Source organism: Bidens hawaiensis, unplaced genomic scaffold (genome assembly GCF_021521415.1).
Source record: "Bidens hawaiensis isolate Kalapana, Puna unplaced genomic scaffold, B.hawaiensis_p1.1 tig00013988_1, whole genome shotgun sequence".
NCBI lineage: Eukaryota > Viridiplantae > Streptophyta > Magnoliopsida > Asterales > Asteraceae > Bidens > Bidens hawaiensis.
This window is the reverse complement of record NW_027492200.1, coordinates 381,131-525,309: the sequence shown is the minus strand read 5'-3', so window position 1 is coordinate 525,309 and position 144,179 is coordinate 381,131. Positions and strand designations below refer to the sequence as shown.

The 144,179-nt window shown below is 35.2% G+C and overlaps 10 protein-coding genes, 1 non-coding gene and 2 pseudogenes across 14 annotated transcripts; 8 read left to right on the top strand and 5 right to left on the bottom strand.

Annotated features, from left to right (window-relative positions):
- The first annotated feature begins 7,518 nt into the window (after positions 1-7,518).
- On the top strand, positions 7,519-14,346 carry LOC143545674 (V-type proton ATPase subunit C-like). The gene is made up of 11 exons (XM_077037519.1): positions 7,519-7,701; positions 7,799-7,867; positions 7,957-8,084; positions 8,639-8,738; positions 10,533-10,600; positions 11,155-11,296; positions 11,402-11,518; positions 11,635-11,760; positions 13,197-13,280; positions 13,379-13,458; positions 13,968-14,346. The coding sequence occupies exons 1-11, from the start codon at positions 7,588-7,590 to the stop codon at positions 14,062-14,064; spliced, it is 1,125 nt and encodes a 374-aa protein (XP_076893634.1). The 5' UTR covers positions 7,519-7,587; the 3' UTR covers positions 14,065-14,346.
- Positions 14,347-22,318: 7,972 nt separating this feature from the next.
- On the bottom strand, positions 22,319-24,715 carry LOC143545657 (transcription factor BC1-like). Its single transcript, XM_077037502.1, has 8 exons — positions 24,270-24,715; positions 23,736-23,906; positions 23,575-23,640; positions 23,366-23,434; positions 23,166-23,252; positions 22,809-22,991; positions 22,620-22,717; positions 22,319-22,520 (listed from the first exon to the last, which is right to left on the bottom strand). The coding sequence occupies exons 1-7, from the start codon at positions 24,504-24,506 to the stop codon at positions 22,625-22,627; spliced, it is 906 nt and encodes a 301-aa protein (XP_076893617.1). The 5' UTR covers positions 24,507-24,715; the 3' UTR covers positions 22,319-22,520; positions 22,620-22,624.
- Positions 24,716-52,883: 28,168 nt separating this feature from the next.
- Positions 52,884-58,146, top strand: LOC143545638 (uncharacterized; annotated as a pseudogene). Its single transcript, XR_013137468.1, has 14 exons — positions 52,884-52,967; positions 54,107-54,188; positions 54,262-54,381; positions 54,525-54,622; positions 54,809-54,892; positions 54,981-55,114; positions 55,265-55,337; positions 55,935-55,980; positions 56,071-56,180; positions 56,287-56,394; positions 56,458-56,517; positions 57,155-57,216; positions 57,294-57,607; positions 57,904-58,146. The product of XR_013137468.1 is annotated as an uncharacterized LOC143545638 (transcript).
- Positions 58,147-59,122: 976 nt separating this feature from the next.
- LOC143545656 (mitochondrial phosphate carrier protein 3, mitochondrial-like) lies at positions 59,123-63,012 on the bottom strand. Its single transcript, XM_077037501.1, has 6 exons — positions 62,627-63,012; positions 60,260-60,621; positions 60,128-60,171; positions 59,808-60,022; positions 59,602-59,726; positions 59,123-59,503 (listed from the first exon to the last, which is right to left on the bottom strand). Exons 1-6 carry the CDS (start codon positions 62,870-62,872, stop codon positions 59,413-59,415), a joined length of 1,083 nt encoding a protein of 360 aa, XP_076893616.1. The 5' UTR covers positions 62,873-63,012; the 3' UTR covers positions 59,123-59,412.
- A 5,253-nt stretch (positions 63,013-68,265) lies between these two features.
- On the top strand, positions 68,266-68,339 carry TRNAV-AAC (transfer RNA valine (anticodon AAC)). The gene has a single exon. It is a non-coding gene; the product is annotated as a tRNA-Val (tRNA).
- Positions 68,340-68,370: 31 nt separating this feature from the next.
- On the top strand, positions 68,371-82,737 carry LOC143545655 (acyl carrier protein 4, chloroplastic-like). The gene is made up of 4 exons (XM_077037500.1): positions 68,371-68,677; positions 82,060-82,158; positions 82,242-82,364; positions 82,492-82,737. The coding sequence occupies exons 1-4, from the start codon at positions 68,615-68,617 to the stop codon at positions 82,624-82,626; spliced, it is 420 nt and encodes a 139-aa protein (XP_076893615.1). The 5' UTR covers positions 68,371-68,614; the 3' UTR covers positions 82,627-82,737.
- Positions 82,738-85,010: 2,273 nt separating this feature from the next.
- LOC143545672 (dual specificity protein phosphatase PHS1-like) lies at positions 85,011-92,963 on the top strand. The gene is made up of 10 exons (XM_077037518.1): positions 85,011-85,208; positions 86,423-86,562; positions 86,884-87,088; positions 87,173-87,349; positions 87,441-87,601; positions 88,108-89,164; positions 89,281-89,427; positions 89,499-89,726; positions 89,819-89,976; positions 92,438-92,963. The coding sequence occupies exons 1-10, from the start codon at positions 85,098-85,100 to the stop codon at positions 92,766-92,768; spliced, it is 2,715 nt and encodes a 904-aa protein (XP_076893633.1). The 5' UTR covers positions 85,011-85,097; the 3' UTR covers positions 92,769-92,963.
- A 767-nt stretch (positions 92,964-93,730) lies between these two features.
- Positions 93,731-98,038, bottom strand: LOC143545671 (ATP-dependent Clp protease ATP-binding subunit ClpA homolog CD4B, chloroplastic-like). Its single transcript, XM_077037517.1, has 7 exons — positions 97,364-98,038; positions 96,533-96,655; positions 96,056-96,457; positions 95,755-95,972; positions 95,586-95,661; positions 95,163-95,252; positions 93,731-95,095 (listed from the first exon to the last, which is right to left on the bottom strand). The coding sequence occupies exons 1-7, from the start codon at positions 98,036-98,038 to the stop codon at positions 93,914-93,916; spliced, it is 2,766 nt and encodes a 921-aa protein (XP_076893632.1). The 3' UTR covers positions 93,731-93,913.
- Positions 98,039-101,123: 3,085 nt separating this feature from the next.
- Positions 101,124-104,520, top strand: LOC143545654 (uncharacterized). Its single transcript, XM_077037499.1, has 5 exons — positions 101,124-101,500; positions 102,510-102,755; positions 103,879-103,960; positions 104,059-104,273; positions 104,338-104,520. The coding sequence occupies exons 1-5, from the start codon at positions 101,265-101,267 to the stop codon at positions 104,456-104,458; spliced, it is 900 nt and encodes a 299-aa protein (XP_076893614.1). The 5' UTR covers positions 101,124-101,264; the 3' UTR covers positions 104,459-104,520.
- A 3,521-nt stretch (positions 104,521-108,041) lies between these two features.
- On the top strand, positions 108,042-108,578 carry LOC143545637 (heavy metal-associated isoprenylated plant protein 41-like). The gene is made up of 2 exons (XM_077037485.1): positions 108,042-108,292; positions 108,377-108,578. Exons 1-2 carry the CDS (start codon positions 108,042-108,044, stop codon positions 108,576-108,578), a joined length of 453 nt encoding a protein of 150 aa, XP_076893600.1.
- A 4,511-nt stretch (positions 108,579-113,089) lies between these two features.
- LOC143545670 (uncharacterized) lies at positions 113,090-115,848 on the top strand. Its single transcript, XM_077037516.1, has one exon. The coding sequence runs from the start codon at positions 113,140-113,142 to the stop codon at positions 115,846-115,848; it is 2,709 nt and encodes a 902-aa protein (XP_076893631.1). The 5' UTR covers positions 113,090-113,139.
- An 899-nt stretch (positions 115,849-116,747) lies between these two features.
- On the bottom strand, positions 116,748-124,114 carry LOC143545636 (ADP-ribosylation factor GTPase-activating protein AGD1-like; annotated as a pseudogene). Its single transcript, XR_013137467.1, has 17 exons — positions 124,059-124,114; positions 123,845-123,981; positions 123,134-123,204; positions 122,971-123,033; positions 122,815-122,859; positions 122,673-122,738; positions 122,532-122,579; positions 122,297-122,434; positions 122,008-122,217; positions 121,099-121,245; positions 120,767-121,021; positions 119,623-119,709; positions 119,224-119,541; positions 118,992-119,137; positions 117,616-117,706; positions 117,047-117,530; positions 116,748-116,943 (listed from the first exon to the last, which is right to left on the bottom strand). The product of XR_013137467.1 is annotated as an ADP-ribosylation factor GTPase-activating protein AGD1-like (transcript).
- Positions 124,115-127,674: 3,560 nt separating this feature from the next.
- On the bottom strand, positions 127,675-133,700 carry LOC143545669 (uncharacterized). 2 transcript variants are annotated; one of them, XM_077037514.1, is made up of 13 exons: positions 133,595-133,700; positions 133,417-133,483; positions 133,206-133,316; positions 131,824-132,019; positions 131,628-131,713; positions 131,349-131,544; positions 131,099-131,210; positions 130,753-130,880; positions 130,393-130,599; positions 129,892-130,001; positions 129,260-129,389; positions 129,028-129,177; positions 127,675-128,132 (listed from the first exon to the last, which is right to left on the bottom strand). In XM_077037514.1, exons 1-13 carry the CDS (start codon positions 133,671-133,673, stop codon positions 127,911-127,913), a joined length of 1,794 nt encoding a protein of 597 aa, XP_076893629.1. In that variant the 5' UTR covers positions 133,674-133,700; the 3' UTR covers positions 127,675-127,910. The 2 variants fall into 2 exon arrangements, with proteins under 2 accessions (XP_076893629.1, XP_076893630.1); XM_077037515.1 differs by lacking the exons at positions 133,206-133,316; positions 133,417-133,483; positions 133,595-133,700 and adding an exon at positions 132,795-132,841.
- Positions 133,701-144,179: the final 10,479 nt, after the last annotated feature.

Below are 144,179 nucleotides of genomic sequence, written 5' to 3'. Positions count from 1 at the left end.
AAATTCTCCACATTCTTATGGTGCACACTCAATCACACACATCACATTATTTTTATAGTAGAGAAAAAAAACCCTCTAAAAATATTTAAAAAAATTATAAAACAAAAAAAAAACAAAAACTTTTTAATAGTAAAAAAACCAAATTTTTATATTTCATTCCGGTTTCATAAGAAAAAACTTTATATTATACACAAATGTATAATTTCATTTAATATTTAGTTCTGTAATGTACACTATCGTTTACCTTGCATTGTACACATGTGTATAAAAAAACATGTACTGTATGTACATATATGTACATATTATATATATGAATCAGGATCATGAGAGAAACTTTTTAAACTTGAGAACTATGAAAACCATTTTGGACCACAAAAAAACCCAAAAATAAAAAAATCATAAAATAAAAAAAACACAAAAATGAAAAAAAGTTAAAAAACCAAAAGTCTTATTTTAACATCCCGATTTCATAAAAATAAAAAAAAAAAACCTCGGTTTAGCTAAATTATATACACATATGTATAATATATACATATGTGTACATTGACATGTTTTTTATATACATATGTGTATAATTTAAGATAAATGATACTGTACATATGTGTATATTACGTAACTAAAGATTAAATAAAATTATACATATGTGTATAATACAACGTTTTTTTTTTGTTTTTTTTATATTTTTTTTAATGAAACCGGAATGAAATATAAGAATTTTGGTTTTTTTACTTTTTAAAATTTTTGTTATTTTTTGTTTTATGATTTTTTTAAATATTTTTTTAAAAGTGTTTTTAGTTGTCCAAAATGGTTCTCAGAGTTCTTAATTTGCAAAGGGTTCTCTTAGGATCCTTACCCTTATATATATATATATGTATATATATAACTATCTATATAATTGTCTACCATAAAATCTTATGTGTCGCTCTCATGTTATCCCCCCCCCCCCATTTTCTAGAGCCACCAGATTGTTTGATTTATAAATGGAGGCTTCTCATGCAATTGACCCAAATTCGTGGGTATGAGTCTCACCAAACCCCGATAGTCTTTAAATGGGTTATAACATCTCATTTATTTGTAAAACTATTTCAAAAGCAAACAATAATTTTTACGGGTCATGGGTCTCACCAAACCCGGATAACCCTTAAACGGGTTATAACATCTTATTTATTTGTGAAATAACCCCTTAATTATCAAACAATAATTTTCACGGGTTATGTGTCTTAACAAACTCTATAGCCCTCAAATGGTTATAAGATCTTATTTATTGATAAACACTTTCATTATCAAACCCTAATTTAATTTATTTGCTTTACATGTTATTCGTTGCTGGTCTGTCATCTCCATCGTCGGTTAACTTCCGATACTACCCACCATCGTCAACTACATCAACGCCTCTTTTTTCATTAGACAAATATTTGTGTTCATGTTTGTACATTTAAAAAAATCAACAGGCGCGTGTTCGTTTATGTTTGTTCGTTAAAAATCTAAAAAACCTAAATATCTCAACTGATAAAACCCAAACGTTAAAAAAATATAATAACAAACTAATATATATCATAAAATAGCAAAACGATTTCAAACTAATATATATCATAAAATAGCCAAACGTTAAATTAAAACAAAACTATGTTAAAAAAAATAAAATAAATTATCATAAAATAGCAAAACGATTAAAAACAAAACTTTAAATAAACTCCCGTAACACATAAGGATCAAACTGGTGTGTGTGTGTGTGTCTATATATATATATAGGGGTGAGTTATTGTATAATAATGACTTATCATACATTACGTACGCGACACTGCTGGTCAACGATTTCAATTTCACGCGGTGGCAGTTTGGTAAATAACCCAAACAGTAGTTCGCGAACAAATTTATTGATTTAAAATCGATTCAGATCCAAATTCAGAACTCCTTAATCTATCTCATCCAATTTCTAAACTCTAATCACAACTTACAGTTTGAAATCTCAAAAGTCAAAATCCAAAATTGAAAAGAATGTCACTGAACATTAAAAATCTTCAAATTGATCAAAAATTGATGATTTAATCAATCGAATTGATGTGTAAGAGGCTTTAGAATCATCAATCGATTATGAAAATACAGATTAACACACTTAATTGAGCTCTGATTAGGGTTCATGTTTAAACGTTCTGCTCAAAGTTTAAACGCTCTGACCAAAATAAACACCAAAATGATGATTTAAACAATCGAATTGATGTGTAGAAGCATTTAGATTCATCAATAAATTATGGAATTGCAGAAATAACGCACTCAATCGAGCTCTGATTAGGGTTCAAAATATTATGTTTAAACGTTCCGAAACAAAACTGAAGACCTTTAAACGTTCTGACCAAAAAAGAACATCTTTAAACATTTTAATACATTCAAAGAAGTTTTGGGTGTTAAAAAAATGAACATCTTTAAACATTCTAATACGTTTTAAGAAGTTCAGGGTGTTCAAAAAAGTATTGTAGTTCTGATAAAGTTTAGAAGTTTAAGAAGTTCTGGGTGTAATACTCAGACATTCATAGGATATATACTTAATAATTCAGTATTATTCTCACGACTAGGTATCCTTCTCTAGCCATTAGTTATTCAATTTTATTTGTTACGTTGTCAGTTATTTGTCTCAAATAAGCCATCGCTTCCCAATACCTCTAAATCCCAGTTTCATCTATTATACCAAAACTCTTGTGGTTTGGTATGTTTAAATTTTTCGATGTCCGAAACAGTGAAAAATTAAAATCTGTTATGTATTTGTTACATCTAAAATTTATTTTCATTATTTATATATATCAAATTTCGAGGACGAAATTTATTTTAAGGAAGGAAGAATTGTAATATCCGAATTTTTCAGATAATAATTATAATAGCTAAATTTTATGATAATAAAATAAGATGATTATTTAAATGATTATGGTTTAATGGAAATTGTATTGAATTTAGAATTTCGTTGGGAACTCAAATTTGATATGTAATCAAATGGTATTAGAGATAAGATAATATATATACGTGGGTTAACTTGTTAACGATATATATATATATACATATATATATATACATACATATATATTATCACTTATAATTTGAGTAAAGATACCATTAAGTAGAATTTGAATATTATTATTGTAGTATATCGTTGCAAACTCATATAAATAAACAATTTAAATAAATAGATAGATAATAAGCACACCTAATCCAATAATTTCAAGATATGATTCTTTAAAATTTGAACTTACCTTATCACCACCTTCAAGTACATCTACAAACCGTATTCGTAGGTTGTCAATCACGATTTCCTTTCGTCCATATATACTCTATAAACCTCAGATTATTCTTGAAAAATCTGCAACCAATTCAGCTTCATCAATAGCTTTTCTTCTTCGGTTCCGTTTTGCCAAATCATCCACCTACGCTGCTCTCGACCCTTCACCGGATCTGTTGCGCCTTGTCGGGAGACCACCATCGTTCTGCAAACTTCCGGGAATACACCGCCGCCGCTATCGCTTGTTTTCGGAGCTAGCCTTCACCGTCACATAAGTTACCGGCACCGCCATCGACCTTTCTGTCCTAGTGGAGACGCCTATCGACACGCGCGGCGCCCACCCTCACTCCTCGATACATTCGGTGTTGTTCGGTTACGAAGGTAATGGTCGTCTTTGTTAATCGTTTGTCGTTTACCCGGTATGGTTTAATATGGTGCTTGGGTTCTGATTCGTTTCCGGCAATTAGAAAGTCCGTAATCTTTGATGAAAATATAAAAATAAATGGCCAGACTCTTGAGTTGTGTTTCCGTTTGATCAACATCAGTTCGTAAGTGTTGTACATGCAAATATAAATTTTTAACAAATAGTTAATGACTATTATAAAAATACTATACTTATAATTCTTTTTGCAACAAGACAAATATGAGTTTGTTGTTTTACCAAATTTGAACCCTTTTATTGATTTAACAAATCCATATGTGTCTATATATATATATATATAAAAAGAGGTTGGGAAAGAACGAAGAGTTATATTATAAAAGTTGGTTTTTCAAACTAGATGCCGGAATTCTCATAACCCAACGAATGAACAACCTAAGAACTAAATTAGAATACGTATAAATTGTAATCTTGTGTTTAGTTGTGAACCTCTGGTACTTAGTTGCTTGCTTTCAACTTTTAATGTAGGTGTTAACACGACTTGAAAACTATTCTAGTTGATTACTTTTACTTTGTTAAATTAAGGTACGGAATCTGTTATCGTTTACTCTTAGTATTATATATACATTCCGTTACTTCGTAGTACGGATTCTGTTTCTTGTTACTTCATAGTACGGTTTATGTTTTTGTTACTCTTAGTATTAATTATAGTCTGTTACTTTGTTGTACGGTTTCTAGTTTCCTTCACTCATAGTATTAATTATATTCCGTTACTTCGTAGTACGGATTCTGGTTTCTGTCACTCATAGTACGAATTATATTCCGTTACTTCGTTACGGTTTTCTGTTTTCGTTTACTTATAGTATTGACTCTATTCCGTTACTTTGTAGTACAGATTTTCGTTACGCGTCGGTTATATTTTGAGTTCAGTCATATTATATAATATATTTTTGTAGCATGCAATAGATTATTTACTTTGTACTCCTTATTGCAAGTTCCGGTTTGAATATGTTTAGTTATATGATTATAGTTTTTGTACTCTGTTACCCGAGCAATTTCTGACTTGTCGTTGGGGCGTCAACGACATGGCACTTATCGTAACAGTGCGTAATCAAAGTTCACGGCATCTCTGAAAGTACTCATATAGTACCTTGGCCACTTAGAGGCGTATAGATCGATCTTAGCTCCGACTCCTGACTCCTGACTCCTGACTTCTGTTTGAGATGGAACAATGTGTGCACGCCACCCACACCGTCTCCTTGGTGAATGGACTAGCTAGCTGTGTACCAGTATGTTCTGTTAGGCTCGTGGGTGCTTCCGTTTCGCGTGACTTTGAATTATTGATTTGTGTAGTCACGTGGTTTGATGTGTGTATGTGTTATGATATGTTTCCGCATGTGTTTGATTATGTTCTGGCAAGTGTCGGATCATACCTCTGAATTTTATTAAGTATTTGTTTCGGTGAAAAGGTTGGTTTCGAGTTTGAATTGAAGTCTGTATATTTATTTTCTTACATTTGTCCTTACCTATACTATTGTTCTTTCCGTTACTGGGCAATTTTTGGCTCAACCGTATTTTCTTGTTTTGTTTTTCTTATTTTGTTTTCAGGTAATACGGGACTCGGGGAAATTAGTGATGAGATATAATAATGAAGTTCAAGCTGTTTAGAGGCTATTCATTTTCGGTTATTTGAGTAAATATAATTTGACTTAGGCTTTTTCGAATTTTGTTATGATATCTGTAATAGTGACACTTCGACCTGTTCCGGGTTGGGGTGTTACACTGGGTGTTCAAACTTGTAAAGTTTAGAAGCTCTAAGAAGTTCTGGGTATTCAAACTGGTAAAGTTTAGAAGTTTTACGAAGTTCTGGGTATTCAACTGGTAAAGTTTAGAAGTTTTACGAAGTTCTGGGTATTCAAAACTGATAAGTTTAGAAGTTCTGGGTGTTCAGAACTTCTAAAACTAACAAAAAAAAAATAAAAAATTAAACACCTGTAAACATGAAATTGAACATTGAAATCATTTCATATGATTTCATAATCATCAAACAATCATCAATCGACCGTTAATTTGATCATTGATTCGATCATATGAACAAAATATGGAACGTTTGCAACTGGGTTTACTCAAAACTCAAAATTGATTAATTGAAACTTCAAATTGATGATTAATTGGACCAATTTCAAAGTTTAATTGATCAATTAGTTCAACAATTTCAATTTCAATTGGTCAATTTTATCAACTGACCTGTGAAAAAGGCGTGACGAGGAAGATGGTGTTCACGACGGTATCGTCGACGGCAGATACAATCATTAGACGGTGACGATGAAGGCGTACGGAATCGATGGAGCAGTGGAGGAGAGGATCAGAACGGTCGCGTGTTTTTTGAAAATCGATGGTGAAGAAACTCGCGTACCTATTGTATGATAAGGGATTATTGTGTATATATGTATATATATATATACAGGGGATGGTTCAAGAGATAAATGATATTATTGCAAGAAATGTAAGAAATAAATATGAACCACTAGTTTTGTTTTAAGTTTTAAATGCTTAAAGCTACATAAAGAAACTATTAATTATTCTCTTTCTTCAATTAATATAACTAATAAACCATAATACTTATTTATTTAATTAAATAACTAATTAAATTATTATAATTAGAAAATATTAAAAACTCATTTATTTTTATAACTTATATTTTGTTTCTTGAATTTTTATCCTACACAAGTATAATTTATTCATACACTAAAATTTCTTTCTATCCAAAACTAATTTCTTCCAACTCAATATACTAATATCCATCAACACATACATATCTTATGATGAATAATACCAAAAAACAATTTTACATGTGTTTGCATTATATATCAACAAAAAACATACAACCTACACAAAAACGTATAATTTACACTTGTTTTAAGAATAAGACAGCATATAACCTACACACGAAAAACATTTAACCTACACACAAAATTCATCATCAATAAAATATACACGCACACGAAAACATATAACCTACACACAAAAAACATATAACCTACACACGAAAATTTTATCTTACACAAATACAATTTATTCATACATTAATTTCTTTTCAAAACCAATTTCTTCAAACTCAACATATCAATATCCATCAACACGTAGTTACATTGTGATGAATAATACAAAAAACTATCTTACACATTGTTGCATTAAATGCCAATAAAAATATACAACCTACACAAAAACATATAACCTACACTTGTTCTAAGAATAAGAAAACATATAGCTTACATACGAAAAACATATGACCTACGCATGTGTAGGGTATTTGTATCTTTGTGTAGTTTATATAATTGTTGATGTCAAATTACATATGTAAGTTATATGCTTTTTGTATGTTGTACGTTTTTATTGCTCAAAACAAGTGTAGATTATATAACTTTGTATAGGTTGTATATTTATTGAACTTAAATATGTTGATATATGCTAATATATTGAGTGGAAACTATTTTTTTAATATAAGGAAATAGTATTATATGAATAAATTGTATTTATATTGAATAAAATGAAAAATGTGTAAATAAAAAATAAAACTAAAGTAGTGTTTTAATCTTTTTAATTATTATAGTTAAATTAGTTAGATATATTAATTAAAGATATTTATTATAGTTATATTAGTTGTATTAATTGGAGAGAGAGAGAGTGCATTTATTGTTGCATTTACATTTTTTTATTTATTTTTAAATATTTAAAACTTAAAATAAAACTAATGACTCATATTTATTTCTCTCCTTTTTCTTGGAATAATTTGATTTCTTTCTGGAACTTAAACATATATATATATATATAATATAGGGTAGGTCTAAAAGTGTAATAATAATAATAATAATAATATCATCTCATCTCCATCATTTAGCTGATTTGATCTGTAAAACTCAAACCAACAACACCAGCAATGGCGACACGTTACTGGATCGTATCTCTACCGGTTCAAACCTCACCTACTTCTCTCTGGAGCCGATTACAAGAATCAATCTCCAAAAACTCATTCGACACGCCTCTCTACAGAGTAATAATCACATTCCTCACAATCAATCTCTATATCTATATATTATTATAATAATCAATCTAATCCTAATTCAATCATATTATAATCATATTCGCAGTTCAATATCCCGAATCTTCGTGTCGGTACGCTCGATTCGCTTCTCGCCTTAAGCGATGACCTGCTTAAGGTACTCAATAGTTGTAATTACAATTTTGCCCTAATTTGATGAAATTTGTTTGAAGTTAGGGGTTGGTTGATATGATTTGAATTGTGTAGTCGAATACGTTTATCGAAGGATGTTCGCATAAGATACGGAGACAGATCGAGGATTTGGAGAAGGCGTCGGGGATCGTGGCGAGTTCGTTGACGGTGGATGGAGTTCCGGTGGACTCGTATCTCACGAAGTAAGTAGGTGTGATTGTTGTGTGTTTTGAGCATAGTTATCAAATGCGATAAGCGCTCGAAAGCGTTGGGCCTGGGTCTAGCGCCCAGGCGATAAGCGCAAAAAAGCGCACATTAAGAAAACAAAAATTTTAACTTAAATAGAACATCTTATGAAGAACACATACATTCATTCTTCAAATAGTTTATAAAACAACCAGAAACCAAAATCCAAAACATGAAGTAGTACCGAGTACATCATAATAATTAGAAAAACCAAAAACCAAAACATAGAAAAACCAAAAACTAAAACAACTTATTTATTAAAGGTAGAGAATAAGTTATTTATTAGGAGTTTTAGGGACTCCTAGAGAATAGGAACAGGATTTTAAATGGTATTTAATACGCATGGGGAGGTTTGGGAAAAGATTAATGCGCTTTAATTATCTGTGGCATGCAAATCGCAATTAATGCGCCCGACGCTTTAAATGCGCTTAAGCGCAAAAAGCGCTCGATATTATTAACTATGGTTTTGAGTTAGGTGAACGAGTGTTTGTTGATGTGGTTGTGGTTTTAGGTTTGTGTGGGATGAGGCGAAGTATCCGACTATGTCTCCGTTGAAGGAGATTGTGGATGGGATTCATGTGCAGGTGGCGAAGATAGATGATGATCTTAAGGTATGCGGTTGTTTTGTGTCTTGTATAAGCTTTTGTTTTTCGTGTAGGCAATGTGGTTGTAATATTTAGAATATGATGTGATATATATATGTAGCAAGGGTAGTGTGTGATTAACATTATTAGATAGATGCTAGTTAAGTTAGTTTATATGATCAACCTGATCGATAATTTGGGGGCACGCTAGATCTTGAAATTTCTATTAGCATAGCGATACTTCTGTCCTAAGAATATTGCAACATTTGGCACACACTTATATTTAATGAAATGATTATTAATTAATTGACTTGATATCCTCCAATAAAGACAACCTAAGGTAATCACCATAAGTTGTAATGGTGATGAATGATGATCTTAAGGTATTCAGTTGTTCTGTGTTTTGTAAAGCTTTTGTTTTTTTTAGGCGATGTTGTTATAATATTTAGAAATTGGTGTGTTATACTGTATGATCAAGACGCATATAGTAAGTGCAGTGTGTGATTAACTTATTAAATAGGTTCTGGTTGAGTTAGGTTATGTGATTAACCTGATTGATATTTTGGGCACAATAGATGTTGAAATCTCTTTTTGGATATTGCTATTTCTTATGTCCCAGGAACACTACAACATTTGCAGCCACTTATATTCATGAAATTACTTGACTATTAGTGGAATGCCTTAATATCCTCTAGTTAATACAAAGTAAGGTTTAACCATACTGGACTAAATCATCATAAGTTGTAATGATAAAGACAGACAAGATAGATGATGATCTTAAGGTATTCGTTTTGTTTCGTGTCTTATAATCTTACTTTTTTCGTGTAGGCAATGCGATTATAAACCCTTGATTTAACGAAAACTTGTATGATATAATATTTAGATATTGATGTACTGTACTGTATGATTAAGACACATATAGTAAGTGCACAGTGTGATTGACTTTAATCATTAAATAGATTCCCGTTAAGTTAGTTTATATGATTAGCTTAATTCATAGTTTGGGTGCATTTGATTTTGAAATCTCTGTTAGGATAGTAATACTTTTTCTGTCACAGGAATATTAGTCAAATGCCTTAATGTAACAATTTTCATTGGACATACAAATTGAAAGTTACGTGTTTAGTTACCCTGTATCTTTTTGGCCTTTTGTTTTTCGTGTAGGCAATGTGACGTAAACTCTTGATTTAAACAATTGATTAGGACATTAGGTTATTAATGAAAGCTTGGATGATATAATATTTTGAAATTGATGTGCTATACTATGTGATCAATAACACATGTAGCAACTAGCGAGTTCAATGTTTGATAACTAATCATTAAATGGATTATTATTAAGTTAGTTTGTATGATTAAGCTGATCGTTATTTTGAGCACATTAAGATCTTTAAATCTCTATTGGAATAGCAATACTTCTGTCCTAGGAATATTACAGCATTTGACAAGCACTTATATTTAATAAAATGACTATTAGTTAAATGCCTTACTATCGTCCAATAACGACCAAACAAGGTAAATCACCATAAGTTGTAATGATGAAGAGTTGAAGACACACAAAATGATAAATCTGTATTTGAAAATTTTCATAAGGGAAATATATAACAGTTATCATTGGAGATAATGGGATAGAGGGTGGACAGTTTAACTTTTATGGCCTAATCTGTTTATCTGCTTGCCAATTTGTTAATGTTATGTGCTTGCAAAGCCTTGATTTAGTAGAATAATCAGTTATCAGATGCTTGCTACATTGATATATATTTGTTTACATATTGAAAACTCTAATATGCTTTATAATGGTTTTCCTGTGTTGCACTATGGTAGGTTCGTATTGCTGAATATAACAATGTTCGCAGTCAACTCAATGCAATTAACAGGAAGCAGACCGGAAGGTAATCTATGTACATACTAATTATTCTGAGATGACAACTTTGACCAATGAACTTATGAACAGGTCGATTTGGGTTATGTTATACTTCTAACGAGCCTGATAGGTAGAACCGTAGAACAAAAAAGTTAAAGAATATAAACACAAGACAATGGAGAACACACTTTTAGATAGAAGATTGATAGTCTATTATAGAATGCCTTCAACTTACAAGAATAGCCCATTACAAAGAATGCCTTTAAGTGTGTAGAAAAAATTGGGCTCAAAGTTTTGGTCCATTGCTAGCATATGGCCATAACTTCTTACGATTTTAGAATCATGCCCGTTTGAAGTTGGGCTTCTTTCAAGGCTTCCAGCCTGTTTCTATTCACCATTACTTAATGAAAGGGCCCATTAACTCTTGGGTCTGTTCCACATTAAAATGGGCCTTAAGTGGTTGAAAGTCAACCAAAGTGTATTTTTTATGCATACAGCATACAGCCAATTAATTTACTTTATTAAAAATAATTTAGTTTATTATGCAATAATATGTATTTTGTAAACGAATCCTTGTTCCAGCTTAGCTGTTCGTGATCTGTCCAATTTAGTAAAGCCAGAGGACATTGTCAGTTCAGAACACTTGGTTACACTCATTGCAGTTGTTCCCAAGTATTCCCAGAAGGATTGGCTGTCATGTTATGAGACATTGACAACTTATGTGGTAAGACCACCTTGTTATGATTATAATTATGAAATCCAAAATATTGCATACAAAAAACTTTCTTGATTCATTTGTTACAGTTATTAATTGAGCTAAATGATTTAGGTCCCCAGATCATCCAAGAATCTACATGAGGACAATGAGTATGCTCTCTATACTGTTACATTATTTAATCGTGATGCTGATAATTTTCGAATTAAGGCACGCGAAAGAGGATTCCAAGTGAGTTTAATAGTTGTATTTTTGCATACTTCTTGTAGTCATACATAATAACATCTTTAATAATGATCCAAGGATGTGCTAAGTTTTTTAATTATAACTTTATGATTGTGATTCAGATTCGTGATTTTGAATATAATTCGGAAACTCAAGAGAGTAGAAAACAAGAGCTTGAGAAACTGATGCAAGACCAGGAATCTCTCAAAAGCTCTCTTTTGCAATGGTGTTATACCAGTTACGGAGAGGTATTATTATCTCTCTTAATATATCTTTTAGTTTTCTTATGCTTAATGTATGTTGTGAATATATCATGTTGCAACAGTCCATACATATATTTTTGATTAAGAGTCTCTGAAACAATAGGAATTAATCCAATGAATAGGGAGAATTTGCAAATTTTAAGTAGATTTAAAAAAGTTATATTTTACATTTATACTTTATTATCTTTAACAATCGGAATTATTTGGGTTTTTTTTTGTTACTTGTGCTAATCATTAAGCTTTTATTCTATTGAGCCTCATTAGCAAGAGCGTCCTATTACATTCCTGATTATAATGGCAGTTGTCAAATACTTATTTTATCAGATGTTCACTTTCAAAAGTAATATTATTCTAATATTCCGTATCATATGTACTGAAAAATGTGACAGTAATTCCAATCTGCATGATATCAAACCTGGAAGAGTGGTTCAAATTTTCTCGTTACATGAAACTTTCCGTGTGAATGAAACCAAGAAAATTACGCACCGTACACATTTATAGCCTGAATAACCTGTCACAAAATTTTCATGTTATTATTATTACTATTAGTTGGATACCCATGACCTACCTACCCACATACACTTGTCCTTGAAACCACACCCCTATATGCATCGTATTATCACGTCACCTACAACTCGCTTTTATTTTTCCTGAGAAAAGAATAACAAAGCTATTTGCTACACTAATTGCAATTAAACTTATGTTATGGGAACATTCGTATGCTCACTGAAAGTTGAATTGAGAGTAGGTAATGGAGAATATTCGATCGTTACAGGCTATAAGCTGAATCTAGGTGGTAATTTTAGATTCTGTTATGGGTAAATGGGTCAAAAGTAGCCCAGCTAATTAAATGCATAAACCTCCTAGATTGATTTATTTTAAGTATAGTTGTAAGACATTTAGGCCCTGTGCAATGAAGCAGGAAGTTAACACGTGCTTTATTTCAATTGAAAACCATAAGATAAGAAATACTGATGCATGTTCCGATAACGTCGACACCGGTACCGATGTTCGGTCTGTATCGGTTCGCCACGGTACCGCCATCTAGTTTACGACACTAAAAAATACTTTTTCTCGAATACAACCCCGTTTTAATAAAAAAAATTTGGGAACTTTGGGAAAATAAATAATCAGAACCATGCATTTAATTTTTTTTAAATGTTAACGAATGCTAGAGAAAAATAAAATTAATTAATAAATAAATGTGTTATAGGCATAGGCGTATATTGTTTAGAGTATAAGGAATGAGATTAAAAAAATATATATATATATTAAAAATCAAAGTACATGTGGTTGGCAGCATAAGAAGAGCCAAATTACTATCTATAACCTACCTTTTGTAGTATATATAGATATATAATGACATTGTTTATGTAGTTTTAAGTTAACACAATAATAACTGTACCACATTTATCTTGCAGGTTTTTACTTCATGGATGCACTTTTGTGCTGTTCGCTTATTTGCTGAGAGTATCTTGAGATATGGATTGCCTCCTTCCTTTTTGGTATTTTAATTCCGCCCTTACAGTTTACAATTTTTATATATTAAATGGTGCCTCAAAGTCAAATATATGTGTAATTATCTCCTTTGATTTGATATCAGTCGGTTGTGTTATCACCATCTGTGAAAAGTGAAAAGAAGGTGCGTACAATCCTCGAAGGCTTATGTGGCAATTCTAACAGGTAAAATCTTACACTTCTGTCATCCGAATTTATTTATTTTCAGTTAATAAATTCAGAAAAACGAGTGGTTGATTTATTTAAAACTCCTTTGATTGTTTGTTGAAGTACCCTTTGTTACCGAGTACCGACAAATAATGCCTACGGTTTTGGGCCCAACCATCACTGCTAATGGGTAAATTGGTAATTTTATGTATGCAACCTCTGAAATGAAAATGGTGTTACATATTAATTCTCTTAGCATCATAAATTCGTTAACTGCAGAAAAAGAACAAATAGTTGATCCTGCATGTGATACATGCTCCATTGGACATGTATGACATAATGGTCCAAAATTTTGTAGGTTTATAGATGCAGGGTACGCCTCGGACCATTTATTCATTTCTGAACAAAATAATAATGGAGGTTCATCATGGCTTCATTTCTAGGACCATTTAGTCTTATGTTGGAAATTAATGTTTTGTCTAGGACCACAGTATCGGTTAATGTCGTTTTGTTAATTATTAATGCAGCACGTTCTGGAAAACCGAGGATGACGGAAGCATGGGTGGTTTGGCTGGTGAAGCTGATGCTCACCCGTACGTCTCCTTCACCATTAATCTCATATGAGCTTTATTGGTGGTTGGTGGACGGTGGTGGCTGTGTTGATTCTTGTCTTTATTAGAGTTGAATAAGGTTATGCTTATATTCTGTGTATTATATTATAAGGTAATATTTATACCAATTTTAGCCGCGGGAGTCTTGGTGTATTATGTGTTTGATTTTCGAAGACTTGTTATGTTGTTTGATTTATTGTACCACATACCATATGGAGATGTATTAATATATTTGGAAGAATATAATTATGTAACACTCTTGTTTATTTTTAGTATAATTTGCTCATGTATTTGACTTTGGTTGTAAGTGAACTCATAAATTGTTTTTAATAAAATGCTAGAAAATCCATAGAAGTTGATTCTATGTACAATTTCATAAATCATAAAAGTTGTACCAACAAAAATGAAATTAAAATACTATTTGGTACGATTTCAATCATCACACTCTACATCTGTCAATTATTTATAATCTCTATATTTTTTTTCAAAGCAAATATATATAACCTGTATATGATGCAAAACTATAAATATGAGAAAAATAATGGTAAGATAGCGATATTATAATTTGTATCTATTGGAAAAATGTTAAAAGTTTTAAAATTTCAAGTATTTTGAATTGAAATACTTAATTTTTTATGAAGTAAATATGATATTATACAAGTTTGTAAACTATATATGAAATTCCTATTGAAATGAATTAAAGGGTAAGAAAGATTATAGGACTCTGAATCATAGAGACAAAAACATGAAAGATTTGAATATGAACTCCTCACTAATTAGACTATGATGTATGGAAACCGCGTTACTGCAAGTGGGTGATGAGGTGGCTGCCACGGTGAAGGTGAGATAGCCACGCTCTAGCTGTGGTAAGCAGTGAGTGGTGCCCATACCCCGCAGTCTTACTGTTTTCTCGTCTTTCTACATTCTATTCGTAACCTTCAATATGCTAACCAACATGGCGTCATATCCTGAAACACATGTTATTATGTTACCATCCTCTAAGCTGCGGTCTTTGCCTCCGTGTGCAACGACCGAATTATGAGGCAGAGAAGGATCAAAAGTGAAAAAATTGTAAAATATTTTATTTGTTTCTTGATCAACAATAAAGTTAAAACTCTTAACTTTCCTCATATTTTCTTGAAAGCTTCATCTCAAAACTTCAAACAAAACCATGTGTTTATAAGAACAAAGAGAAGGTGTTTGATGGGATGTCTGGATTAATTTTGTGAATATATTATGATACATCATATTCTTGTCATTTATCTTCTTTTATATCATTTTCTTTCATATAATCTTTTGAGTGCATGATCTCTCTTATCGATATCATTTTCTATTGAATTATTTTTTGTAAGTATGATATCTTGTTGCACCATATTTCTGTATGGTGTGATGCATCATCTCATATTTATAACTTATAAGTCATTTATAATTATAAGTATGATGTATCGAATTTTGATTGCTACCGGTGTTTATTAGATAGCTAGAAATTTGTGTATCATAGTAACAAAATTAGTGTATCATAATTAAAAAGTTGATGTGTTATAGTTACTAAGTTGATGCAATCAAGTTTCACTAATGTTCTAAATTCTAATTACGTCACTCATTTTTATTTCTCTCGATTTAGATCACTCAGGTTTCAACTTATGTTCTAATCCTAGGTTTTTTACATGTTAAATAAATGAGTTTGGATCAAATACAAATGAGATTAACGTGCTAATTGTGAGAATTAAGTAGAGTAATTATATATACAAGTTACATAATTACTCGTATATATAATTACTCTACTTGATTATCACAATTAGCACGTAAATTTCATTTGTACGTTAACTTTCCCCTAAATAGATTACAATGCCTACGTGGTATTTTTGTTTTCTTTTTCTAAATATTTTGATGTGTAATTGGTATCTTTTTAACGTTTAGTTATTCTATTAGATATAACTAGAGACTTTACTACTTTACCTATAATGCTTTAACAATAAGACTATTTACATAAATGATAAACCAAGGAACTTATTTTTATATTTGGAATGTTATGTATGTATGATGACATGCTAAACTGGTAATAAACATATGATTAAACCATTAGGTGAAACCTGCCTGGGAATAATAAAAAAAAATGAGTGATATAATTAGAACATTAGTGAAACTTGATTAGTATCTATAAAGTTTTCGATATATGTTATATTAAAACATATGTTTTGCACATCACTATTTCAAAAAGTAGGTAAACAATTCTAAAAGATGATGTGACTATAAACAAACTTACACATGTATAAAAACATACACATCTAACTTTTTAGAACACAACTTTTGCTCCATAATGTGTTGCATTTCATTTATAAGCACTTTCTCAAACACTTGCCCATTCCTTGTCATGGGCTTAAACCGGTTTGTACCTTACGCGTTAAAAAAAGTACCCATAACATATGTCGACAATTCACCATTTGGTTTCGGATGGGGTTAGCCGGTCCCTACCCGCAACTAGTCACTTCTGAACATCGTTATTGTGTGGTTTTGGTCATGCCTGGATTTTGACATTTTATAACATTGATAACCAAAGTCAAGTCAATAGATGATAAACATCAAGTTGAGTGTGGGGAAAACCCAAACAAGTAAATTCCAAATAGAATGAGACAAGTGAAACAAACGACGACCCCATACATGTCGTGGGATCGCTCTACACGTTGATTTGTTGCGAATGAAGTATAATTTTCAAGTTTAGGTAACAAAGACATAAATCATTGTCTTCTTTTTTCCATGTTGCATAAATATCTTTAATGTTCAATATGAATAGTTTTAGTTATAATTGTTTGTATTTATTTGATAAAAACATGATTTGATTATCAAAAAAGTTTGATTGTTATGTTGTTTGTCGATTTGTATGTAATTAATGTAAATTTTGGTGGGGGTATAGGTCCCTTGGAACATGAAGTCGGCAAGTTCAAACTACAATTCAAATGTTCAAATTGTGTCATATATATTTAAATCTATATGGAGTTGTCTTTTCTACTAGCTATGCGTGTGAAGTCTGTATAAAATTACGCATCTAACATATGTACATAACGTATCATCGTGTCTATAATTATGTAATGTACATACATTCTTTTCACGGTCAGTTTTATGTTGATAACTATGTAAGCCTATAAAACAATTATACCTAATGTGTTAACGATTTAATAGATAGTGGGTAGGTGGTTATGTAACAACGTTCTGCATAAAGTACAAGGTACAATGCACAAACACATTATTCGCTCTCAACAAATTTGTGATTTTATTCTTTTAAATGAACGTCTTACTGTATTTATATATAACCATAACGATTCGATGATCAACCACTTAATTTTGTTGCATGCATATAATGTGATAAACAACTTTCTTATAAATGTTATTACTTTAAAATATACGAATATAGTTTTTAAAAGACTTAGTTTTGCTTTCGAAAAATAGCTAGCGACATTGCTTGTTGCTCGTTTCGATGTAAACAGTACCACGTTAAGCAAGAATATGCAAAAGATATCAAAATTTTAGTTATAAAAAAGTAAAAAAAAACCATGTTTGATGGCAAAGAATGATGTTTCAATTCAAGCACATTAATTTATTTCTTTGTAAAGAGAAAGGGTTGTATGGCATATGAAACTGTTTTCTTCTTGGTGACATTTTGAATGAGTCAAATATAGAGCGTTAAAATTAGTATGGATCGTTGACATCATATCTCAAGAAAATTCTGATAATGAGGGTATAGTTCCAAAATGTTGTTCAAAACAAAAAAAAGGGTGGTTGTATGGCATATGAAAGTGTTTCTTTTTTTAATATATTCATCATATCCATGTGTTTCTTGAATAGCAACGGATTTGGGACACAATGACATGGTTATGGCCTTAATTTATTCATATCAAATAAAAAAACCTAAAACTAATTGAAAAGTGTATAATGTAACCAAAACCGAGCATAGAAAAGAGATTGTGAAACCCCACTAGTCACGTTCAAAAAATATGTTATGGTTTTGTAACATATATACGATATACGTGTAACAATATTTACATGATGCCTTAAGTGTAACGCGCGCAAGAGTTGGCGTCTATAACTAAGCGTAGAATTAGAATATTTATCGGAAATTTATCGCAGTAACAAATTGTTGCTATTTAGTTATGTTATTAGTTTAGTGCTACTCTTAGTTACCACTACTGAGTGTGGTTACAACTAAGCGTAGTTACTACTAAACTATGTTAGTACTGCTTAGTACGTAGTACATCTTATCGCAATTAATTAATTTGTCACTGATAATTAGTAGTAACTTACTATTGTATAGTTGTCATTGTGAGACCAAGTTTCCATTGATCCCAATTACCATTGAACATCAGTAGCAACTTACTATCAATAACTCCATGAGCCTAGGGCTGACATATCGTGTATACCCATACACGATAAGACACGAACACGAAATGTGTAAGCATATACACGACACGAAAAGTTATCGTGTACCTGCATCTCAAACATGAACATGCTACTACCTGGTATGCATGATAAAAAACGATAAAAGCAGAGGCGGATCCAGAAATATTTTTTACAGTGGGCACAAAATGAATCAGGGAAAAAACGGATTGGGTCAACATGGCCGCCCAACCATTCCGATGACCCAAAGCGGAATGAAATATCAAATAAAGTTGTATTTTGGTAAAAGTTAAATCCTAAATCATGTTTTTTTAAACAACTAATATTTCCTACATGTCTATAAGACTAAAATCCCTACAATTTGATTAAAGACCATGCAATAAATTTTATAACTTATTAAATAGAAACACAATATTAAATATATGAACCATCAAAGCCCACATACAATTTGATTAAAGACCATGCAATAGAACCATCAAATAAAAGAAACACAAAATTAAATATATGAACTTTTAATCATATAAGTTGTTAAAGTAAAAAAAACAACTTAATACCTTATAGGAATTCAGTAAAGTTTATTTACTATGGATATTATTTCTTGTCTAACAAATTTACAAAAGGTTATTAAAAAATATAAAGTTAATAAACAATCAAGGAGTCCCCAACAATCAAAAACACAAAACGACAAGTTAATAAAATAAGATTTTCACATAACCCAATGCATCATCTTCACTTCCATCCTAACGCATCATGCAACACCCATTTCCTAACTCCAGTGGCTGGAAAAAGTATGAACAACATTTTTTGAACTTGTTTTCTCTTCACTTTAAGTATATAACCTATTTGTGAGGGTCAAAACGTGTAACCAACGGTGGGCACTAAAGGATTGTTGACTCATTTTAGACTAACGTGTACTTCCAAAATCGACACTCTGGTAGACGGACGGTGGGCACCAGCCCACCCTACTAAAACCCTGTATCCGCCCCTGGATAAGAGTTGTTTAGAAACATATATTTGACAACCTGTTTAGTGAAACAAAAGCCGGAGAGGGAATGTTCGTAAGCGGTGAGTGGTGACGGCTGAGAAACAAAGAGTGAGAATGTTTTAGGAATTTAGGGTTTAGGGTAACTTATATATATATGTGTGTGTGTGTAATAATATAATTATAAAAATTTAACCAAGTACTTTACACGTAAACAGGTATTTTACATGTTTAGACATGAAAATTAACGGGTAAATTTGTGTCTACCTGTTTAATACACGAAACTTGTTAAGAGTTAAGACCTGACCTATTAACTGCTAAAGTCGTGTAGGCACGTGTCGTGAATCCGTGTCTCGTGTATAAATTGCCAACCCTACATGAGCCCCTAGCGAAGGTTGTGTTGTTTGATCTGGCGTCAAAATTTTATTTTGCTTAACGGAGGATGATATATATTAGAAACTGATTATTAATAGTAACATGCTACTAATTACTAGTGGTAACTGTGGTCAGCTCAACTATACCTATCATTGACAAATACTTTCATGGTAAATGCTTATCAACTGGGCCTATCTAATGGTAACTTATATGTCAATAGACAATAGGTAACGTACTTATCAATGATGGAATTTTTGGTCGAGGGTTTTTCATTTACGTCATTTTTAATTATCTACAATTATAATTGTCGTCAACTAAAACATTGTGAGTTTGTGAAAGACCTACTTCTAGTACGATGTTTTCATATATTCTTTCTTACCATTCTCTGTGAATTATCTAGTTGAACTTTCGATGGAACCGAAAACAAGGTTCACAACATAATTTCATAACGAGAATGGGCATGAATGGATCATGAAATTTAAAGCCAGATAAGATAAAATTCTTTTCCAGTTTGCAATAGCAACGTTCTCTTCCTTTTCCAGTTATCTATGTATGCAAGTATGAAAATAAGAGATTCTGTTTGTAAAATTAAATTTGTGAAAAATTTCGACTAGTCCGTCGTCGGGGACAAGTTATAAATATAAAAGATGATAACTTCCATTTGTTAATGATAAATATAACATATGTTATTATTTAATATACCAAAACATTATAGTAAAAGAGAGATGTGGGGAAGACTATGCATATAATTGGACAAGCCACATATTAGTTGTCACCCTTAAATCAACATCCATAGACAAAGTGGACAAGTAAATTCAACGGCCAAGTAGCACACCCATATGGGGTGGACCACCCAACATATATATTAATCGTTCATTCTTCACAATTTTTTTAATTAATCATTTTTTTACTCATGCATATAATCTATAATGCTAAACATATATAGCCTTAGCATTCATTTAGTACACCAATGTGACATATATGCAATTTATGCAATGTTTTAAAAGTCGGATTTCGCTTTACAGGTTCAAGTTTCAAGTCGTGCACAATGTGATAAATAGTGTAATAATTGAAAAATAAAAAATAAAATGTATAGCTTAAAAAATGATATATAGTAAATATAAAGTTTAAAAGTATATAGTCTTCACCTTGGATAAACACATCTTATATACTCCCACATTGTAGCTTAATTAACCATGTTGGTAACAGAAATGTTACATCAACAATTAATATATAAGCACAACGAATATCAATATAATATTATAAGTAGTATAAGTAGTAGTAGTAATAGTAGTAGTATTTAGTAACAAAATTTCCAAAAACAACCTAATAACAATATATTCAACAAGTGTTACATATCATAACAACAAAGAGATTTAAAATCTCTTTATATTTAATAAGAGTTTGTGTTCAATTCTTCAACAAAAACTATGAACTTATATATAAAGAAAATAATAATAGCATTCAAATGTTTAATTACGAAATAATTAAAAAACAATTATAACATTCGCTTTTTCATAGACGGTATATATACATTATTTATATATTAGAGCATGTACAAAGGGCACTAGTGTTCGAGGTCTGAATTTACATGACGGACGACGGATCCAAGGCACGCAAACTCCACCGTTGTGGAGTGAAGTTTGTAGATGGCATGTTTGTGATACAAACCTTGGAACGGAGGTGCAAGGTGGCCCCCACTGAAGTTCATCTCACATACATTTTTTATATATGTAATTTATATACATATATTAAGTATCATTTTAATAGGGTGTATAGAGGTTTATTGTTATGAAAAAAAAAGAAGAGTTTTTAAAAAAAATTTAAAATCTATAGAAGTTTGTTGTTATAGATGCTCTTCATTTCAATTTCATATGAATCTATTATTATAGTATCATCCAAGAAAGTTTTTTATGATAGGCTAGAAAAATCAAAGTGAAAAGACATGCAATAATACAAAACTAAATCCAATACATATCCTAACCCATCCCATCTAAGCCATCTGGGGCCGGCCCACAAGGCCCACTCAGTAATTAGCCTTCAAAACCTTTTTATGGCACATTAAAATCGTCACAAAAGAAACTATATAGAAACTAATGCTTTTCTGTGTGTACCTAATCACTATTTATAAAAATAAATGACTGATTTTGACCATCTACCCTTGTATATAGTTGGTGTTATTATTTTATTTCATGTACAAGGCAAAATGCTTTGATTTTGTTAGTAACAAGTAGGTCACTATATTAGGTGGCCAGAATTGATATATATGTATATATAAGTAATTAATGAAGTAAAGGAACCAAATAATATTCATAAGATAGCTATATCCAGACATCTAAGACCCACAAAATTAGAAAGTGAAATAAGACATCCAAATACAATGAACAAACACAAAAGGGTGATGCCAATAGTAAACAATTGTAGCCCTAATTAATTCATTAAATGTAACAATACCAAATACAAATGATAAATAAATATGGACTCATACTTAAAATTGAAAATAAATACTAAATTTAAACCGTACATATGTGCTAATAAATCATCATGTTATTCGTGTTCTTCGATTCTTGATCAACCTGATCGATCCACAACCCTCGATTCTCGATAATGATCACTCGAGACGTAACATAATTTGCATTATTCACATGATGTTTAAGTAATTATTCGCTTTGCCGATGATGTTGAGATAAATCTCCATGCATGCATTAGAACTTCATACACTATATATTACAAGTTAAAGATTACATATGTTAGCATCTTATCTTACATTTATATAGATTAAAATCGATATTATCGATAATAAATATGTATATATATACCATGATTAATGAAAAGAATTCAAGTTATTGCTGAGAGCAAAACCATTGTCAAGTTTTAATCTTTGCTCATTCACATCCCACAATTGATGTCCATTTCCCTGAAAAAAATAATATATTATTTATATAAAACAAAAAATAATAATAATAAAAATAATTCTATTTGTGACATATCATGAGTTGGAAAGATACCTGGGATAGCATATTTGACATCTGTGATTGTTGAAACAACAGTGAACTAGTTGATGCTGAACCCTCAATCATTTGTGGCAGGTGGCTGTAGTTATCGTTCGTCGGAGCAAAGGTGGCGGCTCCACCGTTGGAACTACACCTTTGTACACTTGGCATGATCGGTAGAACCATGCTACTCATATTCTGTACACATATGTAACATTTCAATAAAACATGCAGTGTCAATATTTTTTTAAAATAAAACTTGAAATTTGTTTTCAAAAACCATTAAATAGAAAATAAAAGAATCTAATTACAATAAAGAGACAGGTAAACAGAAAACAACTTTAATTTATGTATTAATTAATTAATAATTACCTCATCAGGTTTAAGCATGAATGTATCCATATCCACTCCAAAGTCATATAACATAGGATTTACAGTAGCAAGCTTCATTGAAAGAAACTGAAATTTTGCATGGTAATTTATCAGCAAACCAAGTTTATTTTATTTTATTTAACCTAAAATAGCTAAATTTATGTGTACTATAAATTTGGAATATATATATTTATATATACCTCAACTTGATTTTGTAGGGACTGGACATAATTAATAATTTCATCCAACATAAGGGCCTTTCCAGTTACCTGCATTTCAATCAACCCACATGAAACTGTCAGATTATATATTATTGTGATTCTAGTTTATTAATATAAGTCAATCTTTTATAACTAAATATATAAATAATATATAAATAAATGACAAAGACAGAAAGAAGACCAATTACCTTGTCACAACCTGGAACTATGGCTTGCAACAGCTTCATCCTTTCACTTATCTTCTCTCTCCTCACCTGAAAATATATATATTTGTTTCATGTTAATATTATTAAAAAAAATAGGAGGGTATAAATGGAAATTGAAGTATGGGAATGTAGACAATGTATACCCTTTCAGCAAGGCTATGGCTATCAGTAGCTTGGCCTCTTCTTGCTCTAACATGAATGTACTCAACTGCCCCTTCTTCTTTGGAAGAACCACTTTTTTTTGTATTTTTTTTCTTTTTTTCCTTTTGATAATCATTGGTTTTCTTTGGCTTCTTCAGTTTGTTGCTTGTATCCTTTCATAAAAATATTATATCAACATTTACTTTTTAAACAGTTTAGTTAGAATATTTAGCAAATTAAGGGTAATGCTACAGCTACACCATCCCCGTCTGATTTCACACTATAAAACAACCATCCATACTTAGATAGTCGTTTTGAGTAAAAACGTCAAACTTTAAGAATTATTAGTTATATCTGAACGGCCGTTCTGACCATAGGGAGTCAAACGTTGAAAAATATTTGGCCAAAGTGACCGTTTGACCTTTATCTAAACAGTTGTTTAAAACAATGTGAGATATTAGATGTTAGACAGTGTGTGTATAGCTGACCCCTTACACAAAACTTAAAAAGTAATTAGTTAAGTGAAGTATATATACTTTAGATTGAGCTTGATTCAAAGAAGACATTTGGATGTTGTCCTTCCTCTTTTTGGCCAACAACTCATTACCACTCTCAACTTTGTGATGATCAGCAAGAACCATTGACATTGAAGACTCAGGGCTTTGTAACTGGTGGAACTGAGGGAACCATGTGGTGGTATTGGTAGGATTTGGAATGAAAGCAGTTGGATCAAGAAAGTAAGGTTGGTGTTGTTGGTATGAAAAGGCAGACATTTTTTTTAACTTGAAATGGGGTGTTTGGATTTTGGAACAAAAAGATTGAAACTTGATGATTACAAGAATGGAAAAGAAAATGTGGGACTATGATGATCCAGGAGTCCAGGTATATATACAAAATGAGGAGAGAGAAAATAGAAACAACTAGATTGAGGGCCAAAGGTTCCCCATAATGTCTTTAATGTTTATAAACTATGTCAACTATAATATTATTTTGAGTGAAATTATAAATAAGGAAATAAACTGATGATCATAGAGAAGTAGTGGAGGTCAATAGCTGAAAATAAGAAATCATTACTTAGAGCATCTATATCAATATAACGTCAACCCTACATCAAAATATAAACTTTCTTGTTAAACACTAGAAATCATTACTTAGAGCATCTATATCAATATAACGTCAACCCTACATCAAAATATAAACTTTCTTGTTAAACACTAGAAATCATTACTTAGAGCATCTATATCAATATAACGTCAACCCTACATCAAAATATAAACTTTCTTGTTAAACACTAGAAATCATTACTTAGAGCATCTATATCAATATAACGTCAACCCTACATCAAAATATAAACTTTCTTGTTAAACACTTATTATTACTGTATATATAAAGAACTTTGGTGCCGTAAGTGGCCTATCGGGTCACTTGACGGCACCGTATTAGTTGACGAATTTTGTTTTATTAGTTCAGTTATAAACATAATGAAAACCGACTAAACGTTAATTTTTTTGTTTTAGTTCCTATATCATAGCGCCACCCCTACATCAAAATATAAAATCACTTCTCGCCTTGACCATCCCCATAATATGTGTAGGATATATATGTGGATGGTTAAGGCGAGAGGTGATTTTATTGCGAGAAATGCAAGAAGTAAATTATAACCCTTGATTATTTTTGACCTATGGTCTATAATCAACATGACAATATTGTAATATTGAGCTTTTCATTTTAATGGCATTTAAGACAAACGGGTATATATGTATTTTTCTTTATAGGAACCATTTATTCTAATCCGACTATGAAATCCCAAATTTTTAACCAAAATCATATATTAATGTCAAACATTTCAAACATTATTTAATTAGCAATGAATCATCACATGCCCACAAATTATTCATAAAACTTCAATTACTTGTTATATTGTAAAATATATAGGCTTTGTTCTTTGTTTTATTTGTTTTTTTTATTGATAGAATAATTGATTTCATAAACAATTTCAAAGTTTTATACCTACATTAAAATATCCATTTGGTAATCTATTGATTTGGGTTTAAAATTATGTTAAAAGTGTACTATATTAAGAATAGAGGTATATTTAAATTATAATATTTTGTATTTTGTAATTAAAATTAGTTCTTTCTTATTAGTTATTACAAATACAATTAATGTAACAATAACAATGTGATATTTCAGAATAGTTGTTGTGTTGGAGAACCTAAAACATTAGATTTGGAATTGTTTGTTATTGCTTATTATTAGGCATTTGTTTATAGTGTAGGACAATAGGACTAATTTTGTTATTAGTAAGAGTAGCTTTTATAGTTTTATAAACGTGTATAGGTTGTTAGTTGTATGTGTAGGTGTAGCCGTGTAGGTAGTTATGTAAATGTAAAGATATTGATTAGGTGATATATATTTGCATGTGTAGGTGATGCATATTCCCTGTAATGTTTATGATATGCATGTGTAGGTTTTTATTTATAAGTGTAGATTTTTGTATGTGTAGGTTGTTATTTATATATGTTGCTTCTTGTAACTATGTTTATGAAGGTTGCAACTGTTATATGTAGGATAATATGTGCAGTATGTTAATATGTGTATTCCGTAATTTGTTAGTTGTAACTATTATTTGTATGTGTAGGTTGTTATTTGTATGTGTTGGTTGTTGGTTCTTATTAATATGTACATTATAGTAGTGTGTAGGATTATATATTTAATTTGTGTAGGTAGATTATCCTTTGTTTCATCTTTGCTCGTGTAATATATACAAATTATAAATAAATACCCTACACATATACGTAGTAATATTTACTATGTTTGTTAAAAAAATTATACACATATCAATGTCGGTAGCATAACGGAGTTTTGTCCATAATAACCCAAGATTTGATTCTTTCATATACAGTTGTATTACATACACAACTTATCTATAAACCTACACATACCATATCTTAGTTACAAGAAACAACATTACCCAATTACAAAGATATATGAAGGAATATGTTTGGTGTAGTATATTTTCAAATTTTATGTTTTTTTTGTTATGTTACGTTATTTTTTTAGTTGTTAATGGACTGATATTTTTGCAGTTTCTAATTAATTAAACAAGAGTCAACAATGTCACACACTCACATTGTGATATTATTCTATTTTCAAAAGGATTGTTTTTTTGATTTGCAATAATTGTTGAATAACTTATTTTAATGTAGTAGTAAGAAAAAGTGAAAGAAGTAAAATGAAGATGTAATTAACTAAAAGTTTCAATGATGCTTTAAAACATATTGACGTTGATGTATTTAGTGGATAATTAATCGGACAACTATTTTTCTTTTTAGTGATTCACAAAAATATGAAATTGATCCAAAAGGGATAAAAAGATGCAATTGAAATTAATATGAAACGAAAAACAGGTGTATATAATATTTATGCATACATTAAATATACTAATTGAAAATCATATTTGTAACTTTCTCAAATATTAAGACTTACCAAATAAAAAAACACATACATCTTGCTATTATACCCTTTCAATTAAATAAATTAAAAACTTACAACATAAATTGTGATTGATTAGATTGATTTCTTGCAATAAGATCATTTCTTGCATGAACTTAAGCATATAATTTAATTTTTATGAGATTTGTGGATTTTTGTTGTTGTGAAGAAAAATGAACGCTTTTTTAAGAAAATTTGAAATAACGTGAAGCTAATATGATAGTATGTAAGTTTTTTATGTTTAAAAGAAAAAACCTCTTGTAACTGTTTTTATTTTTTCATATCCATATAAGGCCATGAGTGTGGGCTAGGAAAGGGGACGTGGCAAATTCTCTAATCAATAGGACCATCACTCCATCTAAATGGGAAGGAAATGGTTGAGCTATGGATATTTTCGTCGAAGATGCCGATATGATGAAGAGGATGGGAAATGTACAATTTTTTCAGCCTAGTGAATAACCACATTATTTAAAAAATATTATATTTTGTATTTATTATTTTTATTTATTTAAAACAAACTTTAATAAAGTATAATGTGTAAATAAAGATATAAACAATATTTATTTTTATTTGATATAAACTTTTTGTAATTTATTAATATACTTATATTTCTTTCTTAAAGAAATGTATTTTCTTATTAATTTACATTTTATTGTATTTATTAATATTATCATTTTTTTAATTTAAGGAAGTTTATCTAAGTTTATAACTTATGTCAATAAATTTAGCATTTAAAACTTGTCATCCACATAGTAAATGGTTATTTGCTTAAAAGAACATTTAAAAAGAACATTAAGACGCCTCATATTTGTAACACACACGACCTCTCTCCTAGCTTCGTTCAAAAACGACCCCCACCCATGACACCTTCCTCCTACGCCCTTTTTCACCGTCACTTGCATAGTTGCATGTATGTTTTCACGTGTAGATTTCCAACTTTTCTCTTTTCTATCTTCTACGAACGTCACAATTTATGCATTAGATATGGTTTGTGAAGTCGGAAAAGGGGTTGATGTATTAACCTTAACATTGGATTAGAGTCTATTCTTGTGTCAACTTTGGGGTTGATTTGTCTTAGACTTTTGGATTGATTGTCTGTATGAACACTTATGATTTAGGTCTTAATTTTATCTTAACAATGGATTTGAAATTGCATACGTATTTTTTGCAGTTATAACTATACGCCTTGAATATATCTTATGAATTGTGTTAAGACACTTTCAAAGTTTTAAATTGAAATATTTTAACGGTACTTGTTGAAAATTCTTTCATACACATAGAAGCATTAAAACCAATATGGTACAAGAATTAGATCAAATATATTTCTTAAAAAAGATGATCACAACATTTTAGTTGGTGGCTATTATTATAAATAGTTATAGAGTGGAACTAATACAATCCAATCAATGTTGTAAAAGTAGGTCTACAAGGCCATGAGTTTGGGCTAGGAAAGGGGGCATGGCAAATTCTCTAATCAATAGGACCATCACTCCATCTAAATGGGAAGGAAATGGTTGAGCTATGGATATTTTCGTAGAAGATGCCGATATGATGAAGAGGATGGGAAATGTACAATTTTTTCAGCCTAGTAAATAACCACATTATTTAAAAAATATTATATTTTGTATTTATTATTTTTATTTATTTAAAACAAACTTTAATAAAGTATAATGTGTAAATAAAGATATAAACAATATTTATTTTTATTTGATATAAAGTTTTTGTAATTTATTAATATACTTATATTTCTTTTCTTAAAGAAGCGTATTTTCTTATTAATTTACATTTTATTGTATTTATTAATATTATCATTTTTTTTAATTTAAGGAAGTTTATCTAAGTTTATAACTTATGTCAATAAATTTAGCATTTAAAACTTGTCATTCACATAGTAAATGGTTATTTGCTTAAAAGAACATTTAAAAAGGACATTAAGACGCCTCATATTTGTAACACACGCGACCTCTTTCCTAGCTTCGTTCAAAAACGACCACCACCCATGACACCTTCCTCCTACGCCCTTTTTCACCGGCACTTGCATAGTTGCATGTATGTGTTCACGTGTAGATTTCCAACTTTCCTCTTTTCTATCTTCTATGAACGTCACAATTTATGCATTAGATATGGTTTGTGAAGTCGGAAAAGGGGTTGATGTATTAACCTTAACATTGGATTAGAGTCTATTCTTGTGTCAACTTTGGGGTTGATTTGTCTTAGACTTTGGGATTGATTTGTATGTATGAACACTTATGATTTAGGTCTTAATTTTATCTTAACAATGGATTTGAAATTGCATACGTATTTGTTGCAGTTATAACTATACGCCTTGAATATATCTTATGAATTGTGTTAAGACACTTTCAAAGTTTTAAATTGAAATATTTTAATGGTACTTGTCGAAAATTCGTTCATACACATAGAAGCATTAAACCAATATGGTACAAGAATTAGATCAAATATATTTCTTAAAAAAGATGATCACAACATTTTAGTTGGTGGCTATTATTATAAATAGTTATAGAGTGGAACTAATACAATCCAATCAATGTTGTAAAAGTAGGTCTATAAGGCCGAGTACTCTTCGAGTACTCGCTACAAGGTATGGTGCCGAGGGGGGTTTCTTTAACTCCGCCTAGTTATTAAAAATTGTTCAAATGTGTTCAACATCAGCCAGAAATACATCTAGTAGGTTAACTTCGGCCTATTTTGACTTATAAATACAACATAATTCGTATTTCTATAATATTAAAGAACGAATATCATTTTTTTAATTAATGGTTAACATTTTCTAGAATAATTTTGTATTTAAAAATGTATTTCTTTTATTTATATTGATATTCACTTACTTTGTTATAAATATTAGTAAACTTATAATATTTGAAATATATATATTACCCAAAAAACTATTTTTCTTTAAATTTATCACGTCCGAGTACTCTCCGATTACTCCCCGAGTACTCCGAGTACTCCCTCCAAGGGGGTCGGGTTCTTAGGGACCGCCTAGCGACTTTTGCAACATTGAATCCAATAGCCACTAACAAGCCAATTATCCAATTATCGTCGGCGCTAGCGCAAGCATTGATGACCAAATTGCTTATGCAAATCCTAAGCAACTTACAATAGCATTTCAATATAGTAACAAAACAAAAATCACTATGTGTGATACTGCTAGCTGTGATGCGAGACCCCTAGGGGCTCGGCCCTTTGGACCCTGTATAGGGGTTGTAGAACCGCATGTTCGTTTGTTCATGAAATAAATATTCTAGAACAAGCTTGTACTCTACACCTTCTTAATCATACCAATGTTTAATGTTATTTTCCTTTAGTCTTAAGTAAATCCAATTATAGTTAAATTATCATCATGACATTAAAAACTCCACCACTTGTATAAACACCAATTAGGGTTATGTTTAAACTTTAAACACAGCTAACAACTAATACACTCGTTAACATAAACTCATACATTTGAGTTGTGGTGGTCAAAAAGATATGGTGTACAACAACACAAGTTGTCTAATAGGCACGTGGTTGGATGGAGACAACTTGAGATATTACTTATGAATAGGTGGTATATATCAAAATGTTTGTTTTAACTGTTCAAGTTCACCTTGTAATGAGTTTCTTTAAATACATGTTTTAATATATATGATAACAATTATTCATACACGTACAAGATGTATACCAAAAGGCTTGTAGCCTAATGTCTTTGTTAAGGTGTAGTCTCTCCCAAATGGTAGGGGTGTACACAATGTGGTTCAGTGGGTTTGGGGCTAAAACCAAACCGAAAATCTAACTTTAAATTTTTTTATTTTTCAAAACCTTTCAGTTTCGGTTTTTCAATTTTCAGTTTCGGTTTTTCCGGTTTTCCGACTGGGGCAAAAATATTATCAACACCTTGATGGTTTTTCATGTGTGTCCTCTTCAATATTAGTCATGACCAGTCCCTTAACATTTTGTTTGTCAACATTAAACACCAGAGTGTTGCCACTTGATGTATCCATCTACAACATTAATGAGTAAATTAAAAACAAAAATTGATCTATAAAACTAACCAACATACAAAATATTTATGAGATTAGCTCCTAAAGACATAGTTAACATCCATATCTTTTAATGGTTACAGTTTGGTTTGGCTAGGTTATTACTGTTTTTTGGTTTTATTCGGTTTGGTTTTTTCGGTTCCTCAATAAAGACCAAAATGAATATTGCGGTTTTAATAAAAATTGAAATTGAACCTTCGGTTTTTAATTCGGTTTTGTTTTTTATTGACTTTTTTTTATTTTTTCGATTTCATGCATACCCCTACTAAATAGTGAGATTTTAAATCACATAATGAACAAAAATGGTGTAATAATGGTCTTAGTTGTTTACTTGTTTAGTCACTTGTTGTGTCTATATCCTTGAAATGTATATTTAGTTCCCCCAACTTTCCCGCTAATGACCAAATGCACTTTTCTACACATTGATAGCTATGGATAGTCGGTTCCTAGCAAGTGTCATTAGTTTTAGCATCATCAAGTCATTTTAGTTTAGTTAAGAGTTATTTATGACCAAATATAAATCTATTTATATGCATTGACATGAATTTGAATATGTGGAACTAACGCTCATTCAAGACTATTATCATTTTCTGCACAAACAAACTAGAAAATTCGAGGGGGGAGAGCCCCTTTGGTCGCAGGGGTATGGGGCAACACCTTGGTGCAAGGTTTAAGGAGTTGAGCCTTTGGTGGGGGGGGGGGGGGGTCTCGTTGGTTTATCAAGCTAATGTTGATAAGTTCTTCATGTTAGGAATGGAAAAAAAACATGATAATATGATAAACGTATAATTATATGCGTACATGTTATATCATTGAGATTAGTAACCACATCAGAGAAGGATGTAGATGACATGATTGCCAGCTTAGTCGAGTTTCCATTTAGGGTGTATAGTTAAAGATGGAGTTAGGTTCTTGAGAGGAACCCGGTATTAGGAGAGAGGAGGCACATGAATTTCTTATGTGTGTGAAATTAGGTTATGATGTTACTTTATTCTATTTATATATACGCCTAAGAGGAAACCCTTTATTAGTTAGTAAGGGTAATACATCATATCAACAATTACCAAGCGAATATATAATAAGGTATAATTAATTATTTTTATCTATTATAATATAAATGATAACGATAGTCATATATATATATATATATATATATATATTTATTCTTACAGTTTAAACGCCTTTGATATTTCCCATGACAACAAAAAAAATCTAATTATCATATTTAAATGTCTTTGGAAATGGTTAATGTTTTGACGTGGTTGCTCTGTTTACAAGTGGTAACTGATCACCTATAGGTTCTGAAAATCAGCAGAAACTAGTTTGTTGGTAGAAACTATGATTTGTGGCAATTGGGATCAATTGCAACTACGTGTAGTGGTCACTACAAACAATAGTAATTTGGGCTATTAGCAACAACTTGGGCGATTATATGTTATTGATAGCTAGGGGTGTTCTTCGGGTTCATTTTTTGGGTTACGGTTTTTTTGGGCTGGGTTATTCGGTTTCAAAGTTTTAAATCTTAACCCGAAACCCAACTCAAATCTCTTACGGGTTTTTCGGATTCGGGTTTTTTCAGGTTGGGTTAATCGGGTTTCGAGTATCATAGAAAACAAAAAAAAATACAATTACAAATTTTGTCCTTTAAAAAAAGCCAAATTACGTTTCGTATCCTTTTTTTAGTTTCTTTGCAAGCGGTGTCATTTAAACATTTTTTTTCTACACGTTATGTCATTTACGCTAACTGGGTTAGAAAAACACAGTTAAATACCCTCATGTGAGGCGCATGTGAGGGCATTTGATCTTTTATCTGTACCTGTAAACAAAAACACTTTATTAGTTTCCCCCACCCTTATCACAGACACTGGTTTCATTTTCATCTCCATCCTTTTCAATTTCCCCCAAATTCAAAACTAATTCAGTTCAATTCTTCATCATCCACCACACCAAAATCAAATTAATTCAAAACCCAGATCCAATCTCCATCCAATCATCAAACCCATCTCTCAATTCCCCCAAATCCCCAATTTCTAGGGTTTTTCAAATCCCCTAAATCCTCAAATCTCCAATTCATCCTCCGATTCGATTCAATTCATCAAATTCAACCAATTCCCCATATCGATTTTCAATATTAGCCAATATTGTCGCCTAATTCATTCTAATATGAAGGAGTTAATTAATTAAGGTTTTGACGGTGGTGGTGGCAGCGGCCGTGAAGTGGTGGAAAGGAGGCGGTTTCCGGCGGCGGCCGTGAAGTGGTGGTGGAAAGAGTGCAGTTAGGGTTTAGGGTTTGTGAGAGGTGAGTGGTGACGTGGGTGGCGATGGAACCGGTGGTGGATACACAGGCGGTACGGACGACGGTGTCTGGGCCGTAGGTTAGGATTTTGGCGATGGACTCGAGCTCGGTGGCGGCGGCGAAGTGGGTGTCGCGGTCGGAGAGTTTGTTCAGCAGACGAGGGTTCGTGTTTCAGGTCACGTGGGTGTTTGGTTGGTGGTGGCATTGTGGTGGTGGTTTCTCTGTGGATTCCGGCAGCATTGCCTGCGGACGGAGTAAGATGGAGGTCCAGTGAAGAGGATGAGATTTGATTTATGGAGATTAAAAAGAGGGGGAAACACTGATAAAGGGGTTTTGTTGCAGGTACAGACAAAAGGACAAAAATGCCCTCTCACATGCGCCTCACGTAAGGGTATTTAACTGAGTTTTTCTAACCGAGTTAGCGTAAAGGACATAACGTGTAGGAAAAAATGTTTAAAAGACACCGCCTGCAAAGAAACTAAAAAAAAGACACGAACCGTAATTTGACTTTCTTTAAAGGACAAAATTTGTAATTTTGTCAAAAAAAACAAAAAATTTAAAAAACTACAATGCTAAAATTAAAACAACATATTTTCTTTGTTTATAATACAAATAATCAAATAACAAAGCAACATAACTTGATAAAACAATTCAAAAGAAGAGTAAAACTAACTCAACCATAATCATATTCAACAGGGCGTGATTTGGTTGTTCGATTTCAGTTGCTATTAATAATAAACGGAAAACATAAACTAATAATAAACAATTGATTCATAATAGTTAAAATGATAATAGTCGATTAAAGCCAGATTCTGATAACGTTAGTGGCTAAGATTTAGCATATTATATCTAAAAATATATTTAATTTTAAAACTAAAAGTTTATTTGGGTTGACTAAAAACTTATAAATCAAACCCGAAAGGGCCGAAAACCAACCCGAATTACTTCGGTTCGGGTAAAGGTTAGTCTTTTCTTGGGTTCAGGTTCCGTCACACCTTCATTCTAGGCCTAGGGGTATGATCCATAGTTGGTACCATATTTGTAAATAAATCAGAGTAACGGGTTATAGCAGAAGTCTTTATAAAAACATAAGGATCGATAATATAAAATATTTACATTACAAAAGACGAAACAAAAGTCTCGTTTAGTATTTACTTGTTTTTAGTTTAGAAAACCACCATGTTTTAATATTTACACAAAATTATCCGAGCCCTCGGATTCTAGAGCTTCTTCGTCCTTCAAGCTCTAATCTTGATTACCTGCAAAATGTTATTAAAATACGTCAGCAACGAATGCTGGTGAATATGTGATGTATATAAAAATATACATCTTTTTAGCATCAAATAATCTCTAAAAACTGCAACTTCTATCGTATAATATAGTTAAAATAACTACTTATCATGTTAAAATGTATTTTCAGGTGAATCCAAGCCTCAAACGAAGAAACGAATGAAAAAAACAAAGAAAAACCAAAGAAAACAGCAAAACATGGGGCTGTGCTTCAGGAAACATGGGGCTGTGCTTCAGGAAACATGGGGCTGTGCTTTTGGAAACACGGGGCTGTGCTTTTGGGAAACACGGGGCTGTGCTTTTGGAAGCACGGGGCCGTGCTTCTGGTCACTTTTCAGAAAAGACAAAAAAATCTACAAGAAAAGACAAAATAGTGAACAGCTGGACACGGGGCCGTGCTTTTGGAAGCACGGGGCCGTGCTTCCCTCTCAGAAACGACAAAAAGAATTAGCACATGTCATTAAAAAGCACGGGGGCGTGCCTCAGGAAGCACGGGGCCGTGCCTACCTTCCAGAAACGACAAAAAGAATTAGCACATGTCACTAAAAAGCACGGGGGCGTGCCTCAGGAAGCACAGGGCCGTGCCTACCTTCCAGAAACGACAAAATAAATCTGGCATATGTCATAAAAATGCACGGGGGCGTGCCCACTAAGCACGGGGCCGTGCTTCTCACTCCAGATTGCCTATAAATAGAGGCTCTTGTGCCATTTGAAGAGTGTGCCTTGAAAAGAGTTCTATCTGATTCTCTCTTATAAAAACACACACTAACACTCACATAGAAGGTTTAGTGAAGAGTTTGAAGGCTTGGAGGTCATCACCATCAACCATCATCATCATCATTAATAAGGAAGCTTCATCTACATTTGGTTAGATTGTTCCAAGTTTAATCATGTATTTGTTATTATCATCCATCTTAATGTTTATCATCATGCTCATTATAAGCTAAACTCCATTTACCATCTAAAATCTATGAAGAAACTTTGTTTTACTTGATAATTATATAAAACATGTGGTTTAGTTTGGTAAAGTACATGGTTATCTTACAATTATCTTTTGATGAGAAATGTTTCACCATCTTAAAATACTAATTCAAAGTTGGTGATTGTCAATTATATTGGCAATCATTCATGATCGATTCATGTTCTTGAAAGATAGAAACACTTTGATACATTATCGAAACATGGATCCTTATATTGTACTTAGAAATGATGAGATATAAGTTATGATGTATTTCTCTAAACCTTGGTAATCCAAAAATGGCTTTGCTTAGGATATCAAATTAGTTAAAGAAGTCATATGTTAATGGAATGTGTAATTATAACCTACATAAATCAACCAAGGGGAGGTTGTGTGAGTTAACTACAACCACCCGAAGTTGTTAGAATTGATATTTGAGAAATCGAAGTCAATTCTAATCATTCTATTTTACCAACTGCTTGTCTACTTAAATTGACATTCTCGGGGTAGCATGCTATTAAGCATAGGATGGACTTAAAAATATGCATGCTATTATTCATTATGTCATAGAATTTGTTCACTCCAAAATGAGGATCATAATTCTATCATATATTATTAGGACAAGTCTATCACATGTTTAACTATTAACCATCAAGGAACAATGGAGTGGATTCTTGATATTAGATGGTAACCTTCGCATAATTGAATAACTCGTTTAGAATCTCTTGTCTTTGTCACCTATATATTATATATATAAGTATTTACATTTTATAAAAAGTTCAAAAATTAACCCCAAAATGATTAAAACCTCTGATTAAAGTAAAACAACGATTTATTATTAGAAACCTTTGTGTCCACGGATCGATACTTGGTTCTTACCAATACTATTCTACATATACGACAGGTACACTTGCCTATTTTGTGTGTGTTTAGTCTTTGTAGAAATCACTTTTATAAATTTAAAACGCGATCTTGTGCAAAAGCTAAATATCCAATCTACCATCCTTTTATATTTTACAAGCCGCACGCGCAAGCACATCAATATGCTGAAGCTAAAATATTTTCTTTACTTAATTACCCCTCAAGACCACGTAAGTATCGGCCCATCTTGGCTTAGGAATAATCAAGTTAAAACAATCATCATAAACTCGAGTCTCTGCACTAGGTCACCTCAGCGAAACACCGCAGCGTTTATGACATAACTTAGGTACCATAAATATACACATGGCCATTCCCCACTGGGACGTAACTTAGGTCCGGCCCATCGTGGCTGGAGGTCGTGACCAAGCGTGGTGCGATGTGCCCACCGCGTTCCACATATGTAAGGATCCAGACAAACGTATACCATAGCCTGAGGGCTGGCTTATACTCTTATTTATAATGTTTTTAGAGACACATAGCCTCATGTAAAGTTTTACACATAACACGTTTGTTTGTTTGAAAACAAGTTTGTAAAAGTGGGGCGTATTCACCTTTCAATGGGATCGGCTTCCAACACCGTCCGTTAGTCTTTCCTTCGATATCTCGCACCTATAGTACGAGTATAACATTCATTAGTCGGATACACGATCCGGCTTAAGACCTTTAGTCTCATTCATCTCGATAAACTTTTAGTTCATTATTTTACTTTAAAACCTTTAGTTGAAAAGTAATATTGATAAACTTTTAGTTTATAAAACACGACGTTTCTTCTTTATTAAGAAACGTATTTCTTTATTATTTAAGTATACTCATTATACTTAAATAATATATTTCATAACAAATAATAATTAATTATATATATATATATATATATACATCTATATATATTTTATCTTTCTTTTCTTTATTTTCTTTGTTATATCTTTCTTTGTTTATCGAGAATAATTCCGACTCGGGTATTAAGCCCTTATAATATTTTATTATTATTTTGGTCGGGTATTATGCCTACCTTGCTTGGCTTGGAAACACCCTAGACACTTGGGCAGCACTTCGACGCCGCTCAATCAATACTCTTTTCTTTGCAAATTCTTCCTCTTCACTTGGCACGCTTTTCGAGACACCAATACTCTTGGCACGCACTTTGAGGAAATTGCCGGGTCGTCGGGCAGCACTTCCTTCTTGTTCGGGATGTCGGGGAGTGGCACAAATATCGAGGTACTAGGTACGTAAAACGGGGTTTCGGGGCACGGATTTCGAGATGGATCGTGGGCACGCTTTATGAGGTAGAGAGAGAAACTAGTGAGAGAGTAAAGCATGTGTTTTTGGTGTGCAAATGGGAAGAGCCGGAGGCTGCTATTTATAGACTCGAAATTGGACCCCATCGCGCTACGCGATGGGTTCCTTGGCAAGCCCATCGCGTAGCGCGATGTAGGCTTGGTGAGTCACATCGTAGACCTGCCACGTGGTGACACGTGGCAGGCGCCGAGCCACGTGGCGGACGTGTTGCCACGTGGCGGCAGACGTTGCCACCGTGTGCCACGTGGCACACGTGTCAATATCTGTCAGACACCCCATCGCGATACGCGATGGGTGTCTCTCTTGACCTGTCGCGTAGCGCGATGGGTCAAGAAAACAGATTTTTCCATTTAGTCCCTGGAGTTTAGAAATTGGCATAATTGGTCCTTTTACTTTAGAAATTGACATTTTTGGCCCGAAACTTACGTGATGTTACAGGTTCTTCAGGTCAGGTTAGTTTGGGTACAGGTTTTTTCGGGTTGGGTTTTGGGTTTCGGGTAAAAGTGACAGCCCTACTGCTAGCTAAAACCAATAATCAGCATTACCTATATTTTTGTTGAAGGAAAGAGTTTCTTTTTGAAGGTAACTTAATAACTTACAATCGATTTAAAAGTTAACGAAAACACTTTTTTCACAAAGCATTTGATTTCTAACTAAGTGTTATGGGGGTTCCTCATCTATAAAACAAATGTCTTTGGTCTAACCACCATTGAAATACTTTAACTTGAAAGTGATTATACATGATTTAGAGAGATATCTATAAACCTTTGTAAACTACAAAACCTACACATTGGTACATAAACACCTTTCCTATTGAGGTGGGTGCGAGCCTAGAAAACGCATTTATGGTTGAATCATCAATTAGTCGTAAGGAGTGACTATCCTAATATAAGAGTGTTATGATAAATCATGATTTTCTCGTAGGAGTCTCTCCAAATAAACAATCAAAGAACTTGGAAGTCATGAGTTTAATGACGACTAGCATTTTTCTAGTCGTGGCTAATCTATCGGTAAATAACTATTCCAGATAAGCTAGACGCTTAATTTACGTGTGTTAGAAGCTAGAGTGCAAGGATTTTCAGCATGGTAAATTTGGCCAAAGGTAGAGAATGAGAAAATTAGGGTTAAAATAATAAATTTGATTCCAATATATTAGCTTACTAATACATAAAATCTAGATAAAGAATTGTTAGCGTAAAAGATTGGCCATCACTAGCTGCATTAGCTCACTCTCACTAGCAAGAGATGTGGAGTGTGTGAAGAATATATCTTGTGTGTAGGGGGGTTATAGATAATAATTGGGTTTATTTTGGTATTTTTTATGTATCTTAGGTGGTGCCGGAGGCGCCGGTTGTGGTAAGGAAACGACAGTGATGGTGGTGGTGGTAGCGGCAATGACAGTAGTCAGGTGGTGGTTGACAGGTGGTGTTATCTAGAGAGTAAGGTTGAAGAGGAATGAAATGAAAAACAATGGGGGTGGGAAGGATGGATTTGATGGAATTGGATTACTTGTGTAATTGTTGATTTCATTTTATTAGCCAACCAAACACATCTTTTTTTATTCTCTCACAATCAGTCATTTCATTTTTCATTCCGTTCGTGTCTACCAAACGCTAACTTAATTTTTAGACAACAATGGTAAAGAAAAAAAAAGAAACTAATTCAACACAAATTTGTGACATTCGATTGTTACAAGCATCAAAAGTGTTACGGGTGAATAACAATCATGAGTTATTTGTGAGTGACGATTATCTAACTATCTATATAATTGGCTACCATAAAATCTTATGTGTCACTCTCACAATGCACCCCAGCCCTTATAGAGCCACCATATTGCTTGATTTTTAAATGGAGGCGTCTCATTGATTTAACTTTATAAATCTCGCGGGTCATGGGTGTCACCTCGGACCTTAGCAGTTACATCACGGGTCATAACAACTCTTTCCCTGTATCCTTGCTCAAACCCTAACCATCTCATGCCGTCTCTCCTTCACTCCAATTTCGTTCAAATCAGAAAAGCTAATCGAAGATTTATATCTTCCTACTTCTCCATCATCATCTTCCTTTCACAACTATCGTGTATTAATTCTCTAAATTAAGCGGTTATTGCAATCCGGTGCATCGTCCCACCGTGTGTTACGCCAGAAAGAGTTATGGTCTTGTGGTGGCACAACGGCAGTCAAGTGACAGTCGGTGGTATGGTTCCTCAGGGGAACGTCCAAGCTAATGATGCTTAATTGTTCAACTCACATTCAATCCTAACATAAAATTCTCTCTTAATCTACTAATATTTTTACTTCTTAATCCATGTTATCCATTAGTCATGGGTGAAAATGGTTTGACCCATGAGTTACAACATTTTCAATATATTTCAAGATATTATGCACACATTAATGATCATTTACAACAATTTACTACCTAAAATATAATTATTCTCAATGTATACCTTACTTTTTATTAAAAAATTCAACATTTTTTAACAATAAGGGCTCATGAATTAACATTTTTAAAGTCCTGCAATTTATGTTTTTTCTAGAAAAATTATAATCCAAGTTGTTTGTGTTTTGGAAACCATCAATTCCATATTTTTTTATTTCATTAATATTTATCACACACTCATTTTCAACAAAATAGATAGAGATCATATACATAGATAACTTTTCATGATAGTTACTTTCATATAACATGTACCAATTCATGCTATGTATTTATAATTCTTTGGTTTTATTACGGTTGTGAATTCGTTTGAATTCGTTTTTACTGTTTTTTGGAACTCATAGCAATATTTAATCATTTTCTATGTTTTTTATATAAATGTAAATTTGAGGTTATGTACTTTTTATTATTTGTATTATATATTTAATTTTTTTTGTGCCTTTATTTCAAATAATTGACTTTATTAGTTTTTTTATTTAGCAAATCCAGTATGTTACATGGGTTCAATAGCTAGTTTATTTATAACAATATTATCTCTCTTTTATTCACAACCACTCTATATAATATACATAACGCAGTCACGTAATGTGAATGATCAATATATAAGGTAATAAGGACAAATATGTTTCTTGGCGATTTGTGTCCCCTACCCTTCCCAAAAAGCAGAATGAAGATCCTATTAAATTCGCTTTTATTTTAATTTATCACTCATTAAGTGATTGATGACATCATGACAGTGTGCTAAGGAGTGGACTAGTGACCATAAAATGGAATTAAAAGATTAGCCGACACTTGACAAGTGACAACACCTATTAATGGGCTTAATTGTCTTTAATACTCACCCAAATTATCTTTAAAGCCCAAACTAACGTATAAGTATAGCCAAGCCAGACATATACGAATCGGGTTCGGGTTAGAAACCGACCCAGTTTGAAAGCCAAACCGGTTAAGGTTACAAACTGGTTTTGAAAAACGAAACTCCAAACCTATCTAATCGATTCGGGCCGACTCAGCCGAATTACAAAGCGGTTCTGGAGAAAAAAAATATGGTTTTAACCAGTTTTCTACTACTTGTTCTGGTTACAAACCAGTTTTAGAGAACGGGAAAACGAATTGGTGCCAAACCTATGGGTTGGGTACTGGTTTACCAGGCCCAAACCGGTTTTTTTACACCTCTAAGTGTAGCTTCAACCACTAAATATCAACTAGACCGTCTAACTTTAGTATCTTTTTTCTAACAGTTAAATACATTGTATATCGTGAGAATTGAACCTTTGATCATCAAATTTATACCCAAACTACATTAACATCATACCAAAGTGGGAATGACAACTTTAGTATCTTTTACATCGTATTCTATAAAAGGCCATTATATATATGAATATTATACCCCCCCCCCCCCTCCCTCCCCGATGTGCGGTAATTATGTCATTCAACTCTCATCACTTTCCTACCTATGCTATATGTCTCTATTACAATACCTACCTATTTAAATTCTACCCACCTTCATTTTATTAAGATACTTCTTTTCGCATTTATTACTAACTTTTTCTTTCAACCAAACAATGAATAAATATCCGGAGTAACTCAAGGGTAATACTTGATCCTATACGTCTACGATCGTAGATAGCACTTAATGACTCAAGCCTACGATCTTCTGTTTCGAGGAAAACTTGTCGCCCGAAGGCCTAGTGCGGTAAAACCCAATTAGAATCGGGCTCGAATTTGAGATCTAGTGATCTTCAACCTAAATCTTCACTTCGCCATCAATGTCAAGTGAGCTAAAGCTCATTTTCTTCAACCAAGCATTACTAATATAGAAAAACGAGATTAAAGGAAATGATACAATTTAAAACATAACATTTACTTTAGTAAAAGTGTAATTGCATATGCATGCGTCGGTAATGGTCTTTTGAGCTAAGGGTCTCATTAGGAACGATGGTATATTCCTAGTGATAGAGGTAACGGTTACTCTCACCCACTCTTCTCAAACGATACCAATAATTATGTTATATGTGAGCTTTTAATATGTATATTTCTTTGTTTTTGTTGCATATAAACAAATTTATGATCTCAATTTAAAATCACAGAATAATAAATATGGTTGATGGTCCATTGATAAATGTTAAGCCTTTAAAACATATGTGTTTAGAGGTCTTGAAATCAAGTCTAACATAAGAAGAAGATTGAAAGAAATTTGTGTTTCAAAAATAATTGAAGATGAATAAATCGTTTAGTGTTCCAAGAAAAGTTTAGAAAAAAATAAGATTTATATTTTATTTTGTATATAGGTAACTCACATTTTATAGAGTTATAAATAAATAACACTACTACAAGAATAGATGGCAAGACGGATCAAACAATCATATTTTAGGTAGTGTTTGGTATTTAGAATCCACATACATGATGGAATGAATTAATTTAAGGGAATAAAAAATTGGTGTTTAGCCGGTTAGAGGAATATAATCAACAATTACATAAGAAATCTTGTTTTATCAAAACTATCCATTTAAACCCCCATTTTTTTCGTTTCATTCTTTTTCACCCTACTTTCTCAACACACCACTTGACCACCATCACCGCCACCACTGTCACCACCACTGCCATCGTTGCCACCAGAGCCATTGCCATCGCCATCGCCACCACCACCGCCGTAATTGCAATGATTATATTTGGTAAATTTTCTTAATTTTGAGGTAAAAGTAATTATGTCATTTTTATTTCATTATCATGCCTCTTTTAGTCAATCAAACTGCGTTATGTAATGATTCATTTCATTTCAATAGGTTAAGGAAGCAAGACAACATAATGACAATGATCATTTCATTTAATTGTCCATTTTATTTCTTCATTCATTGCATTTCATTTACAACACAATATCACATACTAAACAGACCCTTAACGCGTAGAATGGATGATGTATGTAACTACAAAAGTAGTCAAAACTATTTTTAATATGTAATGACATTTTCAATTATTTAAAAATAAACTTACTCGATTGAGAAACAAGTTTTAACATTATGCATATATGAGAATTTTGTGACCGTATGTCCCATATTGTACTTTAATAAAATCCATATAATTTTATTTTAGTAATGTGTATTTTATTTGGTGTAAAGTGTAAACACATGAAGTGGTCACGGTTATAGACTTTTAATGGTCAACATTGTGTTTGGTGTCTACAGTGTTATAAACTTATATAGTCGATGTTAAAACTTAAAAGACTAGTACTACTTATTTAATTTCATTTAATTTTTCAGTTATTAAAAATTACATTTTTTTCTATATTTGAGCAACTTAAAAGAATCAATTGTGGTCTAGTGGTAGGAGGCTTGGGTTCTCCAGTGAAGACTTAAGTTCGAATTTCATTTGCGTCACATTTTGGTGGATATTGACAAAGAATGATTTAAGCTAGGCATTGTGCAAAGGTTGTCGGTTCGAACCCTAAGCCCAGTCGAGTTTTCGTCCCACCGTGTGTTACGCCAGAAAGAGTTATGGTCTTGTGGTGGCACAACAACAGTCAAGTGACAGTCGGTGGTATGGTTCCTCAGGGGAACGTTCAAGCTAAACTCTGAAGCCAACGTGTGCCCGATTAAGACATGTAACACCGTGAAAATTTCGAGTTCAAAGTATCAACTTTTCAAAGTCTATGGACTAAAATTGCCAAAATCCAAACTAGAGGGTTAAAAATGAAAAATTAGTTTTCTTGACCCATCGCGCTACGCGATGAGTCAGAAGAAACTCCCATCGCGTACCGCGATGGGATGTCTGACAACGAGACACGTGGTGCGCCACGTGTCCACACGTGGCACAACGGTCGCCACGTGTCCCGACACGTGGCCACACGTGGCGCAACGTCCGCCACGTGTCAACACGTGGCACAACGTCTGCCACGTGTCGACACGTGGCAGACCTAGGGTGTGACTTACCTGGGCTACATCGCGGTACGCGATGGGTGCCCAGAAGCCCATCGCGTACCGCGATGGGACATCAAATTTCGTCTATAAATAGCGGCTATGGGCAGATCATTTCCACATCCCAAAATCTGCTCTCTAACCTCTCTCTAGAAATATCACTCTCTCTCTAAAAATCCTCGTAAAACGTGCCACGATTTCCTCGATAAGTGTGCCTCGAATATCCCGTTTGTGTACCAACGTTTCCTTTGAGTTGTGTTACCCTCACCCACATATCAAAGAAGGTGTTGTTGGAATGGCAACGAGTCTCGATAAGCGTGTCAACGAGTATTGAAGTTTGGTGTACTCATTTGACAATCGAGAAGTAAAGCAGTGTTGGAGTGTTGCTCAAAGTCCCTAAGGATTTCGGTACGCCACTAAGGTTAGGCGTAATATCAAATTCAATATAATTTAATATTATATTCAAGGCTTTGGCCTTAGGTCGAGGTTATACTCGATACCTCGATAAAAGAAAAGAAAAGAAAACATAACAAAGAAATAAATAAAAGTTTGATTGTTGAATATAGTGATAACATATATATGTGTGTAAGTATATATGTATATATTCTTTGTTATAAAATTATTATTTAATGAATAAAGAGTATTCTTAAATAATAAAAAGATTACGTTTCTTGGAGAAGAAGAAACGTCGGGTTTTGAATATAAACTAAAGGTTTATAAATTTACTTTTAAACAAGAGGTTTTCAAGTAAATAAGAATTGAACTAGAGGTTCAATCGAGGATTGAGATATAAGACTAAAGGTCTTAAGCCGGATCGTGTATCCGACTAACAAATATTTATACTCGTAACTATAGGTTCGAGATAAAGAAAAGGGAAAGACCCTTGGACGGTGAGTGAAGCCGATCCTAAAGAGACAAGGTGAATACGCCCCCAAACTTTTAAACTTATTTTCAAAAGAGTCAACTTGTTATATGAAATTGTTTACAAGGAACTATGCGTTCCTAAAACCGTTATAACTATGGGTATAAACCTAGCCCTCAGGCTGTGGTATACATATGTCTGGATCCTTACATAGGTGGTACTATGCGATGTATGGGCATGATCGCACCACCCTTGGTCGTAGGACGCTCTCCTGCAGGGAGTACGACCGATGTGTATATTTACGGGTACTTAACTAAGTCGAACGCTGCGGTGTTCATGAGGCGACTTAGTGTAGAGGCTCTAGTTTATAATGTGTTATTTGACTTGATTATTCCTAAGCCACATTGGGCCGAGACAGGCGTAGTCTCGAGGGGTAATTAAGTAAAAGAAGTTGTTTTGCGTCAGCGTGTTCACCAGCATTCGTTGCTGACGTATTTTCTTACATTTTGCAGGTGAATAAGTTTAGCACTTGGAGTATCGAAGTGCTATTGATATATCCGATGGCTCGAATTTCTTTTGTAACTTAATATATAAACATGATGGTTTGTAAATATTAAACACATAAATATTTTGTAACTTAAGCGGGTGTTATAATCCTGTCTTTTGAATATATATGTAAATTACACTTTCGATCATTTATAAGTCTTCCGCAATTTAACGTAACTCTGATTTATTTACAATTACGATACCTACTTATGGGTCATACTCCTAGGCCTTAGACGAGGGTGTGACAAGACAACATAGTCCGGCCAAAGTGGGGCATCGGGGCTCTCCAAATTTGGAGAGTGAGGTAGCCTAAATACAAGAAATTCGCCGTTCTAAAAAATATGTATTACTATTTTTTAAAACGATGATTTTCGCACTCTCTAAATGCGAATAGTTTCGTTGTTTCACTTTGGCTGGACTATGTTGTCTTAACCGGGGCCACACTCGCTTCAGAGTTTGGCTTGGGCGTTCCCCGGAAAACCATAGCACTTAACATTCGTGTAACAACCAGAGCATAACTCTCTGACATAACACACAGTGGGACGAAAACCCAGGTGAGCTCGTGGTTCATGCTAACAACCTTTGCATAACACCTAGCTCAAATTCTTCATTGTCAATATCCACCCAAAATGACACAAATGGGAATCAAACTTGTGTCTATACTAAGAACCCAAGCCTCCTACAACATGACCACAAGTGAGGGATAAATAGGTATTAATATTTAGTCCAAACTTGATTGTTTATCAATTTTGTGATAAATAATTTTTATCGCTAATCTCTATTTATAAATCTGCAAATTCTAGATTAGTAACAATCCTATGAGACTAAATTGGGAGAAAACTAACTCAAAAACCTATAAATTATGTAAGTACAACATTTAACTTGCGTACTTACACAAGATTTACTAACATAACTTACTTTTATGTGTGGCAATTGACTCAAGGTATATATTTTTAGTTTGGACTTTGAATAAATTGTTATGGGTACTCTTGGGTAGGTTAACATACCGAATTGACACATTTGAAAGTAGAAAAAGAAAACCACGGATCAAGAAAGTAACAAAAAAACAAATAGTGGATCGTCTCTAGCATAATAGGAAGACGACGTTTCATTGTCTATTTTCTTGTCTTTCATTTTTCCAGTAACCTGCTAAAAGCTCAATCTCTATTAAATTGGTCTCGGGATCGTCAATTTCTCTCATAAATCGGTATGGCTAGTGTTCATCAATTTTGTCTTCCGAATTAATAGCTTGTTACTTAAATTTCGCCTAATTTTATTAATTTTCACTTGTTGATTTTAGTTTATGATTGTCAAAGTTTATTGGTTTATTTTTTCTTTCCCAAAATCACAATTTTCACTATATAGTGAGCTATAACCTTTTAGTATTGTAACTCTCAAGCTACTACATCTTCACTATAGTATATATTAATTTTTTAATTTGTTTCACATAAACTGAAAAGAACAAATTTATATATATATATATAATTATTAACTTTTATTTGTGCATATAAGCTTGTACATCGTGTATAAAAGCTTTTTCAAATATATTTTATTTTTAATCCCTATACCTTCCATTCCATCTTTTACAAGTTTGTCGCAAAGCGTTTTTATTTTTAACCTAACACTTTTTTCACTTTCAACTTTGGTCTCCAATACTTTTCATCTTTTACAAACTTTTCGTTTAACATTCTGGTCTAAATTTGGCGAGTTAACACACTACAACATGTGTGTGTGGTTCAACATTTTTACATCTTGTTTTTTCATATTCAACGTTTCGGCCCTAAGTCAACATAGTTGTTCTTTTCTATGGTTTACGTTTCTGTCTAATTTTTGTGTGTTAACATACCACAATGGGCGGGTCCAACGTCCACATGAACATAAGAACTCAATAAATGTTTTAACATAGGCTTTTTTTCGTAGTTTTATGCTCCCAAAGCAACATTGGGGCTTTACTAATTTATCTATATTATTATAATTTATAAAACTACTGCATCTTCATTACAACATATATTAAAAATGATAGTTTGTAAACTATACAAAACTATTTACATATTTTACCCCATAAAAGAATAGTTTTGTAAAGTGTGCAAGACTATTTACATATTTTACTCCACAAGTTTCAATTAGTTACACACTTAACTCACCATATTTTCATATGGTAATCCTCAAGTTTAATTGATTACATAATTAACTTCACACATCTGTTTACACATAATACCCTGCAACTTTCATTTTAGTTGCACTTACGCACTTATCTACACATGGTACCGATAACTTTCATTTAGTTACACAATTAACCCCATAACTTTTTAATATTATAACCATCAAGCTCCATTGATTACGCAACTAACCCGACACACCTACTCACATATGGTACCCCATAACTTTCATTTAGTTGCATAATCAACCCCATAACTTTTTTAGTATGGTAACTCTCAAGTTTTACTAAATACACAATTAATCTCACAACCATTAAGTATGGTAACTCTCAAGTTTCATTAAGTTACACAAGCAAGCTAACAAGTTTTTAATATCCTGTAACAAATCAAATCGATATCAAACAAGTTCCCTCGGGTGAAAAGCAACTAGTTATATATCAATTTATAATTATGCAGTTATTTAAAAACTAATATTTTGTTTTTAAGATTTAGTCACTTATTTATAGACTTGGGCATAAAACCCGGTTTTGAACCCAACACAGTGTACCGAACCTGTCCTACCCGACCTGTGGGTATGAACTAAGTTCCAGTTCCTCAGAGAAACTGTACCCAGACCCAGAACTGAATCGTTAAAAAACTGATCATACTCGAAACCGGTTCCTAGCTAACCCAATTTGTGCACCTTGACAAAAAAGAGGTGCACAAGCAAGGTATTTTCAGGAATTGGAATCGGTTTGTATGGTCAACAAAAGTCAAAAGTAGGCCGAGTATTTGATTCGTGCACCTTGTCATTTGTATTTCATTCTCGTGTCTTTTTAGTCTACTTAACCGCTAGTGTAATGATTCATTTCATTTCAGTAGGTTAAGGAAACAAGACAACGGAATGATAATGATCCATTTAATTTCATTGTCCATTCCATTTCTTCATTCATTGCATTTCCTTTACAAACCATTATCCCGTACAAAGCAAACCCTTAGCACGCGGAATGTATATATACGTAACTACAATTGTAATCGAACTAATTTTAATATATAATGACATTTTCAAATATTTAAAAATAAACTTACTTGATTGGGAAACAAGTTTTAACTTAATGCATGTATGAAATATTTTGTGACCGTATGTCCCGTATTGTACCTTAATAAAACACATTTGATTTTATTTTAAATATAAGTAATCTATATCTATACTATATATAAAGAAAATCCCCTATAAGTTGGTTGTGCCTCAATGGTAGAGCACTTACTTTACAAGTGAGAGGTAGGGGGATCAAACCTCACTACCACCAACTTATATGGGAGATAGCCAGGGTTCGAGTCCTGATCTCACCCGATTTTACCGGCTCCTCGCTGTCGTGCCATTTGGGGGTCGGGTTTTATCCGGTGAATCCCTCAACAGGTGGACCGCTAGGGGCTCCGTCCGTCCGGATTAGTGGCCGGCTCGGGCTACCTTTAGCCAATGGGGGCCGCGTACGAGGTACACGACGTTACTTAGTTGGCCGTTCAAATATATATATATATATATATATATATATATATATATATAAATAAAGAAAATCCCAAATACCTCTTAAATTTTAAGAGGTACCATCAACCATGCAAAAGATACAACACATAATGCATCAAATTATAAAATTTTAGGGGCACTTTTGTCTTTAGCCATATCAATGAACGGTTAACTTCAACTTGCTAAAAGTAAATTACAATTTTAGTCATTCAACTTCAATAAGTTTTTGTTAATTTTTATAATAGTTACATTTTACCCCTTATTTTAAACAAACTACTCCGCGACTTTTAAACGGCTATAACCTTTTCACACGTTAATATTTTAAAAAAAAAATAACACCATAAAAGCGAACATTTTATTATCTTTAATTTGAATATGAAATTGTTATAGTTTATTAATTTAAAAAAAAACAAACATGTTGTGTGATTACCAATTAGTACCGGCAAAAGGTCGGAAGGGTTCAACTCATGGGTCATAACTAATTAAGGTCAGAACAGGTCGATACAAAAAATGGTTATTTTGGTTCGGTTCTCGATAGGTTCAGGTCGAAAGAAGCCATGTCAAAACGAGCTTTGTGTTAAAACAATGTTTGGTTGGAACAGGTTTCTTGTCAAAACAGGTTGGGGTTAAAAAGTGGTTTACCTGAAATTACTGTACATTTCATCATTGCTTCTTGATTTTCGTCACCGGTTACGCGCGCTCAGGCATTTGTTACGCGGATGACATTGTTTATGTGTACTAGATTGCTCGTGTGTAGGCGTTGTGTAACGCGCTTACCGACACCCGTTACGCGTCTAATGTCACGTTAAGCACATACCATCGTCGGGATATGCACATACTGTTGCAAGGAACATACTGACACTGTAACGTTCGTGTGTATCCCGTTACATCGCACGAGCACCTAACTAGTTTGATGTAAACACGTGAAGAGGTCACGGATTCATGGTTATAGAACTTTTAATGGTTAACATTGTGGTTTGGTGTGCACATTGTTATAGTTGGTGTTAGTGAGTTAAAGATTCTAGTACTACATATTTAATTTCATTTAATTTCTTAGTAAATTACATCTTACATTTCTATTTTTGGACCATTCAAAAGTTTTTTCTTTTCTATTTTTATTTTTAGTATTTTGAGTAACTTAAAAGAATAAATAGGTGTTAATATTTAATCCAAACTTGATTGTTTATCAATTTCGTGATGAATAATGTTTACAAATAATCTTTATTTATAAACCTACAAATTCTAGACCAATAGCAATCCTTTTAAGACTTAACTAGGAGGAAACTAACTCAAAAACTATAAGTTTTGTAAGTACGGCATTTAAACCCATACTTACACAAGATTTACTAACATAACTTAGTATTATGTGTGACAATTAACTCAAGGTATGTATTGGACTTTGAATAAATTGTTATATATGGGTGGTCTTGGGTAGGTTAACATACTAAATTGACACAATTGAAAGTAGGAAAAGGACACCACGGATCAAGATAGTAAAAATAACAAATAACGAATCGTGTCCGGCATTATAGGAAGACGATGTTTTATTATCCATTTTTTTTTTGCTTTCCAGCTTTTCACTAACCTACTAAAAGCTCAATCACTATCAAATTTGTCCCAGGATTGAGTTCATTAATCTAATCAAATTGATCTCACGATTGAGTTCGTCAATTTCTCTCATAAATTGGTATCAATAGTGAGTTTATCAATTTACTTCCGAATTGATAGCTTGTTGCTTCAATTTCTCCTAATTTTGTTGTTTTTTCACTTGTTGATTTTAGTTTATGATTGTCAAAGTAAATTATTACTTTTTTTTTTTGCAAAACCACAATTTTTTACCACATTATTCTCCAGTAATCCAATCATAATGTTTGCTGACAAACACGAAGTTGGGGTTCATCGAGATGCCATGACAAACCTACATGTCGTCTTTTTGCTAAATATATCTCTTACTCGTCGCATCTCCATTAAGATCTCACTCCAATTCTTTCAATTTTGTTACGTGTTTCAATCTAGCATTAAGTTTAGGTTAAAATAGGGAAGCGAGTTAGGTGCTTAGGGTTGGAATCATGATTCAAGTAGCATGTTAAGTTGATTACGCTCCATTTGCAATGAAGTGGAAGTGAGCCCAACACTCAACAATTATCACAAAATATAAGATACGTGCTTCTAGTGTCAGTTATCATGATAAACCTTATAACTTCTTAATATGGTTGACAATTTGGTACATGTTTAAGACACGATAAAACGTGTTAATAAAAAAAATTGTGGTATGTGAATTTTTTATTAGGCTAGACGTCATCATTTTCCCTTATTGATATACGAAACTTAAAACAGTCTTATAGTCATGACAACAACAGTAGTTAAACGAGTTGTGTTCATGTTTGATACTTTTGTCAAGAGCGTCGTTTTTAACCTGTTAAACTTGTTAAGACACAAATTGTCAGCCATGCTTTTTAATATTGTAACAGCTCCACTTACTACACAATTAACCTCACACACCTATTTATATATGGTACCCCACAACTTTCATTTAGTTACAGAATCAACCCCATAACTTTTTTAATATTGTAATTCTAAAGTTTCACTAAATACACAATTAATCCCACAACCTTTTAACTATGGCAACTATAATGTTCCATTAACTTACACAAACAAGCTCACTAGTTTTTAATATGTTACAAACTGATATCGTAACAAATCAAAACTGATACCGAACGAGTTACCTCGAGTTTAAAAAACTAATTATGTATAGTTTTATAGTTATGTTATTGTTTAAAACCTAATATTTTATTTTTAAGATCCAGTCACTTATTTATAGACTTGGGCATAAAACCCGATTCTGAATCCAACACAACGTATCGGACCTGTCCTACCCAACCCACAGGTACAAACCAAGTTTTAGTTTTTTAAGAAACCGTACTCGAACCGAGAACCGAACCGGTAAAAAACCCGACCATACCTACAACCAGTTCCTACCCGACCCGGTTCTTGACCCGAAACGGTTAAAAAACCCCATGATTCATGCACCTTGTTTTACAACAAAGTAGAGATGCATAAACCAGGTATTTTCAAGAACCAGAATCGGGTAGGAACCGATTCCATGTATGATCAACAAAAATCAAAACCAAGTCAGGTAGGAATCAGTTCCAGGTATAGTCGGGTATTTAACCGGGTTTACCGGGTTTCTAGTTTTGACCGGGTAAAAGTTACAACAAAGGCCCATTGGCACTTAACAGACCAGTCAACTCTTGATAACAAACTTTGACGCGGCCCAATAATAATAAATAATAATAATAATAATCTTTTCCATCCACTACTGATAAACCCCTTGTTCATCATCATCTGTTAAAACCCTAGAAACCAGTTAAGTGGAAAATGATACAGTAGTTTAGTTTAATCAATACACATATACATACATACATATCCAATGGCAATGAGTCTAGGTGTAGGGTACTCATACCACCCTCATTTCCGTCTCAATTCTTATTATCTCCTCCGTCGTGTTTCCACTGTACGTTTTATTTCATTAACTCTTTTCTTCCTTCACTTCTTCTTTAATAAATTGTAAATGAACCAAACAGTTCGGTGGAAAGTTTTTCGTTAGTTTAATAAACAAATGTGTGGGCCCTGTGTGGGTAAAACTGAAATTGCACTAATTTGGTGAAAATAGCGTTAAAAGTGGCGGAAGGTTAATCAGGCAGCATCATGTGTTAGCGTTGATAGCCGAAAGACAAGGGTACATCATACATGCACCAATCAGCAGGGTCCCAATTGTCAGTGGCGAAGCTTGGTCACAAATGTCGGGGGGGGGGGGGGGGGCTCAAGTTTTTGGTCGAAAACGGGTAAGTTTACACTACGTATAAAAATTTTCGGACGAAAAACGGCTAAATTTACACTGCTGCGCAAAAAGACAGCGGGGGCCGGGCTCAAGTTTTTGGTCGAAAACGGGTGAGTTTACACTGCGTATAAAAATTTTCGGACGAAAAACGGCTAAATTTACACTGCTGCGCGAAAAAACAGGGGGGGGGGGCCTGGCCCTCAACATCCTTCGCCACTACCAATGGTTGAGTGTTGTGTGCCTTATGTCCAAGGCTTCATGCAAAACTACTATTGAGCTGGGGGTAAGACTAAAAGCAGCCTCTCTATTCCTACGGGGTAGGGGTAGAGGTAAGGTTGTCTACATCTTACCCTCCTCAGAAGCTACCATAGCTTTGCTATTGGTGGGATTTACTGAGTACGATGATGATAATGATGATGAGTTTAATAAATAAATGATGAACATTGAACACGAACAGAGGCCATGTTCGTTAAATTGTGTTTGGTTATGTCTGTTTAAAAATTATTAACTATAAAACAAAAATATATGTGTGTTAATGGATTGTGTGATTAATTTATATACAAAATTAAACATATGAATAAGAATATTAATTTAAACACCAACAAGAAATTAGTAGCCGAACCGAACATTGTTTGTGTTCACGAACAAGTTCATTTCCTTAATTAACGAACACGAACAAGAAATTGCGTTCGGTTTGCACCGTCTGTTTGTCTGATAAAAGTTTAACAGACGAACATGAACAAGGCCTTGTTCGGTTGTGTTCGGTTTGTTTACAAATTCTCTGTTAATCGTTGCGTTTCATGTGTATGAAGGTTCGACTGAGTTGTGTTGCAGCAATTGGTACAGTTGACGGTCCAGATAGTTTCTCCCCCGATTCTGTGCCCTGTGACGGAGGTATGTTAGATTTTTTATGATGTGTTTTTGACATTTTGTGTTGTTGATTGATTAATTGTGTTTGGAATTGAAGGTGTTGAAGACAAGAAATTAGCGCCAGAGTGGAAGAAGTTAAGCTTGAAAGAGTTTGGGATTACGAATTCGATGATATCAAAGCCTACACGGATTGTTCTTAACGGTCTTAAAAGACAAGGTTTACATGTTCATTTGTTGAATTTTGGAAGTGTTAATAATAATAATAATAATAATAATAATAATATTCTGCTTGTAAAAATGTACACATTTGGCTTATTTAATGCTTGAAGATTTATATTGTTATATATCTGCATTTTATAGGATTTGATGTATACCTTGTTGGCGGTTGTGTACGCGATCTAATACTAAAACGCACACCAAAAGACTTCGATGTGTTAACTACAGCAGAGTTAAAAGAGGTTAGTTAGTGAGTCATACTTATATTTTTTGTATTTTTGAATGTTGAATTAGATTACTGCATATAGGGCTGTAAATAAACCAAACGTTTGATGAATAGTTCGGCAGGAACGTTGTTGACGAATTGGTTTGTTTTTTTAAATTTATGCTAAACTTTTGGGAACATTGTTGTGTATCTTACCTCGCAGGTAACAAAAGCTTTTTCACGGTGTGAGATCGTTGGGAAACGGTTTCCTATTTGCCATGTGTACGTGTGTGACGATGTTGTAGAGGTTTGTGCTGATTCTAACAAGTCATGTTATTTTAATCATAGTGAATGCGTTAATTATTTATTTGACTAAAAGTGACTGATATTAATAGGTTTCGAGTTTCAGCACTTCAGCAAGAAACCGCTTGGTGGACACTGGTTTGACTTCTCGACAACATGATGACTTTGATGAAAAGGATCATAAGCGTTGGAGGAACTGTATGCAACAGGATTTAACTATAAACGGGTTTCTGCTTTGGCCTTGGGAACCTAAATCTTCAATGGCTTTGTTTCCAATATTATCTTGAATTGGTTCATTTTCCGTTCTTGTTTTTATCTTTCTTGAATATTCTTAACTCTTCCAAAAGTAGTAATTGGTTTTTGGTTTCGTTTGCAGATTGATGTTCAATCCATATAAAAATACAATTTACGACTATGTAGGAGGAGTCGAGGATATTAAAAAAACCAAAGTATGCATGCATCATTTAACATAAGTGTATTCTTTATAGTGTAACATTCTTGTATTAATATTAGAGGTGACAAATGTGACCCATTGGGTTGAATGGGTTGTATTAAAATGTATATAATGGGTCAAACTAAAAATAGAAAATGATTGAAATGGGTCAAAACGGGTTGACATTTCTTGAAGGTTTTTTTTTTTTTAATGGAACGAGAAAATGGAGGAAACTTTTTAGTACTTTTACTTTTTTAGTTTTTGATTTGTATTTCTAGTTATGATTTTTTTTAAAACAAATTGAACTTTTTAATGAGGGGTTTTTGAAATGGGTTTAAAATGGGTTGAGATTTCAAAAACCCCTCATTAAAATTCAAAAAATATAATTAAAAAATTATAATTTGAAATATAAATCAAAAACTAAAAAAGTAAAAATACTAAAAAGTTGTCTCCGTTTTTCTCGTTCCATAAAAAAACCCGACAAATGTCAACCTGTTTTGACCTGTTTCAACATTTTCTATTTTTAGTTTGACTCATTCTGACCCATTATATACATTTTAATACAACCCATGGGTTACATTTGCCACCCCTAATTAATATAAATTTGTTGTAGGTGCGAACTGTTCATCCTGCCGGGTTCTCATTCGTTGAGGATTGTGGTAAGTTTTTCAATTTTGATTTAATTTATTTTATTTTATAATACTATTTTTTTACTGATTCTGCATCCTAAACATTTCATAATGTTGCAGCTCGCATACTACGTGCCATTAGAATATCTGCTCGTTTAGGGTTTGGTTTTTCTAGAGAAACTGCACGGGCTATAAAACACCTTGCGCACTCGGTTCTTCTGCTTGACAAGGTATTTAATTATTTATTTGCTAATTCTAATCACACCTTTTATTCTTTTGTTTGATACTTAAAAAAGAACAAATTCGATATTAATCTTTTAATCATTATGTTTGAAGGGGAGGCTTCTTATGGAAATGAATTACATGCTAGCATACGGTTCTGCAGAACCATCATTGAGGGTATTATGGAGATTCGGTCTCTTAGAACTACTCTTACCGACTCAGGTAAAAGAGTTACTAACTTTATAGTCAATTTTGCATCTATTGACTTGTTTTCATTTTTGTCAGGCGGCGTATTTTGTTAGTGACGGTTTTAGGAGACGCGATAAGAAGAGTAACATGCTTTTGGTAACCTTAACTATGACTTTATACTTCACACTTTACTAGGGGTGCAAACGAGCCGAGCCGAGCCTGACTAGGCTCGAGCTCGGCTCGTTTAACTTACACAGAGCTCGAGATCGAGGTCGTTTCGATCTCTATTTTTAAAGCTCGAGCTCGGCTTGGGCTTGTTTACTATTTCTTAATTAATATTTATATGTTTATAATTATTTTTATATATTTTTTTCAATTAATTCTATATTTAACTTAATATATATTTTTAAATATAAAATTAATTGATAAAATATATAAAAATAATTATAAACATATAAATATTAATTAAGAAATAGTAAACAAGCCCGAGCCGAGCTCAAAGTTTAGAAATAGAGATTAATTAACAATTATTAAATATATACTATAAAAAATATATTAACTCCAGGCTCGCTTAGGCCCGCGAACCGGCTCGAGCTCGATAAGTGAAGCTCAGGCTTGTTTATTAAACGAGCTAACTTTTAGGCTTGAGCTTGTTTAAGCTCAGCTTGATGTAGCTTTTTCACGAGCCGATCTCGAGCAGCTCGGCTCGTTTGCACCCCTACACTTTACATATGCTTATTGTTATTAGTGAGCTGTAACAAAAATAATACACATCATATTGTATTAACCGCAGTCATTATTTTCAAACATGGATAAACTTCTAGCACCAGACAAACCATGTCATTGCAGTTTATGGTAAGTTTTTGACAATATGCATAATAATGTGAATGAGTTTTTACTTTCTAGTTACATCAACATATTATTATTTACAGGGTGGCGATTTTAGCGTTCCACATGGCGGTGTTAGAGCGACCAAGGGAACCATTAGTGGTTGCTGCATTTAGCCTAGCTGTGCATAACGGTGGAGATATGGAGGAAGCTATTAGCATAGCTAGAAAAATATCCAAACCGCATGTTACAACTTACCGTGAGTTATCAGAGCCTAAAAACAACTTTGAAAATAAGGCACTCAAGAAAGAGGTTTTGGAGCTTGGATTGTTGGTTAATAAGGCGCTAACTTATATGACGGATACATATTGTGTCAAAGGCGATGAGTAGCTACCCTAAAGCACCTTATTCTGATCTGGTAATCAACGGTTTCTTTGATAATGTTGCCGTGTAGTTTTGGAATTTATTTATATCTATACTACCATATATATTCGTTTTTTTAATTTCATTTTAAACCAACTTTCATACGTTAATATATATTTGTTTTAAATTTACACCATAAAAACGAGCATTTGTTTTTTAATTTGAGTGTGGCGTTGATATAGTCTTTTTATTTACTTCAAAAAAGGTTACCGTGTTACATAATTTACCAACTTTTGTGTTGCTGCATCGCACAGGCACCTTTCTAGTACATGATTAACGTTATTTGTGCAGGTGTTCATTTCTCTTCACATGTATTTAAAGGCGGTGAAGATATTTGAATGTGTGAATCAAGGTAAGGAAGCCAGATTTGTGCCAAAGCAAGGTGGCAAGATTAATTATGAGATGCTGGCGATCGGAAGCATACAGGAAGTGCGACATGTGTTTGCTAGGATTGTATTCGATACCGTATTTCCTTTAGACCTTGGTTAAGTTTAAAGAATGATGTAAGGAGGAGTCATTATTAGAAATTTGAAAACAGTCTTCTATAAAGTTGTATTTTATTATTTTGCCTGTATACAAATCCCTGAAAAGTTGTATTGCAGTGAAATTATAGAACAACATTATTTTTTTTAATTATATTACCCCTTATCAATGAATTAAGGTTACCAATTTTGCTACAAATATTATCAATAGTTAACGAAAGTTATCTATTTTAACTTTTTTTTATTTTTGTACATAAACTACAAATCCATTAATTTGCAAAAGTTATTTATTTTTAAGATTAGCATGAAAAAATGGACACCAATCAGAAGTCATGTATTAGATTACTAATTTAGCCACAAATATGAGAAAAAAAAAAGTGAATGCTTTCTGCATAAACTGTTGATTTCTGCTCAAAACCACATCATGAACCATTAACATCAATGGTAGTCAATGCTACAAATTTTGTCTTTGCCGGAACCATAGAAGCAGACTCGTTAGACTAGGGATGCAAACCAGCCGAGCTGCTCATGAGCTACTCGAGATTGACTTGTGAAAAAGCTCAATTGAGCCCAAGCCGGTCCCGAACTGCACTTATTGAGTTCGAGCTAGCTCGCGAGCCTAAACAAGCATGCCATTAACATAATTTTTGTATTACATATTTATTAGTTATCGATTAATCTATTTAATATTATCAAAATATAACTGAATTATATATATTATCTTATATAAAATTATAAATAATTGAAAATGGTATATAAAAAAATAATTATAAGTATACAAAAATAGATTAAGAAAATACTAAACACACCGAGCCTGAGTCGAGCTCGAGCTTGAAAAAATACTCACGAGCCAAGCTCTAAAAATAGAGATCGAAATGGACCAAGCTCAAGTTTGCAAGAGATGAATTATTGAGTTGGGTCAAAACGGGTGTGAAGAAAAAAATATGCATTTTTGCACACCCTAAATTTGAATATTTGTTTAGGTCATTGTTCTATTCAACCACCAAAATTTTCTCATTTATCATCTTTACAACGTGACTCACGTTATTTGCCTTGAATTTTCTCATTTATTTATTATCTTTACAACGAGACTCGCATTTTGTTTCGAAAGCAAAATAAGTTGACACTAAAGAAAGCTTTGTCATTACTTTGAAAAACCTGCATACCACATACGGTTTCTTGAAAAATATGCAGCACACCTCATTAAATGATGCCCAAAATGAAGGGATATGAACCCTGTACAAAAATGTTTCGCGTAACAATTTCGGTAACCAAAAACCCGAGACCAAACCCCTACCATTAACCTAATGTTATCTACTCATAAAAAAAAATCCCTTCTCAATGCCATAAAAATCACTTTGTCGTCAATTTTCCTTTTGGAAGTCAGCGCCCCACCGCCACTAGTAGGCCTATAAAAAAATTACCGTTTACGGTTTATCATCCTCTTTCGAAACAACAAATATTATAATCATTGTTTTATAGTATATAAAGAGTGGAAGAAACTTACAGCCCAACAGCTACTTTAAAAGCATCATAAATCCCCCATTGTGCTCCAGTAAGCATTCCAATCATTAAAATACGAAGAGGAAGACCGCGAGTGAACAAACCCAACAAACCGAGCGTCTGAACAGCCTGCACCAAAAAGAATAAACACTATAAATATAAAAAATTAAGGTTAAAATAATACATATAAAAGACTTGAATGTGACTCACATTGCTGACGGTAGCCCCTTGTGAATTATTAAGAAAAGATACTAAATTATCAGCAGGGTGAGAAACAATAGCACATAGTACACCCGCTACATACCCGCCAGCAAAGCTAACTCCAAGCTGCAAACTTTTGCTACATTCATCCTTTAGTATGGGGATGGCGTGCTTGTATATCATCTCCACTATTGTTTCAAAACATGCAAACTTCATCATTGTATCTGAAAACATGTACATAATAATAAACAATTAATATAAATGACAATATGCATATCTCCATGTAAGAATGATACAAAAACTATTGACAATGTATAATCTTAACTTACATGGAATCTGTCGCCCCCATAGAGGTCCTAGCCCCTTGTACAACCTATATAAAAATAAGCAATTTTATTTAGAAAAAAAATAACTGTATAATACTATAATAATTAATAAATATGCATCTGATCTGAAATTACCCAGCAGTGCCTTCAGCGTTAATGAACTTTAGGAAGCTATCTGATATACCTGTGGCAAATCCGGGATTTGTTTGGACGCGAACCTTAACTGCTTCGAAAGGGCAAAGGGCAATTCCAGCAATGAGCTCTGCAGATGCAGAACCTGCAAGGTAGATGAAGGTTTTGTATTTGGCTGCATTCTCTGGACCAGCAATGTCAGCATAAGCCTTTTTGAAGAATTCATAAAACCCAAATTTACAAGCACCCTGTACACTGTATCCTAGCAAGGTTGGCACCCAGCCTGCGAAAAATCCTTTAATTCCATGCTCTTTCAATAATGTTCCAAAACCAGAAGCAATATTCTTGTATTTTGCAGGGTTGATCTGAAGATTTTTGGATATACATGAAATGTTTGTTAAGCAATGTAACTAAGACAGAATTCAAAGTGGCATGGCTGTAATACTAAAAGGAGTCAAATCATTACAGTGATCAAGAAATTATATAAAACTAGTTCCTGTAGGTTTTTCATGAACCTATTAATTAATTGCAAGTTGAGGTCATCATGAACTTTAATTAATATTCTAAAGCTTTTGTATAAGAGTATGTATTATGGTAGTGTAAAAGGAGCGCCAATAGACCTAGCGCCAAAAGGTGCGAAAGGGGCACGAGGGCAGCATAGCCATCAAGGTAGTGGGCCTAAAAGCTTGTTTCTTTAGTTTTTTATTTTTTAATTAATATATTAACCGAGGCTTGTTTCTTTGACCTTTTATACCTTTTTTTAACTAATATATGAACCAATTATTTATCTCCACCTCACCCAACTAATTAATATATTAACCAATCATTTATCTCCTTTTGCCAACTTAGTGCGGACGTGGCGCAATTTACCCCTTTCACATAGCCCTTTCTACCCTCCCATAACACATAGCCTAAGATATTTTGATGTACATCAAGTTTTCCTTTGAAAATGACAATGCTCTGCATCAAGCAATAATACATAAGCTACACAGCAGAAATCTACATTGCAAGTGCAGATCACAGCTTTTATATTAACGCATAATCAAATTCAATCCAAACCTCATAACAATCTATAGAAACCGCAAAGTGATTAGCTTCATAAACCTAATAACTAACAATATATCATATTGAACTATAGTAAGAACAGCGACATCATCTGCACAACAGAAATCCACATTTGCAACTCCGGATCACAGATTTTGTATCAATACATAATCAAATTCAATCCAAATCTAATATGATCTACAGAAACCGCAACCGATTAGCAAAATTGAAGCGTATTGTGTCATTCCAGTATGCAACTATCGTAAACCGAATTACTAACAATACATCATACTGAACTATAGCAAGAACAGAATTGTAAGAGTTTGAAATCATCTGCACAACAGAAATCTACATATGCAAGTGCAGATCAGAGTTTTTACATCAATGCACAATCAAATCCAATCAAACCTAGTAACAATCTACAGAAACTGCAAGCTATTAACAAAACTGTAGCAGTGAAGCGTATTGCGTATAGTGTGACTCCAGTATATAACTATCGTAAACCTAATAAAAGTCATCAGAAACCACACGCGATTAGCAAAATTGAACCATATTGTGTTACCCCCGCTTATCCAACTCTCTATTGTAATTTGATCCTTTTTTTTGATAAAAAAACAAAAACAAAAATAAAAATGCATAATCATATTCAATCCAAACCTAAACAGAAACCGCACGCAATTAGCAAAATTGAACCGTGTCGTGTAATCCAGTATTCAACTATTTTTAACCAAATAATTATCAATATATCAATGCATAATCAAATTCAATCCAAACCTAATAACAATCTACAGAAACCGCACACAATTAGCAAAACTGAACCGTATAGTGTCACTCCAGTATAGTAACCTACTAAATAACAACATATCAATGCATAATCAGATTCAATCCAAACCTAACAACGATCTACAGAAACCGCACCAATTAGCAAATTGAACCGTATCATGTGACTCCAGTACGCACTATCACAAACCTCAAAATTATCAAAATATCAATGCATAATCAAATTCACTCCAAACCTAACAACAGTACAGAAACCGCACGCGATTATCAAAATTGAGCCGTATCGTGTCACTCCAGTATGTATCTATCATAAACCTAAAAATTATCAATATATCAATGCATAATCATATTCAATCGAAAACCTAATAACGACCTACAGAAACCACAACCGATTACCAAAATTGAACCTTATAGTGTGACTCCAGTATACAGCTATCATAATCGTAAACCTAATAAATACCTATATATTATATTAAACTATATCATTTTGAGCTAACTAGGTTTTACTCATAAAGCAAATACTCGTTACTAATAACAGAAATGTACCTGCATATTGCATTTAACAATATCAAGCGGAGTAACGGCCATATGCGTAAGTCCACAGCTGAAAACACCACCTATACTACACTTAGCGTAATAACCAGGCGAAAAAACCTCCAGATCGCCGTTAGACGCCGACGAACACGAACAATTACGCGGCGGCTTCGTAATCAAATGCTCGAACTCGATCAGATACTTCGATGAAGACGAGTACAGGAACATCGGTATCACCGATTGGCGCGAATTCTCCATTATTAACAGTATATGTAATTGTGAGTATTATTATTATTGTAACTGCTTGCAGCACACTGTTATGTTAAATTGTTATTAGTAATAATAATAATATAACGGAGATGACGAAGAATAAGAAGAAGAATTTGGAAGGTTTATAAATGTATGCGCATTTCAAGGGTTGTTTGGCTTTTCGGGTTTTATAATATTTGAATTAGCCTTTAGTTTCGGGAAAATGCTCAAAATAAGCGTTTATGAAAACGTTTTTCAGGTTTTAGGTGTCATTTGCAAGAAATTCTCAAAATAGGTATTATAAACTAGTCGTGATGAGTAGTTTATGATTACACACGAGTAGTTTGTAGAACCACTTAAAACTTGTCACGTGCCCTTAAATTAACCGTAACGAGCAGATTCACTAATCATTTACTCATCATGACTAAATAAGTTTCATGCCTCGTAATCAACGCCCACGAGTAATTCATACGTCCTTTAGTCGCGGCGACTAGTTTACCTGGTTTACATTCATACACGAGTAGTTTATTAGTAGTTAACTAGTCGCGACTAGTTTAACCTTACAATCTACTCGTCGCGACTAAAGAACTTATGAATTACTCGTGGGCGTTGATTACGAGGCATAAAACTTATTTAGTCGTGACAAGTAAATGATTAGTAAATCTGCTTGTTATGTTAGTTTAAATACTCTTGTCAAGATTTAATTGGTTATACAAATTACTCGTCACGACTAGATTATAATACATATTTTGAGAATTTCTTGCAAATGACACCTAAAACCTGAAAAACGTTTTCGTAAACGCTTATTATAGGAATTTTCTCTTTAGTTTTTAGTCAGCTTAAACCGGTGTCACATGTCTCATGATTATGAGATGGTGTTATTTGACATTTGGTTATTGGTAGCATTTAAAATAAGGGAAATGAACAATATATTTATTTGACCGAATAATATTGACAAATTGTATTAGAAGAGTGGCGTTTTAGCGGTACTCTGATGACTTTTTTTTAGAAATATTGCTGGTTCGAGTCTCAATTATAACAAAAAAAAAATGTTGTGTCACTTGTGTGTGAGATGGGGTTTTACCATTGTGAGTTGGAGTTGGGGTTTTCCCTTGAATGGGTGATGGTTTGGTCACCAGCATTGTCAGCCATTGTGGGCGTGGGTGGCCCTTTGCCATTGATATACCCGGGTGGCAGGGTTTTGTTGGTCGTTCAAAAAAATATCGACAAAATGTAAATTTCATCTAAAACTCGTATACCGATTATTTTTTATATAACTAGTTGACGAGGTTTTTAACCAACCAGATTCTGATAGTACTTGTTCAAAAATCTCGCCAAACACGTAAATAATCCTGTTGGCTCCGACAATTAATAAAAAAGAAAAAGAAAAACTATCGACATGATGGTTTTACAATGCGGCATAATCCGGTTGGTTAAAAATTTCATCAAGTAATTATTAAAAATAGGTCGAGAAGTTTAAGTTTGAAACTAACTCAAAATTATGACAAGCTTTGTAATTTTGTACCTAAATAAGTGGATGTTAAGAGTATAAAAATAGATACTTGAATTTATTCGCGTATTTGAATAGGTGAAAGTTAATTCGTGTTTGAGTAGACAAGCTTTGTAATTTTGGGCCTAAATAAGTGGATGTTAAGAGTATAAAAATAGATAATGGAATTTATTCGTGTATTTGTATAGACGAAACTTATTTCGCTTTTGAGTAGTCGAAGATCAATTCGCATAAAATAAAGAGGTACAAAAACTAATTGGAGAAACTAGATCAATAGAAAGAAGGAAACGTTGCAGTGAAATATTCTAAAAAATTAATTTGATCACTTTTTATGTAAAGTTGTAGCAGCTAGTGTTGTCAAATGTCAATCTAGAAGATGCAAGTACAACCACCCTTTCTCTTTTGGGTCTACATACCTTTTGTGGTTGGGTGAAAAAAAGGGAGTAATCAATACTTCTGAAATGGAAAATATCTCTGTTTTAAAAACAGGTACCCCGGTCCGGTCGATTGAACCGGTAATATCGAGTTTCTCATATAATGTCGGTATTTTGAGCCCTGCATTTTAGACGGGTTGTTAGAACATCAAAACAAACGGTATTTTTTAAAAATACTGGCTTTGAGCCCAAGAAATTTTTGATAATTTGCAGCACAAATTTTTTAAAAATTACTTTTAACCTATCGATTAGCATGAAACGAGTAAACTTTTGTGTTATATTTTGAAAATCGGGTGCTTTAGTATTATTTTTTTATTATGGCTTAACTTTTGGATTATATATTATTATGGAAACATATACTTTTTGATTATTTTTTGAGTTGAAGTTACATTTATATGAAATTACAGGGTAAATTATTAAGCCCGGTTGAACATCCCGGTACAACCCAATTCAGAAGGTTGTACAATTTTTTAGTCCAATCTGATACGAGTTAAAAACCATTTTTAAAAACATTGGAAAATATTGTCACATACGTGAATCAATGCGCAAGCCTAAATGTGAAATTTTAAAAATGTCTCACATAAATTTAATAGCATATATATATATATATATATAAAATACATATATATATATATACTGGCAGACACGTAACTCAAATATAAAGTAAGTCATGGACGCATGGGTAAAATTATTCCGACTTTAAAAAGAGTGTAAATAATAATAAGTACTTCATGAATATTAGAATAGGTATAATTTAGATAAATAAAACTATAATATAATATCATATTGTTAATATTTAATTGTCATCATATAGGAAAATGGGATGAAGACATGAAGTAACAAGTAGAAGTGGCGACTACGACAATATTTGAGTGGATAAGGTGACAACGTATAACAAAAACAAACAAAAGTATATAGGAATATCCTATTATACATTCAAACCAAAATATAGAAAACACACTATAAATTAGCGAAACTAAACAAGAGCTTTAGTTCCTTATACATATATTTTTTTTAAAGTTCATGTGTTTCTATAGCAATGGTCGATTCAAAATAAATGAGCTTTTAAAAGTATATGCAGATTATTTTTCTTGTTTTTTGTTTGATAGATAAAAAGGCATCACTAACTTTGTGAAGGTTGGTTATACACACATAGATGATGTTATTTAGACTTATTAAAAAGGATGTGGGCGCATATGAGCATTTAAAAAGGTTAGAGGGCTTTTGTGTAAGTGGCTTCTATTCAATGTGCCAATGTTTAATAGTTGATTTTTTTAGCTTTTCTTTAGTGGTTCACTTTTTTTTATTTAACTAGTGTATTTTTTAATGTTTAATAGTATGTGTTTAATTATTATTGAAATTTTGTTTGATACGGTTCTATTTTTTTGTTTTTGTTTTTGTTTGGTAACCAACTTCTTTTAAGGTTCCATTTGGTTTTCTTAACATTTATTTTTATGAAGAAGTCACTTTTCATTGTTTCTAAATAAAATATACTATTATGACACGTTTTCTTATTTATATTCCAACGTTCAGATGCATGCTATTGCAAACGCATCACGGGCATGACGTTATTTTATACGCATTCTACTTAACATTAAAAATGTTATAGCACAAGTTCTTGAAACACAATGAGTACACTTGATTAATGCGTATATTTTCTTTTGCTGCCTCACACGATTGTTTTTTTTTTCCTATTTTTATATCAATACTTTCATAATATGAGTGTTTGTAAACTCCATACACTTCTCTTTACTTTACTTTTTAACCATGTCAATATAACCCTACAACGCGTGGCAACATCCATTATCTATTATTTTCTATGTCTCATTAAAAGTATCATGGTTTGAAAAACATAGAGTTTAAAGTAGACTGAATGATTATTTTTTTTTTGCTTATCAAATGACAATAATGTTCTTGGGAAATTGAGTCTATCAATATTGTTTATTAATATTAGTTGTTTGTGTTTAAAGGGTAAATTTGAAAATTGACTAATAAATTTTAAAAGTAGAAATTTGTAGTGAAACAAATAAAAAAAATATGGATACTTTTAAGGTTTAACGGGACAGAGGAAGTAACATTTATGAATGTTACAGGCCAATTGCCTTACTATGTGGTAAAATAAAAATAATTAAATCTTTAACTTTTAAAAATAAAAACCAAATATATAGTATGGATTTGACATGCAAAATACGTGAAGGCTACATACGAGTCCATTAGAACTTAGAAGTTGCTATCAAGATATTTATGGAGTCAAAATGTTTCACTCTCTAGAAGTTTATAAAAAAATTCCTTTTATTACCATGTTTACTCTTATGTCATATCATTAGTATATTCCTAGGATAACTGCTTATGTAGTTGGTCCTTATTCATGATATTCGACTAGGTGTCTCTCTATGGTTACTTGTGGTGGGGCTTTAAACATCAAGTTAAAGCGTCATGGTCACATCAGTGTCACGTAGCAATAAGACTTTAACTAACACATCCTTTTAACAATGTGTTGTGGTTCAAAGCCCCGTTACCACGCCATTTCCTTTTTTAATGTTACCAAGTTATCATTTCCTTGTAGGGCCGGCTTATTGATTTTGGAGGCCTAAATCAAAATGATATTTTGTGGCCCTTTTATCACAATTATTTAGAAAAAAATGCTAATAATGAGTCTCAAACTCGTGACATGCAATGCAACACGCAAGTTTACTACCAGACCAACATGCATCTTTATTTGTATTCCCCTAATTAAATATATATCCATATACAACGTTTTTTTTTAATTGGAAGGCCTTGACTAAGTGTGAGCCTAAAGCCCTATCTTTATTTTGCTGGCTCACGGGCCAGCTCTGTTCCCTTGTTTATCGCGATTCGTCGGGGCTTAACACCCCGGTGCAGTGTTAAAGCCCGTTACCACATCACATTACTTTTTTCTTCCGCGCTTGTTGAAGCTCCATAACTAGAGGTTTAACGGTCCAAGTTTTATCGCAAGCACCTTCCTCTTCGAGTCTCCGTCCTCTTCGCCTAGTACGAGGCCTACCCAAGAACTAAAAAAATCATATCATATATAATATATGCATCCTTCGAAAGATGGTTAAATATCTTTTAAAAACTTATTTATATTTTAAATAAAAGGACGCAGTTATAATAGAGAGACATGTATGCGAGCAACAAACTCCCCCCCTATTTTGAATAACAAAACAATCATACTGAAAATAAAGTTATCATTCTTTGACGTTGTTGAGTTACTGTATGTGACCCGCTGAAAATAAAATATATTTAAATTCAATAATGTGAATGTTATATTCTTTTCACGTGTTTCAAGTCAAATCCTCTTAAAATCACCAATGGACCCTACTCAATTCTTTTAGATCGATGAGCCTACTTATAAAACTTTCGAATAAACTCAAGTACAAAGTTTATACAAACTAACTTAATAGATTATAAAAAACAACAGACAAAATAATCAACATGGTTTCGTGGTGTAGTTGGTTATCATGTCAGTCTAACACACTAAAGGTCTCCGGTTCGAACCCGGGCGAAGCCATTTATTTTTATTACTTTTTTATTAGCACCAAGTTGAGTCAAGTGGCATGGCCCACCAGATTGATCTGCCACGTAAGCCAAGTAGTGAAACAGATAAGCTTTATAGCTTTACAGAGTGTTACCCAACCACTCACCACACAATCCCATAACCACATCTATCCATTTAACCACTTGAATCACCCATACGACGTCGTACAACATTAAACCCCTTCAAAGTTCTAAAAACATAACTACACCTCATAACTTCACACACACATACACATACACACTTCCTCAATGGCTGCTGTTCCTGTTACTTGTGTTAGATTTACAACAACTACTTCAATGTATACCAATCAGGTTAGTGTTCTTTGAAGCTTATTAATATTATTACTATGGATAAAATAAATTTAGATGTTCAAAGTTTTTGCTATAAAATATGTGACATTGCATGTTCATGTTGGCTCATTAATTTTGACTATAAATAAATAGTGCATGCATTTTGACTATCATAATATGATAATGATGATATAGTGCATTAACTTTGACATAGAAAACAATAATAAACTATAATAACCTTTATAAAAAAGAACATGATGAAAAAGATAGGTTGGAATTACTACTAGTTAGAGCACTGGTCAACCTCATGGTTTGAGTCAAGTAAATAAGTAATATACATGAAGAGGTATGTACCCGCCTCAATACCGAGCAAGGCGGATCAACCCACAAGATAAACACATTATGAAGGCACAAAGCCAAAACCTATGCGCATGGCGCATACAAAACATGCTCAGGCATCATATGCCCAGGCACACATATGCTCGCGCATCACATATGCGCGCGGCGCATATCACATGCTCGTGCATATCACATCTGCCCAGGCACACATATGCTCGCGCATCACATATGCGCGCGGCGCACCAGCGCGCGGCGCATATCACATGCTCGTGCATATCACATCTGCGCATGAAATGTCTGCGCGTGAGAATAAAGAGAAGACCTCGCGCATCCTCAGGATGGGCGCATATCACACATGCACATAATCGACCTCGCCCTTATCCAAATCAGGATTAGGGCAACCTTGATTGTGCACGTCAGACAACCTTCCAGAAGGCATCTTTTTAAGGAATAAGAATATGCTGATGTTGACAGCTGCCAAATAAAAGGTCGACAACTCAGCATGACACATGTGCTACCACGTGATTACAACCAACGAGAAAGCGCCAGGTGTCCCAGAGGACACGTGGCGCAGTGCGATTGGAGGAGGCCAACGAGGTTGAGCCTAATCAGTGGAAACCCTAGCACTATAAATACAGCATCAACTCCACTTTGATGAGGACATTCATACTCAATCATTGACAGTTACAGACACATTGATTCACATTGAAGCATATTCAATCACACAATCATACAGAGTAACATACAGTATTCAGCTATTAAGCAATACTCTCCGAATTCCCTTACTCACACATTATTACCTTCTCCTACACATACTTATTCTCACGCCGGAGGGTTACCCCAAAGAGGACCCCTCTGTCCCTTTCTGAGGGGTAAGTAACGGCGCTGTTCATTTTGTAGGTGGAAGAACACTGATCCAGAAGAACCATCTGTGAAATAGTATAATCACACCCGAGGAAAGTAGATCTGCTACCAGTGAGTAGATCCACGTTTCTTCATTGGCGCCATCCACTGTTACATCGGCAATCAGATCTAATCAGATCTACAAAAAAATCAATCACCATGGTTTCTGGCATTCGTAACGTTGATCAAGCTCTGGAGGATATTGAACGTGAGGGTGTTAACGACGGACAGCAGGTTCTGAGGGTTCCGCGTGATTCTACGCGTACCACCAGCAACCGTCCCTTCGTCACAACCCCTCACGGCCAGACTGAAACTCCTCCAGACGATCTCGCGTTACAAAATATGGCCGGCGCGAAACTGAAAGGACCAATGGGTCCAGAAGAAGAAACAAATGATCCGAATGAATGGCTCATAAACGAGCAGCGGCGTCTGATGGAAAAGTACAACGAAATGGTCAAACAGAAGAAGCTAGCCGACCAAACACAAAGGCAAGCGTTTGATAAGCAGACTACAAAGAGGCCGCGCGCGCCGGAAGAAGGACATTCTGTTCACACTGCACACACTGAGTTCAGTGATGAGGAAGTGCATAGCATGAGGAAGACGCGGGATACTCATGCAGGAGGCTCACAGCTCCGCGCGCCTGTGAACATGGCGCCTGGAGCCAGAGCAGATCTGGATCTGCACATGCCATACAGCCCACCGGTCAGAGGGCAAGTGGACGTAACCACACCCTACAGACCAGCCATCTTGGTAAAACACTCAAAGTTTACTGCGCGCATCGCGCAGGCTCCCATCCAGCACAAGACCAAGATGCCAAGTGGTCTGGGCAAATATGATGGCACAACAGATCCAGATGACTTTTTGCAAGGTTTCTATAACACGGGAAACCTAGAGAGCTGGACGATGCCAACATGGTGTCATATGTTCGCTCGCTGCCTCACGGGCGCAGCGCGGGTATGGTTCGAGAGCTTGCCGACTGGGCAAATTGATGGGTTCGAGGAACTATTAGAAAAGTTCCAAGCCCACTTCGTACAGCAGCGCAGGCACACGCGCGATCCTGATGACATCATGCACTGCGTACGCAGGAATGATGAAACGATTGAAGATTACATCACTCGTTTCAATCAGGAGTCCCTGGCAATCGGGGGTATAACTGAGCAGCTCCTGCGCGTGGCCTTTATACAAGGCGCGCGCAGTGATCAATTACGACGAGCTCTCGTAAGCAAAGATGGTATGCCCACCACTTGGGCAAAACTAATGGAAGCCTCGCGAGTCTTCGCGAGAAATGAAAAACAGATTGCCCAAGATAGGGCAAGAGAAAGAGCGCATCAGGCTGAATCACCGCGCAGCAAAGAGAAGAGGGCCAAACAGAACTCTGTATGGTCCAGGTTGCAGCCAACAAGTTTTTCTTCCGCAGAAAAGCAAGCGCAACCAAGCTCACCCCAGCCCCAAAAAGATGCTCGTAATCGCGGAGATGGTGACAAGAGGGAGGGCGGCAGAGATCCTAGCAGACCTCTGCCAAGAATATGGACTCCACTCACTAAAACACCTTCACAGGTGTTAAGTACTGAGAATGTTCAATTCAAGCCCCCCAAGCAACTACACTACAAGGGACCGCAAAACAGTGGCAAATATTGTGAATTTCACAGGTCCCCGGGCCACAACACCGACGCATGCCATCATTTAAAGGATGCGATCGAGAAGGATGTAAAATCAGGCAGGCTGGCACACTTGGTGAAAAACCAAAGAATAGAAGATGAGCAACCGGAAGGAGCCTCTGCCAGCAAGAAATACAAAAGAATCTGTGTGGCTGAGGGGGGACGACAAGGGCAGACGTCAAAAAAGAGAAGCGCGCAAATCCACGGAGATTGGCGCGAGCAGCAAGTCATCTTCCCAAGAATCAGGGGAGGCCCTTCAATAAGCAGTCCTCTCGTCATCACCACACACATTGCTCATTACGAAGTGTCAAAGGTCCTGGTGGACACTGGAAGCGAATCTGACATTATGTATGAGCAATGTTTCAGAAAGTTAGACCCGGCAGACCAAGCGCGGCTCGAAATTGTGAACGCACCAATCTGTGGTGTCTCAAATGAAATCATCCATCCTCTAGGCCAGATTTAGTTTGAACTAACTATGGGGGATGATGAGCACAAGCGAGCCGAAGTTGTCAACTTCTTGGTCTTGCCCACCACGTCATGCCACAATATGATCCTGGGTAGGGGAACGATTGCCCAATTTAATGCTGTACCGTCGCCAGCGCACGGCGCATTGGGGTTCCCTACACCAACAGGCGTAACATTTGTTTCTCGCGATCATTTGTGCGCAGTGACAAGTACGCCGCGGGAAGGGAGAATGAAACTTCCAATGGCGGACAATGCGCCAGAGAAGTGGATTTTAAACCCAAAATTCCCAGAGCAAACGGTCACAATTGGCGCTACAATTTCAGACGAAACGAGATTGAGAGTGAAAAAGTTGCTCACAAAATACACGTCGGTTTTCGCGTGGCAACACTCCGATATGACGGGGGTCCCGCGAGACTTGGCGCAACATTCTCTTAACACGTTCAAGTCGGTGGAGCCAATTGCTCAGAAAAAGAGAATCATGGGGGATGAAAAGGCGAAGGCCATGAATGAGCAAGTGGAGGACCTGTTGCGCGCAAACATCATCTGCCCGATCCGATACCAGACGTGGGTAGCCAATCCTGTGATGGTAAAGAAAAGCAACGGGTCATGGAGGATGTGTATTGACTTCAAGGACCTCAACAAAGCATGTCCGAAAGACTGTTACCCCCTCCCAAACATCGACGCAAAGGTGGACTCCGTGGCGCCATTCAAGCTCAAATGTTTCCTGGATGCCTACAAAGGCTATCACCAGATTCAAATGGCACCACAGGACGAAGACAAGACTGCCTTCAGAACCGACAAGGGTGTTTTTTGTTACACAAAAATGCCCTTTGGTTTAAAAAATGCGGGCGCAACATATCAGAGACTTATGGATTCGGTTTTCAGTGAACAAATCGGAAGAAATCTAGAAGTCTACGTTGATGATTTGGTGATCAAGAGCAGGGAGGAGAGACAAATGCTCAAAGACATCGAGGAAACTCTTCAGCGCCTAACGGAAGTTAACATGAAGCTCAACCCGAGCAAATGTACTTTCGGCGCGGAAGAGGGGAAATTTCTTGGTGTAATGGTCACTAAGGATGGTTTCAAGGTGAACCCTGAAAAGGTGGAAGCCATCCTTGACATGCCTTCACCATCCACCATGAAAGAGGTTCAGAAGCTGAATGGTAGATTGGTGTCAATCAACAGGTTCCTAGCGAACCACGCCAGCAAATCTACTCCATTCGTTAACACTTTGAGGAATTGCTTGAAGAAGAGCCAATTCAAGTGGACGCCTGAGGCTGAGCAAGCTTTCAGTGAGATAAAAGAATGTCTCATAAAGCTGCCCGCGCTCACAGCTCCACTTCCTGGCGAAACCCTTACATTGTACTTGTCAGCTGGAGACCGCGCCATCGGAGCAGTATTATTGGTGGATCGCAAGGGGATCCAAACGCCAATATACTATGTGAGTCGGGTGCTGACAGACCCTGAGACGCGCTATTCCATCATGGAAAAGTTAGTTTTGTCACTAACACACGCGTCGCGCAAGCTTCACAGATACTTCAATGGTCATCCGATTGAAGTTCTGACAGGTTACAACATCCAGCAAGTCTTGCGACGCCCCGCGCTCTCCGGAAGGCTGACAAAGTGGGCGCTGGAATTGGGTGAACACACGATCACTTATAAGCCCCGTCCAGCAATAAAGGGTCAAGTTTTGGCGGATTTCATCACGGAAATCCCAGAGGGAAAGATTGAAGAAGCTCAGCGCGAGGTAGACCCTCCGCGAGCAAATGATGAAGAAGATGTTTGGAGGCTATTCACTGATGGAGCCTCCAACAGCGAAGGGTCCGGCGCAGGCCTCAAACTGGTGGACCCTGATAATCATGAATATACTTATGCTATTAAGTTGGACTTCAAGAGTACCAACAATGAGGCTGAGTATGAAGCCCTGCTGGCTGGTCTGCGCATTGCGCGCAAGTTTGGAGTTAAAAGGCTAGAGGCACATGTTGATTCTTACTTGGTAGCTGCACAGGTCAATGGCCTTTATGATGCCAAGGAGAACACCATGCCTCTATATCTAGAGCAGGCAAAAAAGCTCGTTGAGCAGTTTGACTTCTTCAAAATCATACACATCTCGCGCAGCGAAAACAAGTCCGCTGACGCGTTGAGTAAGATGGCATCAACTAATTTTGATCACTTTGGCAAAGATGTCAGGGTGGAAGTGATGAGCAACCCGTCAGTGCAAACGCAATCGGTCCTTGTAATTCATACAACCCCTTCATCCTGGATAACTCCAATAATGGAATTCCTGAAGGAGGGGACGTTACCGGACGATCGCGCACAGGCGAGAAAGATAAGACACAAGGCGCAGAACTATGAACTACTTGACGGTACATTATATCGACGCTCTTATCTTGGACCGCTCATGAAATGCCTGGATGCTGAAGAAGCAAGCTATGTGATTAGGGAGATTCACGAAGGAATCTGCGGCATACACGCTGGCCCGCGCATGGTGGTTGCCAAGGCAATGAGCTCAGGCTACTATTGGCCAGGCATGTACTTGGATGCGCTAAAAGAAATACAAAAATGCAAGGCATGTCAGAGCTACGCGCCAAACACCATGCGGCCAAAGAACAACTTGATTCCGGTGACCTCTGCATGGCCTTTCCACAAATGGGCCATTGATATCGTGGGGCCCCTGCCGCAAGCGCAAGGGCGAGTGAAATTTTTGGTAGTGGCGATAGACTATTTCACAAAATGGGTTGAGGCCAAGCCACTAGCAAAAATCACAGCTGAGGCGATGAAGCAATTTATCTGGAGCCACATCATTTGCCGTTTTGGCCTTCCTATGGAAATTGTGAGCGACAATGGCAAACAATTCACTGACAGGAAGATATCCAGCTGGCTCAAAGAATTGCACATCAACCAAATCTTCACTTCGGTCTACCACCCTCAGGGGAATGGCCAAGTGGAGCGCGCGAATCAAAGTTTGTTAAATGGGCTGAAGAAAAGGTTGGAGGGAGAATCCCATTCTTGGGTCGAAGAGTTACCTAATGTCCTGTGGGCGCACAGGACATTAAGCAAAACTAGCAATGGCGAATCCCCGTTCAGCCTAACCTATGGGACAGAGGCTATGATCCCAGCAGAAATTGGATGCCCATCCCATAGGGTACTCATGATGAGCAAAACTGATAACGAGCGCGAAAGAAGATTGGACCTTAACTTGCTTGAAGGGCGCAGAGAAGCGGCTATCATCAATGAAGCCAGATACAAGAAAAAGCTGGAAAAATATTATAATCAGCGCGTTAAAGAGTGCCACTTCAAGAAAAATGATTTTGTCCTTCGAAACAATGAAGCTAGCCGCGCAATACCCCCAGGAAAAATGTCCCCCAATTGGGAGGGACCTTATCAAATTTCAGAAGATTTGGGGAAAGGCGCGTACACTTTAAAAGATTTGAATGGAAAAAAGATACCGCGCGCGTGGAACGCGGCACAACTTAGAAAATGCTTCATGTAAAAGTTCAAATATGTAATTAAGCCTTTTAAGCCATCATGAATGATGATTCGCGCTATCTTTCAATATTTGTTCTATTACCTTTGCATACATGTTTCACACTTCCTTTATTAATTTGGAGCAATATGACAACACTATATTGACTTCAAAACGAAATAAAACGAAGTAAAACATACATGCGCGAGCCTTAGCTCAAACGCGTTAACGAGTCTTAACTCTAAAACGTCAGGGCCTTAGCCCAAACCTACGAGCCTTAGCTCAAACACGTTAATTAGTCTTAACTCTAAAAACGTCAGGGCCTTAGCCCAAAACAAAGAGCCTTAGCTCAAAACACTCACAAACATCCATCTTACATCCCGCGCAGCCTGATCATAAAAATCCTTAAACACAACTAAGGCAAAGTACATGCCATATCATAGTTGTTAAGGTCTCAGGTCGAGGTCGCGCGCGGAATCATAGTGGATATCTGAGTAACACATGCTGACATGTAATGGCTAAAACTCATACTTCCATATTAAAACCGCGCGACCTCGACGCGCAAAAAAGGAATTGAGAAAAGATATCGCGCATGTCAGCATAAACAAGATACTGCGAAACCACTTACAAAATAGGACTATGGTTAAGTGAATAATTTCCTTACAACCTTGTTCTTATTTTAACGTGCAAGCATATCTAATATCTATACAAGCAAACATGAAGAGATGAATGGAAATGCGCAAGATGTGAAAAAGGGAAAACAAATTTCATTCCATTGCGTTGAAATTTACAAGTATGATGAGTTACAAGTTACAAATAAAAATAAAAACATGAAGGGCTTCTCAAGTCTCCACGTTGACATTAGCCTCTTCATCATCCTCATCATCGCCCTCGGCATCTGGCGCAGCCTGCTCCTCTTCATCTCCAAACTGACCATAGTCAAGTTCTTCCTCCTCATTGGAGTCTTCTATCACGACGGTGTCAGGAGCAGATTCTTTCGCCGCGCCAGAGCCGCTGGCAGGGGCAACATCCCCCGCGCCACCATCATCGCCACCAGCCCTCTCGCATTCATCGAGCAACTTCTTTAGCGCGCCGAGGTCGGGCTGGTCAGCAAGCGCAGCAATCTGCAAATCAATAGAAAGGTATTGAGTACAAAACACTTGAAAAATTAATCAAGTAAAACTCATTAAGGTCAAGGTACCTGCATAAGGATGGGGATGGGAGTATTCATATACTTCTCCCCCACCGCGGCCATGTCCGCGCAGGCCGCGTCGCTCTTGTAAGGGTACTCGGATGGGTTCTTCTTCAACATGCCATATTCATACCCATCCGTAAACCCTTCAGCTCGACCCACCAAGCGCGCGGCAGCATTGCAGTCCATCACAAGGGCCTGAAACTCGGCGGAATATTTCATCGCCAAAGCGCAACGAGTCATGCCCTGTGACACCAGCCATTGGCGATCCTGCGCGAGGCCAGCAACAGACGTCTCGAGGGCAGGAACCTGTGAGTTTAATAACTCAACAGTTTCCTTGGTCTTTTTTAGCTCCTCTTTATCAGACGCTGCTGCCGCCAAAATTTCTTCTTTCTCCGCCTGCGCAGCATCAAGTGCTTCCTGGCTGGACGCTGCCGTCGCCAAGGCCTCATCTCTATCGGCCTGCGCGGCCGCCAACTCCTTCTTCAGGCGCGCGACCTCACTCTCCAGTGATGATTTCTCAGTGATACTCTGGACGATAGCTTGGTCACGCGCCTCAGCCTGCTGTTCCAAGACACGCACTCTCCGCGCGTACTTGGCAACTTCGGCCTCCGCCACCTGCTGCTTCTCCCGCGCAGCCTGGAGCTCATGCCCGCGCTTAATAAAGGCGGTGTTGGCACTTGCTCTATTTTCGCTGAGCTCCGCCTGGAGTTTCTCAGCTCGTGCGCGAGCATCAGAAAGGTTCCAGGCAGCCACCTTAGCCTCTTGCTGGGCTGCCACAAGAGCATCGCGTACTTTAATATAATCGCGATGAAGCTCTTGGGAGGCAGCAAAGAAAGCTGACCCAGCGAAAATGTGATCGTTGAGCAAGTCAGCGCGGGTGCGCTCCTCCTGATACCTCCTTTCAGTAGGAGGCACGGCATGAGTCCAGAAGTCCTCGCATACGCCCATGGATTGGAAGGAACTGTCTTCATTAATATTCCATCTCGGGCGATAAACGTGGTCACCTTCCTACAAAACACAAGAAATGTTCTAAGTCATAGACATACTTATATGGAGGTACGCGCAGCGGAGCAACAAATTAAAACATACCTGCGGGGATGAAGCAGAAAAGTCAGCGCCAGCCCCACCAGAAGTATGCGCTGCGAAGACTTGTGGCATCGCAGGGCTGGCGCGGTCTCCCAAGGAGTCCTCAGCTTGAGCCCCCTCATCCTCCTCATCTTCTTGAATAGGCCTCTTCTCCTGCGACCTGGGGGGCTCCAAATCAGCCTCGCGGAGAGGGCTGCGCGTAGGAGGAGGCGAGGGAGGTCTCGACGCCGCCAGTTCGGCGCGCAATACGGCTTCCTGCTCCTTTGTAACCCCAATAAGGGGAGAATCAGCACTAGCAGGAGCAGGACCAGAACCAGCGGCGCCGCCAACGGCGCCAGGAGTGTCACCGGCAACTTGTACGCCAGCTACAACTCCTATGAGCAAATCAACAAGGAAAATTGGTTTATCACTAAATCCAAATGAAAAAATTCAGAAGACAAATGTGCAAAACATACCTTGGCGCAATTCAGTTCGCGCGGCGAACATCGCCATAAAGTTCATTCTACCCTTCTCAGAGGGTAGAACGGGGGACTTCGAAGCAGACCCCGGCGCAGCCTCAGCACCTTGTGGCGCCTGCGGCTGATCTGCAACCGTCGCCGGTCCTGCAAATATTCAAAGGAGCAAAGGTTTAATAATAATTCAATCATATGAAGATAAGCAAAGTGTACCTGTCGCAGGCGCGGCACTGATTCTCTCTTCAGCCGCGCGAACGGAGGAGGTAACGCCACCATACCTCAAGTGGACAGGAGGTCTGCCCACTTTCACAGGCAGGGAAGCTAAAGAACCCATGGTGGTAAACACCTGGGTTTCCTTAGGTCCCTTCGTTTGAGCATGGGGATGAGCGACAGGGGTGTCATCTTTCTTTTGTCTCTTACTGCCCCCTGCGCCTGATTTCCCCTTAGCTTTGCGCTTTAGTAGGGGCGCCTCCTCTTCCTCCTCCTCCTCTTCCTCCGCGAGCTCCAGCTCGTAGTTCTCCAGCGCATCTACAATACATGTAACACAAGTGTTAGCAAAGTTTGGTATTCTCAAGGAATAAACATAAGTGTGAAGGCTTACCAGGCGCGTCGCCATCAAAGTCAAATTCCAGATCCACTGGGATGAACATGTCATCGAAGCGATCTGGGAAACCAACCTCCCCAGCGCCAAGCGCGACGGAGCCACCCTCCACTTGATCATCATAAGCGGCGTGGATATAATCCTTGGTGACTGCGCAAAAACAAGTCAACTGATCAGAAAAAGAATTATGTTCGCGCAGAAAAAGAAATAAAGCAATGAAATAAACTTACACAACCCGTCGACTTGGATAACGGGCTCAAGCGCGCTGTCGGCCCATAGCTTACTCATGCCGACCCCCACCAGCGCCTCCTCGCAAATTTTCTTCGCGGGGGATGGTTCATCGGTCAGCTTCTTAACCCAGGCGCCAGTTGGGTTCTTAATAACATCCGCATCCGCGGGCGCAGAATCGATTGCGCGCATCGTCATGCGGATGGGGATTACGCCGGCCCTAATGTAGAAGAACCTCTCAGACCAGTCATGAAGGCTCTTGAATGAAACAGTGGAGCACTTCACCTTCTGACTGCGAGGAATAAAAGAGATCCAATTGTCTTGGATCTTGGCCTTATAAAAATACTGAAAGCGCCGAGGGGTAGGCTCATCGCGCTGGGATTTGCACATGAACTCAAAGTGAGTCATGCGCACGAGTCCAAAAGGATGGACTTGGGATATATGAATCCCATAGAACTGCAGCAGTGCACCCACAAACCTTGTAATCGGGAGACGAAGGTTGCAGTGGGTGAAAAAATGGCTATATAGGGATATATAACCGGCAGGCGGGTCCGCCGCCGATTGCCCGGCCTCAGGCAACATGCAGCCAAACAGGGTGGGAAAGCCCTGAGAGGCGATAAGGCTGTCAAGATCAGCCTGCCTCAATTTGCAGGGGATTTCATTCCACCTCCTCACCACCTTGGTCCTCCTTACCTCCTCCGATGAGCCCTCAGCAACCTTCTTCCCCTTGCCTTTCTTCTTCAACGTCGACATCACTACGGATTTAACGCGGCGTTTTCGGGAGACGATTGAAGTGATCGACAGGTTCGACGAGTCCGAGCTATCAGACATACAACTGTCAAATCTAACAACGGAAACTTTTGAACAACAGATATTTCAGAAGACAAAGAAAGAAAAAATCAGAAGAGAAAACAAGAAGATGAAGGATAAAGAACTCCAAGGGCTGGCTTTTATAGGCCGAGGAGAGAGAAATTTGGGTGCTGAACGGACTTCACGCGCCCCCACTCGCAGGTAATAGCCAACGCGAGCGCGACACGTGTCCCTGACAACTGTGTGAGAGGACACGAAAAGAAAATTACGGCGGGTGCCAGACTTCACGCGCCCCCACTCGCAGGTCTTGGCCAACACGAGCGCGACACGTGTCCCTGACAGCCTGTGAGGGGACACGAAAGGCAACTGTAGCACCTCGAGCACACGAAATGTCTGACACGTCTCCATCACTGACCCACGTCAGCAACCGTCACGTACATGGACGATTCGTTTCAACCAAATGGATAGAACTTCGCGCAATGATGGAAACAACCAAGAAAACGACAAAACCCCTTTTAAAAGACCAAATCAGTAAGTCTAATATCTGTCTTACCGCGCTCGCGCGAGATAAGACACACATTAGACTGGGGGGGCTTGAAGAGGTATGTACCCGCCTCAACACCGAGCAAGGCGGGTCAACCCACAAGATAAACACATTATGAAGGCACAAAGCCAAAACCTATGCGCATGGCGCATACAAAACATGCTCAGGCATCATATGCCCAGGCACACATATGCTCGCGCATCACATATGCGCGCGGCGCATATCACATGCTCGTGCATATCACATCTGCCCAGGCACACATATGCTCGCGCATCACATATGCGCGCGCATCACATATGCGCGCGGCGCACCAGCGCGCGGCGCATATCACATGCTCGTGCATATCACATCTGCGCATGAAATGTCTGCGCGTGAGAATAAAGAGAAGACCTCGCGCATCCTCAGGATGGGCGCATATCACACATGCACATAATCGACCTCGCCCTTATCCAAATCAGGATTAGGGCAACCTTGATTGTGCACGTCAGACAACCTTCCAGAAGGCATCTTTTTAAGGAATAAGAATATGCTGATGTTGACAGCTGCCAAATAAAAGGTCGACAACTCAGCATGACACATGTGCTACCACGTGATTACAACCAACGAGAAAGCGCCAGGTGTCCCAGAGGACACGTGGCGCAGTGCGATTGGAGGAGGCCAACGAGGTTGAGCCTAATCAGTGGAAACCCTAGCACTATAAATACAGCATCAACTCCACTTTGATGAGGACATTCATACTCAATCATTGACAGTTACAGACACATTGATTCACATTGAAGCATATTCAATCACACAATCATACAGAGTAACATACAGTATTCAGCTATTAAGCAATACTCTCCGAATTCCCTTACTCACACATTATTACCTTCTCCTACACATACTTATTCTCACGCCGGAGGGTTACCCCAAAGAGGACCCCTCTGTCCCTTTCTGAGGGGTAAGTAACGGCGCTGTTCATTTTGTAGGTGGAAGAACACTGATCCAGAAGAACCATCGGTGAAATAGTATAATCACACCCGAGGAAAGTAGATCTGCTACCAGTGAGTAGATCCACGTTTCTTCAATACATTTGGTGTATTTCGTGTTATTTATTGTTTGATTATGTGTATGGTATATGTACTACAATTTACCAAAGATATAAAAAGAGTATCTTTATTAGTTATTTAGTTTTAATTAATATATTTTATTGATATTGTGACACTTCCTACAAAAGATTGACCCAAAACTTTTAGCTTTATATTACATAATGTTCTGAATTTTGATTATAAGATAGATAACGATTTAAGAAAAGGTAAATTAATTAATAATCATACACAAATAAGTGTTATTTTTCGTTTGATTATGTATACGGTAATCGTATACGTGCTACATTTTCCCATATATATAAAAAAGGTATCTTTATTAGTTTTAATTAATATATTTTGTTAATATTGTGACCCACTTTCTACATGATTGGCCCAAATCTTTTAGCATTATGTAACATGATTGGCCCAAATCTTTTAGCATTATGTAACATTGTAACATAATGTTCTGAATTTTTAAATTTTAATTTTAAGATAGATAACGAATTTAAGAAAAGGTAAATTAATTATACATAACAAGTGTTAGTATAACTTTTTAACTAATGTGATTCATATTTCTACTTTGCAGATACTAGGGAAAACCTCAACATTGAAGTTAGTCCCTATGGGTCGGGTTACACGCGGTATCCCTTGTTTGAGAACGTCGCATTTTCAAATATCTTGTTCGGTAATGCTTTTATTTATTTCATTTATCAAATAATATATCGGATTGATATATGAATAAAATTCATAAATGGTTAAATCTGGTAGGCAAAACCCGAGACCGTGAACAAGGTTATTGAAATCGTGAAGACTCAACTGGCATTATCCGCTGACTCAGAGGTCGCACCTGATTCTAAATTCGGAACCCTTGGCGCTGATTCTCTCGACACAGTAAGTTAAATAGTAATGTTTGTATAGAAAAAAAGCGATTTTATAACTAAATTTATTACACAGTATAAAGTTACATAGAAATATGGCCTTTAAATGGGGTTTATATCATATATTTGGATGAATGTAGGTTGAAATTGTGATGACATTAGAAGAAGAATTTGGCATTAGTGTGGAAGAGGAGAACTCTCAAAACATAACTACGGTTCAAGAAGCGGCTGACCTTATTGAAAAACTGGTCGAGAAGAAGAACACGACTGCTTAAATTCTAGCATTTTAAATTGATGTAATTTTTTTATTATTGAACAGACCGTTGATTAGAAGATTTGTTTGGAACCAAGGAAAAAAGAACATGAGAATGATTAATTGTTTGTAAGATTTTTTGGATTATTTATGAGATTTTGGATCTATGAAAATCTTATATCATTGTTCATGTACATGTTCTTGGACAATCAAGAACTAGTGTTCATAATTGAACTACATGAACATGATAAGTTACCACTAGAAATTTTACATATATTGTAGAGTTACAAACTTTTGTTCAAAACCACTGCATTTTTTATAGTAACTCAATGTTGTATAGTGGTATAAATGTGTTCTTTATCTGGATTCAAACTGATTAAACCAAAAAATAGAACCAGACCAAAACCGTCTTAAATCGAATTGAATGACATATTCGGTTTGATTTTAAACCGAAACCAGATTGTTAATTCAGTTTACGGTTAAAAAATCTGAATTTGATTCAAACCAAATAACTAACAACGGTCATTTAAAGTTATTCCATTTAGCCCAATCTATTAGCCCGAGTGCCCAACCCAATAGAGTAACAAACAATGGCAGAAACAAAAATTAAATAAATATTTATATATGTCGTAGCCTACAACTGAACCGAGCACAGTTTGGAACTACCTGAAATTGGTTGGTTTGATTTCGACCAAAAAGTTTTCAAACTTAATGCATTGAACTGAATAATACTTTATACAAAACCGTTTATTGCAGTTGTTTTTTCTTCTTGCGTTGTTATTTGAGCTCAACAATATAAATTGCTCCAACAAAATCCAAAAAATATATTGCGCCGTTGCCGGGGATCACCCGGGTCACACGCGTGATAGGTGGGAATACTTACCACTATACTACAACGACATGTTTGGAAGATATACACTTATTGAGATTATATAGATAAATATCAATGGCCGATGACCAAGGGGGAAGCTTCATTGAGGCCCGGGGTGGCCCCGGCCCCCCCTGTTTTTTTGCGTAGTAGTGTAAATTTACCCGTTTTCGGCCGAAAATTTTTATACGTAGTGTAAGTTTAGTCTTTTTCGGCCGAAAATTTGAGTCCGGCCCCCCCTCGTTTGTGAAATTTTGTATACATTTTGAGCTCGGCCCCCCCGGTGCCTCAGTCCAAGCTTTGCCACTACCGATGACGCCACTGATATTTAATGTTTTTTTGCTTTAGATATGTAAACTATTTGTTTTTTTATTTTGATTTAGTTCAGGTACCGAAACAAACATAATGAAACCGATCAAATTTGCCGTGTAAACTTGCCGCTGCAACGCCTTGTTTTGCAACCGACCGGAGTAGCGTAACGAGCGTAACCGACACCAAATGAATTGTATCGACTCGCTTCCACAACATTCGCATTCTTCCCACACATACCAACCGAATGTATGGTAATGTATCATCACATATAGTGTTGTAAAAATCTCGACTAGGTGCTGATTAATCGATGGTTGCCACCCCACCGACTTATCGCCGATTAATCCTCATATGTCTAGAATAGGTCAGAATTGAGAATTTTTATACATAAAATTTGAAATATATATATATATATATATATATATGTATATTTGAAAATTTACATATAAAATTCAATCACGACTAATCCCTAATAATCCCGATTAATCGCTAGTCCCCACCCCACCACCCGATTAGCGACTAACGGATTTTACAACATTGGCAACCAGTGTAGTAAAAATCGTTAGGCGCTAATCGTACGATGGGGTGAGGACTAGCGATTAATCGTGATTAATCGGATAGAACTTTAATGTCAGTTTTATATATACACGGACACATTTTTGTATGTAATTTTCAGTTTTATATATACACAAACACATTTTGGCAAGAAATTGATTGGCATCTCACTGGAAACCCCTGATTTTGGTTAGAATATCGCCAGAAACCGTTGATTTTGGCCGGAATATCGTCGGAAACCGCCGATTTTGGCCGGAATATCGCCGAAAACCGCCGATTTTGGCTAGAACCTCATAAAAAAAAAGCCGATTTAAGTTCGATTAATCTTGATTTTGACCGGATTTGACCATTGACAGATTAATTGCCGATTAGCCAAAAATTAATCATTGAAGTATGGACTAGCTATTAGTCAACGCTTATACGGCTTGCAAGCACGAAACTAGTTAAAAATATAAAAAATCATTAGTTTTCATCAACTTGTATAGGAGTGTACGAATTGTATAATATAATACATTTCCGGCCATCCTGTGCATCATCTTTCCGGCCACCTTTATGCAAATCAATGATGGCTACCAATGACAGCAACGCTCTTTCTCTTCAGGTTTTAATCATTTCATTATCTTTTCATAATCACTTTTCATTTTCAATTCAATTAAATAACACACAATACACACTCGTACATGTAACTGCCTTAGATCTAGGGTTCCACATTGCATCATACCTCTAATTATTCAATTAATTTGTGCTTATCTATAAATATTATGCAGAACGAAAATGATGATAATAATAATAATAATAATATTAAGTATAAGGAGTATGATTTCGGATCTGACGATACTGATCCTCCCGTGCCGCTCACCGTCGCATCGCGTGTTCGTGTTCTTACTCCGGTTTCGCTGTTTTGTTACTGTATTATATTAGTAGTTCATTATCTGAGCCTTAATTAGCTGAAGACTGACTAAATTGATAAGGTTTGAGTAGACATTGCGTGCACGAGAACTGTACGGAAGTGTTTATTCGACTTGTATAGGCCTATACGTGACGTGAGAGCTATATGCGTTGTATAGGCTCTATATAATAGTTTTTCGTGGATGAACTATATGCCTCGACCTCGTATAGGTCATAGTATGTCATCAGGTTTTTCGAAATTTTCGTCTTTGCTCGTATGTACGCTATACGACTTGTTTAGGTTCCGTTGACGTTATCTGACATCTATGCGACTCGTAGAGGCATATACGAGTCGTATAGATGTCAGGCGGTGTCTGGATAGAGTCGTATAGTATGAGAGACATATAGGTCATTACTGAAGAGCTATATGCATTGTATAGGCCCTATATAATAGTTCTTTGTGGATGAACTGTATGCCTCGTATATGCCATACTATCTCATCAGGTTTTCCGAAATTTTCATCTTAACTTGTATACAAGCTATACGACTTGTTTTAGGTTCCGTTGATGTTAGCTGACATCTATGCAACTCGTTTAGGCATATACGAGTTGTATAGGTGTTAGGCGGTGTATGGATACGTGTCGTATAGTATGAGTGACGTATGGTTCATCATGGAAGCACTATATGCCTTGTATAGGCCGTATATGCCTCGTATAGTTCTTCGTGGATGAACTATACGCCTCGTACAGGCCATAATATCTCATTCTTGTTCAAATTTTTACAATTTTTTCAAAATTTTTGCGTTCACTTGTATACATGCTATACGACTTGTTTATGTTTCGTCGACGTTATCTGGCATCTATGCGACTCATATAGGCATATACGAGTCGTATAGATGTCAGGCGGTGTCTGGATACGAGTCGTATGGTACATTGGTACGAGAGACATATAGTTCATCACTAAAGCATTATATGCCTCGCATGGCGATATAGGCCATAATCTCATTCTTGTTCAAATTTTTTGAAATTTTTCTGAATTTTGATCTTCACTCATATGCATGCTACAAGACTCGTTTAGGTTTTCGTCAACGTCATCTGACACTATCTGACATCTATACAGCCCGTATAGGCCTATATGAGTCGTATAGGTGTCATACGGTGTCTGGATATCTAATGCCATTAATAAAACTATGGTGCAGGTATTGTACATGTTAGGGGATATTGCAGCAGGACCGGCTTTTCGGTTTACGCAATGGTTGGAGGTAGTTAGAAAGAGGAGGCTGACTAAGTCCTCTGGATTCCCTCACCGCCCTCAAAGACTTGATAGCATGCTCTTGAGGTTATTTTTTGCATTTGCGTTTATTTTTTGCTTTGTGTTTGATTGATTTGTTAGTGTTTTGCCATTTGAGATTAGACTTAAAACTGTTACATCAAAAAAGAAGGCAAACGGGCAACAAGCTGCGCCGCGAGCCCTTTCTTCAATAGCAAAACAAAGTCTTTTAGAAACTGTGTTCATAGATCTTGGATTCAAAAAGTTATCTTCCTTTTGATTGATTTGTTAATGTTTTACCATTTGAGGTTAGACTTTAACAGATCATACAAATGCATTTAATTGGAATTTTGATTGCTTAATTTTGTATTTATTGTCATTGCTATTCAGTGAAGGGGATTTAAGCTTGGATTCAAAAAGCTCTCTTCCTTTTGAGCAAGTTCCGGAAATCAGTTTGTGGGAAAGACTTGGTAAGGCTGCAATGTTGAATATTAGGTCAAACACCTTCTCTTGGAATATGCTTTCTTCACTTCACAATACTGAACATAGCAGCAGTAATGAACATTCTGAAGATGATATGAATAAAGCATTAGAGGTATATGTTTGTTTTTTTCTTATTTCACTTGTGGTTTAGATTTTGGGTCTAAAGATTTACTGTTTGTGTTTGTCGAAATTGCAGGTAACAGTGAATTCGGGTGGAGTTGTATTCTTTGCATTATTTAACCATAATGAAAGTGGTGAGTTTGTCCCTAAAGAAGCAGCAGCTGTGATCAAAATAGCATCTTCCAGAATGGCTACACAGTCGGAACGACTTGGCTATGAATTTGCAAAATGGCTAGGTGTCAGAACTCCACAAGTTATTACTTATTACACCTTTTACTTTCCTTTTACCAGACTTACCATCCCTGTAAACATCTTATATTCTTACTGTCTTGTTACTTGTGCAGGCTAGAGTCATTCACAACTGTAGTCCTGAGTGGTTAGAAATCAAAGAAGCTGCAGAAAAAGCAAAAGAGGCTGCAGTTTCTGAAGGAGATGAAATTGGTGAAGTTACTTGCTCAGAACTTCTAGAAGCCCTCGAGCTCAGTCGATGCCTTTATCTCATGAAGTATGTTTTCTTGCTGTATTATAATATTTTTCTTTCCTTTATCTACTATATCTAGGGCGATATGGTAATAGAGCAAGGTTAAAATAAGTAGATTTTTCCTAAGAAGTGTAGAAAGTGTGTTTTCACCATTAGATCTAATAAAACACACCACACAATAAACACACCGCAACTAAAACAAAGCACACCGCACAATAAACACACTTTCCATATCCAATGTCAGATCAATATATCTAACGCACCAGATTATTTCTTGCACTTCTTAGACACACTCCACTTCTTATTTTAACCCCACCCTATGGTAATAATGGTATAATGCATACCATTACAATTAAATGTGATATAAGTGTGTAAATTTTTCTGGATTTTCTGCCAACGATGTCAAAGAAAAGGATTGAAACTAAAATACAGATATTCATTGCTAATTAACGTTCTTGCGGTTTACATTTAAAGGATGAATTAATTTGCACTATCCCCAAATTAAGTTTATAAGAATATCCGTTTTGCAGTTATGTGCATGGATCTCCCCTGTTGGAAAACTCAAGTGCATTTAAGACGCAAGAAGCTGCAGAAAAGACGGCAGCTGCCCTTGGCAGAATCTTGCTGTTAGATCTTGTAATCAGAAACGAGGACCGCCTTCCATGTCGCCATCTGAGGTGGCGAGGCAACTCTGCAAATTTATTATTAGCAGACAAAATGGCGACTGCAAATAGGGATGCATTAGAAGAAGCTTTTGATTCTGCTATCAACAGATACAGACCAAGGGTAATTCGGGCACTTCAAAAAGAAAGAAGATCAACTTCAGTAGATAGCAGAATGAGCACGACTGACGATTCAAACATATTATCCAAAAGCACTGATCTTTCTGACACTACATTTACTCCTATATCTGGTGAAAAACCCCTCAAAAGACAAATCACAATTGACCCAATTATTACTGATTTTGATATTGTGGCTATTGACTCTGGTGTCCCTCGCAGACCGCCAGCTGGCAAACGTACACACGATCAAGAAAGCTATCCTAAACTAGTGGAACTTCTTATCAACAGTCCTGAGTACGCATCACATATATTACACGAAATAACTAGCGGGAAATTAGGGGTTTCTCCAGAAGCTTCTGAAACTTCTGACAATAATTCACCTTTTATTAAAGATATGACCTCAGTCGTTCACGAATTTAGAAACGGGTTTCGTGCCGCCATGATGGATTTACAGGGTTTTCATATCTTTTTACTCACACTTCACCAAAAGCTGGATGGATTGTTAAGGAGTTTTATGAATACCATTGATAAAACATTGGGTGCAGAATTTGATAAAGAAGATATGACACCTGAATCACCATCGCATTCCGCTCCTTGTGTTTCCCCACAGGGTCAAGAGAATCATTCAGATTCAAATGATACAGAGTTGCAGAAAACCGCTCAGAAGCCATCGTCTTCCGGATGCAAAAAGAATTCGGATTCGGTTTCTCCAATATCTTCTTCTTCACACGGAAAGTCTAACAAGTCATACTCGGAACCATTACGTATCACCTCAAAACTGCGTGATTTCCACAAATATGCCAAGGTTTTTCTCTTTTCATCAATAAGTTAAGAATTCATTTTTGACTTTTAACGGTTCAAACTTGTAATATAATTTCTTTAATCATTTTGGCACTAATTATTCACATTAATCTTTCTCAGGTGGATGCTGACCTAAACAAAGAACTAGAACAATGGAACGAGTTGATAAAAAACGAAGCGGTAAAGCTATGTCAAGAAAATAATTTCAATTCAGGGTTTTTCGAGGGCAGCGAGAGTAATTCTGTTGTTGATGCTTATGAATTAAAGGTAATTTATCCAAACTTCTTAGCAACCTTTCACTTTATTATTTAATTATGTTTGTTTCTTTCAACTTACAGCTTAGGCTTGAACATATCCTTGAAAGGATAACATTAATATCTGATGCTGGAAATACAGAAAAACCATCATTAATTACAAGTAGCTTATTCATTGGCGGTGCATTAGCTGCAAGATCTGTTTACACACTGCAACATATAGGGATTACTCATATATTATGCTTGTGTTCTAATGAAATTGGACAGTCTGATTCTCAACGTCCCGACTTATTTGAGTATCAGAATTTTTGTGTAAGTGATAAATCTATTATTGTATTACTTTGTGCTGTTAGAGATAAACGTTTCCTGATAGGCGTTAATAATATTGTTCTTATGATGAACGGATTGGTGATGAAGAAGATTCTAACATAACCGAAATATTTGAAGAAGCGCATCTGTTTATTGATGCGGTTGAAGAAAAAGGTGGCAAGGTTTTGGTTCATTGCTTTGAAGGTAGAAGCAGGAGCGCGACGGTTGTTCTTGCTTACTTAATGATGAGGAAGTAAGTTATTATAAGTTTCATAAATAATTAAATACTACCTATTGTTATAATAACTTTTGTCCTTTAAATATATGCGATTTATGGATCAGGTCCTTTAAAAAGTTTATTTGCGGGTGGTGTCCTTTACATGACAAAATACATTTGTTTTTTGTCCTTTACACTAACTGTCATCCAAACACTCAGTTAAATTCAAACATGCCAAGACTTGATGGAGTTTGTTTAACATATTTTATATAGTTTCTTTTTCTAATAATATATTTAATATGTTTTTTAATTATAAATACTTAAATAGTATGCGTAAAAAGACTTAAATGCCCTCAAATGCCAAGACTTAACGGGGTTTTTGGATGCCAGTTAGTCAAAAGACGAAAATCAAATAAACATGCCATGTAGAGGTGGCAAATGGGTTGGGTTGGGTCGGGTCGAAACGGGTTAGGGTCGAAACGGGTCACTTAAAAAAGGGTTGTTTTGGTTCGGGTCAGAATGGGTTAGGGTCAATAGGTTTGGGTTAGAACGGGTCAATGTTGGAACGGGTCAAAACAGGTTTGGGTCAAAACTCGTTTAAGTGATTTTTCATTTCGTTTCAGGACGTAACAGCTCGTTTAAGCGATTTTTCATTTCGTTTCAGCACGTAACAGCTCGTTTAAGCGATTTTTCATTTCGTTTCAGCGCGTAACAGCTCGTTTAAGCGATTTTTCAGTTCGTTACAGCGCGTAACAGCTCGTTTAAGCGATTTTTCAGGTCGTTACAGCGCGTAACAGCTCGTTTAAGCGATTTTTCGGCTCGTTTCATCGCGTGACAGCTCGTTTAAACGATTTTTCGGCTCGTTTCATCGCGTAACAGCTCGTTTAAGCGATTTTTCGGCTCGTTTCATCGCGTGACAGCTCGTTTAAGCGATTTTTCGGTTCGTTACAGCGCGTGACAGCTCGTTTAAGCGATTTTTCGGCTCGTTTCATCGCGTGACAGCTCGTTTAAGCGATTTTTCGGTTCGTTACAGCGCGTGACAGCTCGTTTAAGCGATTTTTCGGCTCGTTTCATCGCGTGACAGCTCGTTTAAGCGATTTTTCGGCTCGTTTCATCGCGTGACAGCTCGTTTAAGCGATTTTTTTCGGCTCGTTTCATCGCGTGACAGCTCGTTTAAGCGATTTTTCGGTTCGTTTCATCGCGTGACAGCTCGTTTAAGCGATTTTTCGGTTCGTTTCATCGCGTGACAGCTCGTTTAAGTGATTTTTCAGTTCGTTTCATCGCGTAACAGCCCGTTTAAGCGATTTTTCGGTTCGTTACAGCGCGTGACAGCTCGTTTAAGCGATTTTTCGGCTCGTTTCATCGCGTGACAGCTCGTTTAAGCGATTTTTCGGCTCGTTTCATCGCGTGACAGCTCGTTTAAGCGATTTTTTTTCGGCTCGTTTCATCGCGTGACAGCTCGTTTAAGCGATTTTTCGGTTCGTTTCATCGCGTGACAGCTCGTTTAAGCGATTTTTCGGTTCGTTTCATCGCGTGACAGCTCGTTTAAGTGATTTTTCAGTTCGTTTCATCGCGTAACAGCCCGTTTAAGCGATTTTTCAGTTCGTTTCAGCACTTAACAGCTTGCTTTAGCGATTTTTCAATTCCTTTCATCACTTAACAGCTTGTTTTTGTTCCGTTGTTGTCGACTTTTCAGTTTCGGTTAATTTGTCGATTTTTTTTTAACGAGGACAACGGACGAAACGTTTTAGATTTTTTACATTTTTTGTTTATGTTTTATTTTTTGAGTTATGATTTTTTTATTATTTTTTTTGAATATTTTTTGATGGTTTCTATTAAGATCAAAATCCCTCAAAAAAAAATTCAAAAAAAACAAATAAAAAATCATAACTCAAAATATAAACGAATAACGAAAAAAGTAAAAAAACTAAAATATTTTCGCCGTTATCCTCGTTCATCAAAAAAAAAAAACCCGACAAATTAACCGAAACCGAAATGTCGACGAAAACGAATCAAAAACCTTAATCGACCCGTCTAGTGCGAAAACTCGATAGAAACCGAAACCCAACCCGTCCAGTGCTAAAACTCGTGTCGGCACGAAAGCTGATCCGAGCCGAAACCTAAACCGATATCGTTCCAATCTAAAACCCGTTTCAACCCAAACATGTCACTTTTCCTTAAGACACTAACCCTCATCGACCCATGTAGTTAAATTTGTCAACCCATTTTGACCCAAAAATAAGAATGTGGAATTTCAAGTGACCCATTTTGACCCATTTAATCAAAACCTATGACCCAAATCAACCCATTTGAATTTTAAAACAACCCAAATTGACCCATTTGGAATGGTTTGGGTCAAGGTTGCCACCCCTAATGCCATGTAAAGGACACTGCTTGCAAATAAACTTTTTAAAGGACCTGATCCATCGCATATGTTTAAAGGACAAAATTTGTAATTCTGTCACTTTTATTAAGTTTATGGTTGTTTTTTGTGAAGGAAGTACACATTACTGAAAGCATGGAACGGTCTCAGAAGAGTTCACATGCGAGCACAACAGAATGACGGTTTTGCGAGGGTACTTTTGGAATTAGACAAAAAGTTACATGGGATGGTTTCAATGGAATGGCAACAAAAGAAGGCGTCAATGAAGGTATGCTCGGTATGCGGAAAGAACGCAGGGTTAAGCACGAGCTCATTAAAGCTTCACTTACAGAAAGCGCATAAGAAACTGTCATCAGGGAGTGTAGACAGTGCCATGACTATGGAGATACAAAAGGCTTTAGAGGCACTCAATATTACCCGCAGACAGTCTCATTCCAGTGATTGATTCATCCAAATTCATAGATCGAAAACCGATGCGTTTGGTAATCAGACTATTATGAACTGCAAAACATATTCATTCTTTTTTTTCTTTTTGCTAGTTATAAAAGAATAAAAACATTTTTAGCTAAAATATGTAAACAGCCCATACAGAGTGTTGTTAATCACAGCATTAGTTCACGATCGTATAAACACTTGTACATATTATTTTAACTTATTTAATTTTGTGATCAATGTTTTTATAACGGGATCGGTTAATAAACCGGCCATCATATTGTTTTACAGCTCGGACTGGTTCATAATAGGTCAAAATATTATGCAAATACTTGTAGGTTTGCAATATTAACAAAATATTAAACCTTAACTATTTTTTTTTAAAAAATATATGAAACTGAAATTGATTCAATATGAAGCTAAACTGGTAAAATAGCAGTAATTAAAGTTTTGAAATTGAAAATCATGTTCAACCATCCGTTAAAACTAGGGGTGAGCAATAATCAAACCGTTAACTAAACCAAACCAAAAACCAAGGAAATCAAACGAATTAACCGAAACCAAACCATTCAGATCTTCATATATTTCTATCTTTTACATATCGTTTCATGCATGCATATCTCCATTTCATGTAACTTTAACGGCTGTTTAGTAGCCTCTTAATGACCATTAAATTGACCATTAAATTCTATCAAACAGCCCCTAAGTAAATATTTAGCTATATCTCCATCTCATATATATAGACATTCATTCCATCACCTTTAACGGCTATTTGGTAGCCTCTTATTGAACATTAAAGTCTATCAAACAACCTCTAAGTAAATATATAGCTCAAATTTGATTTTTGTTATTAACATAACCGAAAAGTAAAAAAAAAATTAACCGAATAATCCGACTTAATAAGTAAGATAGTTATCCAACTTAATACTTAAAAAAGGTGTTTACACCCTTCTCTCTAAATTGGTTGGCAGGCAATTACAAACAACAATAAGGACAACTATTCCAAACTTTCAAAATCTTGCACATTTAGTAAGTATATACAAGCCTTGGAAGTAAACCTAATTCAACCTCTTCAACTTAATAAACATTAAAAGAACACACTAATACAACTCTCCCAGCAAGATACACAATGCAAAATCCCCAAATTAACCTCGTCCACTACACCGCAATCGGTTCCGGTAACACCTCCGGCGGCGCTCCACCGCTCCCATTAAGAACCGTCACATTACCGTCCGAATCAACATCCACAATCACCGAATCACCCTCCTTAATCTCGCGTGCAAGCATCTTCTCAGCCATACTATCTTCCAAAAGCCGCATTATAGCCCTCCTTAATGGCCTCGCACCGTAACTCGGGTTATAACCTTCTTCGACAACTCGGTCTCTAAATCTTTCGGTCACTTGAAGCTCTATTTCTTTACCTTTTAACCTCTCAAATACTTCCTTCAACATTATGTCAGCTATTTCTTTGACTTCCAGTTTAGTCAACTGTCTAAACACTATCATTTCATCCAATCTGTTTAAAAACTCGGGTCGAAAATATTGTTTTAATTCTTCGGTTACTAAGCTTTTTATTCGGTTGTAACTACTGTCTTTCTCGTCGTAGTCGAGATCAAACCCGATTCTCCTTCCGCCTTTTTCGATCACGTTACTTCCGACATTCGACGTCATGATCAAAAGCGTGTTCTTAAAGTCAACTGTTCGTCCTTTACTGTCGGTCAACCGCCCGTCTTCAAGAATCTGAAGCATCATGTTGAACACGTCCGGATGCGCCTTTTCGATTTCGTCAAACAGGACTAGAGTGTACGGGCGACGGCGTACGGCTTCGGTTAACTGACCGCCTTCTGTGTACCCGACGTACCCGGGTGGTGACCCGATGAGTTTCGAGACGGTGTGTCGTTCCATGAACTCACTCATGTCGAGCCGGATCATGGCTTCTTCGGACCCGAAGTAGTACGCGGCTAACGATTTTGCAAGCTCGGATTTCCCGACACCTGTGGGTCCGGAAAATATGAAGCTGGCTATGGGGCGGTTGGGGTTTTTGAGACCGACACGGGCTCTGCGGATGGCTCGGCTAATGGCTTTGACCGCTTCGTCTTGACCGATGATTCGTGTGTGGAGGGTGTCTTCCATTTTGAGAAGACGGTCTGACTCGTCACTGCTGACTTTCTCCACGGGTATTCCGGTCCACGTGGCGACGATATGTTGAATATCGGCGTCTGTCACGGTGGGACCCTCGTCACCGGCTTCACTCTCGGCTTTACTCATCTCCTTGTTTTTATCAATTAGAGCCGATATTTGAGTCTTGAGGTCCAATTCTCTATCTCTTAGCTCCCCTGCCTGTTCAAAGCCGAAGTCAACGTCAAGTCAAAGTTCCAAAATATTGAAGTCAAAATATTAATATTACCTTTTCAAAGTCTTGACCGCGAACGGCTTCGTTTTTCTCTTTTGTAATCTGTCTAAGCTCTTTCTCAAGCTCTTTAGCTTCCTCGGGTAGCTAACAAAATTTCTACCAGTTAGCTCAAGATATATTAATTACAAATAAACGGTCTACTTATAAACGGGTCGATTTGGTATCTCGGACATGGTAAACGAGAAAAAATGGAAAGAAAAAAAATAGCTTGAATGAAATGGCACCCAAAGTATACATCATAAAGCATCCAAATCATTTTGTTATAAAAGTTGGATTTTCAGTAAATAATATATTTTTTTGTAGTCAAATTTGATAAATATTAAAGGACTCCCGTTCATCAAACCCCGAACCTGGCGGTTTTGACTATAAACAATAAAGACAAAGAGACAAAAAGATTAAAAGAAGAAATTAATGTACTTGTGCGTGGCGAAGTCTAACACGAGATCCAGCTTCATCAATCAAATCAATCGCTTTATCAGGAAGAAACCGGTCACTGCACCATATAATAAAATCAATCAAGCATTGAACAAAAATATTGGCACATCAAAACTATACAAGTATAATATTATAATATAGATATGCAAACCTTATATATTGGTGTGATAACTCAGCAGCAGCCACTACAGCATCATCAGTGTACCGAAGCTTATGATGAATCTCATATCGTTCCCTAAGCCCCCTCAATATTTGAATTGTTTCACCAACAGTAGGCTCGGGAACCTTAACGGGCTGGAACCGTCTCTCTAATGCTGGATCTTTTTCAATATGTTTTCGGTATTCATCAAGTGTTGTAGCGCCAATACACTGCCACATAATGCATGTAACATAAAGCAACGGTTTACTAGTTATTACAAATTACAAAAAATAATAACAAGATTATTACTTACCTGCAATTCACCTCTAGCGAGGGCCGGTTTTAATATATTAGCAGCGTCAATAGCACCTTCCGCCGCACCAGCTCCGATTAAAGTATGAACCTCGTCAATAAAAAGAATAATATCATCACTTTGTTTTATTTCCTCCATTAACTTCTTCAACCGTTCTTCAAACTCCCCACGATATTTTGTACCCGCAACAAGCAGACCCATATCCAGGGTTATCACCTTCTTCCCCTCAATCGTTTCTGGCACATCGCCATTCGCAATCCTTTGAGCAAGACCTTCTGCAATTGCGGTTTTTCCGACACCGGGCTCACCAATAAGACATGGGTTATTCTTAGTTCTACGGCCCAAAATCTGGGTCACTCGTTCGATCTGTGCTTGCCTTCCGACAACTGGATCCAACTTACCCTGTAAAATAATAAGTGTTTAGAACCGATGTTTTAACAGAGAGTAAAAAAAAGTAACTAGTTAACTAATAACTACCTCTTCAGCTAGCTTTGTTAGATTTGTTCCATATTCTTCGAGTGTTGGCATCTTGCTGTTGGAGGTCCCGCCTCCAACGCCTGCACCCACGGCTTCTGCACTCTCGCCAACCATTTGAATCACCTACTCGTAAATTAATTAAAAAAATGAGCATCCTGAACAAATCATATATTTAATAATAAGCAATGAATAGTAACTTAGTACAAGCGGTTTAACAACATTAACTAGTCCTTAAGCATGATTATTTAAACTTACATAATGACCCCTTAGTGTTATGTTCACACACACACACACACACACACACATATATTGCATTCATTCGTCAACATTTATAAAAAAACAAATTAAATGCGTGGTTGTGACAAAAAAATTCTCAATGTTTTGATATAATTTTTTTTAAAAACGGAGTTGTATTCAAAATATAGCAACTTTTAGTATCGTAGACTACAAGAGTACCGTTATCGTTAACGTTACCGACTTACCGTGAACCATACAGATATGAGATACCGACCGAAGTCACCGAACAACATAGGTACTGGTGTCGGTATTATTGGGGCCAATAACTGCATTCGTTTTTATGGTTTTCAATTGATGTAAAGCACGTGCCGATATCCTTTACAACATAGGTACTAGTGTCGGGTTTTTATGGCACATTTACCAGTAAAATAAGAAAATTTTAAACTTGAATATTTGAACGATTTTAAAAAGACTCAGAATAAATACTAATATAAAATGATTTTTATTGACTTTTTTTGAAATAGGCAAGATCCAGTGAACCGAAAACAATTAATTAAGAATAAAAAGTTCAGAAAATAAAAAAATCGGCCTCACCTGAGTGCGAACGTTACTAGTGTCAACCCCTAAATTCTCCAAAACACGGGCTGCAACACCGTCACCTTCCCGAAGCAACCCGAGCAGCAAATGCTCTGATCCAATATAGTTATGACCAAGTTGGCGGGCTTCCTCCAACGATAACTCCAACACACGTTTAGCTCGAGGAGTAAACGGGATCTCAACAGCAACAAATCCACTACCCCTACCAATAATCTTCTCGACTTCCACACGCGCATCTTTTAAACTAATCCCCATTGACTTCAAAACCTTCGCTGCAATCCCGGTTCCTTCACCAATAAGCCCTAATAATATTTGCTCCGTGCCAACAAAATTATGACCTAAACGACGTGCTTCCTCTTGTGCAAGCATAATTACTTTTATAGCCTTTTCCGTAAACCGCTCAAACATGGCTTTTGGTGCAATCCGTGTGGGGCGTTTTGATTTAAAAGATGTTGCTAAAGAAACTTTGGAATGGAAATTTTGGCTCGGTTTCATAATATTATCTAAAGCGTTGGACCCGCGCAGCCCGGAAAAGGTCCTTATTCTCATGGGAGGTGCGTATGAACATGACATCATTTTAACTGTTCTTTTAGCCTTCCCGGTTTTATTGGCGTGGAGCTTCTTTTCATGGTCAACCGATGGGAAGTAAGCGGCTTGGATTAACCCCGCCATGCCTGCAGCCAAACAAGATAATAAGTTATGTATCCTTCTTAAAATATCTTGCAGCATTCAGTTAAAAGGACTACAAATAGCATGCAAACTGTATGTATATGACTCGGAAAGAGATTTGAGCATTCCACTCATTTTTGGTAATAAACGAGCTCAAGGCGAGCTTAGGCCCGCTTAAGATTTTCTCATAAAATATAAAAAAACATTAACACGTATAGAAACTAATTAATAAATAGTAAACGAGCCAAGCCCGATCTAGAAAAGACAACTCACGAACCGAGCTCAAGCTTTATAATAAGAGCTCAAAACGAGCTCGAGCAAAGTCTCGTTTGAGGTTTTTCTCAAAATAATATAAAAATAATTAAAACGTATATAAATCAATTAATTATCAAATAACAAACGAGCCAAGCCCCAACCGAGCTAAAACTTGAAAAAAACAGCTCACGAGCCGAGCTCGAGCGTTATAAAAGGAGCCCGAAACGAGCCGATCTCAGCCTAAAGCTCGGCTTGTTTACACCCCTAAGAATTATATTAAAGAAAAACAACCTCTTTATTTGTGTTTATATTATTATTCTTATTATTATTACTGATATTATCAGCTTAACTTCTTAATAAGCTCACAAGGTACTCACCAGTGAACAACAGCTAAACAAATGCAAATGCAAATGCAAATCTATAATGAATTATTGTTAGCCTGTTAGGTAAAGTAAAACAATTTAAAACAACAGTTGGATTAATAATAATAATATATTTAATAGAATAGGCTTTGCGATTCAAAAGGGGATAGCGGCGCAGCTTGTTGCTCGCTTACCCATTATCTAGATAGTAGTTCGGTTTTTGTTATATATAAAAGGATTTACAGTGTTTTTATTAAAAAAATAATAATAATAATAATAATAATAATAATAATAATGTATGTAGCAAATGAAATGAAATAAATAGTTTACCAACCAGAATATGAGAAACAGAGCTTTGAGGGTCTGCTGGGAACTTAGGATGATGCAGCAGCAGCAGGTGGTGAGGTGATATAGCCAGCCGCCGGTAGTCTCTATCGGATGATGTTCATAAATAAAATAATTTAAACCGCCCACCTTTTTTTTACCATTTTTTTATTGTTATTTTCTAACCCTAACCTTTTATCTTCTAAGTTTTTGTTTCGTTTTTTATCTACTAGCTAAATTCACCATATCAGGTATATTCATCTTTTGATTTGAGGAAAAAATCTTTTGATTTGAGGAAAAAACTTACATAAGGTTAACGTCTGAGGGACATGATAGTACGATAAGATAAAACAAGTTTAATTTAAGGTTCTAACTAATAAATACCACGAATTTATCTAGTCTCCCAACATCACCAACTCTGAAGCCTTTAAACTAAAATGATGGGAACAAACCTGGATGACATAAAGCTAAAAATATCTACTTCACATCTTTACGTTTTTATCCTTTATGGCTCTATCTTTATGTTTTAAAACTAAAAATAAACATTTAGCACTTTAAATTTTTATTTGAGGGCGGACGGTGTCGTCCCGCCTTCACGATCTCCACGTCCTCATCTTTACTATCTACTCACTCTTCTCGCTCTTGTTGTTACAACATCATTGGCCTTTTACACCTAGTGTGGGATATAAAATAAAACTTTTTGGATTTAGGGATATCGTGATATCTGCTCAATTTGTTCAATTCATAAAACAAGGGAAAAAATTGCACTAATTTTGCACTAATTATATATGTATTATTGAACACTTTTAAAACTTTATTAATATTATGTGAAATATTCCCTTTTTTAACAAAAACACTATATTTACATACATGCTTACCTTTTATTCGGTTCATACATATGATTTTTCATGTTGGGGTCTCTCTAAAAGCAACTTCTCTATTAATTGGGATAGAGTTACGGTTTACCGACATCCCACCATTCCCAGATCTTGCAAATTGCTTTGCTATTGGTAAGATTTTTACTAGTTATTATTATTGTTGCCGAACGATAAATTTTTTGTACTTTACAGGACTTGAACTCATGACTTACTATTTCACAACTTAACCGCTTTATAGAAAAAAAAATAACAATGCTTTTATTTTATCAAGTTGTGACAATTTAAGAAAAAACTGAAAAGAGTAAAGTTTTGAATTTTGATACACTTAAAATTTTTTGCAGTGACACCTCACCGGTTCCTATTTATTATCTTCTAGTTACTTTTATGAATTTATATTCAAGAAACACTATGCTCAACTACTCATCATCAGTCCATTTTCTCTCTTTATTTGAAATACTGGTTCATATAATATTAGTATCGGTACCAAAAATATCAGTATTTAAATTATCAGTATGGTATGGGTGCCCATTCTTCATCCCTACAATAATACAATAATATAATTAGTAAAACTATGTAGTGGGAGGTAGGTAGGGTACAAACGAGCCTGCTCGTGAGCTACTCAGGGAAAAGCTCGATCGAGTCGAGTTTAAACGAGTTTGAGCTTAAACTTAAAAGTAAGCTCGTTTAATAAATGAGTTCGAGCCTAAGCTTCACTTATCGAGCTCGATCCGGCTCGCGAGCCTAAACGAGTCTGTCATTGACATATTTTTGATAATATATATTTATTAATTATTAATTAATATTTAATATTATGAAAAAAATAAGTAATTATATATAAAATATAACTAGAAATATATATAAATAAATTAAGAAATAATAAACAAGCCGAGCCCGAGCGAGCTTGAGCTTGAAAAAAATACTCACGAGCTAAGCTCTAGCTTTAGAAATAGAGATCAAAACGAGCCGAGCTCATGCTTTGTGTAAGTTAAACGAACCGAGCTCGGGCTCAGCTCAGCTCATTTGCACCCCTAGAGGTAGGGATGAGATCGTTACCGGTACCGAAAATCACAAATTTTTGGCACCAGTACTTTGACGTCACCGGTATTGAAGGTAAAATTCAAGACATACCAATACCAGTGCCGAAAACTTAAAACCTGGTACCGAAGTACCGAATCCGCTCATCCATAGTGGGAGGTTCTTCATATTATTTCGCACCCATCCATTCTATTTTTCGCATACCTTGTTATCTATTTTGCACGTAGCTTTCTTTCTTTCTTACAAGCGACAAATTTACTAATATATTAAACAACAAGGGCCTAAAATGCATTATTCCTAAAACCCGTCGTTGATATTTTCCAACCGATTCTTAAAATCCACCGTTACCACTTATTCACTATTCGCGGGTAAACAATGCTAACAACACCACCGTTATCTTCCAATAAAACCCCGCCACCACCGTATCCGACCACGGCCACCGCCTCCTCCACCACCCACCCGAACCCCCAACAAATACCCATCGATCGTCGTCGCATCCTCACTTCCCTTGCAGCCTCAATCGCCCCATTTTTCGCTCCGATTAATTTAACAACTCCCTTGGCTGATGCTCGCGGCCTGTTTCAAATGCCACCTGTTCGTCTCTCCAATCGGTAATCAACTAAATACATTTAGGGGTGCGCACGAAACCAAACAAACTGAATTAGAAACCGACGATTCGGTTTTGCTTTTAGTAAAATCCAAAATATCGGTTTTGTGTTTTGTAAAAGCCCAAAAAAAACCGAACCAATTTGTGGAATTAATTTTTCGTTGAATAGTTTATGTTTTATAAACTTGTATATTTGTTTTATATTTAACGTAATTCGATTATGTTTTGTACTTGGATGATATTAAATATTTTAAGCCAAAATGCACAATACTAGTTCGCCGGGACAGGTCTGTAAAAAACGGACAGTGTTAAATTCAATCGTTGTCGCGATGAGTTACTGTTGGTAAAATATGAGCGTTAAAACCCAAAAAATATCATCAAAGTAACAAATAAAAGATTAACGTGTGAACAAATATACTGTTTGGCGTTTTCGGTTCCGGTGGTAACTCGACACGAGTTCGGTCGGTTTCGTTTACTTTCGTCATGGTACCGGAGCTAAAAAACGGAGAAAATATAAAAATCGAGGCGGACCAATGAGGTGGCGTTGGTTGGTAAAGTCGGTTGTGGGTAAATTCCGGAGCTTTGTCAGTCTTGGGAATTGAGTTGTGAGTGTACGAAAATCCGGTCGTTTCCGTCATGTTCGTTACGGTATCAAAATTAAAAAAAACAAAATGACAACGACCAATACAGTGCCGCCAAGTGGCCCAGTCACCACTTAGCGGCACCAAACTTGTCATTTATTATATATAAAATAATTATACTACTAGTTATTAAATTTTTTTAAATATTAGGCGCAATAAAATATCATGGGTCAAATTTCTTTGGCCTAAAATTACTAGTAACAAAACCGAAAAACCATATACGAAACTGAATGGTTTTGAAAAACAAAAAACTGAAACATTGGTTTTCAGTTGGTTTTAGCCCAAAACCGCACAGAACCGCACCACGCACACCTTTAACTACATTTGTGTCGAATTAGGGGGAAATTGAATCTTAAAATTTCAATTTTGTAGGTACTTTTTGGTGAGGGCAGGGGAGTCGGAATTCGAGAGCTTAGGGGTAATAAACACGAACCCGGTAGCGAAAATGTCTGTCGATAACGGGTTATCGACGATCGGGAAGAAACAGACGGTGAAAGCGGCTTTCCGGTTGAAGGAATTGGGGGCGTGTGATAATGGTTGCTGGATTTGGCCTTCCATTACTCAGAGAGCTTATCAAGCTGCTGAGATTATAGCTGCTGTCAATGGAGTTAATAGAAGGTAATAATATTTTGTATATAAGATATATTTGTTAAATGTACTTTAATATTAATAAACCGAGTCGGGTCAAGTTTTATTGAATGTTTCGACGTATAGTTTTGAGTAACATTAATATCAGCACGTAGATAAAAATAAGCTCGTCTTAATGGTATATATGAAATTTTATAAAAACTTTATAGAGTAACTTGTGGTTTGTCCAAATATGCGGTTTTGGTCCAATAGTTTCAAATTTGCGATTTTTTTCCCTGTGTTTCGTTTTACTTGCAATTAAACCCGAACACACTAACGCCGTTAAGTTTGATCGTTAAACCCATCACTGTGTCCCTCATGTGAGGAGCAGTGTTGTCCCCCCCCCCCCCCCCGAATACACCCTACCTCCTCCCGTGAGGGGCTTGCGAGTTAGGGTTCGGGTTTATTTGGGAAGAAAAATGACAAGATTGCCCATCACGTGAGGGGCACACTAATGGGCTTAACGATCAAACTTAACGGCGTTAGTGTGTTCAAGTTTAATTACAAGTGAAATGAAACCGCAAGGACGAAAACCGCAAATTTGAAACTATTGGACCAAAACCGCAGATTTGGACAATCACAGGGACGAAAACCGCAGTTCACTCAACTTTGTATTTCCAAAGTTATAAAAGAAAAACAAAATATAAATTAAATTAAATATAATAAATAATATTATAAAGAAACAAAATTTCAAAATTTGGTAAAAAAAGCAGCGGGTTTCAAAAACTCGAATTTCAAAATCGACGGGTTTCGTTCAAAAGTAGTCTGAGACGACGGGTTTCGTTCAAAAGTTGTATGAGCCGACGGATTTGGAACACGTGACAGGTTTTGATTGGCTCAAACAAAACTCGTCGGCGAAAACGGATTTGGTTCAAAACTTGTCTCTGCGGATAGATGCGGAGGGACTTTTATGGAATCTTGTAAAAAAGAGGGGTATCTTGGGATTCTCTCTCCTCTTTAGGTCATTTTGGGAATATTCCGTAAAATATATTAGTTATGGTTTATTGTTAAGTTGGATTTCTAGAAAATATATGGTTTATTAGTTAGGGTACATTGTAGAAAAATGTGTTCATTTGTAATTCTTATTTTGTTTTTTTTTTAATATGTTTGAAAGCAATATAGTACCGGAGTATAGTTTCTTGGATGCGCGCGGGTTAGGAGCGTACGAAGGCAAGGCGTTACAATCGGTTTCAGAGGTAAGAATAAATTAAAATCTAATTATTTTCATGTCATGTCAGAAACTGTCACGTCTGATAATATCACGGGTATAATTGTTTTGTGAATAATATGATAGATATATGCATCGGATCTCGTGTCTCCCGACATTAAACCACCCCCGATTAATGATGGAACACCAAACGAGAGTGTAGCGGATGTATTCGTTCGCGTGACACAATTAATGTCGATTCTTGAAACTCAATACTCGGAGGACACTGTTATTATTGTCTCACCTGACTCGGATAACTTGACAATTCTTCAAGCGGGTTTAGTCGGGCTAGATCTTAGAAGGTGAGCGGATTGATAATATATGTGTTTGTATGAAACATAGTCAAGTTTTTGTTCATTTTGGCAGGCACAACGAGCTAGCTTTTGAGCCCGGTGAAGTTCGGTTTTTTGACCCGAGTAGTACTCCAACGTACAAGCAACCCGCATCGGCTTTATATAAGTGTCTAAACCCGCCCAACTGTAAATGAATCTGGTTTATATAACAGTTTTGGTTGGGTTTGTTCCTAAAAAAAGGCTAATACATTTTTCTTTTAAGTTTTTGGTGTAAATTTATACTGTAATCTAACTCTATTTGTTTTATTTCGATTTAATACTGTACACTCTATTTCGTTTTACATAAGAAGATTCTTCCGAAGAAAAAACGTACTTCAAATATTTATTTATTTATTATTTTTTAGAAATAATATATTAAATCAAAATACTACATACTAAATGTAGTTATGTACAAATATACGGGATATAAATCAAAGTAATTAACAAATTATTAATATTTGAATCATCCATTTGTAACCAGAAATTGCATTTAATTTGTTAATTCAAAAGTAATCCCCACAAAACACTACATACTAAATGGTCATTCATTTCAGAATTATCAATTTAGAAAATATTGTTTAAATTAAAGTTTCTTATTCAACCATCCGTGCTCTAAAGTCCGTTCATCTTACACGGTAAGATATAAAATTTGTAAATATCTTTTGCTTTTTACTAACACAACACTAATATAGTTTTGTGTAATACAAAACTTCTTTTATTTATATATACTAGTACCACATAAAAAAAATAAGGCTTAACAATTTATTCTTTCGTATGTGAGGCCTATTATCTTATACAACATACTCGTTAGGCCTTTATTAGGTTAAAGATTTTTTTATTTTTTTCTTTGAACAACCAACACTAGTAATCTTGTAACAAGTACCGGTAAAATTTCTTATTTCATGACTCAAACCTTTGACCTCCCATGAAGAAAACTTTTAGAGAAATCTACATAACCACCCCCAACAGAGTGGTGATGACAAATTAGGTCAAATATTACGATGAAGAAATGCGATCTTTTATTCAATTTAGGAATATTTGTGAACTTAAATATTTTATTGTTACTAATAGTCCATTGAAATTTTGATTTTATAAAAAACATATGTTACACTTATAAATATTTTGAAGTATTTTCTTTTAAGTCAAATATATTAAAACCAAAAAGGAGGGAACACCAACCAAGTAACAAGGTGTTTGGATTTGGAAATCAAAACGGTCCTAAAACAAAACATCCAAAGCTAGAAATAAACCATTACAAATGAAAATAAACAAAATTGAAGTTGCACCAACTTTTCCAACCCGCCTTCATTCGTTTACTTCTACGATACACCCAAAGGAATGATGCTGTTTTTATATCGCTTGCCATCATTGTGATCGACACACATCTATTATTGAATATATCTTATCGTTCATTGACCTCCAAATCATCCAAAAAGTTATTGGTACAACAGCTTGAATTATCTTGCTCCTTTCCTTTGTTCATTTTTGCTCATGTATAAAACCCAATATTTCTTGCGCGGGTTCAAGATTTCTCGAGCTTTGCAATCTCACCCATCGAAATACTACTGCCCAAACCAATCTTGCATAAGCGCATTTCACCATTAGCAACCGAGAGCACTCAAGAAGATAACCACACAAAACACAATTTCTATCATTAAAATGAACACCACGTACGTCCAACGCCTCTTCGGTTGCAACTCGATCCAACATCCATCTCCAAATAAAACACTTTATTTTTATTGGTAAATCTTTTAGCCAAAAGTTGGAGCACGTTAATTATCTCTCTCCCATAGTAAATCCTTAACCAAATACGGGTATTACAAATGATCTCTTCCTTTCCATAGCCATTCATCCGGTTTAATCGATAATATCACACTGTATGATCATTCATTCGAATGTAACAATCTTTAACTAATACATCTTTTCTCGCTTCTAACAAAGATAAGTTCGGGAATTTCGTTTTTAAAGTTTGATCACCCACCCATAAATCCAACCAGAATTGTGTTTTAACTTTACAACCCAGTTCTTTAATTGGTTATGAACATAAAACTGGATATATTGCATAGCTGATAATGTAAATATAAAAAGAATGGGATAAATAAGTTGCAATAATCATTTTAGGATTGAGAACATAGTGGAAGATAAGTATTACCATTTTAGGTCAAGTCTCGTCGATTCCTTACACTTTACAATTATCTCAACGTACACATATATTAGATCAAAATACATCACCTATTTAGCAAACGATAGAATCCAATGTTTTAAAAACCGGTTTTTTACTCGTATCGAATTGGGTTAAAAAATGGTACAACCGGTTGAACCGGTTTATACCGGGAGGTTCAACCGGTTGAATAGTTTACCTTATAGTTTCTTATAAATGCAACTTTAACACAAAAAATAACCCAAAAGTAAATGATTTCATAACAAAAACTAATCCAAAAGTTAATCCATATTAAAAAAAGAATACAAATGCACTCAAATTTTAAAAAATTAATCCTAAAGTTTGCACGTTTGAATGTTAATTGTTGGTTTAAAAGTAATTTTGAAAAAATATGGGCCGCAAATATAAAAAAATCTCTCGTTTGCCTGCCACTTTATTGTAATCGTTTTATAGTAAATTATATAAAAATAATAATCAAAATTAAAAGAATATGTTTTAATTTTTTAATAATCCATAAAAATCACTTTTAAAATATGTTTCAATAAAAATCTTTATTATTAATTAACCCAAACTATTAACATTTGATCAATAATAATCACAACTAACAATTTTACTGACGGAAGCCGACGTCCGTTAAGACAAAAAGGGTAAAGCCGTCAAAAAGGATCGATTATACGATTGATCAAAATTGAAGTCGAGAAAGAAGTAGTTAATAATATTTAAAGTTAGATACATGATACAATCAACATAATCAATAATAAAAGCCCAAATCAGAATCAGGAGTCACAGTCCAGTCTCAGATCTCAATTAATTCAATTCCGAAAAAACCTCATCAACCATCATCATCATCAACAACGTAACGTCACCATGTCCATGATCCGATTTGCCCTCTCAAAATGCCGCTCACCACTTGTTTCAAAAAACCAGTTTCTGAGCGACGTCAGCCACGGTCAAAGCAAAACCAATTCAGCACCGAGGTTATTTCAACATTCTGATTATTTAGGGTTTCATTATTATTATTATTATTTTACAATTAATCATTTAGCGTATTGTTATTATTATAGTTTGATTAACTGTGAAGAATATCAATATACACAATTATATTATACCTTGTTGTGTATGGCAGCACTATTATTATTAATTATTATTAATAAATGAATAGCTAGCTATCTATGCTATTATTACTTAGTTGTTAATCTAAATCTATACATGCTAACTGTTATGTTTGACTGACATTAGAGTGCTGAATGTGTTTTTTACTTATTCAAGCAAGTAGAAAAGAATAATCAGTGGTAAATTAAGAGTTCAGAATTAAACAATAGACATTTATAATCAGAAGTAAAAAAGAAATAAGTCAAAAACGCCCCTGAAACCTCGTTTGTTTTCGTTTCTTTTAACCTTCAAAGGCTTCCTAAGTTGCATTGTATTTTATTTTGATCATGTGAAAGTAAAAAAAAGCCAATCAATCAATAATATAACAAACAACCTTGTTTGTGTTGTGTGAAAACTAACTTTGTTTGATTGCTATTACTGACATTTGAAAATGTTTTGAAAATGTAGTCGACAGACTAGGTTACATGAGCATGCTTAGGCAGAAAACTAAGGAGATATGTGAGGGCAGCCCATCAAGTTATTCAGAACTGAAAGCATATTACAACTCGATCGAACCGAAATTCAAGCGCACCTTTCCCAGGCTTCCTGCTGATACGTTCAAATATAGCCCGTTTGTCAAAATCTTGATAGCCGGTGACGGCGATATGAGTTATGGAAATAGCCTAGCAATCAAACTAGGCGACGCCAGAAACTTGACCGTGACCGTCAAAGACTCGTTCCGTAAGCTTTTAAACTTTTAACCTTCTTAAATAATATAATAACATGAAATATATTTATTTATATACATATATATTGACAGGTTCTTCATCATCAAATACAAACATGGACGACACAACTTAGCATCTCTACTCGCACACGGAGCGACGGTAATATTCGGTGTTGAAGCAACAAAGTTGCATGAAGACCCAAGGATCAACCGCAGAAGCTATGGAATTGTGGAGTTCAATCAGCCGCACGCGGGGACTTTCAAAACCGAGTACTACAAGAAAAGCATAATGTAAGCCTATACCCTTTGCGAACTAGCCAAATCTCGAGCCTAACTATTTGCGAAGGCGAGCTTAACCGGCTGTTTCCAGCGATTATCGTTTTAAGACCAAGAGGGTGTTTGGCTAAACTTATTTAACTCTAAAAGTGCTTATTTACCTATGGTTTTTTCAAAAGTAGTTTTTTAAAAAAAAAAGTGTTTGGATTAGTTTTTGTGGTTAGAAAAACCAAAAAGTAGGTAAAATAACCAAAAAGAACATTTTTATATATTTGCTAGTTTTACAGATAATGAGTATAATAGAACGATGAATATATATATAATTTGGTATTCCAAAAGCAAAAACAAAACAAAAAACTTGGTTTTCTTGATTTGAAAAACAACTTTTTAACCCATAACAAAAGGCAAACACGAAAAGTGCTTTTGTGATACCCAAATATACTTATTTGCTTTTTGAAAAGCAAATAAGCAAGTTTTAAAAACTCAAATATGGTTGGATCTATAACCCTACCAGATTTCATCCATTTAATCATGATAAAGAGCACGCACATTTTTTAAAGAAAGCTCACTAAAATTCTTATAGGTCCTAAATCTCTTCAGATCATAAAACACCATAAACCTTTTACTATTAACCAATTGAATTTCAGTAACAATTAGAAACAGAAACATACCTAGTTCAATCAATCTAAAGATCAGAAAAACGTCATGGGGTCCGATCAAAAACACAAGTTTTCTTGGCAAGTAGCAATCCGTCATATGGTTCATGTCGAATCAAATGACGACTGCATAGAAGGAACTAGGGTTTGCATTGCTTTGAGGGGATTAAAAGGAACTAGGATTTGGGTTTAGTTTGGACACAATATGTTGGATGGTACAAGAAGAAAATGACTAGTCTTGTAAAGTTAAAGGTGACCGGTACATGTACAGCTACACGCCTACACCAACTTTTTGAATATAATTTATTTTTTGTTTTTTATTAGTATCCTTTTGTTTTCTTTTTCTAACAGCTAACAAATTTTTTAAATAGGTTACTGTCTAAATTCATCATATCGGGATACACTCACTTTCCGATAAGGGAAAACCCTCACCTAGGCCAACACTGTGAACACTCGTCCGAAGGCACTTAGTGAACACCGCCTACTCGCATAGTCTCCCATCATTACCTGGTGTCGCCGAAATCAAATGATGGGGGCATGAATCATTGTGTCACAAGAAACTTGCATATGGTTTAACATACACCCGTCATTTAGTAGACCATAGTCCCATACACCCATACAAGGGCCGTAAATACACCCATACAAGGTCTAGATTGACTCATAGACTAATTGTTTTTAACACATAAAAAGCGCAAAATTTAACTTAACACATTCACGTGTCCACACTAACATTTAAAAAGAATAAGTCTATAAATCATCTGAAATGTATTGACATGTCCTTGACTGAATAAACAACTTGATAAATAATCATTGAAATAAACAAATTTCTGTTAGGAATAAAGCGGTACACAAAAGCAAAAAACAACTTTCTCTTTGGTCTATTTAAATTGAAATAAATCGTTAAAACCCGAATTTTGTGTGGGGATTTTTTTAGACACTTTTATAGTCAATGTTTACAAATTGATCTCAACATGCACTTTACCGCTAAAAAAACAGATAGATGGTTAATTGTAATGTTAGTTTTTTTGAAAAAAATTGAGATATTTTTTTTGATACATGCGGCATGAAAAAAAAAATACTATAAAAAATCTTACATAACATGAGTGTCCCAAAATATTATAAGAAAAAGCATTTTAAAACTTTTTTTGAAGTTTAAAACTACGTCATAACTACTTCTTACTTTCTCAAAGCAATCCCAATCCATCCTCTAAATTACGCAAGTGTGGTTCTCTATTTTTTAAAGGTGTTTGTGAGTGTAGGATAAATAAAATGTTGTCATTCGTAAATAAATTTGAGAAAACATTGTTTACCCTTTATAACTTTTTAATATTTTTTTTAAATGATTATGAATGAAGGAGAGAGAAAATGTAATGATAAAATTATAAAAAAATATATTATTTAATTGTAAACGAGAGAGAAAAGATTGTGTTTTTACTGTATTTGAGATAGAGATGAAAATTGGATTGAGAATGACTAATTTGGTAAAAAAAGAAGGTATATAATATCAAAGTTAGTAAATTTTATAGTTACTTTTGAATGACAAAAAAGAGTTTGATTGATTTAATTGAAATAGATTTTAAACTCGTTTACATTTTCATGGCATTTTTTCCAAAAAAAAAACAAAAAAACAAACGTGCGATATACATAAATACGTCGTCACCAATAATATTTTTCTCATTCCAATTTGGCTCTAACAAAAATATTGACACGTCTTTGTGATTTAACAATGTTTTATGAACTGTTTTCTAACAATACAAGGTTGGGCGTAGAAATTGTATCATAGGTTGTATTGGACGGTTCAACTGAGTTGACTAGTTAACCCTATAATTTCATAAAAATACAACTTCAACTCAAAAACAATCCAAAGGTTATATGATTCCATATTAAACAATCCAAATTTTAATACATAATACATAATAAAAATGAATCCTAATCCAAAGGTTGCTTGATGAAAAGACTGAGAGCAATTCGATTTGATGATAGATTGATCGGAGGCTACTAGATACAATTTAAAATGAGAGGTAAATAGTTTATGGAGGTCCCGTTAATGGTCTTTGGTCTAAAGAAGAGTATTCTCATCCGTTTTCATATTTTCAAATCCAAAATTACGTTAAAAACATAACATTTTCTCTCTCATTTCAATTTAAATAATTTTTTTATACTTTTACCATTACATTTTCTCTCTTATTCACCCACAATTAACTCACATAATATAATGAGTGACATGAAAAGTTCACTAACTCAAAATCTTACCTTAGGCTTTAACCAGTAAATCAATACAAACGGGTATTACCAACAATTAAATCAAACCATACCGTTAACCAAATTTACCAAGCTAAAACGCATCCAACCCCCGCTAAATTCATTAACAGTTGCCGCATTGTGCAGACACCTCGCTAGTAATAATATCATATAGAGAATCCAATACGAACCCTAACATTCTCTAGTTTCTTTTCCACCAAATGCAATTGATCAAACCCTAATTTCTTCAAAACAAAATGATGATGAGATTATTATTACATCATCACTCATCAAATTCAACACCAGATTCATCCATTCAAACACCTCATGAATCAACAATAATAATCATAACCAAACACTCAAACAAATCACATCTATTATCACAAAACGCTTCATTTTATAGCCCCTCCACTACACACAGCCTTAGTGTGTACTAAATTACTAATTTGGTAACAAAGAAAGTTGGTATGGAATATCAATTATCAAAGTTCGTAAAAGTTTAGTTATTTTTGAACGGCAAAAGAAAGTTTAAATGACTCAATTGAAATAGTTGGTAAACTTATTTACAATTTTTATGGCATTTTCCGAAACCAAAAATCAAATATGCAACAGACATAAATATATCATCACCAATGATATTTTTGTCATTCTAATTTGGCTCTAACAAACAAATTGACACGTCTTTGTGATTTAGCAATGTTTTATAAACTGGTTTTTAACAATATCAAGTTGGGCTTAAAAATTGTTCGACCTGTTGTGTTGTACTGAACAGTTCAACAGAGTTAGAATACAACTTCAACTTAATAAAAAAATTACATACATAATTCCAAAATATAAAATAATCCAAATGTTAATACATAGTAAAATAATCAATCCAAAAGTTGCTCGATGACAATAATGAGGGCAATTCGATTCGATGGTAAATTGATCGTAGGTCCCTACCGTCCGCTAGGTTAAAACTTAAAACTGAGAAGTAAATGGTTCATGGTCGACCCGCTAAAAGTCTTTAGTCTTGTCCAAACCCAAAATTTTACCATAAGCTTAATTGCTTAAACTAGTAAAACAATAAAACCGGTAATTCCGGCAATTCAAATTATATACCGTTAACCAAATTTAAATTTACCTGGCTAAAACGCACCAGACTAGCAAGCAACAATATATATAACCACTTAACCGGCTCAACTTGACTCATTAACGTTCTTTTAAGTGTTCTTTCCCGCCGCATCGCTTGCACCTAGAGGTGGGCAAATAAACAGGTTAACCGACCAACCCGAAAACTGAATCGGTTTGAAACCGATTATTTAGAAACCCGTTTGGAACCGATGGAAACCGTCGGTTTGGAACCGGTTTGTAATTTTCTCCATAAAAACGGTTACAAACCGGTTAACCAAACCGAAACCGACCAAAACCTGACAAAAACCAATCAAAATCCGAACCGAAACCGATCGTAACATGGTATGAACCCGGTTTCAACTCAAACCGAAACCGATCATAAACCAGTTTTGACTTTTATTGACCAAACCGGTTTTGACTTTTAAACCGGTTTATGCATCTCTACTTTCACCCACACCCACTAGTAATAATATTATACCGAGAATCGAATACCCACCCTAACATTCTCCTCTTCTTCTTCTCCACCAGATGCATCATTTCATCGAACCCTAATTTCTTCAAAACAAAATAATGATCAAATTATTATTATTATCACCATCACGCATCAAATTCAACACCAGATTCATCCATTCAACTACCTCACGAATCAACAACAATGATCATAACCACCAAACAGTCAAACAAATCACATCTATTCTCACAAACCCTAACTGGCTCCAACTTCTTAATTCATCCCATAATCTTCTCAACAACCTCAACCCTGACGTCATCCAATCCGTCATCCAACAAAACCCACAATCTCTACACCCAATTCGTCTTCTCCACTTCTTCAATTGGTCAATTCACGAACTGGGTATTGCTCAAAACCCTAATTCGTTCTTGATTCTGTCCACGGCGTTGTGTAATTCGAATCAATTGAGGCTTGCTAAAGGTTTATTGGGTCAAATGATCGATACCCGGATGCCCGTTTCGGTTGATGGGTTTTGTGAGAATGCGGGTTCGGGTTTGGTTTACGGAATGGTGGTTGATGGGTATAGGAGTAAAGGGTTGTTAGATGAAGCTGTGTGTGTTGTGTTACGGGTTAATGCTAAGGAGCGGTTTCCGGATTTGGGTTGCGTTAATTCGTTGGTGAATGGTTTGGTGAAACGTCGGAAAACGGAGCTCGTACGTAAGGTGTATGATAAAATGCTCGAGTTAAAAATTATTCCGGACGTTTATGTTTACACGAATGTAATTAGCGGGTTGTGTAAAGACGGGAAGTTGGTCGACGCGAAACGGGTTTTTAATGAAATGACGGAGAACGGGTGTGAGCCGAGTCTGGTGACGTATAATGTGATTATCGGAGGGTTATGTAGAGGCGGGTGTGTAGACGAGGCGTTTGAGGTTAAGAGGTTAATGACGGAAAAGGGTTTTGTTCCGGATAAGTATACGTACGCAACGGTTATAGACGGGTTGTGTAAAGTTAAGAGATTGGAAGAGGCGAAGAGTGTTTTAGAAGATATGTCGAAGGCGGGCATGTTTCCGGATCATGTTGCGTATAGTGCGTTGATTGACGGGTTCATGAAACATGGATGTGTTGACGAGGCGTTGAGGTTGAAAGACGAGATGTTTGGTAATGGCGTTAGGTTAAGCGTTGTGACGTATAGTTCGATTATATCTGGACTATGCAGAGCGCGTCGGTTTGAAGAAGCGATTGCGGTTTTAACTGGTATGAAAGAGAAAGGTACTTTTCCTGATGTTTATTGCTATAATTCGCTTATAATCGGTCTTTGTAATGATAAAAGAATGGAGGAAATGCAGTCGGTTTTAGCTCAAATGGGGAGTAATGGTGTAAAGCAGAATGCTTTCACTTATGGAGCCGTGGTTAATGCATATTGTAGGATACCGAACATGGAGGTTGCAGATAAGTATTTTAAGGAAATGGTTGGATGTAATATAATGCCGGATCGTGTTATAATTACATCTATGATAGATGGCCACTGCAAACAAGGAAACACGAACGAAGCTTTCTTGATATTTAAAAGTATGTTAGGAAAAAATATTCTTCCAGACATGCATATGTATAGTGTACTCATCAACGGTCTTGCTAGAAACGGTTTAATGGATAAAGCTCTCGAGGTTTTGACCGAACTCATGGAAAAAGGTCTGAATTCTGATGTGGTAACTTACACCTCTATAGTTTCTGGTTTCTGTAAAAAAGGCGAGATTCTAGAAGCTTTTAATATGGTTGATAAGATGATTAGTAAAGGGGTGAATCCGAATACTGTCACTTACAATGTTTTGATTGGTGGATTGTGCAAGTCGGGTGATGTCACGAAAGCTCGTGAAGTGTTTGATGGGATTTCGTCGAAGGGTTTGATACCTGATGGTGTGACTTATGCTACAATGATAGACGGATATTGTAAATCCGGGAATTTGTCTTTCGGTTTTGACTTATTTGACCGAATGGACCAAAACGGAATCCAACCGGATTATGTTGTATATAACGCTCTTCTCAACGGGTGCTGCAAAGTACAGGAGATTGAAAAGGCGTTGACTTTATTCGACAAAATGGTGGAAAAAGGGTTTGTTTCTGCGCATACTTATAATACATTGATAGACGCGTACTGTAAGTTAGGGAAGATATTGGAAGCCGATGAGTTATTGAAAGATATGATCGATAATAAGCAGATAAAACCGAACCATGTCACGTTTACGATCTTAATAAATTGTTACTGTAAAGCTGAGATGATGAAGGAAGCAGAAGATCTTTTCCATGAAATGCAAAACCGGGATTTAACGCCAACGGTTGTAACGTACACGTGTTTAGCTCGTGGTTACATGCGATCAGGAAATAAAGATAAAATGGTTTCGGTATTTGAAGAAATGGTGGCGAAAGGCATTAGTTTAGATAACATGGTATACAACATGTTGGATGAAGATCAAGGGAGTTTGGAGAAATCTTTTATGCTTTTAGACGAGTTATTACAAAAGGGTTTATCGGGTCGTGATGTTTATGATAAGTTGGTTGACGGGTTGAGTCAAAACGGTAAATTTAAAGAAGCGGTGGCTTCAATCAATGAAATCGGGAAACGTGGAGTGATGCTTGGTTTTGCGACATGTAGCACTTTGGTACACCGGTTGCATAGTGCAGGATACAAGAATAAGTTGGCTGAAGTTTTGGAAAGTATGGAAGGTTTTGGATGGGTCCCACAAGCATCTAGTTTAACTGATTTTATGAAGCAGCATGAAGGTGATTGGGAGAAAGATGGACTCGATCTACCGAACCAAGTTGTTTGATGGTTCGGTTCTTGGGTAAAGTCATGGCTCAAGAAGGTTGGTGTGGCTGCTGTTGGAACTATGAACCATGGTTCGTGTTTGCACGGGTTATGGCACCATGTTTATTTTTTGAAGATTTGACGGTTTTCTTGATGTCTGCAAGGAAATATAGATAAGGCACGAACTAGACGGGTACATACATCTCAAGCTAAAACATATTAACCACATTTGGCTTATTATCGGTAGAGAAAGTTATTGAATAGATAGAGTTTTTCATGACTATTTAAGTAGTTTCATTGTCTTTGTTTTACAGTACTGTTATCAAGCTTGTTTGTACATTCAATGAAAAAGGATGATGATGATGATAAATCGATAATATGATTATGTTGTTGCTTATCTTTAGCAGGGCATTCATAGTTATTTGTTTGCACTTCATAAAAATCTTAGATATGGTATAATGTAAGGGTGTTCATTGTCCGGTTTTGACAGTGTCATTGGCAGGCGGCTCGTTGTAGATGAGTATGGTGTCAAAACAGTCACAGTCACACAGAAGCCCTAATTTGGGTGTATTTACGAGAGGGCTCGAACTGGCGACCTCTGTAGTTGATACTTTTTTAAAATGGCCAGGATTGACCAGAGTTCATTTTGCTTAAACCCGTTTTGATTCGAACTAACTTTGCTTAATACTCGTTATGAGCTGTTACCCGAAATCTGCACCACCTGTTAGCCAGTCTGGCTAAAATGGTTCAAGCGTCTCGGGTTGGGTCAACTTTTATTTTAACATATAAAGACAGTAATCCAGATAACATAAAGTGAACCAGCACATCAAGTGCAGGCTTAAAATTTATATATTTATGTGATGTATGCTTTAACTTTTGTATAACTTTTGTATCATAAATTATAACTTTAATTCTTACAAAATTGTAAATTCAGGGATCAGTTTCAATCTTGATGGTATAAGTTACTATACATTTATATAAAATTATGTATATGCTAATATGCTATCTCTTTGGTGCTTGTAAGAGTCCGAGAATTTGAATATCATCAATTCCCAAATCCGTTACAAGCTGACGTGGCGTTTTCCCTTCTGTATCTGCTGCTTGTGGATTAGCTCCCCTACAATAAATATCACATTAATGCATAAACTTTCCCATTTTATTACAAAAAAAAAAACACGCACGCACACGCACACGCACACACCAGCAAACAAGAGTAATACCTGCTAAGAAGTAGATGTGCAATTGCAAGTCTTTGTCTAATGATACTATGATGAAGTGGCGTCTGACCGTTTGCATCAGCAGCATTAATGTTTGCACCATGCTGTAAAAGCAGTTCCACCATGGTACAGTCAGCAGTTTGGCACGCCACGTGGAGCAGAGAACACCCGTTAAGAGATTCATTAGTCAAAGGATCATCAATCTCTCTAACTGAAGTCAAAGAGGAATTATCTGTAGAATAGTCTTCTAAATAGTCAAACTCATGGTCACCAATACTATCTTGTCTTCAAAGCGCATGATTTGCGCTACAGATGAAGATATATATGATGCATGACCGTGAGCAGCGTTCACATCCGCTTCACATATTATTATTAGAAGGTAAACTGCTTTTTTGTCATTTGCGCGCACGTTTTCCCATAATTGTTGTTCGAGTAGAATAAGGTGACGCGGGTCCTTTACTTTTTGAATAAAACGCCTTTCTGCATACTATATATGATGAAATTTCAATGTTAACTTGTGCTTATTGGGAGAAAGTAATTAAAAAAATGAAAATGGAAACATAAAGACATACTTTTGCATGAATGAACTTTTCCTTTGTGGATATATGTTCTTCACAATTGGGCTTCCCAAGTGACTCTCTTGATTTATCGGAATCCGATGACCTGAAGGTCAAAGTCAACCACTATATTCTGTTAGCTTTAATTTTACCATTTGGGGATGACAGAGCTTATGATTACCTGGTAAAATGTATGGTTTAGGTGGATGAGCCTCTCAATAATGGGTCAAACGAATAATTTTTCTATGGGTTGAAATGGGATATGATGGGCTTTCTTGACCCGAAAGTTTGTGGAAAAATAATTATTTTAAAAATTTTATAAAATTGCACTTTTAAGTGGATTGAACGGACATACACAAACGTAAATAAACAAACATATATAATACACTAAACAAGGGTAAATTAAGACACATTTTTTAAGGGATTTACAATTTGTAAGGCATAAAGTACAAGTGTAATAAAGGACAAAATGGTATTTTAAACACAATCAACACACGTTCATTTGAATTCAACAAATATATTACAAGTTTGGTACCTCAACTTTAATCAAATTTTGTTAATTTAAGAAAATAATTACAACTTTCATCCCTCATTGTTAACCAATTTTTACTTTAACTTTATTCTTTTTGGTTTTCTTGTTATATCTTTTACAAAAATATGATTAAAATTAAATCTTAACATACCCATTTAACGAGCTTATTTTTATTGACGTGGCAATATAATTTTTTTTAAAAACAGATAAACGTTTTAAATTGTACAAGTCATTAATGCATGGATATATGCATGAATGTACAAGTTAGTTTTACAAGTAAAATTAATTACAAGTATAGTACCTTAACTTACACAAAATTTATTATTTTAAGGGTTAGTTACAACTTTGCCCCCTCATGTTTATATAAATATTAATAATCTTTTGATATGTTTTACAAAAATATGATTATAAGTACTCAAACCATATAAATATCAAAATAATCAAGGCGAACTCGAGTTTAAGATTTTATCTTTAATTTCGAGCAGAGCTGAGTCGGCTCGGTATGATGTTCGACTCGAGCTAGGCTTGGCTCGCCAACAACCTTTTAAATGTTGTTTCCCGCTACATCGTGCGGGCATCTGACTAGTAAACAAACATATATGAGCGGACATAAATGAACGAACGAAAAATGTATTCATGTTCGTTCGTTTAACTAAATGAATAAATATAAGTTCATGTTCATTTGCTTATAAGATAAACGAACTTTCCGTTTTCGCTGAACATTCGGTTCGTTTACGGGCCTGTGTAATTATGATTACCAAAAATATTATTTTTAATAATGCTATGTAGTTAAAGAGACAAATTTCCCCAATTGTATATTGTTTATATTTGTAAACAAAACAAATAAATATAAAATTACCTTCCAGGTAATTCATCGGGCCCGTGAGTTCCTTTAACAGACAACGATTTCTCCCATATCGAATTAACAAACACATTACCGAGTGACTGGAACAAACCGATGACAGAAGGGTCCCATAACTTCACATAAAGTTCCAAAGATCTTACCTACATTCCATAAACTGAAACATAAGCAATGGCAGTTTGGTAAACTAATACAAAATACAAGGTCAAATAGACATAACATAACAAACCTTAGTTATGTGACAACCAAGGTTTCTGTGAACACCAGAACACTCAATGCATATAAGAACACCGAGATTTAAGGAAACCCAAACGGGTTCAGGTGAACCACAGTCGGCACACTTATCATTACCAGGCACCTTTTTTAAAGCATCAACGGGCCTCTCGGTTCTCACACCATATTGTAACTGTTGTGAACTTTTGCATACACGCATCATGTTTTTGGAATCACGATCCTTCTCGGTATATTCTTCATATGGCTTTTTATCTTGACCAAATGGCCTTTCTCCTATAACACTGGTTTTACTTGTGGGACTGTTGCATAAATACTGGAGAAAAATAACTGAAATGTTAAAATCTTGAGAAAAAGTGTATATTTTGATGTGGAATAATACTGTAATAATACATACCATCTCAGGTGATTGGGAAGTTAATAATGAAGCAATTACTCCGTTTATTTTGTCAATCCAATCTGTTTGTTCCATTGCACTCTCTGCCTGCTTACCAAATTCCAAAATAGATAGTAACAAGCGGTGTTGAAGAACTCGCTAGGCGCTAGTCGGGCAATAGGGTACCGACTAGCGATTAATAGGGATTAATCATATTGAATTTTTATACGTAAGTTTTCAAAATTATATATATATACGGATCCTAAGAGAACCACTTGCAAATTGATAACTTTTAGAACCATTTTGGACCACTAAAAAAACCTTTAAAAAAAATTATAAAACAAAAATTTTAATAAGTAAAAAAACCAAAATTCTTATATTTCATTCCGGTTTCATAATAAAAAAAACCGTCTCGGTTTAGCTAAATTATACATATATGTATAATATGCACATACATGTTTTTTTTATACACATATGCAAAAATTAAGGTAAATGATAATGTACATATGTGTACATTACGTAACTAGAGATTAAATGAAATTATGCACATGTGTATAATACGAAGTTTTTTTTTTTTATGAAACCGGAATGAAATATAAGAATTTTGGTTTTTTTACTTTTTAAAAATTTTGTTTTTTTTGTTTTATAATTTTTTAAAGGTTTTTTTAGTGGTCCAAAATGGTTCTCGAAGTTCTCAATTTTCAAAGGGTTCTCTTAAGATCCTTACCCTATATAGGTATATATATACATACATATATATATATATAACATTTTTGAAAATTTACATATAAAAGTTCACATAGTACAGTTCAAACATAAACATAACAAATCAATGATAGTTTGTAAAAGGTATTATTTCAATAACATTTTAAAGTATGGATTAATATAACTAAGAGGTTTTATCACTTTATGTATTATACATGAAAGATGAATTGTTAACCAGCTTTTTACTACACAAACCACCAAAAAAAATGATATTTTACCATTTTGCCCTTACTACTTTCTCATGTTGTAAGACCAAAATGTGCAAAAACTAAAAGACTTGGTACACAAATCAACTCCAATTTTGATCAATTCCAACTTAAGATATTTATTTAAATTTACTCAAGTTGAGATAAAACAAAATTAAAATCAACCTATGATAATCAAAAGACAACAAACTCACCTGCAAAGTGTATATCTTTGTTGGTGAAATAATCCTAAAACAAAATCTGAGGTCTGAAGGTTAATCAGGCATCATGTGAAAATAACGTGAAAATCTGAGGTCTGACTGCTCTGCATCAGGCTTAATTGTAGATGTAAGCAGGTTGACCGTGTGGCGTGCCACGTCATGAACACCACCATGATAATGTGAAGATAGCCACCTACTCAGCAATCCCGGGCCCGGTTCAGTGTTGTTACATCTCTGTGCACCTGATCCCTGAAATCAACTCAAATATTGAAACTTTATAAAATATAACAAAGGAAAGGTGACACATCTCATGTTTAATATGACACTTTTAGTAGACTTACAGAGGGGCTAGTTACTTGCTTGCGATAGTAATACAACATCCCTCGGTTATCAAGAACGAAAAATCTTCTTTTCCAGTCGCCCCTTAAATTTGAAGAGCGTTTACAGAGATATCCTTGTTTGATGTTTTGAACCTAAACTATTGAAGTATTAGCCATTGAAGTGGATTCGGAAGTTTTGGCCCGTTTATTTAAGAACGGGTCGATTTCGTGTTAACGGGGTCAGAAAGAAAAAAAATAACCTGGCTCAAACACGTAACTACAATAAGTTTGATGACTTCAGACGGTAAGTAATTTTGGGTTGACCCGACCCGTTTATTTAAGAACGGGTCGTGTTATGAGTCATCTCTAACGGGTCAGAAATAAATAAACAAAAAGAACTTGGCTCAAAAGTGTAACTACAATAAGTTTGATGATTTCAAAAAAAAAAGTATTTTGGGTTGACCCGACCCGTTTATTTAAGAACGGGTCAATTTCGTGTTATGAGTCATCTCTAACGGGTCAGAAATAAATAAATAAAAAGAACTTGGCTCAAAAGTGTAACTACAATAGGTTTGATGATTTCAGACAAAAAGTATTTTGGGTTGACCTGACCCGTTTATTTAAGAACGGGTCAATTTCGTGTTATGTGTTATTTCTTAAGGGTCAGAAAGAAAAAAGAATTTGGCTCAAAAGTGTAACTAGAACAAGTTTGATGATTTTAGACCAAACGTAAAGTTGACCTGACCCGTTTTATAAAGAACGCGTCGATTTTGTGTTACGAGTCATCTCTAATGGGTCATAAGGAAAAAAAATTGGCTCAAAAGTGTAACTACAATAAGTTTGATGATTTCAGACAGAAAGTATTTTGGGTTGGCCCGACCCGTTTGACCTGCAAATAATATACAAAAGGAGTACCTTCCCCTCTGCACCGGACTGCATAACCGCTTGTACTAATTTCTGGGAGTTCCTAGAAGGTTGGTGTGTTAAATCTCGGTTACCAGCAGTAACATTAGAAGCACTTTTGTTTCCAAAATCAATGTGCCTTTTGTACTCTTGGATCCTTTCACTTAATGCTTGCTGCTCAGTATGGTAGCTTTCTCTACATTTTTGTGCATTTAATAATACCTGTAAAACCAAGAAAAGACTGTGACAATTTTATCTAAAAAACAAGCAAATTGAAAAAAAAAGATTTAAATAACAAAACCTGGTGGATATAAGGCTCCATTTCAAGTAATAATTCATAACCTTGCTTGAAATAATGAAGATGAGCATCCATTGCTTCACCAACAGATTCCAGAAACTCAAATCTCTTTTTAGCCTCAACATTTGAAAGAGAACAAACCTGAGGATACATTGTTAAATTACATAACTGCCCTTGGTAGTTTAAACTTCTAAGATATAACATGTTCATATAATAAATAGCATAGGTGTTGAAGTACCAGACTGAAGCGCGCTTGCTCAAATGTCATTCTGGCACTGTAAAGTTCCTAAAATGTCTCTACCAAATTAGAATTATAAATAAAAATGGTTACCAAATGATTGCATAATGTTTATAAATTAAGGGAAAGATATATACATACCTCTTCCATCGCATAAGCTACTTCTGATCGTGTACTTTTCTTTAGTGATAAATATTTGTCACGTATCTGCACGGAATTCACAAATATATTAAAAAGATGTTTACTACTTAAAAGTCCAAATTAAACAACCAAGTATAACTACCTGGCTATAAACAGCATCAGCTTTGTCAAATCTCTTCCTAGCTTCCTGCATAAAATATATAAAAATATTTATATCAAATATGCGAAACACGGGACCCACGGGATCCACTGAACCTTTTTGCTGAATAATATAAATACAGTTAGAAAATAATGAAACCTTGATATCTTGCAGCTCAACATTGGTAAACCGCAGTAACCTTTCACTTAGTGTCTGCTCAATCTGAAAAAAAATACCAATGTGAATAATTATTTTTATTGGTGGCAATATTGTAAAACTGAGCTAAAATACATGATAATTAATTAATTGGTTAAACTGCGACCTGAGATCGAAGATTTTCTTTGTATCCTCCCAGTTCTCTCAAAACAACCGCAAATTTGATCATATCAGGGCCTGTGAACACAAGTTGAACATAGGATATAGCTGTATATAAATAATAAATAATTTAAAAATGCTTTAAAATAAAGAATATATATATATATATATATAGGATCACGATCGATCATGTGAGAACTATTTTGAAATTGAGAATTTTGAGAACCATTTTAGACCACAAAAAACGCAAAAATAAAAAAAATTATAAAACAAAAAAAAACGCAAAAATAAAAAAAAGTAAAAAAACCAAAATTCTTATTTATCATCTCGGTTTCATTAAAAAAAACCCGTCTCGGTTTAGCTAAATTATACATATATGTATAATATGTCTATATATGTATATACATGTTTTTTTATTACACGCATATGTATAATTTAAGGTAAATGACATATGTGTACATTACATAACTAGAGATTAAATGAAATCATACATATTTGTATAATACAAATTTTTTTTTAATGAAACCGGAATGAAATATAAGAATTTTGGTTTTTTTACTTTTTTAAAATTTTTGTTTTTTTTATAACTTTTTTAAATTTTTTTTAAAGGTTCTTTTTGTGGTCCAAAATGGTTCTCAAAGTTCTCAATTTCCAGAGGGTTCTCTTAAAGATCCTTACCTATATATATATATATATAGATAGATAGGTAGGTAGGTACCTCCAAATGCCATAGAAATGGGATCAGGTCCTCCACCGAAATTTTCAAGGGAGCTTGAAAAGGCGATATCTTTATCATAGGCTTCTACAAGGCCTTCTCTGTACAGTTTAAATAAGAAATTAACCAATTTCGACAACCTGATGAATTCATTTTGAAAATGTAGAAAAAAGAAAGAAAGAATCCTCACGTGTATTTCCGACAGCCTTTAAAAAACTTTGAACCTCGTTCCCTCAATGTCTCAGCAATTTCCTCCAAACATTGGAGCTGCATTACAGTATATATTATACATTCGCATGTTACAAAGTTGAAATTATAACTATTATGTGTATATCACATATACTCTTGAAAGGCCCTTGTTCAACCGTGCTTACAATATTAACGTTTCACATTTATGCACTCTAGTAAAAACATTTAGTCATTTACAACAGTAGATAAAGAATGTAAAGGATTAACCATCATGTATTATATTAATCTCATCATCTCTTTGATATAAAAAAATAACACTAAGAGCTACATAGTAAACTTCAGTAAGCTCATTTTTCTTTTCAGTTTTATCCTAAAAAAGGGTTTGTGGTTTTTGAAGCCAAATTGTCTTGCTAGTGCATACATGGTCGCACATTGTAAACTGCACTCGTTGTTTCGATTGCAATAGAAAAATATGAGCATGTGATACAAATATTTTCTATATATAAATCCTCATATGTTCATATTGCATTCTAAAACACCAACAACAAATGTCTAAGTCTCCATCTACGGGCAATCAAACGAGTCAAACTTTGATTTTCAAGTCAACAACGCGCATACACATCCTTGGACATTCAAGACACATCAAATTTAGGGATAAGTGGCCGGTGTGTGTTACAGTTGATATACAATTTTATACAGACTATAAGCAAATCTTGTATCTTTTTACAGAGGAAATAACTAGCCCAATATGATCCTTCCTTAAAAAATACTCCCTCTTGTCCCGGTCAAAGTGTCTTAGTTTAAAATACACAAAGTTTAAGGTAGATTAAATTATTGTTTTCTTTTCTTACCAAATGACAATAATGCCCTTGGAAATTGGGTCCATCAATGTTGTTTATTAATGTTCGTTGTGTGTGTTTAAGGGTAAACTTGGAAATTGTCTAATAAATTTTGAAAGTGGACATTTGTAATGGACAAATGAAAAAGGAAATGTGGACACTTATAACGGGACGGAGGGAGTATGTTTTAACCAAAATTGGAAAGAGTCTTTTATCCTGGGTAAAACAACCAACCACATTTGTGTTTTTAAATTCAAACCAGCAAAGTGAAATGAAAGTTTCCTAAGGTTTTAATTCAACTTTCTAAAGGTAGGAATAAAGGTTGTGTATAAATTAGGTCGGCTGGATTCGTACGGTTATGATTAAGATCACAGGGGCAGCCGGCCCGTTAAGTGTTTTCCTAATCATGAAATTATTAACCCTAGATAATTAGTCTCTATGTAAACATGCTTGCGTGCCTGTAATTGCTTATTATCATAACCTAGTTGGCTAGTTGCCACCCGTGGATGTACGTAAGTTTAGACCAAACCACGTAAATTTCGTTTGTTTAATGCATGTCATAATTACGAACCACAGAAACATCATATATTCAAAAAGGTAAATCGAAACTACGAAATGCTACGGATAATAATATAGACGGACCTGTTGGCGAAACATTGGGGAGTCTTCGAGTTTTGAGAAATACATGGTTGCGTCCGGCTGCTGCATTGATCCAAACCTCCAGCATTAGACTGCAGATCAAATTTTGAAATAATAACAATAATAATATAAGCTAATATCTTCTTCTAGGTCACGAAATCGATCAAAATGAAATCGGATAGCCACTATTCGATAAATAATCTTCAGAACAATTGAGTAACGCAAATTGAGATCGAATTACAGGTGAAATTGTGAAGAATATTGAGAAACAGAATGAAGAGGAAATAGAGAATGAATGGATGATTGAAGGAAATAGAAACAACGAGTTTTCATGGCTGCCATTGATGCCTCCGTCGATTACTGGATATCAAATTCAATAATAATAATAATAATTTTATTAAAGCCAAAGCGTAGGTTTTTAAAGGGCTATCGATACTTTCTACTCATGCGCGCCAGATTCCACCAACAACTTTTAACTAGTTATAACGGGACTTTCTTGTGTGTTAAGTTGTCTTTATTTTGGAGAGTGCCATGTTGTCTTAATCGGGCTTATGTTAGCTTCAAAGTTTGGCTTGATCGTTCCTCCGGGATACCATGCTCCCCGGCTACCACCACAGGAGCATAACTCCCTGGAGTAACTAGTGGGATCGGGATTTGAACTGACAACCTCGCTAGGCTAGCTCAAATTATTCATTGCTGATATCCACACAAAGTGTCACAAGTGGGGATCGAACTTGGGTCCATTGAAGAACCCAAGTTTTCCTATCACTAGGCCATAAGTGGGGGATAAGTCTAAACGTAGTTGACAACTTTAATACGAATTGTTCATATAGGTTTATTTTACATGAAAAAATTGTTCAACCAGATGAATATCATTCTTATTTGATTAAGCAAATCAAGAGCACCGAACCCGATTTGCATAAATGTTATGCAACTTTTCTTATTAATAATAAATGAATAATGAGTACCCTTAAAACAAAACTATTAGTATCATACTCCTATTCATACTAGGAAACAATTAGTTATTAATCAGAATAGTCAACAAACTTTATCTTAAGATAAATAAAAAACAAACTTTGACACCAAGGTCCCAATCTATCTGGCACTACACGAACTCAAGCCAAAAACCTTTGTTGCACTGTGGAGTTGATACGTACCCAACTATAAATAAGAATTAGTAGGAGAATGTGTGGTGGGAAGTTAAGCGAATAACCGTCATTAGAAGTAGTATTAGTAGATCGTGTGTTTTTTATTCAGGTGTAGAATGTTTATTTATCAAAATTAGGGTTTGTTACCTTTGTTTGGAGATCAAGCCTATCTCGAATGTGGCTAATCATCTCAATTTAAGTAATTTAGATTTCCAGTTTCTATCAAGAGTCTTTACCTCTTAACCTTTTTATGAAGGTTTTTTAGAAAAATTTGAAATATGATGTGACATGATAAAATAAGGTGAAGGTCTGTGACTGGCATTGTAGATGCTAAACAAACATAGAACAAAGTTGATGCCACGAGTAATAAGCTCACGCCCCTTACACATCAGCTCCATCACGGTACCCAAACACCGCACCTGCATCTCATAAGTCACTGTTTCCCTTCTCCCGGTGAATCAATTCACATTTTTTCAAGCAAATCACAAGCGCCACCAAATAACTTCTTTTTTCATTCTTTTATTGAATTGACAAACGTCCATGTTAAACCATTACACACCTTTACGAGGGTGAAAAGTAAATACCCTCGTGCCTACATGGCGATGACATGACAACCCTTTTTAACTCACTTAGGGTGTGCGTAGTGGTAGACGACAAAGGGAATTTGGGGCGAACCCCCCCCCCCCCCCCCCCGCGGGGGGGCAACAACATGGAGATTTGTGGTGGAGGGGGAGGGGGGGCACGACATGCAGTTGTCGCCTTGCTCTTGTTTTATTTTGTTATGTTTGTGCATGTTTGATATAAATATGTCTATATATATTGTACTACCACGCCACTACACCACAAACAAAAACCATTCTTTTGCTGACTGGACGCCACATGACACAAAACGTCTCATTTTGTAGCCCCTCCACTACAGTCTTCTCATAGCTTTAGGGAGACCGTTAGGTAGATAATGGTTAATTGTGGTCTAAGTTCATAACATAATGCCATTCTCTATATTTGATATTACTTTAATACCCCCCCCCCCCCCCAAGTTTAAACAACTGTTCTCTTTCCAGCCCTTATCAATTTACTGAGCAAAAAGTTTACCCCTCATTTAAATCCAATAAACAAAGTTACCATTCTCATCAGAAAACTGGTTCACAAAGCAACACACAGTACACGGCCAGAAAAACGATATTACAGTAACAAAATTGTTCAAAATCTAAAAAACTTGAATGAAAATCAACCTGATTACTGATTTTGTATAACTTATCCCCAGAGCCTACTAATGAAACCCTTTTTATCTTTCTTCATCCTGTTCTCAATTGACGGGAAATCGATTGAGTTATAGGCGAGATCGAGAACAATGGGATTGCGAGCAATTGCTTGGAACGATGGTTGGTATGCTGCAATACGAGGAGCAACTTTTGTGCTTGTATCACCGACAGCAGACTCGTAAGAATCCAGTTTCTCAATGAGGTACTTGTCCGACTGAAAATTAGAATACATGTAAGTTTAATGCATGTAACACTAAAACTAGCACAAAGTTTATCGAACAAATAAGTAGAGGTAGCGGAATCAAGAGGTTATGTGAACGGTCAAAACAGGTAATACGCGTACATATCAAAACGGGTAATTACAAAATGCATATTATTTAACTTACATTCTACTTCATGAATATACCTATTGAGGTTTTATGGACTAAAAATACACTTTAGGTGACTTTTGACTAGGAGTGTAAACAAGCCGAGCTGCTCGTAAACTACTTGAGATAGGCTCAATTTAAGCTCGAACTGAGCCGAACTTTATAATCAAACTTGACTAGGCTCGTGAGCCTAAACAAGCCTATTATATATATATATATATATATATATATATATATATATAATTTTTATTTAATATATAAAATATACATATAATTGTTATTATATATAAAACTATAACAAAAAAAGTTGAATAATATATATTATGTTATCAAAATCATACTTATAAGTTATAAATGTGCATAAAAATAATTATAAATGTATATGAATATATAAGTAAATAATAGACGAGCTTGGGCTTAACTTGTTCTTTACACCTCAAACTTTGATCCGTTAGACCAGCTCCTTTTAAGTTAATATTGTTGGCTTTACCCATTCGACCATTAAGAGAATAAGATATATCATCCGAATTTAACTCACTCATAAGTAAACGAGTGCCTTCTAATGAAACATACGTGTTTTAACTGATTATGTGGCATGCATATATGATGGTTTAGTGAAGTGATTCGACTACGAGTATCGAAAACATCCCCAATCATGATTTGTAAAAAGTACAAGATGTGATATTTGACTATATGAAGTAGTTGTGTTTGTGGTAGATTATATTTCTTTCTAATTCATACCTTTTTATCAGTCCCGGATATTGATACAGTAGATATCTTTTTAGACAGATCCTCAGGAGCCTTCTCGTGTTCCATAATCCCCATTGCATGTTCAATACAGCTATTGGATCTGCAATTATTATACAATGTCTCCACTTCTTTGATCGTTGCCTGTTACAAAAAAAAACAATCATATATATAGACCTTATTGTGTGCTAATACTTCTATTTATTTTGAGTTACAGAATAAAAACCTGATCTTTGCTAGCCACACTCTTAGGTTTCTTCAATGCATTTTCAGCCAGAGAGCGAGCAAGAGAAAACAAAGAATATGCTTCTGTCCTTTTACCAGCTGAGCTATAAGACTTGGCCAAGAAAAAACACCTGCAACAATATAATGAATAAGACTAGTTTATTTCACATTAATTTATCATGAATACAAATCCTAATCTTTTATAATTGTTTCAAGACCTTTTGTAAACACTGTTTCATTTATGATTTCAAACACTGTTTTCAAGTATTTTTATTCTTTAGTGGATGCAAAATTACTTTGGCCAAATAAATCAGGTTCTTTTTCTTACAAATTTCTAACCTAAATTGTTCAAAACTAATATGGAAATCGCTGAGTTTGCAAGAGAGAACATAAAAATCAAACCCTACATGAATCATAACAAGACTAGTTTGCAAGCAGTTGGATGCATAACCTTAATTGCTTAAACATTTAGTCTATTTTCTACCAGCATTATCTGGTAGCGTAATGGACTATACTTTCATAATCAAAATTAAGACACTGGCCATTAAACATTTATGGTTATTTTGCCAGTTCAATGTGTTTCAGCCAAAACGAAAAAAGATTCTAAATAATGGAGGACGATGTCATGCAAACCTTTCTGCTCGAAAAATGAGGCTTTTGAGTTCACATTCTTCAGCTAATGCCACTTCTTCCTCTTTCCGGTCTCTTCCAGAACTCAACAAGTCAGAAAGATCTGATGTATTCTATAATCAACAATAACAAACATTTGTCAGCAGCACAGAAGTAGGTCTGTTTATTAGTTTGGATTATATTTTATTTCTAGCGGGTAAAATGAAAAAAAATGCTAAAATAAACATGTCAAATAGGCTGAAATGGTCAAATAATTCGAAAGGTGCCACAAAATGTAATTTTATTACATAAAAACTGTTAATCTCTTTATTCATAATTTTATATTATTGCTGAAATATTATAGCCTTACCAATTATATCTAACATACCAATGTTGTAAAATCTATCGAGCAAAAAGTGTTTTGGGTCAACCCAACCCATACCAAAATCACCCATTTTAATGCAACCCTGTTTTCACATGTTATCCAAGCCACCCAAATGTAGTAAGAACATTATAGCCACGTACCTGTAAAAGAAGATCAAATAGCCTCACAAGTTCTTCAGGTTTGGTAACTTTCTCATTTTTCTCATCACGGGACTTGCTAAGTTTACTCTTAGCTATGCTAACCAACAGTTGGTTGCGTTCAATAGTTCGTTGCCCAAGTACAGCACCTATTGCTTTGTCAAGCCCACTCAAATCATCCTTAATGTTTTCAGAGCTACCCACAGTGGCCTAAAAACAAACAGAATCCAAGTTATTTTTATCAAAAAAGAATATAAAAAATCAAACTCTTTTCCATTTCAAGATAACTGTCTATTCCATTCCTTCTCTGATTCAGACATACTAAACACCTAAGCTTTAACTAAACAGTTTACTACTACATACCAAGTCATTGCGAATGGATCCCCGGGCTTCATGATATGCAGCAAAAATTTTGTCAAAAACAGCAAGTCTTTTCTCAGCAGGAAGAGTACCTTCCATTCGATCATTAAGCTCCTTTTCCAATTCCTGAGCTGAAACCACGTGTATCACACAAGTGTCAGAAAATTCAGGAAAGTTATTGATATATACCATATCACACACACACACACACACACACACACACATATATATATATCAGAGTTTCAATATATTTCAGATTATGACATTAATATGCACAACATTGTGATCAGATAATAGCATAGACTGATATATGTAACGCACTCTTAATCTCCAAAGATTGATAACAAACCTTTCAGTATGGAAACCCTAGTCTTTGCATTTGATATGGGAAATCTATGACCAAGCCAATGAAATTCAGTCATGGATGCAGCCTGCTGAGTTCTAGCTTCAGCCATAACAGCCTGAAATAGATTCAAGACAATAAAAGAAACTTAGATTTGTGTGAAATTATCATGATAATACATAGATGTGTTGCAATATTATTGAGTTAAGCGTGTAGAATACTAGAATCAAATAAGTTATATTGAACATTAACCTACCTCTAATTTAGCTTTAAAAAGGTCCAGTGCAGGTCCTTCAATTTCCCCAATGTGTACAAGTTCAGAAGCTTGTAAATTTGATTCACCGATTTTGTGCAAACAGTAGCGTATGCTTGGTTCTAGTTCCTCAACACGCTCTCGGCACAAAACTTGATTATCCAGATCTCCATACTTTCCAAGTTCCTCATAGACAACTCTGTTTATATTAAAAAAATAATAAGTGATGGAGCAAAGGCCAAACATAAGGCAAAACCTCCTTTCATAAAAAACATGGGTTACCTGGCACTCTTGAAACTCTTCAATGCGATGTCCCAATTTTGGTCTTGTTCAAATAATAAATTACCTTTCATAAATGAAGCATAAGCCTGCAAATTGAAATTAAATTGCTCAGCAAAAACGGAAATATGGTACACGTCATCCAATTAAGGATACATATTAAAATTCATAAGTCTAAATAACCATTCAAGAAGCATACCTCTGCTTCTAATGATGTTCTCGAATCTCCTTTAATAGCACATAATTCTGCAAAAAGTGTAGCCCATTTCACTGCTTTACGCAACCGACCAATCAGGTAGGTTCGTTGACGTGCATTTGGACCATCTGGTAGCTGTCTCTTCTCCATGGCATGACTCCATGCTCTCTCTGCTGTGTAGAGAACCAAATGGAGAAACCTAATGCAGGCCCAAAATGTTGTTACCTCAGTATTAGATACCATGATTAATAATAACGTTTCCAATTAATGGTTTAGACTTACAATTGCGGCTTCTTAAATATACACATAATGCTGAAACATTTCTCAATTTGACAAAAGATGAACAACATTATTCACAGAGAATGTAAGAGCATGTGGTGAAGGTTAACAACTGATGCCAAAATAAAGAACCAAATGGAGAAACCTAATGGAGAAACAAATTATAAGCTGTTAAAAACAGCCCTGATGCGATTCAAGGTCCAAGCAGATAATCCACACCTGCTTACTTACTAACTGACTGCCTTGAAAGCCTAATAGTTTACTTATAACAGAGCATAATATAAACTGTATTGGGATAAACCTTCAAACTTTACTACTAGATGTTCCATTTTTCATTGTCTTGGATCAATGCATCACTCTCTTATGTTAAATCAAAATAAACTAGATACAATTAGTTACCGAGTGAAAAACACTGCATTATCATTCATTAACATCAATAACTGCAACCGTTACTAGTATCGCGATCGCCAAGGAATGTACATGGTTGGAAGACAATTATGCATGTCCTAATGCTTGACCTTAAACCTCTAAAAATGCCAATGCTTTTCTTTCAATCTAAGGTAAAAGGGAAATTGGTACCAGCCACCACGTTCGATACAGACCACAAACTATTCAAGTTACACCATCCTACTTAACTTAACAAGCAAAAAAAACTTTCAAAAACTAATCAACACAAACCGCAGATTCACACATACCTAACTTCAGTAACAGTAGATGCTGTTATAGCCTTTTAAGTATATTTATAATACATAATATATTTAAAAAAAATTCCAAGTGCGTTTTTTTTCCTTAGGCCCTCACTTTTTTGGCGCCTAGCGCCTTTGACAACCATGATCTTACTTAACTTAACAATCAACAAAACCACCAAAAACTCGACAACCAACACAAACTACACATCCACACATACCTAGCTTCAGTAACGGTCGCCGCAGTTATTACCTTCTACATGATATGAAAATTACCAATATCCCACCGCGAAAGCCGACATATCAAATATCGGTCCTCGACCGATATCCGATATTTTCCACATTAACTGTTTCGACTATGATCCTACTTAACTTAACAAGCACGAAAACTACCAAAAACTCAAAACAATCAACGCATACCTAACTTCAGTAACAGTCGTCGCCGTTATCGCCTTCTTCGTATACTTTCCACGTCCATGCGTAAACTTCAACGACTTGTACAATCTCCTCAACCTCGCCGTACAGTACCTCCTACAATTTCAAATTCCAGATCCATATATTATTCCACAATAAACTAACACCAACACACAATCAATTCATTCAAATACACAAACCCTAGGTCCACCATTACCGGTAACGAGTGTAATCCCCAAATCGTAGCCCGTGCTGCATCTGTGCGGATTTTAACAGCTGCAGTACTGTAATTCAAATTGAATTTTTGCTTAAAATATACTTAATTACTTAATTCAATTTATTAATATTAATATATAAGTGTAACGGAATAATAAGAACTAATTAGAGATGTATACCGTTGATTGAGAACTTAGGATCGGAAGTGATCTGATCGTCGATGTCCATTGAGGACAAATCGGTCTTTTCAGTCGTCATCGGAATATTATTGTTGATGGATTGAGTTTGTGACTTGTGAGTGTTACAACGGCGGCGGATGCCGAGTTTTGTGACGGGGTGTAGTGCGTGGTGTCTAAAATGCGCCGAGAGTGTAGATGGTGGTAGATGAGAATCGGGTCGGGTTGGATTACCCGAATAATATGGGTGCAGACTAGCTACTTGAGCTTGGATTGATAAAAAGTTCAAAAATAAGCCGAGCGTAAGCTTTAAATAAAGTTTGTTTTGTTATCGAGCCCGAGCTCAAGTCTTGTATAGGAAGCTCGTGTAGACTTGTTAAACCTTGTGGGCTTTTAGGTTTTATTTCTTTTGAACTTCCGTGTATTAATTTCACACTACGAAAACGAGCTTGAGCAGCACAAACAGGTTTAAAACTCAAAAATGGTTTGAATTGAAACTTGTTCGGTTTTGTTAACAACTGTCGAAACCGGTTTATGGTCGGTTAAGATTCGGGTTGAAACCGGTTTCTTGACTAGATTACGATCGGTTTTGGTTCGGGTTTCGATCGGTTTTTGCCCGGTTACGGTTTTGGTTCGGGTTTCGACCGGTTCTTGCCCGGTTTTGGTTTGGAACCATTTTTTGGTGGAGAAAATTACAAACCGGTTATGAACTTACGGCTTCAATCGGTTCCAACCCGGTTTTTAAGTAATAGGTTTCATACCGGTTTGGTTCCGGTCCAATTTTCGGGTCGGGTCGGTTAACCGGCTCATTGAGGATGGTGGTCGCAAGCTAATTGAGTTTGAATCGATAAAAAGTTCGAATTAAGCCGAGTCTTTTCAAGCTCGAGCCGAGCGTGAGTTTTAAATAAAGCTCATCTCGTTATCGAGCATGAGCTCAAACCTTGTATAGGAAGCCCGTTTAGACTCGTTAAACCTTATGTGTTTTCAGGTTTTATCTCTTTTGGACTTCCATGTATTAATTTCACACTACGAAAACGAGCTTAAGCCAAGCTCAACATAATTAAAAAGAATGTATATATATTAATTAATAGATGATAAACGAGCATTGCGCGAGCTTAAAAAAAGATCACGAACCAAGCTTGAGCTTTAGATAAAAAGCTTAAAACGAGCCAAGCTTAAACTTAATCGAGCTCGGGCTCGGCTCATTTATATTAATCATAGGCTATCTATAATAGTGAATCATAAGGGTTGAGTTACGTGTTAAAGTTGTGGTGATAGTTTTTTCTTACAAAATGAGTTGAACAACTCATGAATGTGTTTTTTATTTTTTAAAATGTTACAAACAAACAAATAGAGAGTTGTTACACCCAAATTATACATTCAAATAAAAGTATACCCTATTATTATTATTATGTTTTAGTTATGTTTTGTATTGTTATATGTTAGCTCATTTTATAATCAATTTGTGTTCATTTTAATTGTTTAAATCATTGATCAAATAGGTCATGTCAAGACTGACATGGTCAACTCATCATTTAAACACACTATATCAACCCATTTATCCAAACCCACCCCCCCCCCCCCCCCCCCTTATTGTATCTAAGACTCTTATTTTTTGAGAACTTTTGTTCACATTCTTTATCAGTTAGTGACATTAATTGAACTAGTTCATGTATTTGCTGAGTCTGTCTCTAGCTGGCTATCAAATATTTGCTATAGTTTTTTAGAGATAGAATTCATTTTTTCTCTTTGTTAAGCTCTTGAATTTTTCTTTCAAGCTTTTGTTTTTTCTTTATTATCTCTGTTTAGGATTTTTAATTTATCATCCAGATGTATGTTCCAATTATCTTGAATTATGCTGAATTTTTTGCACTATAAGACATTTTTCTATAAATTAAATTGGTCATAAATGCTCAAACACATCATATGGCTCTTTAAAGGTTATCACGTGGATGTAGACCTTATGTCAATTTTTTGTCGGGATATTTACAATTCTCTAAGAATTGTTTATTGTTCTTTTGTACCAAAAGCCCCCCTCCCCCCCCCCCCGGTTCAGAGCTTATATGCAACCTGCTAACCCTTAACCCGTTTGATATAAATGGACTAAACTGATCATTTTCACGTTACGTAAATCTAAGTTTGTCTAATGTACCAGTCTTTGCGATCAATTAGATCATACATCTTCCCGCTTAGCTGCACTATGCTCTGAGGCATATCGGTGAGCTCTTTTATTTGCCATGCCGGTGATGTATTAGTTCTTAACGTTTCAACCCACTAACCCGAGATGATCTAGACGCTAATTTTCAATCATCTTTTTTCAGTTCCGGTTTGGTTGAACTAAACTAAGAAGTTTGTTTTGTCATGTCTTAATATTGAGTGACAAGGATTGTTGGCTTTTGCTTTTATCTTTCACAAAGAGTATTGCAACTGAAAAATAACACTCATGAAAATCTTAATTATTATTTAGCACGGATTTGTAATGTCTATCACTCGTTTATACACGAATAAAGGGTCACAACTCACAATTATCATCTTTAACCACGTGTTTACATTAACAAAAATAAAAACACGGAACGTGGATATGCGAAACTTCAAATCAAAACCCTTAATCAAAGTTTAAATAAAAACTGAAAAACAATCAAGTCAATAGCTACTTCTTAACGACCAAACAACTTATTAACGAGATAGAAAAAGAAACCTAACGACTTATTACGTGACAGAAAAAGAAACCTAACATCTCTAATAAATGATTTATTAAATCTAAACACTCCAACCACGAAACCAGTTTGAACCAGATCATTGCAGCAAATGATCCGAACTGACCAATCTCCTGGAGAGCGCCTTACCAAGAGTAACGATAAAGGTTCGTATCTCCATAGGGGCCAGTTCAACCACCAGCTTTTGAGGGTCCACAGGTCCACCCCTTTGGACTGCAGGTTCATCGTTCTTTGACCCTTCTACTTTCTACACGAGTCTTTTCTTTTCCATTTCTTCTCTTCCTTGGTTAGCCGATAAGCTCATTTCCGATACTTTGATTACCTTAAATAATTAAAATTTTAAGATGTTAATATCATGAACCCAAGTACGGGTGTGCGTGGTGCGGTTCGGTGCGGTTTTTGTTTAAAACCAAACCGAAAACCAAAACTTCGGTTTTTGGAGTTTTTGAAACCATTCGGTTTCGGTTTTTTCTGTTTTTACCATTTGAGCATGAAAATTTTATGCCGAAAAAAATTTGGCAAAAAATAATGAATTTAGGCATCAATAATTTTGTTAATTATAAAATAATAGACTATTATACATTTGATAAAAAAAATGCAGGCAAAAGAAGCACTGCAAGGCATAGATAATGTACAGCTCCCCAAATTCGAAGTGAGTGATTTAGAAAGCTTAAACGGGAAGTACGATACAGTCGTATGTTTAGATGTATTGATACACTACCCACAAAGAAAAGCTGATGGCATGATAGCACATCTTGCATCGCTCGCTGAGAACCGTGTGATCCTCAGTTTCGCGCCCAAAACATTTTATTATGATCTGCTAAAAAGAATCGGTGAACTATTTCCAGGGCCTTCAAAGGCAACACGAGCGTATCTTCACTCGGAAGCTGATATAGAACGGGCTTTAAACAAAGTTGGCTGGAAAATACGAAAGAGGGGTTTAACTACCACACAGTTTTACTTTTTGCGGATCGTTGAAGCTGTACGCGCTTAGGTCAGTTTGATTCAAATTGTTTTGATATCACCATGTTTTGTAATATGATATATCCGATGTAGATTAGCTTAAGTATATCCTTGTTTGTGATTGAAAGTAAGCGCGATTCGGGTGAAGAATCAAATGATTGCTGTTTGATTGATGTTGCACTTGATTTGGATTACATATTGCAAATATAATCAAGTCTACCGACTGTCTTGTCTTTAACTATGTTTTGAGAAAAATCGACATATTGGATCGTTCTGGAGCAAGCTTTACACATTGTAACCTTACGGGTGATAAATCGCAGGCATAAGGCGTTTTGGTTTTCAGTTTTCACCTATACCAAAACCAGTGGCGAAGCTTGGACTAAGACATCCGGGGGGGCTCAAAATGTATGCCAAATTTCACAAACGAAGGAGGCCGGGCTCAAATTTTCGGCCAAACACGGCTAAATTTACATTACGTATAAAAATTTTCGGCCGGTAACGGGTAAATTTTACACTACGTAAAAAAGAATTCGGTCGAAAATGGCTATATTTTACACTACGTACAAAACATTTCGGTCGAAAACGGTTAAATTTATACTACGTATAAAAATTTTGGACGAAAAAGGGTAAATCTACACTACTGCGTAAAAAAACAGAGGGGGTCAGGTCACCCCCGGCCCTAAGCAGCCTTCGCCATTGACTAAGACGTTGGCATGCACGACATTGACATTATTAAGCTATATAGTATGATAGATGTTAGTATTTCAACTTTGAGTATTTAAGAGACTTTGTCTCTGTCGCTGGCCAACAAAGACAAAGATTATGATAGATCAAGAATCAAAATCAGTTCCGACCTAACCCCCCAACATATTAGTTGATAACTTGATATCCATTCATTCGATTATGATTATATGGAAAAAATATTTAATAAATATATTATTTTTAAAGTTATATTTAAATATAAATTAATGAAAAACATAATATTTTGTTCTATTGAATTTTTTTATGCCATTTAAAAAGTTTGTATAAAGTTGGGTGTTTAATTGTTTATATATTTGGAAAACATTCAAATATTTTTTAAAAAATGGATAAGGTCCTTATATGCACGCCGAACGAATCATTGTGACAAATGAATGAATTATGTGATTGATTTAATAATTAATATTTAATAGTGATACGAAATATGTTTAGTGATACTAAAAGATAGCGTGTGACAGTCAACAAAGGTACAATACCACCTTCACAATTGTCATACACCAGTCTCATGTGATGGAGATTAGAGGCTTGTAAGTGAAGACAGAAGTGTAGTACTTGTTTTGGTTTTAACAAACAAAAGTCACCTAGTCACTTATAACGTTAATTACTGTCACGCAGACAGTGAGACTTTAACTAACTCACCCGTTATGAAAGGGAAAAAAACATAAAAAGTTTGATGGTCTCATCGTTTCCATGTTTAACGCTAACTATTGTGTTAGCATACACCTCTTAAGTAGCGTGTTATGGGTAACAAGCTTTAGCTTGCTAGTGACACGATTAAGGAAATAAAAAAAAACAAAAAAAAAGTTTGATGGCCCCAGTTTTTCCATGTTTAATGCCCTCTACTGTGTTAACGTACACCTCTTAGCACTGCGACACAATAGAGCCGGTATTAAGGGCGTACCAACTAAGCCATAACGACGGGATACCCCACCACAACGAGCAACATTAAAGTTAATAAGCGTACAATCATTCTTTTTGTAGTGATATCAAAAGATGGATAAACCGACTTGTATCGAAACTCAAAATCAAATAAATGAATATCGGTACCATGCCGATGTTGTTAAGCCGGTTTTGGTATGGTAGCGATACTCCATAAAAAATGCAAATTCCTAATTTACAATACTTGTTTATTATATATTTAGACAATCAGGTATGGATGCTAATGCCGCTCAACAGTTGACCTGGCGTCGGCGGCGGTGAACACCACCCCAAGCTGTTGGTGCCGCCTATCGGCAAAGTTATTGTGGAGAAATCACCGCTATCTTCACCGCTCAACTACCCCCCCCCCCCCCTGTTTAATTTCATACCCATTTCACGCCCAAATCCTCCTTACGCAAATTATGGTTGGTTTGGTTGTGAACAAATATATTAAGTCTAAATGGGCTCGACAGTGACCCATTTTTATTTAGAAAAAACTGAATAAAAAACCCAATACTTTTGGTTTATAAAAATTCAATGTTTTTATTTATTATTTGGTAATCTTTTATCTAATAGTAGTTTAGTATAATGAATTTTCAATTAATTTCAGTTATGTAAATATTATTATTTTAAATATGTGAATTTTAGTATATTTCCATGATGATGTGAAAGAAAGTGGAGTAAGATTTTCTGTCTTTTTTCGTGAAACTTTTATATCTAACTATAAACACAAGATTCACTATATATAATAATATATATACACACATCCTTATATCTTGTTCTCTTCACATTTTCAAAACCCCAAGATGCAAACGATTGTGGCTCATTATCCGTCCATTCTCTCTTTGTGAAGGTATTGCTTATTTACTAGTTATATGTTTTCCACATGATCGGATTTGTCATTCAAAATGGGTGACGAGGACTGACGACGTAGCTTGTTGTCATCTTACATACCTCTCTATTATAATTAGATTATTTTATTTAATATATGAACAGTTATTAAATTTTTATCATTCTTTAACTTATTCCGTCTTTGACCAACCGATTTTCCAGCAAAGACCACTTAGGTAAACAAATAATTAGAAGAAATTAAAGTTTTAGTTCGATAACCATTTTTTCTTAGAAACAAAAGTACAATTATATTATCATTTTTTTGTTAAAAAATAATAAATAATTAACCATGAAACAATTAATCAACAAAAGGGATTCAATAATATATATATTATTTTGATTATTTCTTTCTATTTTACACGTATCTTTCTTTCAAGCATTTATTTTGTTTTTTGTGATGCATATTATTTAGTAGTAGTGTGCTAGTAGGAGTTTAAAGTTTAAACACTTCATAATATTTTAAATGCTTTAGCACTCTCAAGACTTGGTGGGGTGGGGTGGGGTGGGGTGGGGTGGGGGTGGGTGGGGGGTTGGCCTAGCTTTTATTTTTAAGTTTATGTTTATATTTTAAAGTAACTTATAGTTTATTTTCTATTATTTGATAAGTTTTTTTTAAGTGTTTGGAATATCTTATATTCTACAAGTTAATTATGTGTCTTAATAAGTTGTTAAATCCAACATTCTTTAATTTGTTAGAGTATTCTCATCCCATTCTCCATCCTTATCTCTATAATTACACTAAAAAACACTAAATTTCTCTCTCCTGTTTAATTAAATAATATTTTTTATATCTTTATCATTATAGTTTTCTCTCTCCTTTACTCACAACCAATCCAACAAATATTAAAAAATAAATAGGGGCAAACAATGTTCCCCAAATTTACAAAAAATCACTACATTTTTCTCTCCACCCTATAATTTACACTCACAATAGGGATGGCAATGAGACTTGAACCCGGTGGGAAAACCCGAAACCCGATATAAATGGGACGGGTAATACCCGACCCATTAGGGTTTGGGATTAGTTTTGAAATTTTTTGCGGGTTTGGGACGGGTTTGAGATTTCTAATATACCCGATTACCCGACCCGATTACCCGATAACATAAACCTATTTACCCGATTATATACCCGATGTACCCAATATAGCTTATTATAATATATATATACTATATTCCAAGTAGATTATTTGTCGGAACTTGTTTATGTACATTATTTGAGACATTTTATCTTGATGGTATCATCTTTGTAATCAATTATTTATATTTTGTCAAAACCCGGTAGAAACCTTGTGGGTTTTGAGCTGGGTATACCCGACAGGTATTTTATTAAAACCCGATAAGAAACCCGAAACCCGATGGGAAAACCCGAAACCCGACGGGTAATTACCCGATTAAAACTCGACGGGTTTGGGATGGACTTTCATAACCGGGTATGGGTTTGGAAATACATAAACCCGACCCAAACCCGACCCATTGTCATCCCTAACTCACAGCCACTCAAAACCTCACCCTATAATTTACATACTCTTCTCACATAAATTTAGGGGACGGGATGTGAATGCTCTTAGAGTAATAATTACTAATTCACCACCATTTGAGGAACAATGAGTAATTTACACCCTTAAACAAATAAGCTTTTATCAAATAAGCTAAAAAATCATCTTCAAATAAACTTCTTCAAATGAGCTTATATAAGCTAATAAGCATAAGCTTAAAAAGCTAAACCCAAACACCAAGTTAAGCTTATTTTGTAAAAAAAAAGCTAAAAACACTATAAGCTTAATTAAAAAAGCTAGGCCAAACACCCCCTTATTTGGTTTGTGTCATGGCTTTTTCATTATTATTATTATTATTATTATTATTATTATTTAAATGTATTATGTATGTCCTGGTGAATAACAATAGTACAATAATATGTGGTTTGATAACGGCTGGAACTAACTAACCATCAACGGTTAGTTAATTAGTTAGTAGTAATACTAATACATATTTGGTGTCGGTTTTTTGCAGATTAAATCAACAACTCATTAGCGGCGTTATGAAAAAGCTGTCTGAGTTATTTAAAGTCAAGGAGGGAAATCCATTTGTCGGTTTAAGTATTCTACCCATACTACATGTGGAATATTAGAAATCTGGCAAAGGAAAACGTGTTTTTACATTAAATAAGTGATTGGGTTTCCCTCATGGGAGTACACCTTCTACGAAAATAAGAGCCAAAACATATGAATTTTACATTTTAGTAAAATTGGTTTTTGTTGGTCATAACTATCGACTTTTGGTTAATGCCGGTCCCAACTAGTGAATTGGCTGCTGACGGTCCCAACTTTTCACATATTTGTTCCTAACAGTCCGTGACTAACAGAATTCTAACGTCGTTAGTTTCAGGTCGCCGGAAAAACGTTTTTGGCCGGAAAACTTACCTTTTTTTCCCGAAAACTTAACAATTTTGTCCCAGACATCATGGTAACTTTGTATCGTACATTTAGGAACCTTTTTTTAGTAAAAGCTCCAATTATTGAGGTCGCCGGAACCATAGAATCATCGTTGGAATCAGTTGATGGTGCTTAAGTGATGGTGGTTGGTTGGCGGTGAGTCAATTGGTGGTGGCGGCGGTGTTCAGGTGGTGTTTTCCGGGAAAAAAATTGACTTTCACAGCTAAAAACGTTTTTCCAGCGACCTGAAACTAACGGCGTTAGGATTCTGTTAGCCGCGGGCCGTTAGGAACAAAACGCAATAGTTGGGACCAATAAAGACCAATTTTCCTACATTTTATAACAAAAAGTGAATGGTGGTTTTCGTCCTTGTGACATATATTATTTAACGACTAGACTTAACGGGGTTGGTGGGACCGAGTTTAATTGCAAGTGAAATAAAACCACAAGAACGAAAATCGCAAATTTGAAACTATTGTACTAAAACCGCAGATTTAGATAAACCACTTTTGACTGAGTGGACCTTGGAGGCCGAGTAATCCCGAGTACTCCGACTTTTGACAGAGTTGGACCTTGGCAAGTAATGGTGGCCGAGTTGGAAAAAGATGACAAGGTTGATGTCCAAATACCTTGGAATAGCCAGTCTTGAAATCCGACTTTTACAACACTGTTTTAAAGCGTAATCCCTTATCTAAATATATAAAACAAATTTAAAAGATAAATATGAAAAGAAACTATAAGATGATGAAAAGAAAGGTCGTTAAAGAATTTATGTAAATTAAGAATATTTATTTTCATGACCTGTCACTATTCAATTTCTAATTATATTTAGCTAATCAAGTCTTTTCCGTATTAAATATCTTTCAGTTTAATCTAGTTTACTTTTTTGACAGAGGTTAAATCTAGTTGACACATGCCTAGTAGTTTAGGTAGAGGCTTAGGTCTTAGGGTATGTGTCAAAATGTAAGTGGAAGCATTTTATTATTATCTATAAATATTTTTTTTAACGACCAACTAAGTAACGTCGGGTACTCCGTACGCGGCTCCCATTGGCTAAAGGTAGCCAGAGCCGACCACTAGTCCGGACGGACGGAGCCCCTAGCGGTCCAACTATTGAGGGATTCCCCCGATAAAACCCGACCCCCACGCCCGCCAAAGGCACGACAACGAGGGGCCGGTAAAACCGGGTGAGATCAGGCTTCGAACCCTGACAAGCCAGGGTCATCCCTCATATCTCCCATATAAATTGGTGATAGTGAGATTTGAACGCTCTACCTCTCACTAATAAAGTGAATGCTCTACCATTGAATCACATCCAATTTTATATCTATAAATATTAATATTGAATATTTTTTCCTTACAATATAAACAAGTAAATGCTTAATTTGTGTTAGGTGTTGGAATATATTTGGGAATTTTTTTTTATCAAATCTAACCTCTATAGATTATGGGTTTCGAATTTGGTTTTCCACTTTTGGAATCAAGTTAGTATTTGGTTTGAATTTCGGATTCAGATGCAATTTTCAAATTAATTCAAACGCGTTATTTTCAATTTGGCAAATCTTTCTTACAAACCAAAAGATATAGAGACCAAGTAAGACCTTCAACTTTACAAATATATTGTTCAAGCTATATTAGGTTAGCAAATATGATAAAGGAGATAATATAAAGGCTAAATCCTTAGTTCTATTGTCTATCGAATGGAGTTCAAGGCTAAATTGAAAAACAAGATTGGTCGAAACTGAGTTAATTAATAGACTAAGTTCGGGTTAAGCGGGGTGTTAAGGGTGACGAAAACACTAAGTTCTTCCATGGTTTGGTTAACCTGAACTAAAGAAGGCGTGCGATAAACAATTTGCTTATAAAGGGTGAGTGGGTTATGAATTTGGATCGTATTCAAAATAAGTT

Excerpts from the sequence above, each read along its gene's own strand:
- LOC143545674 (XM_077037519.1), top strand. The coding sequence starts at position 7,588 with ATGGCGACACGTTACTGGATCGTATCTCTACCGGTTCAAACCTCACCT. Across the intron at positions 8,085-8,638 it reads GTGGACTCGTATCTCACGAA|GTTTGTGTGGGATGAGGCGA; the intron begins GTAAGTAGGTGT and ends TTGTGGTTTTAG. Across the intron at positions 10,601-11,154 it reads AACAGGAAGCAGACCGGAAG|CTTAGCTGTTCGTGATCTGT; the intron begins GTAATCTATGTA and ends TCCTTGTTCCAG.
- LOC143545657 (XM_077037502.1), bottom strand. The coding sequence starts at position 24,506 with ATGTCTGCCTTTTCATACCAACAACACCAACCTTACTTTCTTGATCCA. Across the intron at positions 22,992-23,165 it reads TCATGCTTAAACCTGATGAG|AATATGAGTAGCATGGTTCT; the intron begins GTAATTATTAAT and ends ATATGTGTACAG. Across the intron at positions 22,718-22,808 it reads TGTCAAATATGCTATCCCAG|GGAAATGGACATCAATTGTG; the intron begins GTATCTTTCCAA and ends TATTTTTTTCAG.
- LOC143545656 (XM_077037501.1), bottom strand. The coding sequence starts at position 62,872 with ATGGAGAATTCGCGCCAATCGGTGATACCGATGTTCCTGTACTCGTCT. Across the intron at positions 60,622-62,626 it reads TTGTTAAATGCAATATGCAG|ATCAACCCTGCAAAATACAA; the intron begins GTACATTTCTGT and ends AAAAATCTTCAG. Across the intron at positions 60,023-60,127 it reads ATGGGGGCGACAGATTCCAT|ATACAATGATGAAGTTTGCA; the intron begins GTAAGTTAAGAT and ends ACATGTTTTCAG.
- LOC143545655 (XM_077037500.1), top strand. The coding sequence starts at position 68,615 with ATGGCTGCTGTTCCTGTTACTTGTGTTAGATTTACAACAACTACTTCA. Across the intron at positions 68,678-82,059 it reads CTTCAATGTATACCAATCAG|ATACTAGGGAAAACCTCAAC; the intron begins GTTAGTGTTCTT and ends TCTACTTTGCAG. Across the intron at positions 82,365-82,491 it reads GCGCTGATTCTCTCGACACA|GTTGAAATTGTGATGACATT; the intron begins GTAAGTTAAATA and ends GGATGAATGTAG.
- LOC143545672 (XM_077037518.1), top strand. The coding sequence starts at position 85,098 with ATGCAGAACGAAAATGATGATAATAATAATAATAATAATATTAAGTAT. Across the intron at positions 85,209-86,422 it reads CGCTCACCGTCGCATCGCGT|GTATTGTACATGTTAGGGGA; the intron begins GTTCGTGTTCTT and ends ACTATGGTGCAG. Across the intron at positions 87,602-88,107 it reads CGATGCCTTTATCTCATGAA|TTATGTGCATGGATCTCCCC; the intron begins GTATGTTTTCTT and ends TCCGTTTTGCAG.
- LOC143545671 (XM_077037517.1), bottom strand. The coding sequence starts at position 98,038 with ATGGCGGGGTTAATCCAAGCCGCTTACTTCCCATCGGTTGACCATGAA. Across the intron at positions 96,656-97,363 it reads CTAGTAACGTTCGCACTCAG|GTGATTCAAATGGTTGGCGA; the intron begins GTGAGGCCGATT and ends ATTTACGAGTAG. Across the intron at positions 95,662-95,754 it reads TTATCACACCAATATATAAG|TGACCGGTTTCTTCCTGATA; the intron begins GTTTGCATATCT and ends TATATGGTGCAG.
- LOC143545654 (XM_077037499.1), top strand. The coding sequence starts at position 101,265 with ATGCTAACAACACCACCGTTATCTTCCAATAAAACCCCGCCACCACCG. Across the intron at positions 101,501-102,509 it reads CCTGTTCGTCTCTCCAATCG|GTACTTTTTGGTGAGGGCAG; the intron begins GTAATCAACTAA and ends TCAATTTTGTAG. Across the intron at positions 102,756-103,878 it reads GTCAATGGAGTTAATAGAAG|CAATATAGTACCGGAGTATA; the intron begins GTAATAATATTT and ends TATGTTTGAAAG.
- LOC143545637 (XM_077037485.1), top strand. The coding sequence starts at position 108,042 with ATGAGCATGCTTAGGCAGAAAACTAAGGAGATATGTGAGGGCAGCCCA. Across the intron at positions 108,293-108,376 it reads ACCGTGACCGTCAAAGACTC|GTTCTTCATCATCAAATACA; the intron begins GTTCCGTAAGCT and ends ATATATTGACAG.
- LOC143545670 (XM_077037516.1), top strand. The coding sequence starts at position 113,140 with ATGATCAAATTATTATTATTATCACCATCACGCATCAAATTCAACACC.
- LOC143545669 (XM_077037514.1), bottom strand. The coding sequence starts at position 133,673 with ATGACGACTGAAAAGACCGATTTGTCCTCAATGGACATCGACGATCAG. Across the intron at positions 133,484-133,594 it reads TCCTAAGTTCTCAATCAACG|TACTGCAGCTGTTAAAATCC; the intron begins GTATACATCTCT and ends TTTGAATTACAG. Across the intron at positions 133,317-133,416 it reads GGGGATTACACTCGTTACCG|GAGGTACTGTACGGCGAGGT; the intron begins GTAATGGTGGAC and ends TTGAAATTGTAG.